General features: G+C 39.1%; 2 protein-coding genes across 2 annotated transcripts; both read right to left on the bottom strand.

The window, feature by feature from the left end:
• Nucleotides 1–758: 758 nt before the first annotated feature.
• Nucleotides 759–60,592, bottom strand: LOC117295539 (small conductance calcium-activated potassium channel protein 2-like). Its single transcript, XM_033778237.1, has 8 exons — nucleotides 60,494–60,592; nucleotides 51,388–51,806; nucleotides 38,864–38,999; nucleotides 31,327–31,437; nucleotides 25,925–26,052; nucleotides 14,075–14,144; nucleotides 6,922–6,993; nucleotides 759–1,888 (listed from the first exon to the last, which is right to left on the bottom strand). The coding sequence occupies exons 1-8, from the start codon at nucleotides 60,590–60,592 to the stop codon at nucleotides 1,349–1,351; spliced, it is 1,575 nt and encodes a 524-aa protein (XP_033634128.1). The 3' UTR covers nucleotides 759–1,348.
• Nucleotides 60,593–62,374: 1,782 nt separating this feature from the next.
• LOC117296158 (small conductance calcium-activated potassium channel protein-like) lies at nucleotides 62,375–130,725 on the bottom strand. Its single transcript, XM_033779041.1, has 4 exons — nucleotides 130,624–130,725; nucleotides 109,954–111,801; nucleotides 87,574–87,669; nucleotides 62,375–62,395 (listed from the first exon to the last, which is right to left on the bottom strand). Exons 2-4 carry the CDS (start codon nucleotides 110,791–110,793, stop codon nucleotides 62,375–62,377), a joined length of 957 nt encoding a protein of 318 aa, XP_033634932.1. The 5' UTR covers nucleotides 110,794–111,801; nucleotides 130,624–130,725.
• Between the last annotated feature and the right edge of the window lie 10,470 nt (nucleotides 130,726–141,195).

Raw genomic sequence — 141,195 nt, 5'->3', positions numbered from 1 at the left:
CTAATGGCCGGGTGTATTTTTTTCTGTAAGTGTGCAATAAAAGTATAGAAACACATTTTAGGGCTCCGTTACAATGCAAGGGGACGGGACACTGAAACTGATCATCACATCACATGATACGCAAGGCAATTAACAATGCATGAGCGCTGCAGTGATGAAGAAAGTGATATATATTCATATTTAAAATATAAATATTTATAATGACAACACCAGGATTTTGCCCACAGTCTGACAATAGACCCGACTGCAGAATGCTATAAGGAGTGACACAACCGGCACTGTTATGGTTTTTACTGTGTTTATCTTCAAAGAATGTGCAAGATTGAAAAGACATGCGTGTTGTTGGATCGACCCGGCCGGTGTCATATACAATTGTGTCCGCCATGCACTACTGTCCGCTCCGGACACTTTTGCATATGCAATCGTGTCCAGGGCTATGCAAAAACCGTCCAATGGACATGTACATGACTGTGAGCGTGCATGCACTGAACCTACGTCCGTGCAGCATGAATATTCACGTATTTTATGATTGCAGCGAATACCCAACGGCCAAACTCTTCCCATTCATGACATGCACTTAGCTGGAAAAAATGGCGAACTAAACGAGTTCCGTTGACAAATGGCGTTTAACCTACTGCAAGGACGGTTTTGCACGGGGGCGGACACAACTGCATATGCAAATGTGTCCGGGCGGACACAACTGCACTATGCAGCAGCGTCCGGGCGGACACGATTGCACATGCAAAACCGTCCGGCGAACATTATTGCATATTCAATAATGTTTTCCGCATAGTATTGCATAGAGGACATAATTGCATGCGACACCGGACGAGTTATGGTGTTGAACCACCCAGTGCATCTATATGGCTGTATGCAAACCCAACGGCACGCATGTTTTGACTCGTTCATTGACACTCAATCACTATGATTCCAGTCAGTGTTAATATTTTTGGGATTAAAATATTATGGAATTTTTGTCAAGGTACCGCAACTGCACTCCAAGAAGAAAAAGGAGAGAGTAAAACTCCAATTAACAAGATATGATCAAGCAACAACAATGTTACGTAACAAGGCTGTTGCAAATTTCCGTTAACACGAAAGTTTTTCAAAGAAGTTGTTAATGTCAACATTATTAGCAAAACAATACCGATTGCGAAACTATTTTTGAGCGAGTGATATTGAGTGTCCATTGTATTCATTATTAATGCCATAGGTTTACATGTACAGTTGGTACCTGCATGGACTTAACATTTCTAATGTCAGATGCAAGAACTTCCTATTACCGAGTCGAGATTGATGACCAATTTTCAAGATGCATGGGTTATGGGTTTAATAATGATGGGAGTTATTATTGTACATTCAGGATCCGGCTGTTGCTGACGTCAGGACTACTGTACGCACGTGACCTCTCCACGTCAATTTCCTCTCGCCTTGACGCTGGCGTTTCCTCGAACGAGGCCGACGTTCCTTGGGCGGGAAACGAACGCAATCTTAGACTCTTGGGTGGCTCCGCTGCCGCAGTTGTATCCTGTGTAACTTCAACGAATGGGTTTCCTGAACTGTGTAGCAACGGAGGACTGTCTTCAATAGTCCTTTGCAATTGCAAATGCTGCCTCCGCTGTTGTTGCTGTTGCTGTTGTTGCTGCTGTTGCTGCTGCTGCTGCTGTTGCTGCTGCTGATGCTGTTGTTGCTGCATCAGCAGATATTGTTGTTGTGACTGCTTCATTTGCTGTTGGGCAGACTCAAGGAATGAGTTCAAAACCTGTGGCAGATTGTCCAAAGTGGTCTGCAATTGTTCCATCTTTTGTTCCAGAGTCGACACCCGGTCGTCTATGCCCGTCCTGGTTGCATGCATATCGGAAATCATTTCAAACATGATATTTTGTGTCTGTAGAGGGAAATAAAACAACCAGGATGGTTAATACATCAATCTTTTTCACAATCTCGCAGCGGAACTGGAAAATATAATCGCCACTTCACAGAGCAATGGCAAGTGTAATACATAGCGTCTCATACTCAACAGCTACTGTTGCAAGATGTGTTTGTTAAGCCTGCCTGTTGTGTACAGTACCCAAAACAACTCGGAGGTTCTGGTTTATTTGCTCCGTTCAGACATACAGCAGGTTATTTTCATTTACTTGTTAGCTTGGCAAAATAAAAATAACAACAGTGGCAGATCCACAAAGTAAAATATATGAAACAAACAACAAACGTATACACAAACCGATACCCTGAAATAAACAAAACGACGTTAGAAACATGACAAGACCCATGGTGGTGACGGAATTCATTGATCCACCACAGCGCAATTTTTTTGTTGCATTGCCCAAACTACAGGTTGCTTGACCCTTTGTTTGACTGCGTAAAAACGTGTACCCAATTCTGGGTAAGGCTGACAAGAAAACAGATTCTGCATCAGCTTGGCATGATATTTCTGGGTTATGTTTACAAACATTCTGGGTCAATACGATCCAGAAACGGGTCAGTCCCCACCGGACCCGGATCCGGTTAAATTTTGACCCGGATCCGGTTCAATTGTGACCGGATGTTTTCAGAGTGTATGAGTAATGAACGTGAGGTCCACACTTTCTTGACACTTTCTTGACATGAATGGACAAATCCAAAGGCTCAGATCTTGTAAGGGTGAATTTGTTATAAATTTATTTTGTTAAATATTTGTTATGGGGAGGGTAGTTCTGTAGGCGCAGTAATTTAAGAGCATAACATAATTGAAACACTTCATAAAGTAGACTTTAACTTTAACAAGAGAAAACTGTATAAAGGAGAGACAAGCTCTTAGTGCTTTCCGTACAATTTCGCTCAAGTGACTATGGCGAGAACACTTAACCTGTATTTAACTTCCGGATAGAGCACCACAATTAGTGCCAAGATCGCGAAGAATATGAATGAATATCTCAGGTGGTGAAATATGTTGAATAAGTGCGTCCCGTCCCTAGGTCGAAGAGGTGACTGAAAGCACTAAGAGTACATCTCAAGAATAACACACTAAAACATTGCAGCTAAACAATGCACTTAAAAGTCTACGTCAACTAAAACTGAATAAAAAGTTGAAAAGGCACAGATAGACCGGACTGAATTGTGCGACCTGGGAAAAACCCCACCCATTGTACAGACATTTATCACGCTGTGGCGTCCATCTTTGTGCTGTCACCTGATCATGATGATATTGGGTGTGTTCGTTTAGCTTCTCTGGGTCGAACCCGGTCCGCTCCGGTACGTTCAAATAGCTTTGGCGGGGCTCACCTGGGTCAGCCCCGAGTGCCGTGCTTGTGGAGTGGTTTGGGGGTGACCTGGGTTCGCTCGTCCCCAGCGCCTTGCTTTAACCAAAAGCGCTGGGCTGGGCAAATGTATCATGCACGTACGTTGGTTTAATAATGCGCAATCCCATCATGCATCACACTCACACTGCGCCATATTTATATGGATTGCATACATGACGTACTTCCTGAACAATAATCCGTGCACGCGATAAGCCCATCCCAGCAGTCCATGGGTGATAGACTGGCCGCTGGGGCCGAGCGAATGACCTGGGGTGCATGCCGTCACCACGAGAGGGCGAGTGTGATCGTTCGATAAGCTCTTGCCAGGGGCTCACCCGAGTGAGCCCTGCGGGGTCGACCCAGGGAAGCTTATCGAACGCACCAAATGATTTCTTTAAAGGGGTCAGCATATTTTGTGTGAACACCACTCCAAAGTTGTAGGCAACAACAATCCTGTCAAAAAGACAAATTTAACAACTCTTTCATAGAGCATTGTATCTTTCTTTTCAGTTTGACTATTTGTGTTTTCATGATCTACTTTTTTTTGTATCTGGATAGAAGCAGACAGTGACCAGCAGGGAAAGCTACAGCTGTGAAGCAACACAGTAAATCCAAGTTCAAAATTGAAGCGCAGCCTTCCCTTTCACCACGTGGCTTTGCGTGTGAGTATTATTCAAAATGGCCGAAGCATGATAACAGTCTTGTGCATACATATGATGACTGGATCCAAAGACATGAAAATAATTCTTACTCTTGTTCAGCTCGGTTAAACAAAAAATGAACATGTTGGGCACAAAATAGAGTCCGGCCATCACCATAAAATCATAAAATCCAATAACTTAATCAAACATAACGCACTGGAGCATCAGCTAATCTGCGACCCATTGATATCAGAGGAGGAAAGGGTGCTAACCAATTAAAAATGTAGGTTAAAATTGTTGGTTTAAATGTGCAAGAGAGTATGAATATTTTAGCAAAAATATTGTGCCATGCAAAATGAACTGATTGCAAATTGCATGCATGAAGTAACAACATAAACAAAGCATGCTCACAAACGGGTAAATGTACGAGTAGACTTATAAGAAGACATGGCGTATGACAGAACAAAACACAACAATATTTCAATTATAAAACGCGGCTAGAAATTTTACTTACAAATTATAAATAAACGAATAACTAAATGTAGATCAAACTGACGAATTAAAATCATTTTTATGCAAAGTTTTTAGAAATCATTAGCGTGCCATGCAGGCAAAAGGAATTTGGACCTACAATTTTGGGTTAGTAAAGAACAAAAAAACAAACAAATCCACCCAAAATTAAAGCGATATACGGAAAACAGAATGGAAAATTCTAAAATGGTGCTAGGAAAAACTTTGTGGATTTTGTTTGTTCTTCAAACGAGCTTTAAGATTTGACTGCAAGGAAACTTTGTATTCTTGGTATTGCTTTATTCTTAAAGACACTGGACAATATTGGTAATTGTCAAAGACCAGTCTTCTCAGTTGGTGTATCTCAACATATGCATAAAATAACAAACCTGTGAAAATTTGCGCTCAATCGGTCATCGAAGTTGCGAGATAATAATGAAAGAAAAACACCCATGTCACACGGAGTTGTGTGCTTTTAGTTGCTTGATTTCGAGACCTCAATCTCTAAACCTGAGGTCTCGAAATCAAATTTGTGGAAAATAACTTCTTTCTCGAAAAGTACTCCACTTCAGAGGGAGTCATTTCTCACAATGTTTTATGCTATCAACCTTTCCCCATTACTCGTTTCCAAGTAAAGTTTTATGCTAATAATTGTTTCGAGTAATTACCAATAGTGTCCACTGTATTTAAATGGAACCGTTCGACAAGTTTTTATGCTAACAAGTATTTTGAGTTATTACCAATAGTATCCAGAGCCTTTAAAAGTGATGTGATTACCAAAAGTATACCTTTCCTTTAAATGCAGTGGACACTATTGGTAACTACTCAAAATAATTGTTTGCATAACAATTTACTTGGTAACAAGCAAGGTTGTTGATAGTATAAAACATTGTGAGAAATGGCTGCCTTTGAAGTAACGTAGTTTTCGAGAAAGAAGTAATTTTCCACGAAAAAGATTTCGAGACCTCAGAATAAGGCATCAGAAAGCAAACAACTTCGTGTGACAAGGGTGTTTTTTCCTTCCATTATTATCTCGCAACTTCGACGACCAATTGAGCTCAAGTTTTGTGCATAATTATGTTGAGTAACACCAAGTGAGAATACTGGTCTTTGACAGTTACTAATAATGTCCTATGCCTTTAAGGCATGTTTCGTATCAAAAGGAAACTACCACAATTGTGGCTAGTTTTTTTTTTAAATACATTTCATATAGTGACAATGAAAAGATTCTCAAGCCGTCTGCGCTAATCAGAAGTTCATTATTTCAGGCCCTCGTTCAGAGTGAACGATTCAGAATGAACGATTCAGAATGAACTTTATTCAAAGAAGTCCGTCAATTTATTGTTCAAAATGATTTAAGTTCAAGTGAGTCAAATCCTACTTAGCAACCACTAACAGTGACGCCAGTATGATGTTAGCACGCATGAAATCACTATTGAGCATTTGCAGTGACCGTGACGAGTACTGACATCACGATGACGTCAATACATACTGAGAATTGGAGCTGTGCAAACAGCAATTATCTTGAAAGCTTCGCAAAGATACCTCAATGAATACCTGATTGGAGGCTCACTGATTACAATATCTTCACAGTTGCTATTCTAATATAGTTTCATTTGAACAGTTGCAAACTGATTCATAAATTTATTCAACAATCAACGATGGTCGGTAAGTTGTTGAGCAATCAAATTCTTATTTTAGAACGTTTCACCTAAGAGTGAGAAGAAAAAAAGTCCAACCCCAAACTTTTTTTTGAAATACAATTTATACAATCAATGGAGAGCTGTTGATAGTATAAACCATTGTGAGAAACGGCTCCCTCTGAAGTAACGTAGTAAACACCTTTATAAAAAGGGTGAAAACAAACAAGTATTATAATACGTTGCAAAATCCACGGGAACTTTTATCGGGGGAAAAAAAATTCTTGCATAACCTAAATGAACCCACCATTGACATCCACTATTTCATTTTAAAACAATTTCAGCTCATTTTAGAGACTAGTATTATTCTGTAGCCAGAAGTTGACGTAGGACTTCAACTAGTGATTCTGGAAATAAGCGATGCTTAGTCTTCTATATCAGCCTTAAATTATGTAGTTTGTATAGGTATCAACACCTTGTGTTGAGCGACGCAGTGCTAGAAAACAATTATAAAAATAACAAACGGTAATTTGACAATACGAATAACAGCAGAAACTTGACTCCTCGTAACACACACGTCATGCACAAAGCATGCTTCCACTACTGAAGACACGGCGACATAATGTGTATGCAATATAGCCTGACTCATGCTGTTGAGACGTCATAGTGTAGACTGGTGCGCGGATGTGAACTGAAGCAAAAGCAAAAGCAACGAACGAACTAAAGTTCTCAACGAAACTTTGTGCATTGATATCGCTTGTCATTGCAGAGAGATACTGCATACACATTAAGGCCTTGTTGTCCAAAATGCTGAGGGAGTGAAAGGGTTTACTATACGTGAATACCTACATGTATGTACAACACCGCAGGTTTGGATGTGTACATGGCCATTTCTGCTCGGGAAGCGCGTACAAGTAATGGCTGCAGAGAGGGCAAGGGGCGTGATGAGACAAAAGTTGAGAAAGATCGTCTATCATAATGCACATTGGGTTACAGAGAAAGAGAAGCAGTGATGGAGGGGGGATACGGCGGACTAATTATTCATACCCAGAATTTGTTTTTCTTTTCATTTTCAATTCACACTGATACACACTTAGGCGTGGAAAAAAAAGATGTGAGTGTGTTTCCCAGAGCGTTTAAGAGTTTAAAAGTGTGTGGGTGCAAGACCACCTGGAGCCTCACGCCAGAGAGCAACATCGGGGTCAAAGGTCATCCTGTTATGACCGAGAAAAAAATGACGGTGATATGGGAGGTTGCTTCCAATTTGCTTTTGTTTTGTTTTATGAAGTTACTTGATTATTCCCTGGTTTTGTTTAATCGTTTTGTTTGATTCTTCACAGTGCTACTCATGCAAATGGGGGGTGTATAATGTGTGTATGTGCTGACATGCAGTGATCACGATGGACAGGGGTATAATGTGTGTATGTGCTGACATGCAGTGATCACGATGGACAGGGTTTTACCCAACTTTCTTGACCGATAATGAAACATGCAATTCGGATCCCACATAACGAGACAACGCATGAACGGCGATGGAATGAGCTTTGAGGTTTTTTTTTTTTTTCAAATAAAAAATAATTATCTGTTCACGAGTGATGGGGGTAAGGTGCAAATTGACAGAACTTTCCAATCACCGAGGAAGAAAAGAGGGGGTATGCCAGAAAGGAAAAAAAGCTTGATTTGAAAGCATTTTGTCAGACTAACGATCTTTTATGTGGACATTTTTTAGATCCTTTTTGGCAGTGTTTGTTTGCTTCTCAGCATTTTTCAACCAAATGCCTGAACCGGTTGAATAGCTTTTTGTTTGTGTTAAATTACACTGTCCCGTTTAGCGTACAGGCAATGCATGCAGGGCGAAGAAAGGGCTGACTCGGGAATGAATTTTAAGTGGCAAAAAATTTGAAGGATAGATTTTTGTTTTTGCAAGGAATTGGACCTGATGGTGCTCCCTCAACGTCCCAGAGCTCGAAGTGGCCATTTACAACATCCAACACCAAATAAAAACCGAAACCCAAACGCCAGATACACAAACACAAAAACTATACACCTTTATGAATAATAGAAATAAAGGAAAACAAAAAATCCCCACACCGTCTCAGAATGAGTGAAATGGTTCCCATCACCATACACCACACATCTTTATGGCTATGATGTCACTGGTCCCCGTGTGTGACGTCAAAGCCACATACACGGATCCAATATCAATATAATTATGCAGGGCTGAAACCATAAATCTCTTTTCAAGTGTGAGGGATTTTCTGGTTGAAGTGCTACTGGGCATTATGATTGGTCGGTTGGTGACAGTCACATGTAAAGAAGCCAAACCATTATACTATACACCATACTCATATATGGATCATATGATACGTCAGAAGCCGTTCTGATTAATTGGGTAAATCTATCAAAATAACACACTTAGATTAAATATCACAAGTGGGACAAAAATAGCTGCCACCATTTCCCTTCCATCCAACACGGTGCCATGATACAGGCATCTGTCAAACAGGACAAAATCAAGCATGAAACTAGATCAGCAAAGAGCCGTCTGGACACACAAAAACACACACTCCTCAACGGTGCCTGAGTAATTACTGGCCAAGAAATTGGACACTGGTCTAAACAAATCCACCATCTTTTAATATCCCCAACAGCAAATAAATGTATCATGGGTGCTTTCAGGCTGCTCTCAGGCCGGCGTAGAGGCACACGCATCGGTGCCGTGTTCCACGGCCGCGAGTGTTTGTCTGAAGTGGAGAAACGCTGTGTTTTTTTTTTTACCCACGGCTTCCTTGTTGAAGACCTGATTATGCTATGACAACTCTAACTTTTGACAGATCTACAAAGACGAATAGATACGTGATACCAGTAAGCGTGCCAATTCTTTAAAAACTCATAAAAAGTACAGTTACACTTGCCAAACATGTCTATATAGATTGCGTTTTGTAACTACTCTGAAACCCACACGTCTACGGTTTTAGTAGCAATGCCAGCATTGGTCACGCCATGCACCATGGACTAAAATAGACACAAGCTCGACACAATAATACCAAAGGCAATCCAAACAACCAATGAGATTCAAAAGCGACGAGAAAATGCGATGAAACGCGAGACATGAGTAAAAAATACCCCGATTCTCCTTTATCACACACATTGAGAATCCAGGCACAAACAACTTGTCGATTCCAGACAACTTTATCGACCTCTAAGCTAGGTCGATGGCGATGAGTTTAAGGAGTGAGTTCACATAGAGCTTGAGGACGTCTACCTGAGATCAAATAGCAACCGAATCTGAGTACTATCTAAAACCTTAGCTTATTCTCTACTGTAAACCCTTTTCGTGGCCCAACCACATTGTGTGTTCTTCTGGGCCAAATTTCATAGAGCTGCTTTAGGCACAATAAGTAGCTGAGCACAACAAAGGTGTGCTTAACAGAATAAGGTTACCAGCCAAAATATACCATGTCACATGTACAATTAGTGACTGGTTTCCTGCTCACTTCTGCTTAGCAGGATATTATTAAGCAACATTTCTTTGCTTAAGCAGTTCTATGAAACTGGACTTAGGTCAATGAAACCAAACTGAGGCTGTGAGGTAAACGCAGTCTGTCCACTTGCTGGCACAGTAAGAACAAGCATTACCGACTTATGGTGCAGACAGGCCACACGACAAAGACATTGGCTACTGGATTTTTGATAATTGTTCCAGCCGGAAACATATTATCTGGAAAATGAGTACTCATATAAACTTGACACTAGGCCTGCAGGCTGAAACTAATACGTTCTTGCTGACTAATAACCTTGTAAATTGTCTCTAAATGCACTGGGCAATATTGGAAACTACTCAAAATAATTGTTAGCAAAAAGTTTACAAAAGCAAAAAATTTACAGGCAATGAACAGTATTAGCGTTTTGAGAAACGGCTCCCGAGATAATCTCTCACTAAAATAATAAGATACTTCACATAAAGCCTTTTTTATGCATCTGAAAGCACAAAAAGTAGTGCAACATGGGCGTCTTTTCTTTCATATTTCTCCTGCTAATTCAATGACAAATTGAGTCATAATTTTCACAGGTTTGTTATTCTATGCATATGTTGCGATACACCAAGTGAGAACACTGACCTTTGACAATGACCAAACGTGTCCAGTGTCTTTAAAGCGTGCCTTACAAAAACGGGACTTTAAAAGAAAAACATCTTCCAGACGGGCAGAGGTTATGCACCCGACATTAAGATGTACAAGGAGTGCGTGTTTGGACTACCCGAGTATATCTCAAGTGGGAGGAGACACCGAGAGAGATGCCATGAATCGCCCGGGTGCGGGGGTTCGGTTTCCCTGGTCTGCTAGCTAGAGTATTCTCGTCTCATCCAACGGTCATCTACGGGTTCCGAATATACTCATACGATCGGAGTAAGTGTGGATTATCTCCGCTATGTGAGTGGTACTTAAACTCCTCATATCTGGTCATGTTATTCTATGGCAGTGTCTGGGGGTAGAAAATGCATGTGTTTTCACACCCTTTCTTTTTATTCGTCAATCTGCAAAGGCCAACGCCATTTTGACCCTACTCGCATCCAGTAATGCGGGTTGACTAATCATCTTCAATTGCTTTGTATATTTGTAGGTTACTACATCTTTGTAGGTTTATCTTTGTTTTCTGCCTTTTGTAACCTTTTTTTCTCTTATTTTTCTGGTGCTTTTTAAACTTGTGCGAGCAATGTATTTTCTTATTTTTTATAGAGAGTAATACAGTTTCTTATGTCTTAGGTCTCAAAATATTAAAATCGGATTTATTTGAATAGACTCGGGAATAGGGAGTGAGAATTAGGTCATTTGGTTTGTATAAGGGAAGGCATACCTTCGGTTTTCTATCTACCATTCATTTGATTATCAATCCTATACAGAAAAGTACATAATGCAATTTAAAGGTGGTCGCGTTTTGAGATATCGCCACAAATCCCAGAGTGGTTACGTCCACGCAGGAAGAAACAATCTGCGAAACGTATCTGACTGAAACGTTTCTCAGATTAATTTTTGGGGACAACACCTGAATAATGCTTTTCATTACCACAATACTCCAAAGTAAAATGATTCTCAAAATGCTTGGCTATCGGCAGCTGTTGTTTTTCTAACCATGTAAATTTATATTGTTGCAATTTCAAGAGTGCTTTGAAAACGAATATCTTTCCTTTAAACGTGTAAAAGTTGTCAGTACGGATGACATTGTCAGAAAACCCCTCTTGACGAATTAAGTTTTGAAGATTTTAAACGAGCTGCTGTATGCTGTATCTATACACGTCAACAAAACCAATTCGGTTGGCGACATTATATTTCTGCTGACATTTCGGCAGTAATTTGAACATTCCAAATAGTTTCAATTCAACAACTAAAAAGTGCGTTTGAATGGATAAACCATCATTAGCCAAGACTAGACCTAGACAACCTTTATAGACACTGGGCACCTTTGGTAGTTGTCAGATACAACTCTTCTCACGTGGTGTATCTTAACATATGCATAAAATAACAAACCAGTGAAAATTTGAACTCAATTGGTCGTCGAATTTGCGAGATAATAATGAAAGAAAAAACACCCTTGTCACACGAAGTTGTGTGCTTTCAGAAGCTTGAATTTCGGGACCTCAAAATCTAATTCTGAGGTCTCAAATTCAAATTCGTGGAAAATAACTTCTTTCTCGAAAACAACGTCACTTCATCAGAGAGAGCCATTTCTCACAATGTTTTATACAATCAACAGCTCTCCCCCACTACTTGTTACCAAGTAAGGTTTTATGCAAATAAATATTTTGAGTAGTTACCAATAGTGTCCACTGCCTTTAAATCCATGTATAAAACGAACCAACCAGAGACAAAAAACCTACATGAGACTTCATCATCAACAATAATCCAAAACGACACGGAAAACCTTTTTTCGAAGGAAACAAAATGTCAATGTGGCGGAAGCGACAAACCAAGGAATTCTGTCCGAACTCTTCAAACCAAACGATTCAACCTTGGCATCAGGCAGACTTCTTTAATGTCAGCCTCATTGCCAAAGAACCTACAAACCGTGGAAAACAAACACCCACGCAACAAGTTGGGTTCTCTCAAGCAATTGGTACCCCCCCCCCCCCCTCCCCAACTCGCATGTCCGAGAACATAAAAAGTATTCTGTTTAGACCCTGGATGAATCGATTGGTGATCCGACGGCTATTTTGCTTAGAAAATACACCATGTTCTTCGCATAATTAATTTGTTCAGTCATTTTAAAACACAATCGTGTACTGTACCCACCAGAATGAGTCATTTGAGTGGGAATAGCACTCCATCTGTCAACCAGTCACTTAAATCATACAAATTTGAAAAAAAAAAACTCTTTTGGGTTTATTTCTCCCGATCAACACAACCTGTTATGACGAGTTTATCTACAATGATCTCTTGACTAGTATTGGAGTAAGACATCAAACAGTCGTTTACTTCCCATACTGGGTGGGTGAAATGGGCTTGAAGGAACACGTTGCCTTGGAACGGTCGGGTTGGTCTTTGAACGGCGTTTGTAACCGTTTGTTACAAAATGCATATGGTTAGAAAGATGTTTTTAAAGCAAAATACAATGATACACACAAATGTGTCTCGAAATTGCTTGGTTTTCCTCTATTTTGCGAACTAACACTGTCGGCCATTTGTGGGAGTGACTCCCATACATGGCCGACCGTGTTAATCGGCGAGGCAAACCACGCAATTTCAAGTGATACTTGTGTGAATCATTTTATTCTACTTTTTAAATATCTTTCTAATCATTATGCATTTTATAACAAACGGTTACAAAACGCTTTTCAAAGACCAACTCGTCCAATCCAAGGCATCGTGTTCCTTTAAACATCCAGGGGGGCTAGTCAGATAATGTGTTTGCATTTTGTGCGCTAACGAGGCCAAGCCCAGCTGTTGAATGCTGCTGGGGGCCCACGCACTGGGTGTTTGCACATTTCTTTCAAGTTCATCCCATATCAATAATATATTACGGTTTTTTGATCTGGCCTTTCTGTATGCGGGGGAGACTTTCAAAGAAAGTGTGTGCATTACTAGTCAGAATAAAATGTACGCACTGGTTGCAATATTTTATTGTAGTATAGAATTTCCACTCTCAACAACTTTCCTGAATGTTCCAAGGATTTCTTTTTTGAATAAATTGAGAGAAAACAAAATTCCCCATTGAAAAGCACAACGACAGTGCTAATTTTGGTTGTACAGAAAAAAATATCACCCTAGTTGATACAGAATGCCCTGTCCAGTCCAAAATCATTTTAATCGCCAGTGCTTTTCGGCAATTTATGTCCCGGCCAATTATCGTTCACTCTTCACTCATGGGTTAAGGAACGTCGGCGGCGTATTTTCTTAACTTATGGAGGCAGAGCGACCCTGACCTACTCCAAGGTAACGATTAATGGAACAACATGAAAAGCCAACCAATACAAATACATTCGAGGTCTCCTGTGAGGTACATAAAGACAAAACAGAACTCCTCAAGCGAAGCACAGTAAAGGGTAACAGCGCCCTCTGTTGACAATTCCATCTCTCTATGAATCCGGCCTCATGCCGTTCGATTAGAGAACATGATATGCTTCTGGCGAAACCCCCGGGGAAAATTACCCGGACCCTTGATGCAAACTGGCCTTAATGGATACCGAAATCTACCCGCATCCACGGTGTCGTATTTTATCTACAACTTGTGGGATTTTGGTCGACACTTCATCGTAATAGCAATGAGGTAGACATATAATTACAAACATTCAATTCCAACGGCTTCCACCACACTGTTTATGATGGCTTTCCCAAATGTTCCTGTCCAGCATGCATTTGCATAATGTCCTCATAGTTCAGAGTCTTATTATCATGTTCAGATGAATAGTTATTATATGCAAATTACACATGTTCAGTCAAAGATAGAGAAACAAGGAGCACCAATGCATTACGAGCAACATGAACAGAATTGTACACACTCTCACCTTAGCCATATCGACGACCGTGCTGGCCTCGTCCGCTAACTTTCTTTGATCTAATTTTGTTTTTCTCAGCCTGCGAAAATGAGGGGGAAAATGAAAAATGAAACAAAACAAGTTTAATCAATTGTGACATATGAAAGATATTTCTCCTACAGTGGTTAGGCCAAATGCATGGAGGAACGCAGAGATTGAGCAAACCCATTTATATTTCGTTGGCTCTTGGTTTATCAAGTGTAAAAAACAGTCTTCGTGTGTGTGTATGTAGAAGACGAAATAAGAAGGAACAAAATCACACCCACACACACAACCGTATGTGTCCTGTTAGTGGGGGTCCTACTATGTATGTTCTTTTACTCCATCTTCTAAGGAATTATCTGATGGAATCCATGTTAAACAAATAATTCCCTTGCGGGTTACATTGTCCCATTATGGATTCTGTGAAAAATACCCTACATAGATACCTCTAAGCTCAGACAAAATAGTAAAACACAATAATTCCCTTGTGGGGTCTATTGCTCAAATGTGTCAGACGAGGTGTCTTACAAAGTGTATTTCAGACACAATGGTGTGATCAATCATTGTGACACGTACTTTCTATATAAGCAAAGTAGTCTCTCTTTCTCAAATAACAAAGTTGGAATATCTTTTGCTGAATGGAGGTTTTCGAGAGTGCACTGGGCACCATAAGTGAATATATTGCAGATTGCAACGAGGGAAGGGAGGATTTGAAACGCCGTCACGTCTACTCCAACCTCTGGGCACATTTCAGAATAACTCATGAATTAACAGCATTATACTCAATGTCTCCACTAGAATAGGAACTCCCACATTCTCAAAAATACACCCTTGTGGAGCGTTCTTTTGTTCTTTCCTTTGTCCATACACTTAACAGTTTCCTTTAGACTTTGTAAACAAATTTCCTCGTGGAGCACCCAAGTCTTCAATATTCCCCTATAGATGGGGTCCTTTTGTTTCCCCTTTTTGGTTTGTCATTGGTCCTCATAAGGTACAAACAAAACAAATTGGCGCACAAGATCCTAAAGCATAAGACCCAGCGGCAGCAGCAGCAGCACAACAACAAGAAAACCCAGCGGCATTGTCTTGGGTACACACACTTTCAAGAATCGCCTGATTCACCCGAATACAGACCACTTTATTTGTGGAAATTAACCAGGCACATGAATCAAACAACTTATCACGGGACCGAACGAAGAGAGAGATGACAGCAGCAAAGCGACATAATTTCCCTGAAGATCACATGTCATTGTGAAGACACAGTTTCTGGTTTTATTATTAGAATCAATCAGCGTCAAGACTTTGTGATTGATTCGACGTCCCGCGTGGAAGATGAGAACAAAGGGACTGTTTCTTTTTCGAGAGTAAACATGGACCATCCAGTCACTGAACTCAGATTGGTTGGTGTTTTGCTTTACACCACGTGTCATTGAGCCTTCGTTAACATTCAGAGACAAATGTATTGCAGTTTTGTGTCTCCTTCTGGACACTGATTAATTATAAAGACACTGGACACCTTTGGTAATTGTCAAAGACCAGTCTTCCCACTTGGTGTATCTCAACATATGCATACAATTACAAACCTGTGAGAATTTAAACTCATTTGTGCTAGAAGTTGCAAGATAATAATGACAGAAAAACGCACTGTTTCGCACAATACTATCAACAGCTCTCCATTACTCGCTGCCAAGTATGGGTTATGCTGACAGTTTCTTTGAGTAATTACCAATAGTGTCCAGTGCTTGTAACTAGGAATAATAAGAATATACTACAATAAAGAATACGAGCAGAGTATACACTTCGAGACCATTAATCGGCTCTTTTATGAGCCAATACTTCCTAGAATGAGATTTAATACAGGGTTGTACCTATTCGTTTACTATTATTTATAGCTTATTCTTACAAATTAACTTTGTAAAAACGGAAGTAGGACAAAAATGAGGCCTCGATTTGAATTCACGAAGGAGAATCTAAAATAACAGGAAGTCGACACACGTTCCAAGAAGCCTAAGGAATATTACAGAATTGGTTCTGTTAACAAAACAGTTGCTGACAGTGTGGATACTTTATGTAACCCACCAAGTTTATGAACACACAAACCTGTAGAAGTTTTATACCAATCGGCCATCATGGTCACGAGAAAATAGTGAACAACCGAATACACATTTTGCATGACATCGATAAACAACACAAAATGGTAAACCTGCGGGTACAACCATGTATTAATAAATATCTGTTGAGTGAGTGCTCGCTCTAAAAAGAGCCTGGTTGGTCTCGTCGTTTCGAACAGTACCAAATCTACCATAGAAACGCACAGAAATACCATTGATTAAACAAGATATCAAAACACAAAGAAATAATTTACAAATATATTAATTTTGGTTTTACCCATATACACGAATGCGTATTAGCATGGGTAAAACCAAAGTTAATATTCTTTATCCCTGAAGCAAATTTCCATCTATTAAACTAAATATATATTTATAAAAAGAACAAAGCAGAAGAAGAGAAAGAAGAAAAAAAAAACAGGGAAATTTAATTCAAATTTTGCTGTGAAGCCTTTGCTCTGTTATTCGTATGAATTATGCCTCGAAGGTCGCACAGTCTAAACTGGTTGTTTTCATCAATGTAGGTTTGTGCACTGATTACAATTGTGACGGTGCTATCATCAGGAACACGCGCAATTATTATATCACACGCATCCTTTCATCAGTTGCCATGGCGACGAAGGTTTTCTAATGTTTCCTTCTCATTTACTTTTGGATGATGTGGTTTGTCATTGGGGTTGGTTATTCCACGATAGGTACAATTATTTTCAGAGTATTCTATTCGCACACACTCCTATGATAAGATCACAAATCAACATACTATTAGGACCGGTCCTATTACACATATAAATGGTGTTGCTCTAGTATTCGGTTTTTATCGTGTAAAGCAAGTATCTACATTGTTTTTGAAACAACCTTCCAAAATACTGTGGATTTCAACCTTCTTTTTTTACCTTCCCAGCGAGGGACATGTTGCAACGTCACTTTGGTACGTTGTTAGCCTATGCTAACCATCTCTTTCCATGAGTTGGGAGGGTTTGTACTGTATACTTTGACGACCCTTTTTGATTTAAGTGTGGGATGTCCAGGTATGTTGTCTGGGTTAATTTAAGAGTATTTCTTTGCTTAATTAATAAGTTCAGTTAAATAATTTGGTTTCATCAACCATAACAATTTATTGACTGATTAAGTAAACACAAAGGATGTGGGCAGAGTATTGTCCTTCCCCCTCCTGACCAAACCACTGACCCGTGTAAAACGACACACCTCTATGATGTGTAGTATGGTCCAGCTTAGGATACCATGACATTATGAGCTGACCAGTGCGTTTGGTGTGGTTAAGACAATGGACATATTAAGACAATGGCAGCATGTGCTGATATCGGCCCTCATTGCGGACGGAGATATTAAGAAAAAAATTATTTTAAATACATATATATTTTTTTGATTCACCCAAATTAGACACTACTAAGGGGTGATAGGTCGCATTATAATTCAAACAGCTTGTGGTTTTAGGAATTGTTTTTATACACAGCGACATATACCATTACTTCAATACCAGTTCTGCGGAAGCTAAACAATATACTATTATATAAAGCTTTTTCGTTTCCCCCTGTGCAGCTACATCACTTTGTACGTTTGAAGATTTGTGTTCTGTTCTCAATAAAACCAAAGCACTTCTTCAGGCCTATGGCAAACCAAAGTTCAACCTGTTATAAAAATGATAATTAATATGTCACTGAATGATCAATGCGAGTTGCCCCACAATCTGACATACCGATACTCAATGGCAATTTATTCACATCCAACGATAAACACCAAAACAACACCTTCATAATGGCTGTATAAAAATGCAGTATTAACAGCTTCTTAGAAAACTAGAAAGCTGAGTGCGCGAGTCAATCGATAGAATTAATGTCCCCTTCAGTAAAAGTAACCGAGCCTCAGCTGCCCAGAGTAGACAAAATGTAGCTGACTGTGCATAACATCCAAGGGGCATCATTGGCCTCTGACCTCTCCTTGAAGGCACTGGTTCCATGGTACGTGAACCAAGAAACGGTGCCGAGCGTGTCCCGATATAACCGTCTACCTTCCCCCAAAGGGACTAAACCGCGCTGTCCCAGCAAGCCGGAAAAACCCGTCGCCGGGAACTTTTTCTGCATTCCGTGGCCCCCTCTCAAAAAGGCATAATGTGACACGAGCACGAACAATTAGTTCGGCCTGAAGGCCAGTTATTATTGTCATCCATTATTTGCAGCTGATGTTCGTAATAATTTTTCGCGCGGCAACAGAAGGAGAGAAGGGGTGAGAGGAAGAAGAAAGAAAATACAACAAAATCCTGGGGCTGTTTATGGATGGACGATGCTTAAAGTTTGGGGATATCGAAGTACGAGCGTAAAATGTCCCTACATAAGCGATATAAACTAATCAATAACAGGACATCAACAAAATGTCAGTTCTAATTGCTTCGAATAAATTAATAATTCATTTTTAGTCCAATTTGGTGGACACTTTACTAGAGTTACAGATGTGGTGCAAACTGGGGTGTTAAAATTGACACCATTGGTGTTTGCAAATATAAAGACCATAACATTTAATTGAACACTACAGGGTGTTAAAGTAATAGCAATGTAAATATGTGGACATTGTCTTTTGTGTCGTTCAAAAAGTACCCAATCCCTTAAATACGCGATAAGTTATCCAAGATGGCGTCAAGAGTGAAGAGAGCCCATGCCCACTGTTGTTTGATAATGCACGGACATGCGCAGTGTATCGATCCCGTCTTGTTTGTTTTCAAATCACGTCTACTCACTCATTTAGTGTTCAGCAATGCTGAGTATTTACATGCCCGACACCGTGAAATCTCGAGTATTCTCGTGAGCCGTAACTCGTAGCTGTATGCCAGGCACGAACTGCATGAACCCATTTTTCAGAAGTGAAGACTTGCATCTTCAAAGAATATTATAATGATGAATCTACAAGTGGAGACAAATAGACTGGCTTCCTGTATTACATGGTCGCCAGGTCTCTGTGACGGAAATGGTGTAAACACGCGTTCATCATGCACAAAATAGTTACCGGCCTGACGTTTCGAACCTATAGCAGAGTCTTTCTCGAAGGTTAACGAAAAAGAGAAATGAAACAAATCGTTTATCATGTTAGGTATAGGGCCAATGTATATAGCAACGCATGTGTCACACACACTTATATATGCATTACTATTATTTCTTCAATTCATCGCATTACAAATCGAATGCTACTACTAGTACTTAAGCTGGCATTTACAAAGCACCTTTTCCAGAGGTTCCAAGGCGCTATGATGTGTCCCGTACAGATAAAAGTCAATTATGGCCAAAACTACTGTCGACATAACAAGTGGGTCTACAGCATTTTCTTGAATGAAAGTGAGTTTGCTTTTCAGGAAGTGAATTCCACAGTGCCGGGCCCGCACTGGGGAAGGCTCGGTCTCCTGCTTTAGTGTTCGCCTGATGTCTGAATCAAGCAAAGTTGTTCCAGAGCCAAGGTAGATAACATTATTGGTGTATTTTGTTAATTGTTTCGTTAAATTGTGGAACACCGGCAATGCACGGGGCTGCCATAAGGCTCGTGAGTCTACATAAGATGATAGGAGATTGATGGCTGTGCATTTAACTGTGAAGATAAATTTCTTTTAACTGGCAGTCATTAATATTGTGCGAGCGTGCATGCACTCCAGCGTGTCAACTACAGTTTTCTTTTACACCCCCGTGGCGTTTAAACACGGGCTCCATCGTAACGAAGCGGTACATGCCGCAAGAACCCGGCATAGGAGATAAGAGTTGTCAGACGGAGAAGATGAATAATGAGTGGCCATCAAATATGGCGGACACAACAACCATGGCATCTAGTGTTCCTATCATCAAAACGCAGCTCAGTAGAGACACGCGATACGTGTAGGCTCCAGGGCATGACAATATGCATGGCAGGCGCATACAGGTGATGCTGGTCCCTCGACGGCTGGCGTTGAAGGACCAGGGAAAGCTACAGGTCATCTAAGAGACAAGAACTACATGAATACTGTTGTTCCGGTTTTTTCCTTTTCCTTTACTTCTTCTTTGCATGGATCTTGAAAGGTCAAGGAACGGGCACCCTTCCGATTTGCACTTATCGATTGGCCCTTGGAGTGACGTCACAACAACCACTTAATGCGTTTCAACAGCCTTCAAATATTGGTTTGAAGTTGTTCTTGATGTAGGTCCTCAGTTTTAAGAGGAGATATGGAATAAGACGATTGAGAATAACATGTATATTGGCAAAAGCAGAAGATAAGACGAAGTGAATTTGTTCAGAAAACTTGCTTAAGGCAGAACTACATATCTCCCCGGGCCCTTCTCGTCGTTTCAGTTTACATTTTGATCAATGTATGTGCGGCTGTGTAAACGATGGAGGACACCAAACACGTAGTTGACACTGAGGTCTCCTTAACCCAAATAGTGGCGACATTAATGACACTTAATGTCTTTATCACCACATTCTTTTTTAAAGGAACACTATACACCCAATGTCGCAAATCTTGCTAGAAAATAAATCCTATGACATCCAATTTGAAATGAGTACCATTTAAAGCGTGATGGGCACTAAACACTGGTTAGGGTAAGAGTAAAAATGCAAATGTTCACAGATTTGCACACAACCCACATGGTATAAAGTGTCAAAGTTTTTGATAAAGCACTGGTATAAAACTCAATGTTGAAAACAGTCACTATTATTTACTGTTTGTCCACTTTTTTCGTGACTCCTATAACCGAATTGTTATGCTAAAAACTTTCCTCCAAGCTCGTGCAAACAAAATGCAAAACTGTTTTCAATATCAACCAGTGAGCTTTCCACACAGTTTCACAACCTCGTATACAAAACGACCAACAAAAAGACGAGCATTGGCAACGTGCGCGTAAAGGCAGTCGAACCCGCAGGTTGTAATTAACCGTCCGATCCCATACCCAACGTACTACCCTAAGCCATGGTTATTTTGTTTTCATCCAATGGCATTTTCTATGAAAGAGTTGTACGTGTGTTTCTCCTTGTGGTATGAATTCTGTTCTGATCGATTGGCATTGGATGAGCCTTGGCACACAGTCAGGAAGATCTGTCGCTGCGAGCATCTTCAGGCAGCCCACCATGGATTGACCACTACTTTGTCGAGTGACAATAATGCATTACGCGTTACGGGTTATGGCACAAATTGATATCCTTGTTTAATTTCCTCGTCAATGTGGACTTGACATGTTTTAAGGATGTACCTTTTTGGAGTAAATTTATACGCCATTTTGAAACATGGTGGACACAATGCTATATGACACCATTAGGTTTGGATTTGTTACATTAATCTGTTTGCACCCAAACCAAAAAGTGCACTCTGTACACCATACTTCAAAAAGGTTAACACTTACGAGGCAGGTTTTAGAGAACATTTACTAATAATAACTTTAATAAAAACAAAAAAAGTGTTTTCTGCCTTTAACTTTTTAAAAGTTAAAGGAAGAAAACACGTGTTCAACCTACATCATGAATAACAACTTTTTTTATTTTATTTTACAAATGTCAATCCGTGCCAAAATAAAAACTCTCAAATCAGTCCTATAGGGAGGAAGTTTTAAAGACAGTAGACACTAATGGTATTTTTCAAAGACCAGTCTTCTCACTTGCTGTATCTCATCATATGCATGAAATAATAAACCTGTGGAAATTTGAGCTCAATCAGTCACCGAAGTTGCGAGATAATAATGTGAAAGAAAAAAACACCCTTGTCACACGAAGTTGTGTGCTTTCTGATGCTTGATTTCGATACCTCAAATTCTAAACCTGAGGTCACGAAATCAAATTCGTGGAAAATTACTTCTTTCTCGAAAACTAAGTTACTTCAGAGGGAGCCACTTTCGACTTTTCTGTGGCAGCAATGTAAAAGGAACATGTGACAAACCCGCGGACATCTTGAGCTTTGGCTAATAATAGCTATCAAAAATGACGAATAATCTACATTTTCTGAATTTCATATTACCATCCGTTAGGTTATGACATGTTTATTTGCCTGTTTATTTCTAAAGAATCGATTATTTGGAGCTAGGAAGAGAAAAGAGGAAACGTGTCAGAAATAAAAATTTGCTTTTAATAGATTCCGAAAATGAAAAATAATCTGCATTTTCTGAATTTCATCTTACCATCCGTTATGTCATGACATGTTTATTTGCCTGTTTATTTCTAAAGAATCGATTACTTGAAACTAGGAAGAAAAAATTTCAGAAAATTCCGAGAATAAACTTTAGCCCGGATACAAATTCTTCTTACGCGCTTTATTTGTTTTCACAAAAAAAGATTGACCTGATGTTTAAAATAGGACTAGATAATTAGTTTCTAGGTTATTTCAAGTCATTTTGGACATTCGAAAAAAAAGTAAACAAAACGACCTTTGGTTTTGTGTTAAACTCACTGTGGTTTGTGACGTTATAAATCACGTGATTTTTATGTTACTGCTAATTGGATATCTGTCTTATTCTGTCGGCATCAATCTGTTATTGCAAGAAAGTTAAACAAAATCTTATGGTGGGCGTCCTGTAGCCCTACGTGAACTACGTCGACTGAAGCCACGATAGAAGATACGTGGACCAAGACTGATCAATCTAAAATGTTGACGCTGTTATTCGCAAGGATTTCTTGATCAAAGTAATAGCTACACGTCTGATCTCTCTCCTTATAGCTTGCACTTAACACAGCGGCATTCGTCAGTCATTGACGTAAAAAGACTTATTGTTAGTTAAAGTCAGCGTACATATATACCTTTAAAGGCACTGGATACGTTCGGTAATTGTCAACGACCAGTATTCTCACTTGGTTTATCTCAACTTAATGCGTAACATAAAAAAACTGCGAAAATTTGGGCCCAAGTAGTCTTCGAATTTGCAAGCGAATAATGAAAGAAACACACCCTTGTTGAATTACTTTGTGTGATTTCAGAGGCATAATAAAAGGCTTCAGCTGAAGTCTTTAATTACTTAAGTGAGAAATCACCTCTTTCTCAAAAACTACGCTACTTCAGAGGGAAACGTTTCTAACAATATGTTATACTATCACAGCTCTCCATTGCTCAGTACCAAGTTTTTATGCCTAGCAATTGTTTTGAGTAATTAACAAGAGTGTTAAGACCTTTAAGACTAATCCCATATATTATAACCTGCCGCCTTCCTAAGTTCAAGTAAACAAATTTGTAGATGGTATTTGAACCTTCCCAACACGTTTGGCCCAGCTTTTCATAAAGACAAATTGTCATCTCGAGTTGTACTTTGGCATTTATAAGACTTGTTATGGCGCCTCCTTGTGATAGATCGAGATGCATAGGCGCTCCACCAACAACGGAACCACCACAAATTTCACTTTGACCAATATTAATAAACATTATCGTGAGAGTTCGTGTACTTTACGCGCTTAAGACGAAACAAGAACGTCGCTGGGGGAGGGGATGGGGGGGGGGGGGTAAGCGTGTTGCGACCCCTCACAGAGGGCCTACTTGGTTTTTAAATCTACTTTGACGGCAGAGAAAACAACCGCGGAAACATCGCGGTAGGACAGATCGATCGGGCTGAATAGCATGAATGATCAAAGAACATTTCCACATCACATCATGAGTTGTAAGACATGATTCTCACAATGCAAGAAAATGAGCTCTAGAGAGAGAGAGAATGTTCGGGGAAACCCTAGTGGACTACGTGCTGTAGTGACGGAATCATGGCTCGCTAGTGCGGTAATGTACGCGTGTTTTTAATCAATAAAACCAATCATTTTCGCTAATCGAATGTCCTTTAGGAGCTAAAACAAATGTCACAGTGGTTTTTCCTCACACACAAGGCTGAGAGACGAGAGCTAATCCCTCAAGCATTCCCTTAGCATAAATCTAAAGTTGGTTCGGGACAGGTCTCCAGCTGAATTATTTAGGTTGATTAATTAGAAAGCATGTATGGAGAGAAAACAAAATCGTGTGTAAAGGCCAATGCAAAGTCCGGCCGATCACGAAAGCGAAGGTCAACGGCATCAATTCTGTACAACCTGAGTTGAATTCTGACTATAAAAAACAACAACACCCAAAACACATAAGTAAACAAATAAATAAACATGTAAATAAATAACCAAAGAAAAAAAAGATCTCGTCTGCGGTATTAACGTGTAACTTTCTGGCCAGGTAGAAACATCTTAATGATTTTGTATAGTATTTTGTATTTTATTTTGAACTGAGATTATACAAAGAGGAAATCAGTTGGTCAGAGGAAAAGTCGCATGCCTGTGTCTTAAGCACGATTCCTTCATTCTACATTCGTCATGTAAGTACGGTTCAGTGATAATACAAATAACATTCACGTGTCTCGAAACAAATTTAATGTAACGACAGCTCATAAACATGACTGAAACAGAATGGGATCATTATTTTTCTCACACTTCTCACATCAGGGCCATGATAATGTGGACGAGCATGACATCACATCGTGTCTGCGGCTGACGAATGACATGAGGCAGTGGCTCACACGTAGCTGTGCGGACGGAATACCATATGCCATTGATGAAGGAGATATCACGGCTGACCTACACTTATGAAATAGAGCGAGGAGCCCCGAACGAGCTGTGTTCAGTTAGGGAGAATAGACGAGAAAGTGTAGATTCGTGTAGAGAATGTACAACAACCGAAAGCGAGTACATTGTAGGAGCGAATCTACACTTAAGAGTTTAATTCTCTGACTTGAACTATTTCCCCAAACTTTATGCTTTGTCAAAAGAAGTTGGTCACATTTATAACTATTTTGCAAAGCATTTTACAGTAAGTTGAAAAGACAGTCATTTTCCAGTTGAACTACCAGTTAGTTTGTTACGAATCTACAGTTAAATTTAGATGCGTAAAAATAATGTACACTTCCATCAAAAGAGTGACGTCACAGAAATAGTTTATCGATTGAGGTATAATCTCAAATGTTCACCAAACTTTGTACGTATCATATCTAGCTTGGATCTTGTTAGAAGGTCGCGATGTCGAAGCCTCAAATCGGATGGATCTCCATTTGAAAGGAGGGATTATGCTATAATATCCGCATGCACCAGTCTCGTCCAGGTGTTCGGCTGAATATTATTTAAAAAAGATTCCCGTTATTACTGTGACGTGAATGGCGTGCAGGGGCACGTCACTGGAGCGGACTTGAAATAGATATTCGATCGTGTCCATCACCGCACCGAGACACCTGGTAAGAACCCGGTGACGTCAGAGCGAATTCTGGCGAGATTTCACCAAGGTCACACGTGGACCCTGCAAGATGACCAATAACTCATTTACCTTTAAGTTCTGAGCTTGGAAAGATCGTGGGTAAAATTATGAATGTTGTGAAAATTTCTGACTCTACAGCTGCTGCATCGTGTCCCTAGATTATTTGGACTGCCATGAAACAAGGACCTCAGAATTAAATAATATAGATTTTTTTCTGGTTCTGCTGAGTATCACTGCGTATCGGTCAGTGTATAGTTGGTCGATTGTGGAGAGAGTGAATAACTCTATTGAATAAGTGTTTTTTAATAAATACTTTATGACAACCAAGCATGTGGGCTTCGTGGACGTCTCAAGAAGAATTAGGAATCAAAGTCAAAATGCAGCTGCTACTGCTGCAAATACAGTTAAAATACACAAAAGCCGATCCCTATGAATTCGAATGAATGCTAAGAGGGAATTAATAGCAATGATATTATATGGACAAAAATTAATACTGAACAAAAAAAAACTTACTTATGGATTGCGCTGAGAAACTTCCGTTGGTGTTTTCGTATTCGCCTGGAACTGACGTTTTTTACCAGTTTGGTGTATTTGTAGATAAGCCACGTCTCGCGAAGAACATTTGCAGCTGCACTCTTTAACTGTAATTGTAAAAAACAAGGTACGGCAAGATTAATATCACTAAAAAGATTACTATATCACCAACGTAATTATTTAGCCATAATTTAAACAGGTATCAGTACGATAACATAAATATAAACCCGGAAGTTAATTGCTTTCAAACTAATTGAAAATGATAAGGTATAATTTTGAACAACATTAGCACGCAGTTCTAAAGTATGCATAAGAACTTTTAACCCGATGTATGTGTGAGATATGTGCAATTAAATGAATGAATCATTTTGCAAACATCCGGGTCAGAAGTGACCTAGCCGGGTCTGACACATTTTGGGGTCAACGTGACCTGGATTTTGTGTAACAATGACCCCCAAATGCGTCAAACTGACGCAAAGTCCAAATTAAAATGCAATTTTAATCGCTTTCCGGGTCAGAACTGGAGTTCAAGGGATATCTGTTTGCCGGGGATTATTTCCCCCATGGAGAATTTACGTGGGCTGAAGTACGATGTTTCAATAGAGGGCGCTACCAGAAGTTTTTTGTGCTCAGTTCGCCATATGGGGGGGGGGGGCGGCGGAGTCTCCTGCCATGCCGACATTTTTGAGGGTATGCGTCCCCATGAGGAGTGCCATCGTACCTTTTCCCGACTCTTATCCTGCACTCTGGACATTGTTTGTTTTGTATTCACTTTTCCGTCTTTCGGCAGTACATGTTCCAAGATTCATTATCGTTAAGTACAACAAGCATTGTATCTTCTCAAGTGCAGTCCTTGTTTAGAGTACTATAACAGTAATAATACTAATACTAATAATAAAGACATTTGCAAAGCGCCTAATGCAAAAGCCTCTTAGCGCATAAAAAACAATACAACAAACAATGAGTGAAAGATATAATTACAAAAAGCAGATTATGAAATAAGTAGCCTCAAACAAATGAGTTTTTAAAGACAGTGGACACTATTGGTAATTGTCAAAGACTAGTCTTTTACGTTGGTGTATCTCAACATATGCATAAAATACCAAACCTGTGAAAATTTGAGCTCAATCGGTCGTCGAAAATGCGAGATAATAATGAAAGAAAAAACACCCTTGTCACACGAAGTTGTGTGCGTTCAGATGGTTGATTTCGAGACCTCAAGTTCTAAACTTGAGGTCTCGAAATCAAATTCGTGGAAAATTACTTCTTTCTCGAAAATAATCCACTTCAGAGGGAGCCATTTCTCACAATGTTTTATACTACCAACCTCTCTCTATTACTCGATACCAAGTAAGGTTTTATGCTAATAATTATTTGAAGTAATTACCAATAGTGTCCACTGCCTTTAAACAAAACATGCAGCCATCCCTGGGATCAACCAATCAGTGTAAAATGTGCATGCATGTACGCGCATGTACCTCTCTCTATTACTCGATACCAAGTAAGGTTTTAGTAATTATTTTGAGTAATTACCAATAGTGTCTACTGCCTTTAACAGAGGGAGACTATTATATAACTCGTATAAGATCTTTTTGTATCATAACTAAACTATATTAACTTGTTTCATTGTAATTGTTTAGTTAAAGTAATATTTTCACCAACTGATGTGTGATACCCTATATTCGGTGTTTTCACTATAGTGCTGTGTAAAAATTCCACAGGCACACTCGGGTGGGATCCGAATCAACGGCCCTGCTTTTATAAAAATCAGATTTCGTACCAGTGGGCGACTGAGCTTGTTTGATGATCGGATGCAAGTTCGAATAACGTAAATTTTAGTAGAGCGTTAATTTTGGTTTAATCCAAAAACTTTTGTTCGGTTAAATTATTGTAAGATCTTGCTGATTTCTGCTTGTTTGATCTGAGAAGAGGTAGGCATTTTGGTTGTTTGCCTTTCAAAATGTTCTTACTTGTGATTAAAATGAAGCCAAATGCAGATAATTATTCAATACCTAATTTTTTCGGAACCTGGACTTGACGCCATGGGAAATCAAATATTCCCCACAAACCACGCTAAAGCAAACAGAGAGACCACAAGAAATAACAAATAAAAGGAATGACGACGCCAGTCAGAGATGTGACGTCTATCTGTGTATAAGATATCTTGTTTGAGCCCTTCACACCGACACATCCAGAAATCTCCTCGTTTGAAAAATGTGTACACCAAGGCGCCTTTAAATAAGCAGTAGGCTAGATATCTCTATACGGTGCACGGCATATGACAACCTTGTGTTTTTTCCGCAAATTTTAACTTAAGTTTTTGTATGACAATGGTTTCAGCTTTTTTGAGGTATGGTGCTAGGAGTGTACTGCTTGGTTTGTGTGAATACAGACAATTTAAACAAATCCAAAACAATGGCATAGTATTGTGTCCAACATCTCAAAATGGCTAATTGACTTTAGCAGTGGCTTCTTTACGGACGCTATTTCATAACCACCATATCCGAGATCACATTGATTTCACACAGCCTATTGTACCTACAACCCAAAGCTGTGATATCGAAAGAGGCAGATGTGACCAATTTGCAGATGGTTGGAAGCCTGGAAATAATTTGCAGTTGGTTGAAAGCCTGAAAAACAGAGAGTCTAGCTTCTAGTTTTATACAAAACTCGACGACGGTGTTTTACTGTGGGTTCCTAGATACCTAACCAAAAAGCTGTGATATCATGAAAAAGACAGATGTGACCGATTTTCAGTTGGTTTGAAGCCTGACCAAAAAGGAGAGAGAGTCTGGCTTCCATTTTCATACACTACTCAGCGACGGTCGTTTACTGTATACGCCCTGACTTGAGAAAGATGGCGAAAGTCCATTTGGTATTATATAGTCTTCTAGCCCCGGTCCTCTCAGCTTCTACAGTTCGGATCAATGCAGTTCAGGTGCAACCAGTTGATCGGATTACGAGCCCCGATCATGCAGACAAGGCTCCGTCCATCGATCTTGGATTCCACCTGGTTATCTTACCATTTTGGTCTGAACTTTTCTGAGTAGATATCAGTTACCCTCTCAGGCCCTGATTTGGGACCTTTTAGACCTGTGACCATCTCTCGGACTGAGACCCCCAGGCTGGGAGCGTGGATAACTACCAGACGGTGGTCAAACCCCCAATTGAAGGCACCAACTCTTTTTTTTCAGCTTAAAGACACTGGACACAGTTGGTAATTACGCAAAATGTCGCACCATGACAGAATAATTATCTTTGAAAGTAACCAAACGTGGCTAGTGTCTTTCAAGGTACGACTAATAATCATAAAATTCTGGTAGACTACTTTGTAAAAGGTCGGCTCCAGTCACAATTAGAGTACTTAAATAAAACATGCACTGGCGGCCATCCCAGGGATCAACCACTCAATGTAAAATGTGCACGCATGTACGCGCAACTCTCAGCCAATGATAATGTCTTCTTCCGACCTCGGTGATGGAGCAGGTTTGAGCTATAGTGACGTCATATGACAGGGGTCTACACTGCCATGTGCGAAAGAGAAAAACTCCAGCAACAAACACAGACACATCAGCAACAACAACACCAACTCACCGCATCAAAGTACTCATTTAGAATTCAAGATCAGAACAAACAGATATTGAAATGCACTTAGTCCCAGTCACTTACAAACAGGCCAATAATCGGTGTTTACTCAAAATATTACCAATTAATGGTTGGTGTATTTTTTTATAGAGCAGTTGGATAAACCGTAAACCGTATACCAGTTGGATAAACCATTGATACCATTGCTTTCATAACCCAATAATACACCAAAAAGGCAAACTGCCGGACTTGCGATCACAAGGTTGTGAGTTTGAACCCTACAAAGCTAACCGCTGATTTCACAATGATTAGAATAAATATTTTCGACGTATAGTTGCATAATCGTCATTTTTGATTTGTTAAAATCATGATCATAGACGTTAAACCAATGTATGAGAGAGATTGGCTGTGTTTAAACCCCCTTACGAAGAGCTTACCGAGTTTCACTGACGTGAAGATCATCTAAACAAACAAATAAACAAACAATCGGACTGGGTATACCTAGTTGCGAAAAGTTTTGGTTACTCCCAACACAAAAACATATTTACAATAATTGAGAAGAATGCGTCATCAAAGTATATTTTGGATATTATACAAAATCTGGCTCAAAGTTTGCATATGGACGGGCAATGCCCTACATGGTCTGCGATGAATTTACAAATTAAAAAACAACTTGTCAAAATATGAACTTAGTTTACCTTGTTTTCTACAGGCTATAGAATTTCGTGTAAAGTTTGTGAATTTTAGATGACGTAAATGTCCCTGCATTTGCGTCAATAAATTGCAAACAAGATATTAAATAAATAAAGTTGAAACCTATTTTCATCGGCTATCAAAACACTCTGAAGTAAAGGTGAACGACTGTGTATTTTTAGCATGAATAAGTGGAGCCGAGTTAAAGCAGGTATTTTTGTTTTGGGTCCAGGAAATGAACTGCAACTACATAGCAGCAGCAGAATTTCCGTTCTAATTTCATATAAAAAAAAAATTGGCGACAATGCCGGATGGAGGTTCATTTTGTATTGCAAATTATATTGCTAAGTTTGTTTTGGAAGTACGTTATTTTTGTTTTACGATGTGTAGAGTGCGAGAGAGTGTGGGGAAGACAATGGTCTTAAACCCCTCCAGGGAAAAAGTCAAAGACGATGTCTCCACGCTTCTTGCCGTCATATGCAATCGGATTCTCTTTGCTTTACCAACCACACTTGTTTTTATAAAATAATAATAATACGAGAATATTTACGATTTGCTTGCTTGTTTACCAGGTACTGTTTTGCAGAAACGTCAAATTCAACCGCCCTTTTTCACTCATTTGTTGTATTAGACTACTGGCGGTCTGAGAAAGTTTTAATTGACTTTCTAAAATGTCATGCGTGTGTAATTTAAAAAGGGGTTATAAACGCCACGCTGGAATAAAAACATTTTCTTTCACATTACCATTGGTTTGACGTCTACGGGTTTGAATTGAACAAATCAAGAAGTAGTTATTCAGTAGGCAATAATACTTTGTCTAGTCATTATGAAATCAGCAGGTTAGCTTGGTAGGATTGAAACCCATAGCATTGAGATTGCAAGCCCTGTAATCTGGACAAAGGTAACTTGCCTATTCATCGTTAATAAAAAATCAACTAGTTAACAAGTTCTCTTAACAGCACGTCAACGAGACGTGCAATGGCAAATCTGAAAGGAAAGTACAATGGACAGTTTGTTTGATAGTACGTGAAATATTTCTCAATACCCATTGCAATACTTGTTCTATACTAATCCTGCAAAACTTGGTGTATAATTCTACTTACCCTTTTCGTCAATTGTGTGTCCATCATAAAATTATGTACATGTTTCTCAGCTCTGCTGAGTTCTAATTTAGTCGCTAAAACAGCAACAACAAGCGCCGTGCAACCAGCACCCTGGACAAAGGATGGAATAAAAAGAAGAAGACAAAAAGCAGAGTGAGAATTCAAAAACGGACAATGTTAGTTTCTTCTGAGGGACGATATTGCAGTGTCATAGGGAAGACAATAGTAACAGAGTAATATGCCTGTGATATTTTCTTTTTACAGAGCTCGGGGAAGTACTGAGTATGCAGTGCTAACACACAAAGACATTATGCACATTACGTCGTTTGAGTACGGCGCCCTCCACTAGAGGTTAAAGAAGGTCGCTCATTGGTCCATCATGTGTGTGGAGCTTGCGTTTTTGTTTGTTTTGTTACATCATCATTTTAAATCTAGGACGGCGGCATGATCACGTCAATGCAAAAGGGCCATAAGAAATTGTCAACCGATTAAAACATTATTTTGAAGAAACACATTAAATGAAACAGTTTGATATGAGTCGAATGAACAGAAATACTAAGAGTTTGACAGATAGCCGACTCTGTTTATAGGGGACATAATTAAGTGCATAAATGACGGGAAATTGGGCAAACAGCACGCACTGAAGCCCTGATGGTGTTATTCAGATGGAATGACTGTGACACTTTATTTTTATGCTTGGCGAGTTCGTTTACTTATCCTGTTTCCTGTAACAATGATATCATGTGTCCTCTCGGGGCAAAACACGTTCGATCCGAAAGATGAATCGAACTAACGCTAATAATCAGATGTTGTGTTTATGAGCTACATCAACACGCGCCCCTGGGCGTAATGCATCATTAGATGCCATGGCGCACTCATCAGTTGAATTAAGCGGGAACCAGACGAAGGGATCGCTGGCTTTAACGTCGTCTGCTCCGATCTGCCACGTACGGGTCGACGTGCCCGCGGGGGACCAGAGCGCCGGTAAGTGGTCCATTTCACATTCAACGAAAACACCTGCCGGGGAAATAACGGCGAGCACGATTCATGTTCCACCCCTCTTGGATTAAGAAGCGCGTGTTTCGTATTCCGACGTGCCTCGTGATGTGCGAAGTCTCAGTCCGCACTGTATACGGTTTGACGTCACGAATGGTTAGAGGGCGCAGGAAGTGGCCGGCGGCCCGGTATATTTTTGTAGTTCAGTAAATATGACTACTACACTACCAGTTCATAATAAAGTTAGTTAATCAGTTTGGAATGAATAAACCTAATTATTATATGGGGCATGCAATGCAGGTAGATACAGCTAGGGAGCAGCGTTAAGTTTCACGTCTGACCTACGAGACAGTGTGTATAGTTAACGCATTCAATGCGACCTCAATACTGTTGGAAATGTTCCACATCCTAAATCAAATATTTTGCCGAAGGAAGTTCCTGTCACAAAAACAATCGTTAGAAAGTGCATCAACACAATTTGTGAGGATAACTGCACAGGAAGCAACATATCTCACTGTAAACACGCATTACGATCTATTTTCCACCAACAAACGGGCCAAAAAAATAAATAAATAAATACATTGCAAAAATTATTTTAAAAAAGTATTTAGGGGGATTTCAATTATTAGTTTGTTTGTGAGTCTGCAGTAATAATCACAACAAAATATATTTATTCAACATAATATCAAAACAGCGATGTTGGCGAGGATACCAATGCTATACTATGCAAACCCCCGTATCAGAATTAACCCGATTTCTGGGTCCTCTGGGGCCTGGGACCAATTTCATAGAGTTGCTAAGTACAAACGTTTGCTTAGCATGAAATTTCTTCCCTGATTAAAACAGGATTACCAGCAAAATTTCCATTTGTTGCATATTGCTTGTTACTGGTATTCAGCTGTTGATTGCTTATCCTGAAAATCACGTGTGAAATTTGGTTGGTAACCCTGTTTTTATCAAGGAAGAAATTTCATGCTAAGCAAATGTTTGTGCTTAGCAGCTCTATGAAGTAGGGCCACGATCAGTCTTCGGGTTAGGCTGACCTGGAAACTAGGATTCCACTTTAACACATTTCTGGGTCATTTTGAGACAGATTTTGGGCCACAAGGCAAACAATGAGACACTAGGGGACACTAGGTAACAGCAGACTTACCAGGCAAATTCACTGTTCTTGGTAATGTGCGCGTGCTCAGAACTAAGTGACCAATGGAAATTTACTTGGTAAGTTTGCTGCCACCTAGCGTTCCAAAGTTTCCAACTGTTCAGTCTCCAATGGTCCCGGATCCGAGTAAATTCTGCCTTGAGGTTTAAGAGCAAATTGGTAAAAAATATATGCTGGTTTTGTTTTCATGGATTCATGACATCTCTAACGCCTTGATCACCTGAGAAAGGGGATGTGCAGAGCAACCTCGTGTAGATTGTCTTGAAAACAGTTCCGCGTGAGCAAGTTGATTTGTGAAGGCTTGCATCCTAACCTAGCCCCTACAAAACTAGCATACGGCAGTAGAGGATTTCACGTACGGTGTGGTAATTAATACAGACAAGCTATATTAAACCCTAATACAGACATACTCTTAAAAGCCATGCCCTATATTGTGCTCCAAATTAAGTCAATATAGATCGAGTGTGTACCGTAAAGGAACGGTGTGGCAGTGGTTTGTTCCTCGTGAAACCAGGCTTTCGTATTATTCTCAACCGTGCACGATTGCTTTGCCGAGATTTAGATAGAACAAAGAGCCATTTCAGCAGCTTTATCCCACGTAGCTCCTTTTGGTGTATGTTTCCCTCCATCCCATAATCTAGACCGTTTTAAAAGGAATATCACTTCCAACCCAAAGCTTTCATGTTTCAATCTTAATTGGTTTCTTATTGGAGACCTATTATAAGAGTGGCTTTAAGCCTTGTTTGGGCCGAACTTGCATACAACAGAAGAATAACACACAATATAAAACCTTTCCTGCACTCATAGAAAACAATATTGGCAATTAAAATCCTAGTACACGTTGGTGTCCATGACTTGCGTATTTGCAAACCAGACTTAAAACTTTTGCTATGTGCAATTTGTGAGCACGTTTATGGGACTCATGTCACGACAGCATCTGTATGTTATCCGCATTGCTGCCGCGGGACAGCCCTCAACCATGTCCGGGTACCGCCCACTTCAAACACGGCCGAAGCTTGACGGATGTCCGCTGCATTTAGTTTGAACGGGGACGATTTTCATATCGCACAAGTGATGCCATGTGTAAAATCATCTACAAGAGGGACACCTATAGATGGAGGGGCACTCTATTAACTCGGCGATGAACACGTCCAAGGATATTAGGGTACCAATTCAAATAATGGTGCACTACGATTAGATTATACTCGGTATACGGCCATATAACTTTGCATTGACTCTAGTCACAAACACACGGCATCAATGACCTCAGAGGCTCTCTCCTTCTACAGAAAATAAAGGTGCCTTTCCTCTTTCCCCGAAACCAACCCTTCTCGATAATGACTACAAATTTGTTCAATGAATTCCCCTCTCCCAAAGTAAAGAATCGTTTTCCGCTGGGGACGAACAGGGCACTAGACGAAATAAACTGAGGGCGAGGAAATAAAGGCTAGGTTGCACTCGGCACACACAACCAAAACGCCGTCAGAAGTAGGCCAATAAACCCGTTGGACGTATCAGACTACGGGGCCATGGAGTGCGGGTGCTGCAAACCGACAGAATGTCCCGGTGGACAGTTCAACCGAATACCACATCGTCATTATTATATAGAAAAAACTTCATACCCACATTTATGACGTCATCCTTATCTAGAGTATATGAACGGGCGTTGTGTGATGAATAGGGACAACCATGGCATCCAGACTATTTCATAATTGAAGGTGCCAGGGATTTGGCAACTTACTCAAAATAATTGTTAGCATAATAACTTTACATGGTGACGAGCTAAGGAGAGCTGTTGGAAGTATTATTAAACACTGTGAGAAACGGCTCTCTCAGAGTTTACGTAGTTTTTGAGAAAGATGTAGTTTCTCACTCAAATAATAAAATAACTTCAGCTGCAGCCTTTATTATGCATCTGAAAGCACGCAACGTAATGCACCAAGGTTCTGTCATTATTCTCCTTCAAATTGGATGACGAACCGAGCCCAAATTTGAGGTTTTTATATTGCATATATTGGGGTACACCAAGTGAGAATAATTATCTAAGACAATGACTAAGCGTATCTGGTGCCTTTACAGGTGCGATAGATACATTAATTTAAGATGTAAACGAACTCTTCGGGCATCCTTGTTGAATCACATGCACTCCGCACTTGGGGGACGGGGAGGGAGAGTGGGTATAACAATTAGTTTCGTGTTTTAAAGATCAAGTGTCGTTGGTTGCAGCAATCGAAGGTCTGTTTAGTTGGCTTACGAGATATCCCTCGCCACATCATAATTCAATTGTACAAGAGTAATTTACTGGTAAGACAGCCGATGTAATTGCGAGGCAACGCCGGCCCCTCGCTCCGATCCTTCTCGCGAAGCCCACGCCGCATTATTGATGCAGCTGCCCGCGATGACGACTGACAAGTTGTAATTTTACGGCGATCGTCAAATATAACAAACCGATGCTGTCTAGATCGGGTGACATAACCCTACGTGGTTTAAATGCCCACATCCGTATATACAGGAATGGCATTTCTGAAGCTGTCACAGACATTCAAAATGTACCCCATGTGCTATAATGTGATTCGTAATACAATGTTGTATAGAGGGTATCCATTTACAGCTTCTGGCAATGAACAGTCTTCCAAAATAACTTGATTGGGGTCTTATACTGACCTAGATCTGGTTAACGTCCCGAAATTTCAGAAGTTCCCATTTTGGTAATGGCGGTAATGAATACCAATTTTTGTAAAATTACCGAGGGACCCGACTATTAATCCATCACAACCTCGGTTTCGATGGCTGTTCACTTCAAATACAATATCATCATGGAAAAAAAGGTTGATGATAAATTAAGATTTTTGCTGGGAATCTAACATTCGTTATTGAATTAATAAAAATTAAGGTTGATGTTATTATTTTAAAAACGAAACCTGTTTTGTCTTATTTTGTTTGGTTGCGAACAAGTTCTCAAGGGAGGTTTGAGTTTGGGTTCCGTGGCAGGTTCCATCAAAAAGAGGGCACAACAGTGTCAGATAACCAGTCAAGATTGTCATTTCGTGAATTTAAACAAGGTTCTGTGCCATGCTGGCGGGGCCATCGTGACATTAATGCAACCGTCCACAACTCATAACTAGTTATAATAATACGCTCCAGGCACCCTCGACCAATCCAATCCAACGCATATACATCATGTGTTGCAACTCGGCACGGTTTAAAGGCACTGGACACCTTTGGTAAATTGTCAAAGACCAGTATTCTCACTCTTTGTGTCCCTACAAAAGCATCAAATAACAAACCTCTGAAAAATTTGGCGCAACTGGTCATCGAACTTGCAAGAGAATAATAAAAAAAAAACACCCTTTAAGGAACACGTTGCCTTGGATCAGACGAGTTGGTCTATAAAAAAGCGTTTGCAACCGTTTTTTATAAAATGCATATGGTTGGAAAGATGTTTTAAAAGTAGAATACAATGATCCACACAAGTTTGCCTCGAAATTGCGGGGTTTTCCTTTTACTGTGCGAACTAACACGGTCGGCCATTTATGGGAGTCAAACAATTTGACTCCCATAAGTGGTCGACCGTGTTAGTCGACGAGGTAAAAGGAAAAACCGTGCAATTTCGAGGCATGTTTGTGTGGATCATTGTATTCTACTTTTACAACATCTTTCTACCCATATGCATTTTATAGAAAACGATTACAAACGCTTTTCAAAGACCAACTCGACCCATCCAAGGCAACGTGTTCCTTTAATGCATTACTTTGTGTGCTTTCAGATCATTATGCATAATCAAAGGATTCAGCTGATTATGTCACTCGTCATTTGAGTGAGAAGTTATACCTCTTTCTCAAAAACTACGTTCATAGATTTACAAATAACTTACAGGGTTTACAGAAGGTAATGGTGAAAGATTTCCCTTGAAATATTATTTCATGAAATGCTTTACTTAAAAAAAAACCATGAAACGATTATCAAATTTTGATATCGAGAATAATTTTAATACATGTCATGACACGGCGAAACAAGGGTGGGTTTTCCCGTCATTTTCTCCCGACTCCGATGACCGATTGAGCCTAAACTTTCACAGGTTTGTTATTTTATGTATAAGTCGTGATACACTACTGTTTACCGATGTTGTGCGATCGCTTTAACTGCTGGAATGGTAATAATTATGTATGGAAATGAATACAGGACATACTTTTTTCCATCTTATACATCTTTCTTTCGCCATCCCATTCCATTAACTACGACCAGTTCCATTTCGATCTATTCCTTCAAGGACAACCCTGATAAAGACCTACTTCGCGATGCATTCTCACCTAACTAGATTAAGATTATTTGGTTCACCACCTACTAATCAATCATCCAGTTTGGGCCCCGCGACAGGTAAACATGGACTTAATTACCTATTTTAATTAAACAGCGATGTCTTATAAAAAAAGTGTTTTGATACAGTGGGGCCGCTATTTCTAATCATCAGAATCGTTACTATGGTTACGGAGGACACTTGTGACTATAAGAGAACTAGACCTTCTTCTGCTTGGAGAAACCCGTTTGTTTTTGTCCCCAAAGCGAGGTTAAGAGTTTTACCCGATTTCGCTTCATCGCGTCATAGCCAGCCAGTTTTATAGAAAGCCACAGCGTAGAGCACAAAGGCAAGGGATACGAAATGGGGCGCTGCAATTTCACCAAAGTGCAATAGGTAATGAATTATGTTTCAACAACTGTTGAAAAGGTGGTACACAAGTTGATGGAGGTCCAATAGTTTTGGTGGTACAAAGTGTCAACAACTAGAAGCCCGATAGTTTTAGGTGGTACAATAACGTGTCAACAACTGTTGAAAACGCAATAGACGTCCGATAGTTTGGGTGGTACAAAATGTTGATAAAGGTCCGATAGCTTATAGGTGGTACAATATTTAAACAACTGTCGAAATGGTGATAAGGGTCCGATAGTTTGGGTGGTACAAAATCAAGATTGATTTCACCAAAAACGATTTCATAAAACTCTTCCTAACTTAAGATTAATCTTAGGACTTAGGACGAGTCCCAGTCCTGCACTGTAGCATGCAGACCTTAATATTAATCCTAAGTTAAGACGAGTTACTCGTCCTCACTAGAGATAAGACGAGTCTTAACTCTTTGTGAAATCAACGGCAGGAAAACAACTTTACGCGCCGGATTAATGCAACTTGAAACGCAACATGTATTCATATGTAAGCGTTTCAAATTCCACTTAAAAATTGGATTGCGTTTCAAATTGTATAATTATATACACTTGAACTTTTTTCAAGATCCACACCAGCGGCAGACGTGCAGTTAGAACTTATTAGTCATGACGGGATTAGACTAATCCGGTCTGAGCCGGCTTTAAAGACAAGATACTTACCATTATACCTGTAATAACCGAAACTCCCCGCCCACAGTAAGTATTTGGTACCATGTCCCCGTAGCCAATAGATAGGAATGTAATTGAGACGATCCACATCGCGTTGAGTATCTCACCATTGTCTGGATCGTGATATCTGAAATAAAAACATTGGAAAAGGTTAAATAAATTGAAATGCATTATTAGTTTGTTTTCTGATTAAAGGTAGACTGATAAAGTGCTCCAACAAAATATTGACCATCAAACTTTAAGTAGGATTTGAAACTTTGTTTGGTGGAAATACGATAGAGTAAAGGTTTGCGGTATTAAAGTGAAATGATTACCTAAATGAGCTGGGGTGCACCAAGAACCGATGATTTCAACACGACGTTTCGATCAGTATACTCTGATCGCCGTCATCAAACTTTACTTGGTGAGAAAAACTGAAGCTGTTAAAGGAACACAATGCCTTGGATCGGTCGAGATGGTCCTTGAAAAGCGTTTGTAACCGATGGGTGGATGCAATGGTTAACAAATACTATCCCCTCGGGGCGTGCAACCTTCTCGCTAAAATTAACATTTTGGTTTGTAAGCAAATCCGTGCCAGTGTGTATCGATTGGGGAACCTAATCCATAAATATAAGGTAACCATCCAATCATTTATTTAGACAATGATATTCAATATTTTACAAAAGTTTGCTGTCCGTATATATAGATGTGTTAAATTTTGCATCGTGGATAAAGAACATTCATTATGGTTTTAAATATTATATACACCTATTTAATGTAAGCACTGTATAAGCAGTACTTTCCCGAGTTCTGTAAAAATAAAATCACAGGCATATTACTAAGTGGGAATCGAACGCACAACCTTTGCAGTTCACGAGCAGTGTCGTACCAACGAGACCACTGAGATTGCCCGGTGGCTAGAGGCAGTTCGAATCCTATGTTTCAGCAGCGGATACTGCACAGATTATGTAACATCTTGCAAAGTTCTTATACAGTTTGCTTCATTTCGATTGGTCCTTAAAAATAAGCTCAAAATTAAAATGTTTGCCCTAGTAGTTACGAGTTCATACAAAATGCCAATAACATTTGCCTTATGTCAACGGAACTCTAGTATAAACATTATCTATAAACCGAGAAATCCAATGTCGACCTTTAAACACAATCTCCCAACAAAGTTTATTGAATGTCAAATCCCAAGATGCCAGTACAACAGCAGCATAAAAAACATCACAGACTTGCTCTGCCGATACGAGTGCATTCCATGTGGGCCTTCTCTCATATTTACATAGACAAGCATTGGCACTATGATTTTGTGTCTGTCTTTGCACTTGTGTCATTGTGGTTTCGAATCAGTTACAACGAAGTTCGTTGATTTTATGTGCTGGTGTACCAGTAAAAGAAAAACAAAAAAAAGGTAGTTGGTATCACTGCTCTAGTGTCATTGCGTCTAGCATCATTTAGACCAAAGTTCGCTGGTGTCAATGCGCTGGGGTGGGTTTCACAAATAGTTAGGACTAGTCTTATCTAGAGGTAGGACCAGTTACTCGTCCTAACTTAGGACTATTATCCATGCAATTTGTATATCTCCTAGGACTAGTCCCAAGTTAGGACTAGTCCTAACTCTTTTTGAAATCCACCCCTGGTATCATTGTGTTTTCGTATCAGTCACAACAAAGTTCGCTGGTGTCATTGCGCTGGTATCATTGTGTTTTCGTATCAGTCACAACAAAGTTCGCTGGTGTCATTGCGCTGGTATCATTGTGTTTTCGTATCGGTCACAACAAAGTTCGCTGGTGTCATTGCGCTGGTATCATTGTGTTTTCGTAGCAGTCACAACAAAGTTCGCTGATGTCATTGCGCTGGTATCATTGTGTTTTCGTATCAGTCACAACAAAGTTCGTTGGTGTCGTTGCGCTTATTGTCTTACACCTTCGTAATAACGAGATGCAATTTAGAATTAATTACTAACGGTAAAAAGTTGCACGTGCTGGTCTCTGCGTAAATTATGCGTGGTTGGACTGGCTCTGGAGTAGGCTGACCGTCCCCTAATCAACCTGGATATCTCACAAGCCTTGTATACAAGCAGTGGACAGTATTCTACTGATGATACCCCATTAACTGTTTGCATGGAAGAGGGAATTAGCAGTGGGGATACTACTTATTCTAATCGATCACTGTTAGTCTATTCCACCCACACTCTTGTTAAAACCTTAATTAACAGATAACACTAATGACTTCGAATATGAATTACTTTTATCCGGAAGTTGCGGTGTACCTGAATAAGTCCCAAGCCGTGACACCAACTAATTCTGACAACAGTTTCAGCATGCAGTCTTTCCTTTTTTTAAAGTGTCAAATGCATAAATGGCGCCCTCTCTGATGCCAAAAAGAATGAATCAATAATAATGCTAGCCTGAACAATGACGTCACATTTCAATGCTCGAGTAAACCGCCAAGAGCCCAAGTCCATAACCAACCTTTGACCTTAAAGTAATATTGTCGAAGCGAAAGAGGCAATTTTCACTCATTTAAATCTGAGAAAGGTTTCAGACAAAAACTCCTTCCTTTCTCGGGCATCTGAAAGCACATAATTCTGTCAAACAATAGGGGACTTTTGGGATGCTTGGTGGCAGCAGACTAACCAGGTAAAATCCATTGTTCTCGGTAATGTGCGCGTGCTCAGAACTACGTAAACAATGGACATTTACCTAGTAAGTCTGCTGCCACCTAGCGTTTCAAAGTCTCCTGTTGCTTTTTCACCCTTACATTATTTGCAACTTCAAATTTTCCCAGGCTTGTTATGTTATATTAGGATACACCATGATTCTGGTCTTGGACACTTATCAACCTAGAAAAGGAACTCAAGCACAACCGTGTAAATAGGAAAACATACAAATTCATACTACGTACGCGTCTATACTTTCGGCAAATTTTAAAATATCAGGCATATGCTGTAAAGTCTGAAGATTTCTTGCCTAGAGTCTAGAACCTTGAACACTTTCAACATTGTAAATATACAAAGGGCAACAGGAAAGGGTTCGGGAAACGGCATTGACTGTCATTTCCTTATCCTCTAAATAGAACCCTTAAAGTAATGAACGAGGTACAAGTTAATTACGGTTTCACAGCGTTGTCAATCAGTGGGCGCATAAATCGAAACAAACCATGGGTAATGTGAATTGAGTGACAGTCTTTGACTTTAATTCGACGAGAATAGACAAAATACCATTGACCCTTACGGGTTACTGGTTTACGGGTTGCAGGTTTTGTTTTTACACCGCAGTGAGGGGTTTTGTATCGTGAACTGCCAATTCCTGGCTTGAGCAGGAGACTACGCTTCAATCATTTTGAAACAATCCTCAAAAGGGGGGATGTGTGCATAATGGGAATATTTTAAAACGTAGTCTCATCTCAAGACAGGAATTGGCATTGTTACAATACAAAAGCCCTCGCTGCGGTGTAAAACAGTCTGAGGCCCATCGAGTGCTTGAAGTGAACCCAGCAGAGGGTCAGCCGCACCACTCATGGCGAGTTTGTCGAAAAATATGAGCCTTTTTATGTCCTCAGGGCTATGATGTCGATACGCATATCGTGCGTGGTCTACAACACGTATGAACCGCACTGTATCCACTCGCTATACACCCACACACCGAGGGACCTAGTTCAGGTACCAGTTGTTTTTTTGTACACACAGTTACACTTGTCTGATGGGAAATGTATACCTAAACGGGTACAAGCCGAATAGCTGAGCAAGATATTCGATTTCGGGCAGTCTCTTTCCCAATTAGCGTCGCATCGATATGGTCATATCCGATGGCCGAGCGACAATGGCAGCTGAATATCTGGCGCAATTGCCCCCCATTCCAGGATCTTTGTGTTGCGTGATGGGGACAGCATCGAGCCACGGCAATGTCTCATTTCCCAGTGAAGATTGGCAAATATTTGTATTCGTATAGAGTCAGACGCAATGGTTCAATCACGTTCTTTAATACAATCCATATCTTGCCCACATCGGTTCATTGCCCCCCCCCCCCATATCGTGATTATTAACCTACATGGCAAAGCATTGATATCGCAATAATGCAAGATCGGCTTCTGCGTGGGACCTCACGGACTTCCCCCAGATCCTACTTTTTTTATTGACGATGGCAAACCATCTTAAAAGGGAGAACTAAACATGCAACCCAATCTTAGAAGAAAAAAAAATGCGAATAAAAGTCTCAAATGACAGTTGTTGAAAACAAAAATTCGAATGAAAAGGACACGAGCAGTCGGGTGAAACGATGAGTTTAAAATGTCAATCTGAAATATTGTGCATGGTGGAACGCAAAGACCGTATAAAAGGTATTAACTGTTTCACCGAAATGAAGTGGTGCTATTGGTATTCAACACATTTTTATTTTATACCATCTACCTTTATTATCCCTGCATTTTAAAAGCTCCTTTTTCAGTAGGGAAAAGGACGTTCAAATCTATAAAGATCAATCAAAGAGAACGAGGCCGGGTATCCTTTCTCTTATTCCTCACTGCGTTATGGCCTCTCTTTGCAGAACAATCCAAATGTCCACGAAATCACGAATGTGCCTTGATGTATCATTAGTGCCAGCCCCCTCACCGCACATAGCCTCCCACGTATATCTTCCACCGACCTGGGAGTTGTTTTAATTAGGCCAATGATGTAAACTAAAAATAATAAGATCAACTGCACAAGTATAGACAAAAAAAAACATTCCATCACAAAGCCAAGACTTGTATATTACATCAATATTTTTGCTGAGATTGAAAAAGAAAATACCAATAAGAACAACTCATATTGGCTAAAGAAAATATCAGAGAAAAACATCTCCCAGCTGAAACTAATTTGAAAAATCTGCATTACCGGCGTCTATTCCTTGAGAAACCCAGCGGCATACAACGGCTAATTTGTAAAGTAATTCCGGACGAAGGCTATATACGATCTAGCACGCCTCCTTGGCTAATAACAAGCGGTTGGATAGAGGCGAAATTATGTCGCACAGTTCCGACGTAGCGTATATTTGCTCTAGCTGCATTTCGATTGGGTCGCGCTCCACATAGTTCACGAAACGACGCTATATAGCGGCCAGGATCAGACCACACATTATTCAATTCAAACTCACGTTTATTTTCTTACTTCAAGAAAACAGTACAAAGCCATTACGATAATTCATAAACAAAAAGCAACCAATAAACAATGCTATTTTACAAGACAGATAATTATATTAAACAATATGGAGGTATCAACGAAAAGGCACAATAAAACTGTCTAGCAGAAAATACTGCTTAAAAAATTGCTCAGCAAAATTCGACTCGGGGCACCAGCCACAAACTCAATGTTATTTTGGCTGGTGACCTGATTCTATATAGGATTTGAGGCGTTGTAAGGTGAGGTATCAATATATATTTGGTTTGTGGAAACACCATGTTTGTATCTACTTGCCAAGTAGAGTTTGTTCTTAGAGAACTGTCTTTCTTTATTCTACTACCGCGGAGTTATCGGGTTTTTTTTTGTGGAGACTTATTGATTCTACTTAGCAGTTTTTGTGCTTACTGGCTTTGTGAAATCGGGCCCAGAACTGTGAGCTTCGTAACCGGCTATACCATTCAGGTATAAAAGTCACCAAAGGAACTGGGATATCCGATCGCTGTAATGTTATTATAGAAAAATAATACCTGTGTACGGGGATCAGCCAAGTTGATACCCTTAAGAAATTCAGAAATTATTATTCAGCCTTCAAAGTCGAGTACCTGTTTCCTCGTACAACTCTACATACAGACGAGTTGAAGCTTTACCGGTTTGTGGCGCACGTTGTTTCAGCCCCGTTTGGAATTTAACACAATTACAGAGCTGCCGGGTGATGGGAAAGAACGTGATGGGTAGGAAAGCTTAGATTCATTCCCCCCAATTTACTGCCGAGAAAGTCGAACAAAATCTAGTTTTTTTCTTCCCGCGGAAATAAGAATCCGTGAATCCCAACACAATCACATTAGGAAGTTACTATGGCAACGCACTATACGGTTGGTATAAGGCTTTCGTATGGATACGTGACGTGTACTTCATGCATGGCAAACTCATGTGGAGCAGGACCATACTTTATTTAATCATCATTTTTTTAAAAATATTTTCCAATCAAATTACAAATTTAATTTGTTTGAGTATTCCTTACTTTGTAAATTCGATTTGGTACACCTTAGTTTAACGTCGGCATAGAACCCGCAAAATAAAAGACAAACAGTATGCGTATGATACATGTGATTGTGTTCTTATACTATTTGTAGCGAGTCGGAAATGTTTTGTTTGAATGTCTTAAATCCAAAGATGATGACGATTGGAAAAATGTGTAAATCGGCGAGCGAAAAACAAAAGGTCCTCATGTTTATAAGTGTTGTAATGTTAATGGTATTGGCGTTTATTAACACAAAACAAAATTGATAGATTCATTCCTAAAACAGTCTCAGCTCCCATGGGACTACACAACCATTTTGACTGCTACCCTTATTCTGTTAAGCATACTTGTATTGTTCTGAGCTTCTGTTTGTTTTAGTTGAAGCAGCTCAATGAACTTGGGCCCTGCTCGTCTACATTTTAACCCAACACCTAACCGCATAGACATCATCCAAAGTATCACCGGGTTGGCAAAATGTGCATACCTTAAGGCGCACGGTAACCAGCCGTAATAGCCCAATGTGATTACATTGCGTCAGTTTCCCTCAAGACAGTAACAAACTTACTGTATAATCCCGACTAGTTGATACCATTTCCATCTGATGGCAACGTCTAATAGCATTACCATGCGTCATGCACCATGCTATTTATACATCCTAATCTAGGGTCAGATTGTTAACATGGTAGAGATAGCACGTGGAAACGAGTGCACGTTTTAAAAGAGCATTAGAGAACATTTTTCATAAATTGGAAAAGATGAGAAGGTGTTGCCTCAACTAATTTATAGATCGGTTTAGTTTATATTGCAGGCCCAAAACAGACGCAGCAATAGTGGAATGTAAATAATAGGCTGGTAATGTTCATGTATTATGGTGCATTTATCACACAGCTGACCTGGGAGCCACGCAGAGGTGATGTCAAACGGCTTATTTGCCCTTTATATGGCCTTTCTTTTGCAACGTCACAGCCTGAGTTTTTGCCAACCGAGATTCGAAAACCATGGAAAGCCATGAATACAAATAAAAAACAATCAACAAATCATCATGTTTTTCAGCTCATGAATCCTCACAGAAAGTAACGAATTTGGTCACAGTTTGTCTTAACACAATTGATTGTTTTGCTGTATAGCATTTGGCCGGCCAAAGCAACCGGCGCATCAACAATGGCAAGGTATGTAGAAAATGCTGAACATCGTTCAATCTGGAAGACTGGGGGCTAGAGTTTGAGCTGATATCTTTTGTTTTAAATCTCAAGACGTTCCTGATGGAAAGGCCTTCACTTCAGAACGTCATTCAGAACGATTTTCAATTAACTCAAAATTGGCGGCACAGTTTGAAACGTTCTAGGTGAGTTGTGCCGTCCTTCGGGAAGCCAATGGAATGCAACTAAGAAATGTAATGCAACTGTGAACCACTGATCCATAACAATACACAATATGTCCATATGCATGTGTGTGTTCAGTTTAGAGACGAAGCTACATCTCGAGGAAGATGACAATTTAGTTTTACTAAAATAGTAGTGTACCTGCGGTTCATTTAGAGGTAAAGCTATTTCCCTGACCCTCGTCATTACATGGTCTTACGAATGAGAAGTGTGCTTTGTGGGAGTTTATTTAGGTGGGGTTGTCCCCATGATGCTTAATACGGTCGAACCCTCAAGCAGATGAAGGCCAAACGTCACATCTCTCTAATTGTGGTCATTAAGTCAAGCAAAGTTATCGTTTATGACATCTTAACGGCAATTTAACTTTTGGCTTAAATAGACAAGTACTTTCCTGATCATTATCATCACAATCAATTCTCTAATGCTTCCAATGTACCCTACAGCTGCATCCCTCTAAGAATAGACACTCGGTAAGCCACTGTGTCTGGGTTTAAAGACCCTGGACACTGTTAGTAATTGTCAAAGATCAGTCTTCTCACTTGGTGTATCTCAGCATGTGCAAACAATAACAAACATGTGAAAATTTTAGCTCAGTTGGTCGTTGAAGTTGCGAGATAACTATGAAAGATTTAAAAACCTTGTCTCATGAAGTTGTGTGCTTTCAGATGCTTGATCTCGAGACCTCAAAATCTAATTATTGGGTCTCGAAATCAAATTCGTGGAAAATTACTCCTTTCTCGAAAACTACGTCACTTCAGAGGGAGAGGTTTCTCGCAAATATCAACGTCTCCCAGTTACTCTTTAGCAAGTAAGGTTTTATGATAATACTTATTTTGAGTAATTACCAATATAGTGTCCCCTGCCTTTAAGGAGGCTTAACTTATTACTGCTTATAAATCATATTGTCGTAAGAACTGTTCTTGCATGCGCCAACGTTAACAAGGGATCAGGTTGACTCAGTGGTTTCTTTCCCTGCCTGTCACCTCTGTGGACACTGGTTCGAATCCCACACCAGACTGGAACCTTGCATGTGAATTATGTTTTTCGTTTAGATGATCTTCCCATCAAGGAAACTCGGCAAACTCCCACAAGGAGAAATAAACACCAAACTGGCAACAACCAATCTCTCTCATACAAACATTGGTTTAACGTCTATGATTATGAATTGCACAAATCTATTCTAGTCATTGTGAAATCAGCGGTAAGCTGGGGATTCGAACCCACAACCTTGTGATTGCAAGTCCTGCAGTCTAACCACCTGACCACGGTGACTGTGCAGTCCCCACCTGAGTGCATAGGCTTCCCCCTTTGGAGTTTTCCTCCCACATCTAAAACTAAACATTTGTTTCTTGTTTCCTATTCATCTTGTTATTGACGCTAATAATTGTGGTGATGGATGCGTAATCAAATACAAATTAAAAAGTTTGGCATTTCTTCATGGAAGGTTGAAACAAACTTGAATGATTGCAAATCTTGTTATATGCCTTTGTCATGTTTGTTGCCGACAACTGATATTATTTACGAAAACTGTTGGAAGCAAAATGCTTGTCCTAGATGCTGTGACATTACGTCACTAAATCGTTCCAGTGGTGCAAATTATAGTCCACTTACAATGGTACATCAATAGTCAAAGAAAAACACATCTTGTGTGACCGAACGATTCCAGCAAATGTGTCAAGACAACAAACAAACTCGATGAATTTGGGGAATTTCTTTTTTATCAAGCCTAAATTCCAGACACTTCAGTGCCGAGTAAAAAACATTAAAAAAAACGCGAGAAATTGATTGTCTCGCTGTGTCGTTCCAGTAATTCAATTACTCGCCAGAAATTATATCTAGTAAGATGCTATATGCCAGGAGAACGAGAGAGGTAGAGTTAGAAACAAGCCAGCGTCAATTTAAAATTGACGTTATAGGATAGTAACTCCCGAGGTGGACCTAGTCCTGTATGTCTGTTCCCAGGGTACAAGGTTACCATCGTCAAAGAGGAGGGATGAGTGCCGAGAGACATCAGTTAGCAAGACCCGGCCTCTTTTAAATGCATGTTTATTTAATCTGCATCATCCCTAGAACAAACAGAGATCGATTTTCCCATCTTGGTTCTTGTTAGAGTCCACACCTCTCCGTCGAAGCAACGCGATGCATCAGATTGAACCTTATCATTAATACTCGAATAAACCTGCTTCTATCCTCATGAATACATATAACTAGATTTGTTGTTCATTTTTCTACGTTGATGCCACTCCGACGAATGTTTTCTGCATCTTTATTTAAAGGCAGTGGACACTGTTGGTTATTACTCAAAAGAATTATTAGCATAAAACCTTACTAGATTTTACGGTTTGGCCGTACAGAGAGAACCCGATCAATGGGTGTTGATTGTGCAGGGCGCAGTTTGAAGGCAAATGAATTAATGAATATAATATGTTTGCAAAATCCACGCAGGGTTTCAGTCTGGATTTGTTTATAAGTCTGGATGGAAGCCAACTAATATACACACGTTGTTAAGGCTCAACTTACAGACAATGCTGCTATGCATCAATACGAGAAAACATTTTCTTTCAGTAGATTAATTCAGTTTGATACTGCGGTAACTCGTTTGTATGCTGTTTCTTTTTGTTCAACAAAACATACATTTCTGTAATGTGTTTAGTTGAAGAAAAAGTGGAAACCCGAACAATCCTTCCCTCGAAATTTGTTGTTAAAGACACAAGTCTTAATTCATTCTATGCCAACAATTAGAATTGTATACTTTTCAAAACCTCAATATGGATAATTTCAGCCTTTTTTTCGAGCGTACTTTACAATGTACCTCATTTGTGAAATGGTGCAGTCTATTTCCATTCTATCCTCAATTTCGATTACAATAGGTTAACCTGAAACTCATGGATGCAATACAGCGATGTACAAAACAGAAGTCTCAGATAAAAAACCAATATGATTTTCTTTTCCCCGAGTTGTGCTAACCCCTTTCCGTGTATCTCTTAAAAGTCCACCTATGTTTTAAGAATGAGGTCAAAGGCATTTCAACGCGTAATTACGGACACTATTTAAAAATTCAAGAGCTCTTCACTCAAACTGAGTCAAGCAATTCAAGCGCATCATCGACATTGGCACAAGAAAGGAAACGCTATAGGGAATTACTCAAAGTGCTCATGGCAAGCCCGTGAACAGTTCCACATATGAATTATAGACGAGGAACATATTACGAATATTGGCCTTCATAAATAGCAATATCCACTTAAAAATATGATGAGCAAAGAGGCTATACTGTATCTACAATTTACGGACTTTGACCTCGTTTGCTAATTATTAGCAGCAAAATTACTTAGATTTGCTCTGGATTATTTGCGGTTATTTACTCGACGTACTATATACTGGTTATTTTTCAAATAAGTGTTTATGCACTCCTCTTTCAAAGTTAACCCTAAAAACCAAATGGCTGCTGGCCCCGACCTACATACATAATATTCCATGCCAAATATACACCCAACAGTATCTAGGACGCAATATGGGCTCAATGCTCACCCAAACGTAAATGACACTGGCACCAAATAACAAAAGTTGCATCGATACCAAGATAAAATAGCCGTCGGATCTGTAGAGAAAAAACTCCAAGGGTAAATGTGTCCGCACCGTGTCCCATGGGTTCTAGTATAGGGACGGCGCGTTACGTTCTTTTATAGCCTTCATCCATTTTTAACCATGATGCAGCCCCAGCGAGCCTTGGTACCTGTCTGTATAACGTGTCCCATTCTAGACGGTGTGATCATGTTGTACGGCAAGATGGAACTCAACACCAACGACACACGAATTTCTCACTCGGAGAGTTCCGCGGGTGTGCGTTTTCCATCAGAATTTCATCTCGTCCCATGACAGCATAGTCATATACGAAATATAAATTGCCATCACTGTGACGGAGCATGCACATAATTGAGAAATGGCATGGTTACACGGCTGCACAGAGCTAATCAGAAATGGCTCCAGAGGGCGCTAGTTGTCTAGAAGTCTAATATCATATAGACTTGTACCCTATCTTTATCTGCAAGGATACAGACAGGTAACTTGCTTATCAGAACCAGTTATTTAAAATGGATACTATAATTTCATTGCATATGTGTTTTGATTGGTCCGAGGTGACGTTTTGGCAGCTTCACTTTCGGTCGTCTACCAATGAATGAAGGAGAAAGGCGTCTATGGAGAGGGATTGACCTAGGCTTGAGGACACTCTCTGGCGTAAGTAACGAGCCTCGAAGTGTGACGTCAGAAGTGCATGTTTGGCACGCATCAAGGAAACTAATGACAAATACCAATACCAGAGTATTCACCAAACGTAAAATATAATTTCCAAATCGATATTTATCTTTCATAACTTCGCCTAGTTTGAATTTCCGCAGGAAAACGATAATTTGTCACCCTGGAGCAAAACGTAACAATCACCACTCCAGAAGAAAATAAATGATACCACGATACAAGTCTCATTTGCAACAATTGTTCAAAATCCCAAGTGTGGAATCACAAGTAGCGAAACATTGTTTTGATATGGCACAGTGGGTAAATGATATCATGACTGAAAGGGCAACCTTTGTTGCACACTTTATAATGTGTTGTGTAACGCATGTAAAAGAACCCAGTGCACTTATCGAAAATAAGGGAGGAAAACCAGATGGCCCGACCGGGAATCGAACCGGGGTCACTTTGGTGAGAGGCGAGCGCTGTACGCACTATAGCCTTACATGATTAACATAGTAACCCCCTATGGCAACTTGTTGGTATACTATTGCCATTCAGCCTGTTGAGGGCGCTGCATATTATACTGTCGAGTACCATGACGTACTTGTACATTTTTAAAGGACCTTCTCTTATAAATAAAGGTTTCCGGTGTTGGCTCTGACTGACTTAGGCACTCGGTGTCAAATAGTGCCACGTGGTTTTATTCTTTCGTAATAATGGTCCAGAGGAAACTTACCTTTCACATACATGGAGAATCCAACTCGCTATAATCCATAACGTGACAGTGAACACCAATAATACTGTTCCAGGACATATCGTCATTAGAGTTTTCAGTACAAATCTAGTGTTGAAGTTTATTCTGTTGAGGGCGCCTATGCTTCTCGATGAGGCGTCTGTGAACAGTTTGCTGTGCAACAGCATCACACGGCATATCAGGTAGAGTCTTAGAAACATTGGGATCGAGAGAATTATATCTATGTCGGCCGTGGCCTTTCTCGGGTCGTGTGTGTACGCAAATTCGGCTGTCCATTCGAAATAGTAGGCTCCTGGAACAGGATGGATTATACACACTATGAGTTCACATGTGATGAGGGAAATACGTGACCACGTCATTGCTATCCGCCATTCGTCCGCACAATTATCCACCAGGAAAAGCTGTGTAACAAAAAAAACAATAGTGGTTTAAAATATTTGATTAAAAAACCCAAAGAAAACACACAGTTAAACCAATTGGTGACCGTGCGACGCATCCAAACCGAATACGGCGACAAAGGGGATACAAGAGGCATATACTTTTATCATGCTGCGGCCATCATGATTTTCTCCAATTCAAAACAATGAACCCAAACCGAGGCTTGAAGAAATACTAGTCTGGCTCCTTTTTATATGACGAAAGATATTAATCATTGCGGGTATTGAATGCAAGGAACATGTCCAAGATGGCGGTAACATTTTACAGTTTAAATGTAGCAAACCAAAAACTTGCGCATGCACACAAATCTAATGGAATGTTGCTGTTGCAACATCAAAACAGTTGGAGGACCATGGAAGTGTCTTTGGTTCACATCTTATGCGAGTCGGAGAAAAAAAATCAGTTTTGAAGATTTAAAAAGCTCGTCCTAAACCCTTTTCTTTCTACTAAAACAGGAAAATGCAATGTCAACTACACACATTTTTTGACATTAACCCACACAATCAGTTACAATTTAGATAGAACAAATAGACGTCCTCAGGGTTTATATATTGAGGTATTAATGGCTTCAGGTTCATTGATTAAGCCATTTAAAGAGCATGAAAGGCCAGACGGTTTATATCGATAGCAGATTTAGTCAGAGTATGGTACCCAGGCGTGAGTGTTGTATTGAACGTTATCGCAGTGTCCTTTACACACAAATTCCATTAAATGTCCTTCGCTGAGAGGCCATGTTGATTTTTCATTCAGTTAATGAACTAGACATAATTGTCCCAGTCAGGAATGTCAACACATGACCTGCCAGACAACGTCATATTAAATAGTCCAAGGATTCATACATTTAATATCAAATCGCAAAGGCTTTATGTTACAAGCATATTACAAACAATATTTTGCCAACAATAACAACAACAACAGAGCAAGCGATGCAAGACACAGAGATAGACTGCGCCAAGGATATTAGTCTGGCCCTAAACGCTGTTATAAAATATTGCCTACTAACTAGAGTATATACCTATAGGCCCTTTTCGAAACCACGGCTTCGGCTACAGATTCGGCTCAGGCTAGCTTGGCCCGTGGTTGTTTTTACAAGTGCGCGGGCTTTGCGTACGTGCTAAAGGCATCGGATGGGAAGACGGAGCCTGAAGCCGAATCCAAGACCAAAGCCGTTGGTTCGAAAAGGGCCATAGAGTCAGCGCACTTCAATGTCTCGCCTGTTGTTTCAACCTTATGGGGATTTCATGATTGACAATTTACTGCTCCCAGAGAGTTCCCTGCTAAGGGCCCCCTCACCCTGTACAACGGGAGAAAGCATGCGTTCAAATGATGATAATGCACCCACAAGTGCGCCTGAAATATACAGCCTCGTGTGTGGGTGGACAACTCGCGTGAAATGGCAATAAATGTCTCCTCAAGGCATTCCTGTTATTCCCGAATGATAAATGTTTTCATGTGTAAAAGGCTTCTTTTATGCGCTGTCAATTTTTAGGGGCAACCTGGTTTTCGCCAGCGCAGCAGTTAAAAGTCATTGGTTTTTTTTTTTTGGGGGGGGGGGGGCATGAGTACATAAATTGCCATAGGAGACAAAAAGGCTGAAACCATTCAACGTTTGCCATAAAAATTAAAAAAATGTAAATGTGGAGGGCCTATAATAAACCAAGAAGTTGCTCTCCGTTTAATGATATCCTATTCAATGGGACACACAAACCTCCAGCTGTGCCCGCAAAACACGCTGTGGCTTGGCAAGAGTAGAGTACTACAGTGACGTCACGCCACGTCAAAGTCTAGTCTGGTGCTTTGCGCCACGAACGGCATGTGCAGTGACTGAATGCGAATATTATATGCGATACGGATTTTGACGTCACAACTGTGCTCAACTCCTGCAACCTATCGCTGCGAAAACAGCCGAGTGACGTCAAAATTCGCTTCGCATTTGCAGGAAATATGAACCGGGCTTTAGACGAAGGACGTTGTGGATCACTATCTTTAAAGGCAGTGGACACTATTGGTAATTACTCAAAACAATTATTAGCACAGAACCTTACTTGGTTACGAGTAATGGGGAGAGATTGATAGTATAAAACATTGTGAGAAACGGCTCCCTCTGAAGTACTGTAGTTTTCGAGAAAGAAGTAATTTTCTACTAATTTGATTTCGGGACCTCAAGTTTAGAATTTGAGGTCCCGAAATCAAGCATCTGAAAGCACACAATCTCGTGTGACAAGGGTGATTTTTCTTTAATTATTATCTCGCAACTTAGACGCCCAATTGAGCTCAAATTTTGAAAGGTTTGTTATTTTATGCATATGTTTAGATACACCAAGACTGGTCTTTGACAATTACCAACAGTGTCCACTGCCTTTAAGCAGGTTTAAATTTGTTTGTTTGCTTAAAAGAAACCACTCAAATAACTCTGATGGGGGGAGTACATGATTTTGTACAATCATACAATGGGATCCATTGTAGCAGAGAAAATACAGACAGGATAGATAGACCGGAGTGCAGCATATTCGCAGTGTTCGCGAATTATTCACGGTCAGGGAAACACGGCACAAGAAATCCCAAAACCAGCTTCGATGTGTATTGATCTTTTTAATGTCGCTGTAAACCCAGCATCGACATCATATGGCATGTTCAGGAGGACATGAACTCGGAATATCGGGGTATCAACCGCCCTGCATCACACCACGGCAGGATTTACCAGTGTTGGGTAGCAGGATTATAATGAACTGTCATTCTGACAAGGTTCCTCTTCTGTCTCTGAAACGCAAAGTCAACGCACTTTTGTTGTCGTAGTTCCGTTTGGAATTTTTTAGCATACTTATCCCATGTTGTTAATTATAATTTATTCCCCTATAGACAGTGACACAAGTACAGCTGTTGTGTTACTATTTATATCATTGTAAAACGACGCTCTAAAATGATGAACTGTAAATTTTAGTGAACAGGTACTTAGTCAACTATTACCGGTCTCTTAATAACTCAAGTGTTTAAGTCTAATAACACTCTGGAAAAGCTCGTATAATAGACTATTCAGAACACAATCTCGATCCATGCCTTGTGCTTTTATTTTTACATTCAAACTATTGGTTTTCCCTTTCTTCACATGTGTGTGTGTCTTTCCTCTAAACCACGGTGGTGATCGCACTGACAAAACAAAACATTTCATAGAAACAATCGAGTAATCAAAGATCGAAGTTAGCAGTGTCTCTGATTTAGAAAAACATCACCCGATTGCTTTTCTGGCCCGTGAGCAACCTTTTTAAAAACAGTTTTAAAATACCTAGAGAATCTGTGGCTGGATCGAAATTACATGTTTATAGACACAACTTTAAGGGTCAATACCTAAGTGCATATGGGGAAAACGACTAGCGTTACAATGTGTGTAGGGGCATAGACTGTACTGATTTGGTTTTGGGGGTTTTCTCCAGAATTTGCAACGGCTTGACTTGTCCCGAGAGAGGAAGAGAAGCACGGTGTCAGCGAGTAGACCACCGGCCTTCATCGGGGCTGATGTTTAACGAGCAGGGTGGCTTTCTCTGTAAATGTCATTCCTGGATACTCTAGTCCACTCTGGTCTTGTCACTCCGTCGTTTTAGTTGTCTGCGGGGGTTTGTGTTTTTACGATTGTCATTCATGCCCACTCATTGATGTCAGTGAACGGTTTCCTTTGTATAGCAGAGAAAAAATCTCCACAAAATGTTTAAGTTGCTACTCAAAAATCAAGATTTGTTTTACTCAATCATACCATTCACAAAATAAGTCGAGTCTAAATTTCTTGCAATTCATTACTGATGGACGAAATTAGAATCGCTCCTGTACGTATAAGTCCTTCTTTATCTTTGTCCCCATACTGCTAAATAATATTCTTTATACCCATTGCAATTAATATTTTACAAATAAAGAAATACAAAACGTTGAATCGCAAAGTAGTAGTGAGAGTAACAGCCATTGGCGACCTCAACAAAACAAGTTAACCAAAAAAATCACAAAGTCTGTGGGCAAAACAAGGATGAAATGGCATTTGGTGAGAAGCGACAACACTCTTTGCGTTGGCCTTGACAGTCAGTGATAGTGGATAGTTTCTGGGTTCACGAGCAAACGCTGAAATTTAGGAGAAAACAAAGTTTAACGGTAAACTTGACCATAACTAAATTATGTTTGCTGTGTCTGAGAGATTATTGTACATCCATTACATATCAGCTTCGCATAGACTCTCTTTGGAGGTGCTTGACTGTTCATAGTTGCACCTTTATTTGTTCAGTATTCAGGCAATGACTGAAGTGCTTGGGGCACTACTTGGGAATACATTTTTTTGTAATTCACCAGCAATGTGCAATAACAACATTTTAAAATGTGGCAATTACGAGGCTCTGCTTACAATGTGAGTATATGACATCATAAGTATGTTTGCTCTGTGTCGAGACAGCGAATAGAAATCCGCTCCCGAGACGCGCATCCAAACGCCAATCACATGCAAGCCCTTTACCCCAACCCCTTACAGTCAAATCCACCCCGCGCAACCTTCTCAGAGGACACCTAATCATCTTAAAGGCACTGGCCTCGTTTAGTAATTGTCAAACACCAGTATCCTCACTTGGTGTACCCCGCCAAATGCATAAAATAACAAACCTTTTAAAATTTTGCCCCAAATGAAGAAGGAAAAAACCACCATTGTTGCACTTGTGCCTTCAGATTGCTTAATAGCTGAAGTATTTTTCTATTTGAGTGAGAAATTAACTCGGTCCCCAAATTACGTTACTTCAGAGGGAGCCGTTTTCATAATATGTTTTATTATCAACAGCTCTCCTTTGCTCGTTACCAAGTAAGTTTTTATGACAACAGTTATTTTGAGTAATTACCGGTAGTGTCCGTTGCCTTTAAGGCATAAAGACACTACGTTCAGAGTCGGCCGGGTCACATTGACAGTCAACCGGGAGAATTGAATTGGTTTCTCGTGCCCGCTGTCTGGTTATATCGCCCCACTCCACCGCAGCAGTAAGACCGTGACGTCATCTCAGGCAAGACGTCATACCACAACATGAGTTGTTGTTATTAACGGTCTGTACAACGGCCAAGCTGACTCACACAGTAGGGTCTAGCCTTGGTAAACTGATTGGACCAAGGAGATGCAAACTGATCATTGTTCCTGTATGATGAATCAACCATCTTAAATACAATCTTCACTGAATAGACGGGGACAACTGCAAACTGACACAAAAAAACTGCAGATTTATAAATGATGTTGATAAAATGACACCACTAGCTGACAAAAACACCTAAAGAACTAGGTCAAATGATGCATCATTCAAATTATGTATGTATGAACCCTGTGAGGAAATACATCCTATAAACCGTGTAGGGACATTGTCATAGAACTGCTTAAGCAGATAACTTCGCTTAACTCCTGCATAGCGGAAATAAGCAGGATACCAGCCAGAAATGGTACATGTGACATGGTATTTAGGCTGGTAACCTTAATCTGGAAGCACTGTTGTTTTTCCTAGCTTACTTTTGTGCTTAATCAGCTCTGTATAACTTGACCAATGCAGAAGCGGATGGTGTGTGTCAAGCATGAAAACATGGTCACTCTATAGTCAACCTGAACTTAGCTCAGGTGAAGCCACATTTATTTTAGTTCCATAAAATCATGTAAATGTTGCTGAATCAATATGCTCTTGCTTTTATAATAACGAGCTGTGGGACTATCTATATTGACGTCACTTTGGGATCTAATTTCACCTCAACTTGACAGTCGATGTATTGGTGTAGCACTATCTCTTAAACCCATCACTAATTTGATATCTCGAGACTGGTTTTACCTTTCCAGTGGCAGAATGCATAATGAAAGCGCTAGTCTCCACATTATAATAAGTGTAGCCGATGAAGCGATACGCATAATAAGGGCACGGCAAACCCGAAAGTGCATACTACTACATCTTGAAAGGTAAACGAACCCCATTTACCCAAAACAGCGAGAGAGATCTTGGCCTGTCAGAAAACATACAGACTGCCATTCGATCTTGATAGGTCGACGACAGCCGGGCTAAGAATAGCACATGTTTGGAATGACGTCACAGAGCGAAGAAACCCCGCCATGCGAGAGTAAAGTATAGACGAAGAAAAAAATGCAGTGCAACTAAATATCACTGTGTAGTACCGTAATACAGGATGCTGTTAAACTCGCCTACTGCTCATGACTTTTTTTTTTGCGTTGAAGAGCTTGGAATGCTGATATTTCCGTTTCATAAAAACTCACGTTTTGGCATTTATATAGCCCTTCTGTAAAGTACATTCACCCCGTACATATCGATTCGTTTTACGACGGCAAAAGTCCCATCGGTATGTTATTCATAAAGCATACAGTTTTAAAAGTTCATTTTATGGTGTAGAAGACAAACAGATAAATGTTTTAAAATCAATGAACTGTGTGCCAAAAATGTGATTGCAACAACAATGAGTGATATTAAACGCACTTCACGTGGAAGGTTTGCCTTTGTTTTGTCTTGGGACTTTAATCTCATCTACAAATTATAAGCCCACGTACATGTCTGTACCAGTGTCAATTCCTAGGATCCAACGAATATGCCTCCAAGCCCTGTGTTCCAGCCAACCAGCACAGTGTCTATGCCTAGCAAGCCCCTTTATCTATGTCTATACACAAGCCAAAAGGTTATGCCTAAACCACGCAGCCCAGTGTCTATGCCTACAAACCCAGTGTCCATATTTATAAGCCCAGTGTCCATGCGTATAAGCCCAGTGTCCATGCTTTTAAGCACAGTGTCTATTGCTGTAAGCCCAGTGAATAAGCCTGCAAGCCCAATGTATATGCCTACAGAACCAGTGTATATGCATACCGGACCGGTCCAAGTGTCCATGCCTACAAACCTAGTGGCTATTCCTGTGGCTATTCCTATACAAGCACAGTGCCTGTGCCTATCAGTCCCATGACCCAGCCTACCAGCCCAGTGCCTGTGCCTATCAGGCCCATGACCCAGCCTACCAGCCCAGTGCCTGTGCCTATCAGGCCCATGACCCAGCCTACCAGCCCAGTGCCTGTGCCTATCAGGCCCATGACCCAGCCTACCAGCCCAGTGCCTGTGCCTACCAGGCTCAGTGTATAATATACCTTACATTACAATTCCACAAGCCCCGATAACGAGAACGAAAACGAGAACGATAAAAATGCACGCTCGCGATTGGTTGAATTGCTCCACGCAGTTTACGCCCACGCTCATTCAACCAATCGAGGGCGTGCATTTTTATCGTTATCGTTTTCGTTATCGTTATCGGGGCCTGTGTGACCGGGCCTTAAGCCTACAAGCCCATGTCCTAGCCCACGAGCCCAGTGTCTATGCCTAGCAGCCCTTTAGCCCACGCCCACCGTACCCAGTGTCTAACCAAGCTTATCCGCGTCCCTGCCACAAACTCCAAATCCCCAGCCTTCCCTGGGCATCAGTAATCTCTCTGCCATCTGACTGATCAAACTGGAATTTAAACAAAGGTCACATTAACGGTGAAGAGCAAGAGACAGCATCAATTTGAACTAAAAATAAACCTCCAAAGCTTTCAACGTCCACTGTCGCTACCTTCAAGATGACTTAATAGAGTGATCTGTGGTAAGAATATGGTGGTTTCCAGTAAACCTCGCAACGTCGTTAAGTCATTTTTTTTACTTTCTCTTTCTTTCATGTTCTATGATTTGTCTAAATTTTATTATCTTACAGACTTCTTTCCCTTCATTTCTTTCCTCATTCGCGTTAATGGTATTTAAGGCGTTCAAGTCTCAATGCTGCCGTTCACTCGTTCAATCGACGTCATTAACGGAAAAAAATACATTCGAAACAAAACCTTCGGTAAAGATCAAACAACTTTGCGGAGAAATCAAGCAGTCTGACTCGACTAAGTACTTGTGGGTCATATCCGGGTTGTTGCATTATTTATAAACCATATTATTGCCTTTGTAACCGCTAGTTCAGAGCATGTTACTGACCCACGCTCCCATAGGATTAAAGTGCAAAAGACAATGCAAATGGCATACGCGGGAGGCAGGGGTGGCGGGAATCAGACGAGAGAATCAAATGCACCAGGTGTCTTTTGGTGCATTAATGCATCCCGGCCCAGTGTGGTACCTAAATGTAATAATAAATAACAACAAAGACTTTTAAGAAGTGCAAATAAATATTAACCCAAGGGGTGCTCAAGGCGCTCTTGAAAGGAAAATTAATTATTAAAAATGGCCGTTTCATATAAGGTGTGATTTAAATGTAACCTGGATTATGGAGTGCATTGGAAGTAATTGGAGTATACCGTTGCATTTGCGGTTCCAAAAAAAGGAGTAGGCTATTACAAAACGGCCCGGCAAACACATTCTCAAATATGCATTCCTGTGGAGACATCTTTTGTTCTTTCCATTGTGCCTGTACTTTCCCAAAGACTTTGTACACACAACTCCTTGTGGAACACACCGGTCTTCAGAATTTCTCAATGGAGTCCTGTTTTTTCCCCTTTCACCCTGGTCCCCAGAAGGTACCAAATATGCGAGCACATAGTGGCCTATCTCAAGAAAGATTTTGATGGAAAAAAAGTATTTACGTGCGTCACGTGAAAGAGATTCACAGGAATTGTTTTGGTATGAATGTTAAATCACCAATAAGGTTAGGTATCTGCCAATGCTCCATTTCTGCATCCCCATCTGCTCATAGATCCTCGTGTGTCTTTGCTGTAGTGCTGATCCTTGAGCAACCATTTAGGCCTCGCTACGAGTGTTCTTCAAATCTTCTGGATGACACAACAACCGTGACTAGTTTTCAATTGTTAGAGGGGAAAGGGGTCGCACCTTCGACGACAGCCAATTCAATTATTGCACCATGTACTGAGTCAGATGAATTTCCAACGAGGCTCGTCTTCACAAGGAAACACACAAGTGGGTGGCATTTGGTGACTCTAATATTCTATCCCCTTAGAGCTAGTTTTGCCATTGAACACACCTGATACTGCACGTACACATCGAGGCACCATCAAATTAACACTTGTGTATCTAGGGTCCGCGGAGTTATAGCCTGAATTTCGAAAATATATTCTTTACAGGTTTTCTTTGCTACTGCACAATAAGGCAAACAAAATGACCGTACTGTCGCATGGTGCATATTCACGAATCCTATCAGCTCATGACATTTTAAAGAGTTGCTTTTATCCCTTTGCACGCTAGGGCATTGAGAAAACGGACAAACAGGCAATGGGGAGATACTTCTAATTTACGACGGCTAATCCACGAAGTTATCTTTGTACCGATTATTTACAACGAATTGATGCTTAGGTTTTGTGTTTCTTGTGTAACAAATTCAAAGCAGAAACAATAAATCCTCTTGCTTCGTATTAATCATTTTATACAATTCTTAAAACGTGTATACACGCATATGTGAATGTTATGAAGCAATGCTATATTCTTTTCACATGCCAACAAGAGATAGTTAGTCAATTAACAAAATGAAAAATAGGTACAATTTCCTAGATGTCTACTTCGATCAAAAACGTGAATGAACCTTTGATTTGTTCTCATTAAGAAGCTCAAGGCGAGTTTCAAGGATTGGCTTTTTAAACGTTTTTGTTTTCGAATAGAGGGGAGACGTTTAAACCATAATGAACGTTGTAAATTTATGGGTATCAACTTTCAAAGTTGACTAGAACAAACAAATAAGACTACATCCGGTGAGATTCGTAAGGGAACAGTATATCATGTATACGGTATTCATCAAGCTGACTTAAAGCACGGAGAGTTACTTTACCATATCATTCATCCTTAACATCGACACCTTCGCACCATTGTGCGACCGAAGACGAAAGCATGAACCAGCTCGTGAACAAAGCTTATACATCCTCCCTGTATCAATACAACCTTTTAATAGTGACAAATTGTCATGTTTGCGTCCAATAATAGACGCTTTTTAATTTGGAGGATTATTTGAAGGCAATGTGCTGGCTCTAAATTTTGATCTAAAAGCAGAACAATAATCTATGATTTATTGTTACTGTATATCGAGGCTTCATCCTCCGCCGGCAAAAACATTTTCCCGTTGAATTCAAACGCAAGGAAACGTGCACGTGGTCATGCTTTGTTTACGGTGAACAATAGAAATAACGAAGTTAGAGGTCTAAAATATAACGATTTCCTATGTGTACGACATATACGCATGTTTGCAAAGTTGTACCAAATAAAAACACATTAAGATAATGATGACGACAAGAGGAAATAATACCTGAAACACCAACAAGAATGACATATACTTGTCTCAGACAAGTATCATTAGTCGTCAAAGAGGAGACTATAGTCATTAAGTGTCATATAAATCTTTTTTGTAACAGCAACCTTTCAATCTCGAGTGCAGACAGGCAACCGATCTTTTACTTTCCAGTGTAATATTTAACACCATGGACCCTGCAGAGCAATGATCACAGCAGCAATTCCGATTAATAGACATGTACAACGCCACGATGGTGCCAGACTATATTTGCGTCCATGGCGTCGTCGCTATAACACACACAAAACACTCTGCATAAGATAAACGCAGAACATCAAGACAGGTTTTATTTTTTAGTATTTTAAGCACTTCAGTATTCGGACAGTCCAGCCACGAATGCTGTAGGGAATAGCAGATATTTTAAGAAGGACACTCTGGCAAAAGTCAGGATCTGTTATTGTTTACACAGAACACCAAAAAACATCTTGATGTTCAGGGAGCACTGGCATCACTCCCCGATTGCCCTTATCTAAACGGCAGTGGTGTTGTTACAGCGTGAGAAGGGTTGAAATGTCTTTTGACAGCGAGGAGGAAATCACAACATTCGAAACACGTCTACACGTGATGAAGATGACGAGTGAACATAGAGCGTTATCACAGTGTGAGATGAGAACGAGTAACTACATAAAGCTAAAAAATAAGGCTTCCCGCGAGCAAATAAAACACAGGAAATTACGACTAATTTGCAGGATACTTCAGACCGAGAATTCAATCTGGTTTAGATGAAACATCAACGCGTACACACGGAAAAGCAATTACGCTAGACATGTACTTCGGGGTATAGAGAGCTTGGGATGCTAATACAAAAAGAATAGTTACTACCCCCAAAAGTGAAAAAATAAATCAACGTCCGTGGCTCTGTTTTATCTAACAATTTGAAATAAATTTTGTATACGTTCCAGAGGTAGCAATACCTTCAACATCCGTTACTAAGTAAGTTTTTATGCGAATTTAAATTTGAGTAGTTACCAAACGTGTCCAAGGGTTGATTTCGTAAAGTGGTAATACTAGTCTTATCTAGCGTAAGGACGAGTAACAAGTCCTAACTTAGGACTAGCCTAAAGTTTTGAACAACTCCTAGGGCTAGTCCTAAGTTATTTGTAAACATCGACCGTGCCTTAAATGCACGTATACTTGTATATATTCATAAGTGAGTGATTCCAAAGCATACTTTCGTCCCTTGGAAGCGCTATTGATCCATGTCTCTGTTTTAATGTCCCACTGCCCTCACTCAGCATAAACTATAATCCAAACAAGCATTCATACTCCACTGGCATCGCGGCGCCCACAGTGACAGTATACTTTGTGAACTAGTCAATCATTCCTGTATGGTTCAACGAGGATAAAACAAAAACACCACATCGCCGGGGTGAGTAAAAAACTCCTACACATTCGAGGTTCAAACTACTCCACACGTACTACCTACCATGAAGGCCAAACACATGGTGTGCCTACAATACGGTGGGCATTGATGTTAATAACACTGTACCACCGGATGCAGTATTGATCTCTAACACAGCGAGTAAATAATCAGACAATAATGGTATCATTTGGGTTCCTGCCTTAATATTGACGTTTCTTGCATACGGGACTGTCAATAAGGTGTCTATGCGATTGTTAAACACGGGTAGGGACGAATGGAATAAGCATTGGAAATATTAATAAATGTTATGTTAGTTATTGACAGGCCTCGTTTAATAGATTATGGTATTACATCATTGGCTTTGTGGGAAAACATTACCTTAGTAATAAATATGACGAAAGTGGGAGACAAGTTCAAAATGTATCAACTCGTGTACACAGTGTGCACCATTTTCGTGAATATATATATCATTAAAGGTTTAAAGGTTGCTCATTGTTTTTGTAACATTTCTTTATGTTTTGTTTTATCTATACTACTTCCGAAAAACTTAATTGAACAGGCATGAAAAAGGGTGCTCTCAAAATGTGTCCTACATTCCGTTGTAATAGTATTCAACATATAGCTTTTGTGTAATACAGAAATTGTTATACTCTGCAATTGCGTTGAAAAGAATACCTTCAAAGAAAGTCTCACAAATTCTGCAGCAACATTATCATTACTAAATAAGCAATAGTGATAAATTAAACAACCGTTTCAAATAAAAAGCTTGCCAGAACAGACACGTTAAGTCGATAAAAGTGGAAGGAGATAATTATCCAAAATGTTAAATGACGTCTAAGAATATACACTCTCAGGATAGTTCACCTATAACTAACTGCTAGCTAATGACGGTATTTGTTTAACGGACAGCTAACCTTTTTAGAAAAACCTTACATGTGAAGCTGTGATTTAAAGCACACCGCGTACATTGTTTGATGTGGTGATTGTAAGGAAGCAAATGCGTTCAATCTACATGAAAAGGTTCATAAAATGTTCACTATACCAAGCAGGAAGAGGTTGCATAAAACTTTGAGAATGGGGCAATATTTGTCAACGTTAATGCTGACTTGTTGGCAAAGGTAATGGGGGGAACATTAAAAGTCACATGTGAAACTTTCAGCTGAATACAGTGTCTTGTTGAGAAAACAGCAACAAAATGTCACGGTATTTTACCGTCAAATCAAATGAGTTCTCACTCGAAATTCAAAGACTTCAGGCCTGAATCCATTTTAAGGCACATGCAAGTACACAAATTTATGCAACAATGGTGTTTTTGTATCATTATTTTCATGCAACTGCAATGTCTAATTGAGTCAACATTTATACAGATTAGTTAATTTGTGCTCTTTTTAGGATATACCAAGTGAGAATACTGGGATTTGACAATGTTACCAAAAGGTGGCCAGTGCCTTGAAATTAAAAGCATTCTACACGGACCCGTGTGTCGGCCCACACTTCTGATCACCCTAAACTGGGTTGCCCTCCTGTCAAACGTGAATCAAGTCAAGTCAGCGATGCTGCACCCAGATTAGAACTAAGAGGTGGGGAACTGTCAAACAAACTGACAAGCTTTGTTTTCATCTAGTTTGGAAGGCGACGGAGCGGCACAGTATCAACACACAATTCGTTGGTGTTCTGGGTTTTACAATTTTGATTTATGTGATGTGAATAAGACAATATATGCAGGGTTTTCAATGGTCAGTATGGACGCCACACTAAAACTGTAAAATACACACACAAAACTGAAGAACACGGCAAGACAAGTCACTAGGTTAAGGTGACTCGATCCTCGAAATTGACTGGTCAGAGAACAAGAGAAGACGGGTCAAGCAAATCAGGGAATGAAACCAATTTTCTTACCGAATCCAGTGGATTATGACCAAATTCACTTTGAGTTATTAAGTGAGTTCCGTTCCATAACTAATGGGGCAGGGTGCAGGGGTCAAGGGGCAACCCCCCCCCCCTGCAATTGAATTGTCGACTAATGGTGAAAACTCAAATGTACCGAGACTGTATGCAGTACATTTCCGATGGTTTAGGTTTTTAACTTTTTAACGTTGTCTGAATAAATAATTATAATTCTAATTCTAACTTCAACCTTTTGTAAATTAAGTGTTCTATCTACGAGCAAACAATATATTTTTGTTTTACCTCCGCGTCAGATTATTAGATAAAAAGCAAGTAAGCATGACCCCTGAAAAGGTGATTGCTTAGGCAAAATGCAGGCAGAAACTGCAATCAGCAGAAACTGCAATGTTAATCTCCAAGAAGTTTAAATTTTCACCAAACTGAACTCACGTCTTTTTCCTTCGTTTCGTAATTTACTAATAAAGTTTGGATGAATCAACGACTAATCTTGCTACGACATGCAGTAACCATAAGGTAGTTTAAAACGAAAATTCCGAACCGAAATTTAAATGGTTCTCATTGTATTTAAATGTGTATCCCGACACTACAAATAAATATGGATGAGTTTACGCTATTATTACTAATCTACACATTCGGTTACCACTATCTAGATCTGATATAGCTCTGATTAAACTTCATTGTTTCTTTGTCCTTCAGTAAGAAGCCATCTTTAATCTTTAAAGTACGCATATTAAACGTTTGTCGATGTGTTCTTGCCAAGACTCAGTGACAACATTGACACACAATTAAACGGACTTACTCTTTGAAAAACCAATGCATAAATAACCAGAGTTAAAGCCATTGGACCCTTTCGGTAAACAGTATTGTCCAAGGCCCAAACTTCGTGTATCACAACTTATATATAAAATAACAAACCTGTGAAAATTTGGGCTTAATCGGTCATCGGAGTCGGGAAAAAATAACGGGAAAACCCACCCTTGTATCCGCGCGTTTCGCCGTGTCATGACATGTGTTTAAAACAAATCCGTAATTCTCATTAACGAGAATTTATATTGTTTTACTGTTTTCTCGAAAAGTAAAGCATTTCATGGAATAATATTTCAAGAGAAGTATTCCACCACTACCTTCTGTAAACCCTGTAAGTTATTTGTAAATCTGTGAACTTTTTTTTTGTTTCTGTACCGAAAGGGTCCAATGGCTTTAAAACATTACACACTGTTTTATTTAAATCCAAGTCGCCTCAAAATCCCCAAGTTGGTTTGCGAGGAATCAAAAGTTGTGTGTTCGTGACTTAACGTAAAAATGCTCGCTTAAAGTATATACATTTTGTTTAAAGACACTGGACACTATTGGTAATTGTCAAATGCCAGTCTTCTCACTTGGTGTATCTCATCAAATGCATAAAATAACAAAGCTGTGAAAATTTGAGCTCAATTGGTAATCGTGGTAGAGAGATAATAAGGAAAGAAAAATCACCCTTGTCGCAAGAAGTTGTGTGCTTTCAGATGCTTGACTTCGAGACCTCAAATTCTAAACTTGAGGTCTCGAAATCAAATTCAGGGAAAGTTACTTCTTTCTCGTAAACTACATCACTTCAAAGGGACCCGTTTCTCACAATGTTTTTTACTACCAACCTCTCTCATTAATCATTACCAAGTAAGGTTTTTTGCTAATAATTATTTTGAGTAATTAGCAATATTGTCCACTGTCTTTAAATCCAAAATGAATTAATACAATACAACTAACATGCGAAAGGTTAATTTCCCTTTTGCTCGCGTTTTTGAGATATCGCCTAATTTAACGCAGGGAAACAATCCCTTTTAGAAAACACCCTATCGAAAGCTGTTGTTGGCTTCTAACCCAAAGTTTGCATTGCAATTAACTTTAAGATTGTATATACCTCCCCTTTAAAATGTTAGAAAAACTACACCACAATGCTCCTTTAATGCAGACTGAAATCAATCTACCGAGGTCAGTGCTCAAATTCTAAATAAAAATAACCCCAAACTAAAAACAGTAAAACAAAAACGCTTGTAAAGGGTTTGCGCATAATACAGACTGATTCACACATTAATATGACGTCAATAATTATACAGACGAATCAACAGCTGGTTCAAAGGTCATACGTCTCCGTAGGAAATTTGACATTCAGTTGCACTGCGAAATCAATAAGGTGTTTTTTTCATCCCGAGGTTGTGGACTTAAGTGGTTGTTTTTGTTTGCTTTTGTTTTTGTTGTGGTGTTTTTAGAGAGGGGTGAGAGATGGTGAGCTTCAGAGGAAACTATGGGATCCCACCCCCGCGTCTTTCTCTAATCGATAGAGGGCCTCTTTATGCAGAGCGTCAGTCTTCCTCCCCAAACAGTGTAACGGAGCAAGGTTTCCCTTTCTCAAAAAACAAAGCTGCTCAATGACAAACAAGTCAACATGTTTTTCTTTTCGCAGCCTGCAACAAACAAATCAAACCCTTGCTGCTAGCTTTAGTTACCATCAATTGACGTATTACAAAGCTGAGCTGTGGTTTGACCGTTCAAATGAAACATTTCAATGTTGTCTGCTAAAAAGTTGAGTTAAAAACACAACGTATTTGACATTTAGTTCCTCTTTGGCTCATAATATATATCAACTCAGCCTTTGACATTTAATTAAAACAGTTTTGTCTGCTGAAACCATTAAGGCAACACTTTTACATAAAATCACGTAAGCCACGAGAACAACACATTAAGTCTCATTATACACAAGGAAATAATTTGAAAAGATACCAACCAAAAGCTAATCAGGCATGTATGCTTGGTTTACGAAAGGGCAAGGGCACCAAGTCAATTTCTCCTCGGTAAAGGGCACCATATGAGAAGATTGTACTAGAGCATTTCAAGGGCACCAAGACAGTGACAAGAAACCATGGAGTAATTCGTCCTAACTTAGGATGAGTTCAATGCGTCCTAACGCCTTAACTCGTCCTTAGTCCTAAGATTAAACCCAAGTTAGAACGAGTTTGATGAAGTCGACGGCCGAGACTGCTTTCTCAACGCTCCACCGAAACGTGTCCCTCTGATCCGTTTAGTATTCTAGTAAGTACTGCGGTAGGTACACATCCTATACCCGAGGGGGTGGGGGTGGGGTGGCTTGCATCACTGTTTAATGGAAACAACTTAGTCGCGTTCCCTGAAGTGCATGACATAGATCGTTACGAATGTGGGTCACGACACAGTAGGAACCAGCCTACTATAGTTTTGATCCCTGTGGATGTGGAGGGGGGGGGGGCGGGACAAAACAACATGGCGGCCGGGTATCCAGTGACTGTCCTGATGCATAATGCAGGCTGTAGTACTTATGCCTCCCAACATCCGATCATGACATGTAGATAAGCATCTATCTTCCATGGGAAGTCATCCATTTATCTTAATGGCGATCATACAGTCAAAATATAGCCGTTAATCTGCTCCTTTTCCCCAATCTCCACAGCAACAAAACTCCTCGTCAGAAAACTTGATGAGGGTTGAGTGTGATGAATGGCGACAGTACGACAGGATGCATATCGGTCACACAGACAGAGAAGTTCAAAGTCCAAGAGGGGAAGGCTTCATTCTAAGAACGGCTGAGCTACCAATCAGCCTGTACCCAGGTCTCTAACCCTTTACTAGCATTTACAGCATCCAACACAGAAAATGTACAACAACGCTTTTAATACAACAGTTACATAAAATCATTCAACAATTAACATTACAAAGGCATTACGAAGGCATGAAATAAATAGCCCAGTAAGCAACATAAGTCTAGAAAAGGTGAGCGTTGAGCGATGTTTTGAGTTCAGTAAGTGAAATAGGATGACGTTTTTGATAAGGAAGATTGCTCCAAAGGTTTGAAGAAGCTGAACTTTAGAATCACTGAAATTCGAGACTAAAATAAATCTTCGTTTACTACAAAATCTTTTACTTTGTCTTAAAATGAACACATCCATCACCATCGGCCGTCATCATTGTGAGTGGGAATGAGTGCTTCACGTTAATTTGAAGAGAGATGACAGTGAAGTCAATTACAATCCATCTCTTTAAAGGTGGATATTAGGTGAATATGCAGTTAAATCTTAAAGTGCAAAACAGAAGAAAAATAAGAAGGGACAAACATATATATATATATGACTAACTAAACATCTTTATTTAAAATACAGGGCTTGGTCTTCATAGTTACGGTGTAAAATGGACAGGTAAATGCTGGTTTTTGGTTGACCATCCGTTTTATTGTTTGCATTCGGAGATCTTCCAAGGTAAAGAATTATAATCAAACCTTAAGTAAAGAGATTGGAAACAAAACATCCGAGCTGGGACCGGCCATTTTTTTCTGAAGGGAGAAAAGATGCGTTTCGGTTTGGATTATACACGGAAAGCCTTTTATCAGGGAAACTATTATGTATCTTTGATTGTAACTATCATATAATATTTTACTAGGTTGCATATGTTTGTAGACATACTAAAAGTAAACACTGTAGATTAAAAATACAAAGTGGTATTTGTTTCGGCAAAACATGCTGGTAGCTATTCCGAATGAACTTAAAAGTAGAACGATTGTATGGCTCTCTGAACAAGATACGAAACACGAAACATTAAAGGCACTGGACAGCTATGGAAGATTTCAAAGACCAGGGTGCATTTTCATAGAGCTGCTAAGCACAAAAATTTGCTTAGCATGAAATGTTTGCCTTGATAAAAACAGGGTTTCCCAACCAAATTTCTACGTGATTTTCAACATAACCATACAACAGCTGAATACCAGTAACTAGAAAATGGAACAAAATGGAAATTTGGTTGGTAATCCTGTTTTTATCAAGGAAGAAATGTCATGCTAAGCAAATTTTTGTGCTTAGCAGCTCTATGAAATTGGGCCCAGTTCTCTTACTTGATGTATCCAAACATTGTGAAGAACTGCCCCTCTGAAGTAACGTAGATTTTGAGAGAGAGAGAGAGGTTATTTCTTATTCAAATATAAAAAGGCTTAAAGCCTGCAGTCTTTTAATACTTTTAGAGGCAGTGACTATTTTGGTAATTACTCAAACGAATTAGCAGCAAAAAAAACTCACTTGGTTATGAGTAATGGGGAGAGGTTGATAGTAAAAAAACATGGTGAGAAACGGCTCCCTCTGAAGTGACGTAGATTTTGAGAAAGAAGTAATTTGCGAGACCTAAAGTTTAGAATTTGATGTCTCGAAATCAAGCATCTGAAAGCACACAACTTCGTGTGACAAGGGTGTTTTTTTTCTTTCATAGTTATCTCGCAACTCCGACGACCAAGCGAGCTCAGATTTTCACAGGTTTGTTATTTTATGCATTTGATGAGATACACCAAGTGAGAAGACTGGTCTCTGACATTTACCAATAGTATCTAGTGTCTTTGTGCAACAATAGTTTTTTTTTTTTTTTAAATGTGTTCTACCAACTGTGATGAAGATCAATTGAGTCAAACAAATTACAGATGTGTTTTGTATGATTATGTTTGGATATAAAAAAGGTGTACTAAGATAAATTAAGGTATAAGGTAGCGCACAAAGATGACGGCGGTGTGTCCAATTTGCCATGGACGTGTTTATAAAAGATGTCGTGCCAACATTGTCTGCAAACTTTCAATTAAATACAAATTAAAAAATCAAATACCTCCCTTGGTATGTTTCCAACAAATTCAACACTAACTTTAAATATTTTCTGGGACCATTTTGCAAACTGCGGCCATCTGTTTTTGTTTTGTATTCATGGCTTTCCATAGTTTTCCATCCTCGCTTGGGAGAACTCGGGCTGTGACGTTTCAACATAGAAAGGTATAGTCTCGCATTGGAGGCCACCATGTGAACATATAGTGCGGTATAATTTAACCGATACTATGATATCGTATCGATCACTTATTTATTTATTTGTTTGTTTTGTCGCAGTATGTGTTGAATGAGTCGTGCTTATTTTCGTAATACTATTTGTGTTGCGGGTGCCAATTTATTTAGTATGCATCGCCTGTTCCGGCCCTGACACCCTTTTTATTAGTAAAAACTCAGACCGGAAGAGCGAATAATGTTAACTGTCTGCTAGTGTTGTTGGTGTTGGTGGTGGGGAGTGGGTGGCTGACTGGGGGGGGGGGGGGGGGGGGGGGGAGACATTTTTGGTTTATTTGTACATACAAATGGCCACTGTCGTAGTGCTTTTTAGTGGGGAATTCTTTTCTTCTAATTCGATTGAACAGTTTAGAGAATTGTAAACTACAGAAAAAAACTTGTTGGCTGGGTGGGAGGAGGGGAGAGATGGGAATGGGGGGAGGGCGCCTCATGGTATATATAAGAAAACACGATCGGTGGTATTTATTGCTATTTTTTTTTTACTGACGACCTGATAGGTATATTGGCCAAAACAATTATAATAATGGTGGCCACTTTTCTAGCGCTCATAGCCGTCACTCAGTGACGCTCAAGGCGCTTTAACTTTCAGTATTTTCCTCCAAAGGTATGTTGAACCTCCTCCATGCTGGGACTACGTTTGAATTAGAGACCTATCCTTTTTACTTAGCACTAATACGCTGCCAATCACACAACACACGGGACCAACACGCAAACATTAGTAATCAATTATGTTTAAAAGCAAACGAGCGGTATCCCTTGCTTTTGTGTTATGCTTTTGTTCGACGTGTTAATATCGAGAAGGTTTATTTACAGATAGGGTGGGCCTGCTGTCAGCAATGACCATGGTGCATATTCCATGAAGCAATGACTCAGTTCAAAGATACTGATTTTTCGTGATATTCTACGAAACTATGGGTACAAAAAGATATGATTCAGCTCGAGACAAAAAAACACCTGGGCAAATTTCACACGCCTCGTAATTGTCAAAGACCAGTGTTATCACTAAGTGTATCCCTTAAGAAACTAATCTGGGAAATCTCAATTGGTCATCGAAGTTCCAAGAAAACAATGAAAGAAAAAATATGTTTGAACACACTTGCGTGCTGTCATGCGATGCCTGATAAAGGCTAGTTTCAATTAATTTAATGAGAAATTACCTTTTCCTCAAAACCTACGTTACTTTAGAGGGATTGTTTCTCATATTTTATACTATCAACAGCTCCCCGTTGCTCGTTATTCCAAGTAAGATCTTTGTATGTATTTATGCTGTATACATTTTGAGTAATTACCAAACGTGTCCTTAGCTTTAAGCAGAGAATAGTGCTTGATACTTTCCTGCTAAGCAAAACATAATAAATAAATTTTAACAAAATAACAGAATACCAGTCACAAAATGAGACATATAATTGTATTGTGGATGGAAACCTTATTCTGGTACGCATAATTTGGTTGTAATAGCTACTTTTTGTGTTTAATTTGCGCTGCGAGATAAGGCCTTGATTTGTCTTTTGAATGTTTTCAAGCCACTCAGAGATAAATGGAACTGAATGAAACTTCTGCAGCAATTAAAACCTGAATATATACAAAGTATTTGCTCTGCTTGATGGCAAGATCTGCTTGATGGTCGATCGTGTTTACTCAGATTTAGTGCTAGGGCAAACTTAATCAAAATATTCATTGGAATTAAAACGTGCATGCATTTATGAAGCGGTAGGAATGAACACAAACTGTCTTAATCCAAACTCAAGTAAGTTTCAGTTTTTTTATTGGCGTTCTCGATAACAAAGGCTTTGGTTTCAGCTCCGGCATAGGGTCTGCCCGCTTGTGTCAAGCCCCACGTCTTTTAAGTGTAAGCTTTCGAAAAGATCATACATCGCATTGAAATGGAACAGGGGGTGAACAGTGACTTCATCCTCCCTAAATAGGCTTATATCATCACACCTAACGTTCGTTACCATTTTGCAAAATTCCGTAACATTCAACCATTCAAACACAACCCTGGCCACAATTTAGACTGAACCCTCTCGTCTTCATTGTATGATTCGAAACTGTACTTTTACCGCTGTCAACAAAACAGGGGGTACGAGTTAAAAGGATCTTTTGAGAGTTACTTTTTTCTAGCCAACTAACCTATTTAATATTATCCTGGCCTGTGACTCTGTGTACAATGCACACACATCGACGGTTGGAATCTGTCAAAACAAGTACTAAATATAGACGTGGTGGCTTTTGATAAATAAAAGAAAACCTTACAGCAATATTGACTTTCACAGTTATACACCGTATACTTGGATCAATAGACATTATAACCCCAACTTTGAAATGTGTAATCAAAGACCGAACAAGGGATGTTACATATCTTTCATTGCATCTCATAAAGAAAGACTTTCCGTTCCAGTAATACCATCAGCGATTTGTCAGACTGTAAAGAATCAAAGTGACTCATTGACCCATTGCAACTAGGACACAAGGTACTCATTGGAAATACATATACTCTGTATGAGGCATTTTCCCATGAGAGCAATTTGGCAGGGGTCCCTTGTTAAATTTTGCAAGGGTCCCTTGCTAAAGTATGCAATGGTCCCTTGCTAAATTTTAGCATGGTTTAAGAAATGCATCTTGTTTGAAAGGACAATATTATGCATTAATATATGTTAAATTTGCATCGGTGATAAAGACTTTTCATTTCATGTTATCACTGCATACTCGGTACTTTCCCGCGCTCTGTGAACAAAATCACTGACATTTTCGACACAGTTTACACGGTGGGCTTCGAACCCACGACCTTTGCAAATCTAGAGAGCAGTATAACACCAACTAGTCATGTAAACATATAATGCTTTTCTGCCTTTCTTTATGTCTTTATCAGTTTGTCTTATATAAATATACTTCTACTTGACACTACTGTTTTTGTATATATTTGGTTAATGTTTTTTCCCCAGTTTCCCTTTCTCCAGTGGAAAGTCCATTGAACGGTTATTACCTTCCGATCAACCTTTATCTGTGGACTTAATTTGCTGCTCCCGGTAATTTAATAATTAATAATTCACTACAGTGTCTTTCCCCGGGGCCGACGGAACATGTTTCTTGTGGTATCAAATTGCCAATGCCGGAAATAATGTCCCATCCTTTGTGATCGAACAATTGTAACTTTAGACGCAATTTCTGCGTGTCTCTTTTTTTTTCTTCAGCGCACAGACACCCGAGGCCGTACATTATCCCGTAACAAACTGTACATAACTCTATTGTGGACACCACACGACGAAGTCGGCAAGCTATATTCAGCGAGTTTAAAATGGGAGCGGGAGCTATATCTGGCCCCATTGTGGTGGGTTGCACAAAACTGGAAAAATCCCTTTTTTGTACAGCATCTGAAGAAATGTAAAGCGATTATATGAGGTTCAAGACCCTTAGAGGAGTACACGTTGCAATATCATTGTGTGTATGGAAAGGTCGCCTATAGGTATCAGGATACAATTTTGACACAAAATTGATACGTGTTTCCTTTTCTTTTCCATATTTTGGATTTTTTTCCCCCGGTGTAGTTCTTCACAGTGCAACCTACTTGTGCCAAATGTCTTCAAGTTCATCATACAACAAACCCAAACATCCAGAACATAACTTTTTATTGTTTTTTTTTTACAGGAACTGTGCATGGCGAATTAATAGTTTTTGTTTTTGGTCGCGTATAGGTTTCTCTGTTGTTAAATTTTTCACAACAACCCAAGTTTCGTATTACCAGTCACGTGTCACATTTACCTTGTACGCCTTGTGTCAAATTACCAGTCATTCATGTGTCATATTACCAGTCATGTGTCAAATCCCCAGGTATGTCGAAATACCAGTCATGTGTCACATGCCATGTAGGCTATAGTGTCAAATTACCAGTCATGTCATTACCAAGTATGTGTCAAAATTACCAGTCATGTGTCATATTACCACGAATGTGTCAAACTACCAGGTATGACATTACTATTACCAGTCACTTGTCACACAACCAGGTAAGTGTCAGATCACCAAGTATGTCATATTATTGCCAGTCACATGTCACATCCACAGGTACGTTTCATACCACCAAGGTATGTGTCAAATTACCATTAATGTGTCATATTACCAGGTAAGTGCCAAATTATCAATATGTGTTATAACAAAAAAAGAAAAAAGTATCAGATCGTTTGGTAAGGTATAACTCCAGATTGCTTTTTTGTCTGGTGAGAGTCAACTTTAATCGCCGAGTATTGGTGCATTTTTGTTCGATCTTAGATTTATCTTCTGCAAATAAAATTTGTCTCCAAAGTGGATAACATATCTCAATCATGTACAGTAATCTAAGATCGTATCGAATAGACGACCTGTATGTGCCAATGACGTAATTTTAGCAGGGCGCCCTCGCCTATAGTCCAAAGGGTAAAGAGAAAGTTAATGGTTACAAGGTATGAAACAGCTTACGTATTTTGCCGATTGGAAATGCTAGTGTAGCCATTGACCATAGCCAAGTCTCATAGCGACGGTTAACGGTAAGCAAATTTCCGTGCATACTGTAGCAGCCAAATTTGCTATGGTGTAAACGTATTACACAGGTCAGCAAGAGAGTTAGGCGGCCATTTTGCGCGTTCACTATGAAATTTGTATCGTCACGTCATTCATTTTCGTGCGGTAAGCAACGGCAGGTTTGCATGTATTTGTGTGTGCTTACGGTTGTAGCACATGAAATGGAAATCGTACACTAAGCACAAAATGTGGCGTTGAAATTGGCCTATGAAATAGGGACATCTTAAAAAAAAATGATTACCGTATTGACGACATTTGCACATTTCTGTAAATATTATTGAATATTGATGTATACTATGGATTTGTACATACATGTACTATACATTGATGCAAGCTGTGCACTATATTAAACAAGAATACACCTCACCCTTCCCTCTTTCAACGCGGCCATTTATTTTCTCTAGGTTCCGCATCGTCGCGGGAAAACAAAATCTCTGATTGGATTTTGGGATGAAAATAAGAAAGAGAGGGAGGAGGCTAGGAGAGAGCGAAGCATAAGAAGAAATCGGTGCAATCAGAACGAGAAAATTACCCTGCTCTTAAAGATCATTTGGGAATTTTCTCCAACAGTTCTGGAGAGGGGAATAACAAACTGGTTCTTCTCTTGCATGCACAAGGGGGTTTCATAAAGGCTTGCAGTTAAAGCCGGAGTCTTACATCGTCCATTACAGTGTATAGGATGAATACTGACGGTCTGGTGTCATCGGGGGACCACACGGAGTACAGATCTGATATTATTCAGACAAACAATGCAAATCGTCAATCGCGAGATAAGGTACTTTTTCTGGAAAGAATAAGGGGTACTTTGTATCTGTTTATGAATGCGATTTTATGAAGTGAGTGGTTGTATTTGAACGAACGTTGTTGATATTTGAAGAAAAAAATGTAGGTTATTGCAAACCATATACTCAGGAGAGAGTAGAGGCCTTTACGTATATGGCTAGTGCTTTTATAATTTTATATACCTTTCATCTGTAATACTTAAAGACACTGGACACTGTCACAGACCAGTCTAAACATATGCATTAAATAACAAACCTCTGAAAATTTGTCAATTTGTTCTTTTATTTTTGTCCCCCCCCCTCTCCCCCTCTTTCATCGTTTTTCTTTTATGTCCACGAGTTTAAGTTAAAAAAGAAATGTTTTCAGGGAATCTCAGAAACGTTGCTACATAACCTCCTGCAGTATTCTCATGTTTATTTTTCAATGACAAAATAGCACATATGAATCGGTCTCAAATATAATAATTTATTTTCCCAGGAAAATAAATTGTCTCCGCGTATCGTTCAACATTAATATATCGCTCCGAATAAAATCATATACGATTCAGAGTGTCTCTCTGCAGTTGTTAATGCTCGTGGACGTCATCAAAGATTGGGGCAGGGGTCCCCGATAGACTAATAAGAGACCTGTTACGTCGTGTCTTCACTCTATGCCTGTTTCCATCCGAAGGCATCGCTCTGACCCCTCATAAGCCAGTGAATAATTTATCAGTTTTTTCCAACACACGATAATTAAGTAAACATTTGACCTGAATTTGTACAGGGCGCCCTGATCGGACTCTGGCGTGTCTCAACCGAATGACGTCATGAAAGGCTAAACAAAAAAAAGGGGGAACCTGTGACCTCTATTATATGAACGCTTAAGGTACTTTGTAATAATCGAGTAACCATGGAAACGGAGGGGTTGCCGTGGCGACCCAGCCTTGCATGAAATATGCAAGCTATTAATACAACCAGATGAATATTGTTGGGAATTTGCAAAAAAAAAACAGAATATCATTAGACGGGCTTCATGTCAACGGTACTCAAGACTGACGGGCTGATCTTGTCATGTTTGCTGTATTACTAGATAAATTAATATTAATCTAATCGATTGGAAATTTGTGACCTACTTCTATTAAATGATAACTCTCAAAACAGAAAGAGCGGCCTGTAGAATGGAGCACCCTTTCTAAATGATTGGAGAAGGCTTAATGTGAAGGCTGTTTATAAAATGGGGAGCAATACGTTATTTTGGATGTTCTAGCCGACAAATGTAATCTCTTTGGTTTGGTTTATGAGTCTTTCCCCTTTGTCGTCTGTTGCAGACATGCATAATGTGGGCTCTAGTTTCTAAATATATCAAATACACTTAGTGTATACAAGGTATCTTAACATCATTACAGCATTCGTGTTTGTGTACTTCTACACGGCACAGCGATCTAAACAGAGAACACGATACCCGTCTCCTTCTCTGGCATTTTGAACTCACGCATGCAACACATGAGTATAATTATAATTTTAATCCCGGGTCAAAAGTTTAACTCCATGACACTAATTCCGGTTACAGATAAACATGCACAGCCATTAAAGACACTGTACACTAAAACAAGTCTTCTCACTTGGTGTATTTCAACAATATGCACAAAATAACAAACCTGTGAAAATTTGAGCTCCATTGGTCATCGGAGTTGCGTAAATCTGAGGTCTCGAAATCAAATTCATGGAAAATGAAGGGAGCCGTTTCTCACAATGTATTTTACTATCAACCTCTCCCCATTACTCATTACCAAGTACGATTTCATTCTAATAATTATTTTGAGTAATAACCAATAGTGTCCACTGCCTTTAAACAAGAACAAAGAGTGAAAACAAGAACAACGGTTTTTTCCTGTATAACTTAATTCCAATCATCGGTAAACCAGAAACAAATCATCGATCGGGTGACCTTGAAAATATATTGAATTCAGAGCGAAACGTGAGTTATTCAAAAACGTCAACGGGCTTGCCACACGCAACAAATATAGGGTATTCTATAGTTGCCACGACCACCTCTGTTTGTCAGTAACCAGGAGGACGAAAACACTATTTTCCTAGCCTCCTTGTGTGGGTATATGGAAATAAAACTACTTTTCTGCACAATAACAGAGATGGAGATAGTGAATGTAGTCAAATCTACCATTTTAAAGGCACTGTTCACCTTGGGTAGATGTCAAATAATAATAATATAATATCGAAGTCTTATATAGCGCACGTATCTACCAAACAAGGTACTCAAGGCGCTGAGTATATACAAACTTTCAGAAAGATAGGTTATTGCAGTGATGAATTCTGAGACCCAATTATTTAGCACCTTATAAGGGTTTACAAGGTGCTACGGCGCATTAAGCAGCCACAACCAGGAACACCGGGGCGAACCCCTTCTCTTTTCGATAAGTGCACTGGGTTCTTTTACATGCGTTACACAACACATGGGACCAACGGCTTTACGTCCCATCCGAAGGACGAAGCAATGGTTAAGTGTCTTGCTCAAGGACACAGTGTCACGGCTGGGGATTCGACCCACACTCTGCTGATCAGAAACACCAGAGTTTGAATTCGGTGCTCTTAACCGCTCGGCCACGACACTTCCACTGGGGCAATTTCATAGAGCTGCTTATAAAGCCCCCAAAAAGGTTAAGCACGATAATATCTTGCTTATTTTATACATGTTACTGGCCAAAATTGTATGTCGTATACATTGCTTGTGACTGGTATTTAGCTGTTGTTTACTAAGCATAACAATCGAGTGGAGTATTGGCCGGTAATGTGATTTTACTAAGCAAGGATTTGTTTTCTTAAGCAAAATTTAGTGCTTAAGCAGCTCTATGAAATTTGGCCCAGTATTATGATTTGTGTGTAGGCATATCCAAGCATATTCATAAACTAACAACTCTATGAAAATGTTGACTCAATGGTCGTAGAAGTTGCAAGGAAATAATGAAAGAAGAAAAACAACCCTTATTGTACAAATTGGTGTGCTTTGAGTGAGAATTTACCTTTGGTGAGAATTTACAGATGGAGCTGTTTCTCACAATATTTTATAATACTTTCAACAGCTTTCCATTGCTCGTCACCAAGTAAGTTTTTATGCTAACAATTATTTAGAGTAATATTAACCAATATTCTCCAGTGCCTTTACTCGTGTTTAAACCGTGGTTTAAACTTAGTATCGTGGACAAGAGATATACTCTCCCGAACACATGCATTATCGATTCTAATGAGCTATATTATAATTATGGGATGAATTATTAATTTAAATGAGGTCAAGGGGTCACAGCGCATCATAGTTATAACCGCTTTCATTTCACGGTGAACGGTTTTTGAGTTAATTAGAGCTAACATCCGCAAGAAACATTAACACTGTGAGAAAGTGTTAAGCGTTCGCAATTAATGTATGAGTAACTTTCGCAAGTGGATGTTGCGGGCACATGATTTATCACCGTTATGAATAAATCTGGTTTTGTGCTTTGATTGCTGGCCACTGCTGACAGCTATGCAAAGATGCATGATGTATTTGAAATGCTCTCTGATAAATTGTTGAAACATAGGAAACCAGTAAAAGAGAAAAGGACGTTCAAAAAACTGTCTTTTGATGCTATACCATACCAATTAATTGAGTAACCGTTCAATTTATCTCCAAACAATTGATTCTTACAATTCCCTCACTATTAATAAGTTGGACAGTGTTTATTTTTACGAACAGCTGACAGTATGAAACAACTTCCCAGTGCAAAATAGTTACGGAACTTTCTGAAATGCTTTACCTCTCATCTAGGTAACAACACAATTCATCTCGCCAAAATCCCTTTCACGCGAGAGCATTAATTTAGCAAGGTTTCCTTGCCAAATTGTAGCATGGTTGTAGGCCTACAGCTTATTCTTAGCTTATTATTTGTGTACTTTCCAAGTTCCCTTCTAATATCTTGTGACGACTGACCGAGGCTATCAAGTCGACCTGCCATAATGCATCGTCAAGACGTTTGACTTTTCATAGGACGATATATATAACTCCTTATTTTTTGGAAAGTCGACTTCGAGAGATAAATTACAATGACAAGTCGACTTATCCCACTAACAAACATAGTCGAACTGGCGGGACAAATTATACCGTTTTATATATTTTTTTTAAAGGTTGTCTTTTAGACCTGAAGCTCCATGGGCAATTTCACTCTTTCTAAACTAAATATTTAATACGTAAAACAGTCGTTGATTTGCCACCTTTTTTTTGCATCCAAAGTAATTTTCTTGCAACTAAATAATTCAAGGGAAGCGCTGTAACGATAATACTGTCTTACTAGCGGTAATAGCATGTGCAATGTATCTCTTAAGGACACGCAATATCAGAGAGATTGTTGTTTAACCCCAAGCAATCTTAATTGCACTATTTGTCCCAAGTTTTATTCCCTGGCTGTACTGTTCATCCTGAGAACAGAAGACAAACATTACTTATGATCCAATGCGTGGGATTGTCTTTACGGATTTGGTTGTATAATAGACGCAGTTCAACGTAGGTGACGTGACATGTTGATTTTGGGACTTTTAAAATAACATCCAGGGCGCCCTCTGTCTAATATACCGGAAACACTCAAAAGATTGTCTCGACATTTAAAAATGCGAGTCTAGCAACTTGGTACAGCGATTTTTAGACTCGTTTGGTGTGGTTTTTCACCAGTCAGTGGTGAATGCGTAAAACCACGAAGCCGGCACTTCCATCTGATCCACACTGATAAGATAACACAGCGTCGTGGCTTCCGATTATGGTGCGATAGTAGTTCAGAAGGCAACAGTCAGAAGGCAAGACGGGACAACTGTACAATTGAATAGAATTGGTGCATCATTGTCTTTATATTACGCTCGAAATGATTGCTGCAATATGTTGACATCATTTCAGACGCCACTCATTTCAGATGCCAATATTACTAGACAAATGAAGCACTCAAGTATTGCAATAAAATACCACAATGTATTACTGTTCATTTGAACAATACTGGTCAGTTTTAAAGCCCTATCAATGTTACCAATTACTTAATGCTTTATTATTGACATGAATGAAGTGGGTTTGTCCCTTGATGTGAGCGCCGTACCATTAAAGTAACATTTGAATACTCGGCGGCTTTACCCTATCTATTTATTTTCCACTGAGCGGAAGCTTGATGAAGGCAATGTGTGTAAAGGAATAAGGACCATCAGCACGGCCTCCCACCCGGGATGGAATCGAACCCACACACGGCAAGCCCCCAATTGACTTCAAGCGGAAGTGAAACTGATAAACCACTAGTGGGAGATGAATGTTATTCTTGAATTTGACTTATACCGTTTTTAAGGGCATCCATGACCATTTGTATGACGTTTGGGTCTTGGGCCCAATTTCATAGAGCTGCTTAACGGTATATTATTTTAAAATGACATGCGCTTATATGAACAGAAATTCACTTATAACAGGTTAATCATAGACGGAATTGGGTTTTTGTTTTTATGTTGTTTGTTGCATAATTGTGTGCAATTGTGTTGTTTGGTATGTTCCGTGTTTCGATGTGTATTTTCTATTTGTTATATTATTATTTGGAGACGAGGTCATATAATTTCTAATTTGGAGTTTAATAAAATATTATCTAGTCCATCAGAAAGAAAACTAAATATTATCAAATATACCCTAATTAAAATAGTATATCTGGAAGATATAGTGAAAGTACGTTCACTGTTACATCAAAATTAACGAAGCACGTACTCTGACAACAACATCAACCCATGGCGGGCTCTCAACGGTGACGACTAGCAACATTTGTTGTGACTGGTAAATGCATGTCTAGCAAAGGACTGCATTCAAACAAACCAAACCTGTTTTACAAAACGTCTGTCAACCAGCCCCCGAGTGTGGTTTACACTTTTTGGGTTTGCCATGACTTGTGACTTTATCGAGAAGTTATGAATGGGCGTAACGGTGCATGTCTTCGGGTACGACTTTTTAATGGTACTCCACTCCAACCAGCACGAAAGTTGTGTTCCGACATGGTACAGTTGGCAAAAGACACACTGAACATATGATTTAAAGTCTGTGATAGCTTTCAAAGCAGAAAGTTTGGCACAAACATTGACAGTATTGTTGTTTTATTTTCAAAAAGAAGAAGAAAAAAAAAAAAATACAACACGGGTAACAACTTTCTCACATCATATTTGTATGAAGGTACTAAAACTCCCATTCACTATTAACCACAACAACGTCTACTTGAAGAGACACGTCGCCTTGGATCAGACGAGTTGGTCTATGAAATCGTTGGTTGATGTTGTTGCGAGCCGTGTTAAGAAAAACATATCTTAGTGGATCGATAAATTCTACTTTTAAACATCTTTCTAACCATATGCATTTCATAACAAATGGTTTCAAAACGCTTTTCATAAAACTCGCCCGATCCAAGGCAACGTGTCCCTTTAACAATAATACTTGAATCTATTACTTACACTTTCTTCAATCAATGTTCAAAAGCCAACACTTTCCAGAGGCTCACACATTAATTGCCACATTACAGCTGTACTCTGTGCACTACTGTACTTTTTAAGTTTAATCAATTGCTTCTATACTTTCAGACACTGTTGCATGTATTATGTTAACCTCGACTATTTGTTTTTCAGTTCACTGATAAGTTCCTGCGTTCTAAACTTTTCGTTCAAAAATAAAAAATAATTGGTTTAAAGGCAGAGGACACTATTGGTTACGAGTAATGAGGGAAGGTTGATAGTATAAAACAATGTGAGATACGGCTCCCTCTGAAGTAACGTAGTTTTCGAGAAAGAAGTAGTTTTCCACGAATTTGATTTCGAGACCTCGGATTAAATTCTTCGGTGAATTAGGAACACTAAAATGGGCAGTTCCTGACTAATTGCAACTATTTCTTGACTTTTAAAATTCGTTATTGGATAGGACCCTAAGAATAACGTTTATGTTTATGGTGAATTTCTCTGACGAAAGTGGAATTCGTAAACGGGCGTTACAAAGGAGTCTGTGCTTACGTCATGCACGTGTTTGTTTTACTTGTATCAACTGGCGGTTATCATTAACATTCACTATAGTGGACAGCACGATTAGCGTTCATATTTATGGTGAATTTCTAATGAGCATTACGAAAGAGTTTCTGGCTAACAGCATGCATAGCCGTGTGAAATTATTGCCAATATAATGGAAAGTTCCATAAAAGCAATCGCTGGAAAATATATAATACAGGGACTCGATAAGCTGTTCTAAAAGAGGTAAGGCTTCAGTGGTCTCGTAGAGCATGCATAATTCAGTGTGTTATAATGTGACCCATATATCTGACAGGTAAAGCAAATTGCCTTCGGCTTGAATATCACAGATAGTTTATTTGTCGCCATGCACACACTACGTTTTGTTTTCACTCTTTAGTAAAGTGGAATAAATAACATTTGGGCAAGATGCCCTAATCTTCTTGAAAAGTCTTCCATAACAAGTTTGTTTTGTTAGGGATGTTTTAAGCAGTTTGATATGACTCAACACCAAATGTGTTCGTTAATAATAATATAAAAAAACTCAGGCAGCCATGATAAAACCACGCCAGGTCTCTACCAATGTAGTTCTAGCTATTAGATAAAGCATATGAGTGTGTAGTTCTCTTTATTTAAACTGAGGATTAGAAAAAAAGGAAATTCAAGTAGTATTTGCGGAACGGATGATAGAACATTTTTGTATTTTTTTTTGGAAATGCACCTTTATTTTGTTGAAATTAATGTGTTTGGGACCTCGGCGAGAGGGGAGGGGTTTATTAATAACTGTACATTAATTTTAATCACGGCAGTCATGACACACCATTCGCTGCGGTATCTAATTTGGTGGAGCTGTTTAAGTATGATTAAACATGACAAGAATCAAGTATAACAAACACCTAACATAATACAAGGTATACGGGGTGAGATGGGGTGCATTTTGCTGCCAAAGCATGCCGCAACCTACGATCCAAATAATATAACATTTTACACCCCCACTTCGACGACCGATTGAGCTCAAATTTTTACAGAATTGGATTTATTTCAATTTCATATTCGTCACTCGTTGACGCCCAAGGCGCTTCAACATTCAGTATTTTCATCCAATGATTTGTGGGACGTAATCAATTCTGAGACCTATACTACTTTAAATACTGCACCATGTAAAGGTTGACAAGGTGCTATGGCGCAATATGCAGCCAACCAAAAACACCGACCTTAGAAAACGGTATGGTGAATTTGCAGCTTGCAAGTCACTAATTGTTATTTCAGCTTCTCACCAAAACCTATAATTTTCAGCTTGCAGGTCGCCAGTTTATATTATACATGTAGCTCATCTCCAAACCTATATTGATTATACCTTTAATGGTGTGGGCAGTTGATATTTCCCATCAGCGAAAGTACCATCTATAGTGTGATGGCAAAACGTATCCCCGGGGTATACCGCCCAACCGCATGTCCTATATCTATATCTATTGAATATTTAATCTATCCAGGTCTCATGCTATCAACACGAGTAAACTATAACCCCCCCCCCGGTATTAATACAAGGTATATATTATGTTTCCATATACATATTCCAGTCCACCACCACTCCACACTTCGCATTTTGTGCGGGTCACTTCGTTGATAATGGCCCCTTTTAGAGGCGGCTCTTAAACCCCGCCGACATGATCGTAAATTACCCGTATCTGTTTTGTTTTCAACAAGTTTTGTAAGTGGTACTCAAGCGTTCTTTATCTATCCGGATTCTCTTGAAAGAAACGCTGCTCCTAGTAGGTGTCAACGGGGATGAGATCACTGGGAGCAGTAAGAAGATGCGGGAGAACAAGGCTTCTTAGAGTAAACCTCGGGGTATTCCTGTCCAGTACACACAAGAGCGCTTCAACTGACATCTCCCGAGTTGCAAAACGTTACGTTCAATTGTAATGCGTCAACCTCCATAAAGAGGGTTGGCATTGATGGTTTAACACATCGTACTGGTAAAAAGTATCATGCATTCCTACTCTCGAGTTTTTTTAATAAACAAAGCCAAAAAACAGACCTCCCAAAAAACTAAAGCATCAAGTAAGGAGGTTACTTCTTTGAGAAAGTGCCGAATATTAAACGCAGTTTATGTGTTAAAAGGGGTTTCGCCAAGGACTCGACTTAAATGTCAATTATTCTCGTCAAAATTTGACTCTATTTTCTTGAAGTTGGGTTTTAGAAGTTAAGCTCAAATGTGGGTCAGCAAAATGCTCCCAGTTACTGCAGTTGTACACAAATTTAATGATGTCGCTACGAAATCAGACTGGCCGGTTGTTTCGTAAAAACTGTTTTGCTTTTTCCTTAGGTTTACGTCATACTTAAAAAAGAGGGGAAAAAACACATTTTATTGTGAAATATATATTTGAAGAACCTGACGTGATCATGACGTAATCACGACAGCAGATGACGCACGCGTGCTCAAACTCCAAATAAAGGGTTCGCTCATCCACAATTACTTGTTCATCATGGTTCAAATATTCACACATATTATGTCCCATAAGTCCAACCAAATTCTCAGAAGACGTTAATCTAAAGTTCATCGGGCTCCTATAGAGGTAGCACCCCGGTTTTCTGCGGTAGTTTACTGGAATTAATCACTTCCATTATCCCCCGTACGGGAAGGACGTAGGGCTCTTTCATATCAATTTCATTTTCTCATTTTGACGATCGGGGAACAAGCTTCAACAAAACTCTAGCGGGCTCGAGTTAGGGAGCATAGCGGGACCTGTCGCCGCGCGGCCCTCGAGGCGAATCCTCGCCTAGACATCAGCATCAACCAAAATACAAAATATAAAACCATCTTGTGGAGATCGTGCGTTTTCTCCCCTCGATCAAAAGCGCAAACTGAAAAACAGCAACTGCCTCCTGACATGTGCTGTTAAGATATCAGCAAGAAATGTCAACATTTTTCAAGGATTGCATTTGATTTATAAATACATATCAAAGATACACTTGGACTCCCCGTTCGATTTGCCACACTGAGAATCCTAATGGAAAAAGAACACACCCGAGTCTGTTTCACACAAGTCCATTTTCCCCCGGTGGAAATGCCACTTCAGTTTCCCAAATAAACCTTGACACAAATACTCTGCTCCCGCGAATGCAGGAAACAGAGTCTCACTGCGACCAATCACGCTAATTGGACTGTACTCGACCTCTCTGTATCCGTCCAAGGGTGCTTCATCCCTAACCCATTCTCATCAAATATTCATATAAATTGGATCTATATGTTCTCTCCAATATTCAGAAATTAAAAAAATTACTTCGTGGAGTAATGGGGTTACTTCACAATCAACAAAAAGGCGGCTAGGGAAACAACCAAAATGTTGAGCAAAAACGACGAGTCAATTGTCATCAATTGAATCCGTTTCGTAGATTCTGCTCGTTCTGTATCAGTCAAAGGGCGCTGCATCCCTTACCCCTGATCATCAAAATACTCCTGGATTTGATTTACATATTCACTCCAATATTTTGAAATAAAAAGGAATTGGTCGAGTTACCGAGTTACCATTTACTCAACAAAAAAGGCGCAAGGAAAACAACCAAACTGTTAAACAACGACGAGTCAATTTGGCATTTAGAAAAAACATATTTTTGGCATCAACTGTCGTGTCAGGATTTTCATCTTTTGAGAGGACAAGGCCATTTTTATGAAGCAACGGGCACTTCCATTGGAAACTCTGAAAGTCTATTGTACACTTTTGAGGGGGGGGGGGGCACCAAGGCCAACACCAGGGGCAATAAAGGACAAAGCCTCTGAGGGTTCCAGGCCCGTTCGTGTTTTTGCGCTTTCGACATCCGCACGCGTCCCCTCAACTACCCCAAACAAAAAGCCAACAAGTAAATTAAAGAGAAATTGTGTGTAATTAAAATGTAATAAGTTTTGAGATGAAAACAACTTGACTTACCTGTATTTCCCTTGCGTGGTATAACACTATTAGTACTAAAAGAACCATTGTGGAAGTACTGATGAAGGCTTTGAGAATATATGAACAAACGGAACCCTGTCAAGAAAAGAAGAAAGACAAAACAAATTAGATATCAAAAGTTTACCGGGTTACACCCAAAAATTTAAATGTGTACACAGCATGTGCAAGTTGTATGCATAATAGCATGCCTTTAGGGGCGGCTAATGGGGTCGTGTGATAACAAATAAGAATGCCACAAATCATCGTGGATATAGGGACAACAAAAAATCACTAGGAGTATTTTGTTCGGACTGGGATGATAGGGGCAATAAATTTGCCTTTAAGGCATATGCTTTATATCAATATGCACATAGTACCGTTGGATATCAATTATCTCTGCCCGTGCAACGGCAGAGATATTGTCCTTGTGGTGGATATTCTTCTTCTTCTTCTTCTTCTTCTTCTTCTCCTTCTTCTTCTCCTTCAGCTTGCATTTGCAAAACCGTGGCCACATATTGGGCTTGGGCTTAGGCTCCGTCAGTTATTTAGAAAACATGTGCTTTTCTAACGGGGCTTCAAACAGGCAGACGAAGCCCAAGCCGAAGCCCAAGTGACATCCCAAGCTAAAGCCGCGGTTTCGTAAAAAACGGAACCAAAAATTCCAACCTCGTACCTAAAGCTTGTAAGCCGATCAGAATTGCAACGTAAAAATATAACGAGGTTGTTTTATTTACGTGATGAGTGAATCCTCTACGCTGCGCTGCGAGCGAGACGATCACCACCGAAGCTTTTCCCCACGTTATTGCAATGGGGGATTTTCCGGTCGCAGTGTGACCTGCACCGTGAACGTTAAAAACACTCTGCCGTGGTCTGGAGCTTATTCACGGCATACGGGTTCGGTGAAAACCCGGAGAGCCAACGGATGTTAACCGTGCTAACCGTGTATGGTTGTTAGTTACATGAGCTTTAGTTTGAGTGAGGAAACTTCGCAATCGTCACCGTTAATCCATAAGTCAATAGTCATTCAATAACGGAGCATTTTTATAGAAAAATTGTTGTAAATTAGCTTATTAGCTTTTACAAATTATTCTTTTCACAGTGCATCTTAAGAAAAGGTTTTGAATGTTTTTGGAATTTATGTGAGATTCATTACCTTGCCAAATGTCTTTGCAATGAAATATGTTGTAAAACAACTGCATGATACTGTTGGTAACAGTACCAAACTTAAGTGTTTCTTAGTAAAAGTTGGACACTTGATATTAATAGTGTTATCACTTGTCCATGTAATAATAGGCAGCTGACTTTTACCTAATCAAAAAGGTACGGTAACTGTAAACTTGTCGGCATACGTATGCCGTGAAAATATTTGGGAATATGTGCGCATGCTTACGTATGCGCTTGCGTATGGTGGGATTTCGTTAAGATATTCGCGAGTAACGTATGCGAATATGTTTGAGTTGTCGAAAATTTTATTATACTTTGTCGCATATGTTTAATTAAAATTTCTAATATATATCTGTGGATTTTTAGCATCCAGTCTGATCGCGACATCATACTTATTCGCGAATAATTTCTTGACACCGCATACGTATGCGCAAACATTTGCGAATAAATTTGTGACATCGCAAACGTATGCAATCAAAAAGGTACGGTGGCCCAAAAGCACATCGCATAACTGTAAACTTGTCGGCATACGTACATGTATGTCGTGAAAATATTTGGGAATATGTGCGCATGCTTACGTATGCGCTTGCGTATGGTCGGATTTCGTATTCGCGAGTAACGTATGCGAATATTGTTCTGTATCACCCCCAAAACACACACAATTTTCATTTCTCCAAGTGCAACATAAACCATGCAGAATATTATGCTCCACCCCCCGCCGGGCAGAGATACCCGTATTTGCTCAAATACAGCTACCGTGCTTTCTAGTTGTGATTGTGATTGTGCGTTTTGATTCATTGTTAGCAGGCCCTAAAACCTTCAAAAAAGGATGCCAAGCGAAACCTGCATTGCATATTCTTGAATATCGCATCATTGTGGCACCAAATACACGTACAGTTTACGTACACGGCTGTGATATGAGACGTGTGCATTTGAAATCCTGTACTCTTGGTTTAAAGTTGTTTTTTGCTTTTCTTTTCATATTGACGGCAGTGTAAACGAACCTACTTTGTCACAACTTCTTTGTACAATAGTGGCTGTGTCCCTCCTTAAAATTTTACGACAAAAAGGTGAAAACAAGGCCAAATTCAACAGAGCTACAAAACCGGCAATAATACCCCGTACTATGACGTCATCGGACAGTTTAGGTGTTGAAACTGGGCATTGCATTTCAAACAGTTGTGCAGAGACACAATGGTTTACCATTGTTCCAAAAAAGTGGTAAACAAACTGTGACATCATCAGAACTAAGGTCTAATGGTTGCTAAACAAACATTTTGCTATGAGAAAATAAGCGGGGATCCGTGGTCACAAACAGTTCCAGTGATGACTTAGGCAGGTTTGCCAGTTGTGTTGTGCTTGTCTGGGCGGTGCCTACAGTTTTATTGAGCTGCTTAAACAGATCATGGAGCTAAAACAAAGATGCTAAGCAAAATTCAGCAGGAAACCAGTCACAAAATGCATTACGTAAATTGGACATTTTGGCTGGTAACCTTATTCTGGTGAGCAAAATTGCTTTGTGTTTTACTTGTTTGTGCTTGAGCAGCTCTACGAAAATGGGCCCAGATCTGGGACAGCACCCTAATCTAGCGCCCGCGGTGAACATCAAAGACAACACTTCGCAGGGAAGGAGGGTTTTTCTTTCCAATAATAACCAAATAATCCTAGTCATTGAATAGTCATTGCCTAGCAAGCCTTTCTCTGGGGTCGAGCAAGGGAACACGATTGCATTTGACGGATGGGTTAACCAGGTACTGGATTAGCACTAGATGAATATTTCACATGTTTGACACAGTCGCAGACAGCGAGTCAGCATTTTAATGCGCCACTTGCTGAAGTTTGGTTGACATATTGAAACGAGAGGAATGTTGTAGTCAACGAAGGAAATTAATGCTAAATCAAAGTATGTGATGGGATGTGAACCCTTGTGAAATGTCATCATTTATAGCTGACGTGATCAACTTTGAACCATGACCTTTAAAGGGAAGACAGGCATGCGCTAAGGGACCTTAAAGGGGCATATTTTATTTAAATATCTAACAAATTAACCCATCATAAGGCCTGGGCCACATTTCACACAAAAACTAGCTAAGCACAAGAAAAATATGCTACCAGAATAAGTTTACCAGCCAAGCTACCATGTCACTTGTACAATGTGTGACTAGTATCTTGCTCATTTCTGCTAACCAACAAATTGTTAAGCAGTAATTTCGGCGTAAAGCAGCTCTATGAAGCTGGGCACAGCCGTCGATTTCACAAAGAGTGAGTTAGGACGAGTAACTCTTCCTAACTTAGGATTAATCTTTAGGTCTGCATGCTACAGTGCAGGGTTGGGACTCGTCCTAAGTCCTACGATTAGTCTTAAGTTAGGAAGAGTTTTGTGAAATTGACGGCAGGTCATTCAAACACAGTCTGATGTGGTGTCCTGTGGTGATTAAAAAACATCAATTTGCCTCTGGGAAACTGGGCTGAACATAAGGTTTGCGGTTTTGTGGAGTCAATAATTTAGTGCTACAAAATAGCGAACAGTGCTCTGACATGAAGTTACACAAAAACACACACTTTCAATGGATATTTATGTGACTCGTTTTCTCTATAGGAAATATTTCCAATCACATTAATTTCACATCGAACTCGTTTCAGTCACCAAAGCACTCACTTCGAAGGCAATATATATATTTATAAAAACGTAATTCATTTTTCTGTCCACTTAATTTAAAGAGATACAATATAATAATCAACGATGTCTTTGGGACGGTTTTAATTTTGTTAAGTGGTTTGGTCGATATTCCAATCGCTCTAAAAACAATTGAATCAAATGAATATTGGCCCTTCTCCTTCCAGAGGGTAAGCTTTTCGACAGAGCTAGCAGTTGGATACCGTTGCGTTTTTTGCACGTTCTTTTAATATGCGTCAAATAATATCAATCGACATTTAGGACGGTTTTAATTTTAGAAGAAGTTGTATCGGCATTTCATTCGCTCTAAAACAATTTTAATCAGATGAACCTTGGCTCTTCTTGTTCCAGCCATTCAACTTTCGGCAGTTGCATGTAGGCTTTGTTTTTGAAAGGGCGTCAAGGCATTTTCTCTTTGGTAAAGGGCACCCTTTGGTGATGTTTTATACTAAGGCACCAAGGCAATGACAAGGGGCGATGAGGCAATCGCCTTAGTTGCCTCTGTGAAGTATATTGGGCCCGCAAATGGAAAGTTTTTTTTTTCTTTTCTTTTTTCTACAGCGTTGGGAACCGTTAAATTCCAGACGACAATTGGCAACAGTTGTACACAGCCAGGCCATGTCAGTCTGTTAGACCCCGTCTTCCTGGTGTTTCAAGTCTGGCTCATAGTTTCCTCACTGAGCAATCGACAACTGCCCGCAGGGTAAACGAGCACCCCGGTATCAACCGACGTATATACGCACTCCGCCGACCGGCCGCCTTCTACTTCTTCTTAATAATTCTCAAAAGGGGGGTATATTTATTCAGCGGTTAAAAATCATACAGCTTAAAAAATGACCACAAGGATTGGGACGCGTAATATTGCTTATGGAAAAGCTGCACTCTGGTTGAGCTGCAATGCAGACCTATTTTTAGAAGGAAGGGGTGCAGAAGAGCTGCCGTATATGAAAATAGTCCCGAAGCAAGATGGGACTCTGTTTTGACTGTCAACCAGACGATACATGCTTCGATATAGTATGACTTTAATTTTATAGGAAACCTATACATGTATCATCGTTTGAAGTGAGCGGCTATACGCCACCAAAGACAGTTTATACAAACATAATTTGCGACAAAAGTGTTTACATACCATTTCATTTATGACTCATGGATGACGCTATAAAAACTCAACTACAGACGCTCGTGGCGAAATATAGCCCACTTATGTCTCTACAGTAAAAGCTGATATTCTTCTCCAAATTAAATGTGCCGTGAACATTCAAAGAGCAAAATCTAAAACACAACATTTTCCCCTAAATAAACTATATTTGATTGCAAGCGAAGATTATCAAAATGTTTTGTATTTATATGCAACGATCCAAGACAAGACTAAGTTGCAATTTTCCATCTCATTGGTTATGGGGAAGCTTGAAAAAAATTCCGAGGGTAATGAAATGCGATGAGAGCCTTATTTGCAACCACCTGCAAAGGTGTTCGGGATAGGTGACGTGCAAACAATCTCCCACTAGAGTAACATGCTTTTCCTGCGGCGAGAATATATTTAAGTTTCCTTTAAAGGCAGGGTCTTGGTAAATACTCTATAAAAATTAATGACCTTAACAAAAAATGACTTGACCCTGTTGAGTATGCGCTGAGTATACTCCACAGGGTCAAGTCAGTTTGTATGGTCATTAATTTTTAGCACTGCCGCTGTCGTTCTCGGGGAAGTGAGCATGCTCAGACTGACGCAAACGGTAGAAATTTACTTGGTTAGTCTGCCGCCACCTAGCGTTCAAAAGTCGTCCATTATTACATAATGTTCTTATGAGAGAGACATTTTGCATAAATGACAGATTATGACGCCGAATACTCTGTCCTGAAAGCAATTTTGTTTTCTCTACATAAAAATTGCCACTGCCGTGGTACTTTTCATGAGAGAATTTAGTTTTTTATCTAAACCGATTCAAAAAGGGGAATCCGTAAAAAAAAAAAATCAGGAATTTGTTTTTGAGAATGGCAATTTTATACTACTGAAAAATGCGTCCTTAAAAAGTTCGTTCAACTATGACAATTGTTTCCTGTACCAATATATTCCGATGACGGATATGACCGTTATTCTTATCAGGATAATTCTAACGAAGGATCTGCTTTATCGATATGCACATGTGGTTTGATATCCGCCTAAAGTTTCCTGTCCTGCAAGGTGTATTCCTAGACTGGGGAAGGGAGGGAAAACGCAGAAGCACCTAACATAAAAGAGCAACAGATCTCACAGGAAAACATGTGGGCTGGAGCAGAATCCTGTTTACGGCAACTGCGACGGCCTCGACTGTGTTTAGACACCGATGCCTGTTAATTGCTGTACCCTACACCTTTACAAGGGAAAAGTTAAAGGCATTGGACAATAGTTGTAATAATTTAAAATAATTGTTAGCATAAAAAGTTACTTGATAACGAGCAATATCGAGCTGTTGATAGCATAACACATTGTGATAAACGGCCCCTCTGAAGTTATGTTGTTTTTCATAAAGATAATTTCTCACTCAAATAACAAAATGCATCAGCTGAAGCCTTTTGTATGCATCTGAAAGCGCACAAAGTAAAGCAAGAAGGAGGTTTTTTATTTCATTATACTCTTGCAAATTCAACGACCAATTGAGCCCAAATGTTCAAAGGTTTTTATGCATACGTTGGGATACACCGAGTGGGAAAACTGGTTTTATGACAATTACCAAAAGTGTCCAGTGCCTTTAATGTATTTGTTGTGACAACTACGGGATTCGGCAGAGCAGACGAAGGCGGTAAGCAAAACACGTACATGTTGGAGGCCACCTTGACAGGTTGGAGGTTGCAAGGTTTTCAAATGTGCAGAGCGTGTCAACAAAGTAAGAGAAATGTGGTTCACCGTCGGATTCTCACGAAGCTAGACACAGTTTTATGGATTTCATGTTCACTACCTTGTGGAGACAGATAACAAAATATAAAAGGGAACACTTAAGGTATCTTCATATAAAGGTTGGGGTGCTCAACAAAGAATTCTGTGTCCAAGTTGGAGGGAGGTTCTTAAAGACCTAGACACTTGGCAATTGTCAAAGACCAGTCTTCTCACTTGGTGTGTCTCAATATGTAGGCCCTAAATGCACAAACCTATGAAAATTTCACCTCAATTGGTCGTCGAAGTTGCGAGATAATAATGAATGAAAAAACACCCTTGTCACACGAAGTTGTGTGCTTTCAAATGCTTGAAAATCAATCTCGAAATCGAATTCGTTGAAAATAACTTTCTTTTTGAAAACTACGTTACTTCAGAGGGAGCCGTTTCTCACAATGTTTTATACTATCAACAACTCTCAATTACTCGTTTACCAAGTATAAGGTTTTTATGCTAAAAATTATGTTGAGTAATTACCAAAAGTGTCCGGTGCCTCTAACTACGGAGACAAAGGAAAGAATATTTTATAGGGATGTGAAGACATTAAACTGTGTTTGTTCATTCATCTGGACACTTATACATGTTCTAAAGGAATTGGCTCTCAGGGGAACAATCATGTACTCGTTTACACACAATGACCCAATATTGTTACATTGCTTCAGCATTCAGTTTAAAATACACTAGCTGGATGGGGGAATCGAGACGTCTGTGTTGAACCTCATTAAATAATGTAAAGGCTTTGGACTATTTGTAAAACTAAATGAATATATGTATAAGGATTTGAATCAACTGCCTGCGATAATTTTCATGTCAGTATTAGTATTATTATTTTATTTTGTTTCCTTTTTTTTTTTTTCATTAATTATTTTTCTCAACCAGTTCTTGATTGTCGTTGACCTAAAAAGTGTGTTTATTTTTCTCTTCTTTGTTTTCACCAATATGGGAATAAATGTTGAGTTGAACTGAACTGATTTGAATTGAAGCGCAATTTTTAAAAATTAATGAGTTTTATGGAAGTTGGTAATATTGTGTATAGTTGGTACGTTAAAATCTACTAATCCTAAAATACGCACGATCGTGTATATTGAATATGGCACATCGAATCATTGACAACATCTAAAAGATTCATACCAAATCATCTCATTTCAGAGGAACAATGGTCAATAAAAAGAAAGACTTCCTCCCCCGGGTGACACACAACATTATAAAAGATAAAAGATGAGTCGAAAAATATATACCTCCATGAGTCAGTTAAAAGAAACTTATTATCATCAAAATGATGGGGCCATCAATTTAATTAATAACAAACGCCATGGACATGCATTCAAGGCCGGTCCAATAAAGACACCGTGTATATTATAAACCAACCATCTGGCCTTTAATCCAAAATACGGACCGGTCGATAAATTGACAGGCAATTCATAAGATGTTATTGCAAAGCATGCAAAGCTATATATTACTGTATTCATTAATACACACAGGCTGCCTTTATTTACGCACTGGCTGGTCAGTCCTCATTCATTTTGTCTATTGTTCGCACTCTTTGACGAGATTACAAAAAAAAACGAGAGTTAATGCGGGTACAAGGTCAAACATGCCATTACATCAAATTGCTTTACATTAGTATTGGAATAAGCTCATTAAAGATATATGTTTCAATATTGCAACTGTTTGCGTATTGTATATACTGTTGGTAAAAAACTGTTGTTTATTGTTATTTTAAATTTTCACTGTCGTATACAGCTGCTTGAACCCGTCCCACAATAAACCAGTATAGTAAAAACCCATTTTTGTTATACATTTTTTTTAAGCAGGACTTTAACACTACGGAGGATACAAGCAATAGCGACTAACAACAATTTCATGTGAAATAATATTTCACATGAAATTTAAAATAATAATATTTCAATTTTCCACTGACTCCGTGACGTGTCTTTTTATCAGCATACAGAGCTAGACGGCCACTGTCTCTAAAACAATGATAATCTCTGATGGGACTCGAACCAGCAACCTCCACTTTCTGTAGCGGTGTATTCACTAATCGACTGCTGCGCTTTACAATAGGTTAGTTAGAACCACAAAGAACATGATCTCAAGAGCTATACTGTGCATGGTCAGATACAAAAAGTAAGTGCAGTTGCTTCTTAAAGGAACACGTTGCCTTGGATCGGTCGAGTTGGTCTTTGGAAAGCGTTTTAAACCGTTTTTTTCATAAAATGCATATGGGTAGAAAGATGTTGTAAAAGTAGAATACAATGATCCACATAAACATGCCTCGAAATTGCACGGTTTTCCTTTTACCTCGTCGACTAACACGGTCGGCCATTTATGGGAGTCAAATTTTTGACTTCCATAAATGGCCGACCGTGTTAGTTCGCACAGTAAAATGAAAACCACGCAATTTCGAGGCAAACTTGTGTGGATCATTGTATTCTACTTTTAATAATAATAATAATAACCAATTCTTATATAGCGCATTTCACAATAATCGCATCAATGCGCTTTACATTAGTGCCCTGTTCATACGGCCAATAACATCCCTTTTTAATGTTTCTCAGCTCCAACCATATGCATTTTATTACAAAAATGGTTACAAACGCTTTTTATTGACCAACTCGTCCTATCCAAGGCCACGTGTTCCTTTAAATATCGCTCACATAGCGCTCAAGGCGGTTCATCATTCAGCATTATCATGCTATGGTTTTGTGGAGCTACGGTTTTGTATAATAAAAATTCCTTTACAAGGAATCAAAGATGGCGCAAAATGCAGCCAATCAAACCAGGAACACCTTAGTGAACCCCTTCCCTGTGCACTGGATTATTGGACGTGTATTACACAACACACTGAGCCAACGGCTTTACGTCCCATCCGAAGGACACAGCAAGTGTCTTGCTTAAGGACATAAGTGCCACGACAAGAGCTAGAACCCATGTTACTATGCTAAACAGACACACATTTGAGTCCGGTGCTCTCACACACATTGGCCACGACACGACGTAATTTGGAAATTGCATCTCTTCAAACAACAATAAAGCAACAAAGAGGGACAGGCAAATGTTACGAAGAGAAAACAGAAAGACATCCTCAAATCCTGAATGCATAATACTGTATATCACACATCTTTCAACCATAGAGCAAGGGTCCCTCAAGATGATGAGCAGCATTGAATTATGCAGAATTCAAGATGCGTCAAAAGGAACGTTCTTTATCCCGTTAGGAAGCCGGTAATCAACAGACAACATCTCAGTCATTGCACTTCCATGAGCTGAAGACGCATTTCCTTATTTGGGTTATTTCACCAGGGCCAATTTCATGAACCCTTTCTCAGGCACCTAAAAGCACACAATCCATGCAATCGGTGTATTTTTCTCACATTATTTTCTTGCATATTCGATGACCAAATGAGCCCAAGTTTTCACAGGCTTGTACTTTTAGTTTTGGGATACAACAAGTGAGGATAGTGGTCTGTAACAATTACCAAAAGTTTATCGTGCCTTTGAGAATAAAACATTGTCTATTTTAATAAGATGTTTCAATTTCAAAGATTTAAACAGTTTTGAAAACTGGAAATTGAAACGGAAACATTGCTAGATTAATACGTCTGCAAATGCAGATTGCACTGCACCTTTAGTTTAATAACCCAGTTATTTCCTTCCCGTCAAGGAAGCATGATATGTGAGATAGGTATAATAGGCTGCATTTAACAGCAGTCAGCCGGCCTGACATTTCCACTGAATGTCAGAACAGCAAGCAGCAGTGTGACGGGACACAAAGTGCGTGCAACACGGCCTGGCCCCTCGGTCGCCCAGATCAGAAAGTTCGGAGGTGACACGAGTGATTGCCCGATGATTAACAACATCAGGAATGCAAAAGATAATTATCCTCTCCCATGAATGCGTGATGAACGGTGCGAAAGGTTCATCATTATTTCCCAAGAAGAAAACAAAACAGAAGACAGAGAAGAAGAAAAAAAAGAACCCGATCAACAGGACAGCTCTCCAGTTTTTATATTAAATACCTTAATTCCTTGATCTATTTTTCATCTTCGCGAGAAGTTGAGCGGACAATGCGGCCTTTCCCAATGCCAAGGCCTTTCAGATCACCTCACCTGAACCATGCATATATCTCCCCTAACCCACACTCATTTTGAGCCAATGTCGCTTTCCAATCCGCTGCACATCAGAGACCTAGATAGTAGGCCCCCCTGGCAGCATATTCATCATACCCCCCCCCCCCCCCCACCCACACACCATTTTGTCTCTCCCCTCTAAATGAACTGCTTATTACTCTATGCTTATATTGACTACAAAGCCTGCGAGCCCCAACTTTGCATCCCAGCCCTTCGAGCTCGAACCAGGCTTTCTACCCAGGGCCATTTGCAAGTCAAAGTCCCACAGCATCCAGATGAAGGCACATTGATTAGCCCGCGACTAGCGAAGCAAGGACCCCAAAGGGTTCAAATTTAAAAGTCATATTTTTGTTCAACCCAGAATTCTGTCCAAATACTAGATTCTCAGCGCACAATGCACACTGCACGTTCATCTAACACTCCCCAGAGGGACGTGCTGTTTATGAAAAAATATGAATTTATTTTTATGTTTGCATGAATATTAATGACAGGCGATAACCCAGGAGGCTTAATGTTTACTATGCCACACGGTTGCGTCAGGAATTATGAATAGTATCATACATGTTCAAGTTTATACAGTCTTCTGTTTAGTCTAAAAAAAATAAGCGAAATGCATTTCTTTCAAACAAACTTAGCGCATATAATAACAAAGTGTTAGGAATATCAACCCTAACTTGTACCAAGTCTATAACGAAGTGCTGATTAAAGTTACCCGGTATGGAATAATAAAACAATTTCAGTACTGCGAGCCAAACCAATGCTTAGAATGGGTATTGGTCATCACTTCGATATTAGTCCACTAATGTTCAGTTTATCCATTGGTTTTCATGAAAAAGTCTGATAACTTCGTGAAATGGTCCTTAATGCAGTCATTGGACTCGTATAATGTTGTAACTTGATATCTTTATCATATGTCGGGTACCTATAATAACCACATATTGGTACTCAGTAAATATCTCTCTAGGGGATCCCGATTAAGGGCTCTGGTCTTCAAGCTAGCATTTCTGGGCATACAGTTTGTAAGTGACCATAATCTTACAGAGCCTGCCCAGAAATTCAGACGGATAGTGTGTGCCATGGGTACCTTATATATATTGCAAATAAGTCAACCATACGCGCATGACGTCAACAAGTTACAACTTGCATTGAACAGCGACTACATTATAATTACATTAACTAAAACCCGTATAATTAGATGTCAATTAAACCATACTGGCTATAGCACTCACACCTTGAATTCTTGCAGGGAAACGACCACAAACCGCAAGAGCATTTCATAAAGTAATCATACTAATGAATTTCTTGATGAGTTAGGCATCAGTAAGAGTTTGACGTCACAGCCTGGACCCTTGTCGTTCGCACACTACACGGGAACAACACATGCCTAAAACTTCACATAGGCAACGAAGGCGATTGCCTCCATGCCCATTGGTCATTGCCTTGGTGCCCTTCAAATGTTCCAGTTGAAATTTACACTTTTCTCATAGGGTACCCTTTACCAAGGAAAAAGACTTGGGTGTCCTTGCCCTTTCAAAAACGAAGCCTGATAGTCAACATATAGCGTGGGCACGATGTGGAAAGGGTCTGAATAGAGAACGAATACCTCCTCGCCCCGCCCCCCCCCCCCCCACCACCCCTAGCCCCCTCCATGTACAAGAGCAGACGACTTGTTCGTGGACTATATTCATACCAAATCATAACCGAACCATGGAGGTAGAAAAAGGCCAAGATAAGCAGACATCAACAACTCAGGATAATTCGTTTGGTTTGTCACATCGTGATTGTATCATGGGCGGGAGAGGGAGGGTGGGGGGGGGGGTGTCTGTATCAGTTTTCCCATAAATATAAAACTTGAATGATGTGATGTATGTCTGCACTTGGCAATCGAGCCTCACATGGTCCTTCCCCAACGACAGATCAAGTCGCTACACATCTTTACACAATCGTCTATGTTTCTGACCGTGTTATTCCTCCATGTTCTGGCAAAGCATGAATGGGATTACACAGGGAACAAACACACTTATGCGAGCACCGAGTTAAGATGGTCCAGGCCTGATACATTACGGAGGCAACGAATGCGATTGCCTTCATGCCCCTTCTGGTCACTGCCTTGGGGCCCTTGAAAAGCTCCAGTAGAAATTTACAATTTGGCACACTTGCCTTTTCAAAAATGAAGCATACAGGCCTGAATATCTAATAGAGAGTCATACAAAACACAAAATGCCCCTGCTGTGAGCTTGTTGCAATCGTCTTGAATTTGGGGATTACAGTGTGACTGAAGATGGGCAAGTTATGCATAAAGATGAATGAACCTTCATTGTTCATTGTGCACACTGGTTTCTGAGACGTCACAAGTTGTCTGCACAAAGAGATGGGGATAAAACGGGGACCTTCCTCGTTGAAGAATCCCTCTTATAAAAACTGGTCTGAATTTTCTTCCTCCATGGTCTGAAGTACCTATATAATCCTTCGTTATAGTTAATGCTGCTGCCTAGAATAAGATAATGTGTATGGTCTTTATTGTCAGCATGTATGGGAGGGGGCGTCTGCACAAGTGTTCATGAGAATAGAAAACTAGAATCGATGTATCTCAGCATGTAGTCATATGTCTGCAATAAGAGCCTAAGAATGGCAATTTAGAGTAATGGGGAAAGATCCAAAGGTAGACCAGAGACAAGATGGGGGGATAACATGTTGAAGATCAAACTGGCCCAGATAGGAAAAGGCTAAGATCAAGGAATATGACAGAGGTATATTACATGTACAGGTGTACATTCAAGCAGTGGGTGAACAATACCAAGATGAGATGTATCCAGAACAAAGATACACAAAGCCATTGAGTTGAATTCGGAGAATCACTTTGGTTCTCAACAGCTGTATTACAATACCTCACTGGATGGGATTCTATCAAATAGGGTGGGCGATGGGAAAAAAAGATCACATAGCCATCACAGGGGCAATTGTGCTGCGGGTGAGAAGCTGGATTTGTTTATCCCAACCAGGCCCATCCCCTCTCTAAGGATCGACACAAGCAGTTTCAACTCTTACTGTCACCATGGAGGTACCATGCAAAATAAATACCACCCCGACTTATTTAGAGATTATGGTGTTACCGCAAACCTTTCTATAACTCGTGTTTTAGTCAAAAGGAGTGCTCCTTTGTAACGATAGAAACAACAACTGCAGCCAAGCCACCTTTAAATGGTTCATGTACCTTTAGTAGATCAAGTTTTCAGCCATGACATGACACCATACTCACTGTGAATGAAGATGTATGTAATATAATTTACCTGCGGAAGTTTAAGCTTTATTTGTACTCAAGTTTTTGAGGAGAAAAAAACCCTGTAAATCACAGAGCGATATTTGAAAAATTATTTTCGTGACGTTGTTTTACCAATTTCTCAAGAACTACAGCACCTCAGCGAGAAATATTTTGAGATAAGATTTCTACTATCAATATCCTCAAACCATATTATAAATCTATGAACATTGTGTTGTGTGTGGTCGAACGCAATTAACCCAAACCCTTATAACTCTATATTGTGCAAAGACAATTTGGTTAGCTGATAATTCGAGCAATGCTCAGGAAAGGATAGATTTGGGGGGGGGGGGGGGGCACTTATTTGCACACTTCATGTCCAATATTTCTAATGACATTTGGAACCGGTATCGAGGTGCTAACGACAATAAGTTTTCAAATTAAACATCGTTCAATTTCCTTATGTCATTATAAACATTCATGCCTGCACGGGAAGTTTTATTTCCCGAGTAGAAATTGCTAGGTTAAATAATGAATTGAGGTTGATAGACCAAGTCACCTAGTTAACGATATACAAGGTATATTAGGTAGTCCAGTGCATTTTGTGGCTGGCAAAAGTTGCATTATATTGGACATGCTAATTTGTAAATGCTGTAGTGTCTGTAACATTAACCACTAACTTTACTAAAATAATCGCTGAACAAGTTTTAAGATATTGCTCTCTTCTTCACGTCAAGAGTTTAAAAAACAGTTTGTAGGTTAAATAGCCTTTATGTTTGACGGCACTTGTATCATTGATACACATTATAATCTTCTATTTTTTTTTTCGATTTTTAAAATATTATTATTATTATTATTAAAACCCGCATCATTTTAAAAAGCGACACGAGAAACCTGTAGACCGAACTATTTGTACGGGTACATCGTATTACTTTATAGGGGGAAAGAAACATACTTCGAATAAACAAATTAAAAATAATGTTGAAAAATAATTTAGAAAGATATATTATGTCAATCTTGTGTCCGTTAATAACGTAAAGCAGCGGGTAGACTTATACAGGAAACGTTCATGGTTCTCTCTTGGAGGAAGATAGGCCTGAAGCTACTTATCTGACCTACAACCGTGAACTGTTAAAGACACTGGACACCTTTGGTAATTGTCATAGACCAGTATTCTCATTACGTATATCACAATACATGCATAAAACAACAAAACTGTGAACATTTGGGCTCCATTGGTCATTGAAGTTGCAAGAATATATAACGAGAGAGAGAAAAAAAAAGAAAAAAAAACTTTGTGCATCTACGCTTTCAGATGCATTATACAAGACTTTGGCTGAAGTCTTCTTTATTGGAGTCAGAAATAACCTCTTTCTCAAAAACCGAATTTACTTCAGAGGAAGCCGTTTCTTACAATTGTTTTGAGTAATTATCAATAGTTAAATCTTGCACAATTTTCAGGATGTTACCACACAGTCCTTGATTTTGGTTGTTACAACCGAAATCAGCTGTTGCGCGTTATACCGCATTGCAACTGCCTTGAAATTTTCCTAAATATTTTGTTAAATTCTTAAACAGAATTTTTGGGGGAAAAATGTATTTTCGACTATGATGCGCTTAATCTAAAAGCAGTTTCTAAAAACATGTTTTTTCTACAATAAATCATTGAACAATATATAATTTATCATTAGAAAGTTCATGTTGAAGATACTAAATCAGAGTATATCTGTGAAATTATAGGCGTGCATAAGAAAAAGATCGTCCATATCAAGAGGGTAACAACATCAAGATAATAATGTATTATGAACCCCTAATAAATACAAGTAATATTCATTGCGACTTCATTGATGACGAGCTCCACTGTACGACAACTTCATGTGTTTAAAAAAATGACTGCCAGTGTTATCGCTGCGCAAGTTTTGTGTATCGACATGCAATAGTCGTCGCCTGGATCGACTGTCTATCTAGAAAAGGTTGCTGTAGGCATCATTCAAAAGGCTCCTGTCATTTGATAATATTTTTTTGCCATTAATTACTGCGTCAGGTATACATTGACGCATTTCTAAGATTGGTACCCTTTCTTTCATAACACTATGAAATATATGTGCATATAGCCACAATTATAATGTACATTTTTTTTTGTACACAGACATGAACAACAGACAAAATTTGAGTAACTCTTTGCAGATCTTGTATTCGACAAACTCAAACACTTGTTGTTCATCACTGAAACTGCGATTGTTAATTGATATATAAATAACTGCTACATCTGTTGTTTTCAAACTGTTGTTCATAAAATAGACAAGACAAAATGTGTCACAAGGAACTACTGACCACTAAGACCGAAAGGGCATGTTATTAGACAATCATTTTCAATATTTAGTAAACTTCCCTTCTTAACCCAGAATTTAATATTATCAATTTGTAATAACATCCCACAACGTTATTGTGTCTTTCCAAAATGTCCTCCATTGAAAAAAGTATACATGTATACTGCATCGTGAGATACGTTGCAATAAAGCTCACAGCAACCCAGTAAAGCGTTCATTTTCGCCATTATGGTCTGAATAGTGTTGTTAAGGGGAGTCTATTCAAGCAACATGTTTTTTACTGGAACGACCTTTTGACATTTCAGCAACGAAGGACAAAGGTCTTCCCCACTTATAATCCTGATGTAGGAATTTAAATAATAATGGTGGTGTTGAAAGTGTGGCAAACCAAGTTTGCTGTCAGTTTGTCTTGTTTTTAACTCCCAATGACAAACAGTTTACATCAGTTATGTTGCTGCGGTACGGTCGTTGTCGCTGTCGCTGGTGTTGCTACTTTTGCTGTTGATGTTGATGTTTTTCTTATTGCTGTTGCTGCTGTTGATGTTGTTGTTGTTGTTGTTGTTGTTGTTGTTATTTTTGTTTTGTTGTTATTTTGTTATTGCTGTTGGTTTGGTTTTTATGTTCAGTGTTTCAACTTCTAATGTCCGTTCTGTAAAGGGCTGCTTCAGGATGTGAACTGGAAAAATCATTTTTGTTATTTTCACTGGAACCTTCAGAAAGTCAGCAAAGTGTAAAAAACTGGGACAAGTTTCAACATTCACGAACAGAAAGAGAGAAAATCTGAGATAGCAGATCCCCCCCCCCCTCTCTCATCAATCGATCAAGCATCAAGATCATCCAACAAAATGAGCCGAGCAAATCAGTAAAAGACCAATCAGTCAAGAAAAATATGCATAGTAAATTACCACCATGGTGGTTACGAGATGATGCATAAAAAGGCATTCCTTATTCGCAGCTCAGCCGAACTAATGCAAATCTCAGCTTCAGAATGCATACTCTCAACACTGCACAGCCTGCATCGGAGTCTAAGGCTGTGTAATAAATAATGCATTGGTGAAGATGTCAAAGTGTGCAAATTATGAGTGACCTCACAGATACAATTTTAATTCACATTTCTCCTAGTTCATACTGTGTTTGTTTCTTTTTTATATAGCAGCGCAATGTCCATATGTCATTTTGAGATTAAGAATCAAAGCCGCCAGCAGCTATTGGTTTTTTATGTGAAGTTATGCTTTTGTCCAATGCGTGTTCGCAAACAGTTATTGTACTCGTCCAACCCTTCTAAGCTATTTAACAAAAGGAAATGATCGTCAAGGTTGGGTTGGAATTTGGGAAGTCTATACTGTTGGGTTATGAGAGAAGTACAGCTGAGGTTTGATATAGCTGCTTTGCAAACACTGCTGTGTGATTTGAAATAACATGTCCGTTGCACAGAACTCTTTTGAATTTAATCTGCTTAATCACTTCACATGGGACGAAGTATGTTCACACGTTTAGGAGCCTATCCATACACTCTAAAACTATTGTGTCATAATTGACCTGTATTTCAGGTCAGGGGCGTTGACTCATTTCTGGCTCATGCTGCCCCGGAAACTGGACATAAACAGAATCAGATTCTACGTCAACTAGACCAATTTCTGGGTCACATATTGACTTCAAAAAGGTCATAACTCATGACCTGGATCCGGGTCAACTGTAAGTGGAGAGTTTTAGAATTTCCACACAACGTTGTTTAGCTTAGTGCGGCGAACAATTATTTCGATCTGTATAAATATTTTGAAATCATTTATTAATATTTTTTATGGTGGAACTAAAATGTGTTTAACTGCAAAATGATTTATCGCTGCTTTTTTTTTTTTGGGGGGGGGGGATCCCTAAGGCGGCTGGGTGTTCAGCACAACGTTCTGTCACGACTTTCGAAAGCTTGTAATGAATTCCGGAATTATTCATCAACGGACAATTGACCTCTCTCAATCTAAAGCCTGGACTCGGTCCAGCTTTGCAATTCCCCCTCCCCTTTGCCCCTCCCCCTTTATCCATCCTTGTTTTTCGATACTAACCAAACACGGGGTCCGCATACATCAAAATCGATTTGTTCTCTTTCTGATCGTTAAAAGAATAAATTACGTATTCGTTTCACTGTATCCGCCTCCAAAAACAATGATATTTGATACAGTTGCGAATGTGTGTGCGAACATGCTACTGGAATTAGCAATGGTCTTAATAACATGAAATAGTCGCATGTCATGTCGACCCCTTCTTGGTGCCATATCTATCATTTGTTTAACCAGGGTATAGGCCTAGTTAAAATAAACTGTGCTTGGATTTGGTTTACGTCAACACTGCTTGTCAACCAAATTAGTGTATTTTTTCTTAAGGTTAAAGGCAGTGGACACTATTGGTAATTACTCAAAATATTTTTTAGCATAAAACCTTACTTGGTGACAAGTAATGGGGAGAGGTTGATGGTATAAAACATTGTGAGAAATGGCTCCCTCTGAAGTGCCATAGTTTTCGAGAAAGAAGTAATTTTCCACGAATTTGATTTCCAGACCTCAGATTTAGAACTTGAGGTCTCGAAATCAACCATCTAAATGCACACAACTTCGTGTGACAAGGGTTATTTTTATTTCATTATTATCTCGCAACTTCGATGACCGATTGAGCTAAAATTTTCACAGGTTTGTTATTTTATGCATACGTTGAGATACACCAACTGTGAAGGCTAGTCTTTGACAATTACCAATAGTGTCCACTGCCTTTAAAGGAACTGTGCAGGATTGTTAGCTGAGCTGACATGACAGTCGCAGAAAGTATTCATGTGTTATGCGATCAACCTTTATAATATGACGTAACAATACTGTGAATTGTTTTTCTTCTTAATCCACTGTATGAGTTGGTGGAAAATTTGAGGAAAACCATGCAAAATTACCAGCAAGGAAAATTGTCTTAACCTAAATCAACTGTTGCGTATTTAAAAAAACAAAAAAGGTTTTGTTGAAGACTTTGTTTCAGTGGGAAACATTTCGCATACAAAATTGTTCTAGCATTTGGACGTAATCATCAGTAAGCATTTAGACTTTTATATAGGTGTACAACTACCCCAGTCTAAAAAAGTTATCCTAACCAATCATTGCCTTTAAAGCCTGGACTCCGTTTCTGTTATAACATTGGAATGTGAACACCCAAATGGAATTGTTTTACAGCAAGGTTTGACAACACAAAATGACATCATAATGTTTGTTTGATCCTTGACTTTTCCTTAGATTGGTGCTTGTACTTGGTATCGTACAGAGTCATGGAACATGGAGGGTAAAGTGATTAGCATTTGGCAATTATGTGACGACATATAGGAACATTCATTTGATCCTTCGAAAATGTCGAAGTGAAACAGGCGCTCCGCTAAAGTCATGCAGGCAAACCACGCGTCTACATATTTTAGCCTGGCATTCAGTAACCTTTTCAGTTTGACATGTAGTTTGCTTACAAAAATCCGCCATTTTTCTTTCTCAAGAAGTGGCCTTTGGAAATGGAGGGTTTGCTCTATCAGGAAACCTTATCCCTTGAGATTCCCATGGCGCTATCCGCACCAAGTCCTGCTTTGAATACAGATGTTTTTAAAAAGACTTGTTTTGTTCGAGTTGTTTGTTAGCGAGAAACCTTTGCCGTTGAGGTTGTTTCAATGGTGGGCGGGTTGAGGTCGAGGCAGAGGGGAGAGGTGATGGATGGAGGGAGGGGATGTATTTACCCAAACAAAGCTGAACATGCCCTGAGGGTGTAGGTATGGTTTTCGATGTGCGGTCATCCCATTTAAATAACCACAGAACACCTATAATATTAGTACGTTTTCCAACTGATGGCCACGTAATACGTACTCGTGGCCATGGCATATCACAGGTAGTACTTACAATGGTAAATTTTAGTCAGTTTACTGTTATATTTTTATTAGAGAGGAGAATGTCTGCTTAGAAATGAGCGTCGAATAATATTACACATGACTTTTAGAACTGTTTCTACGAACTACCAATAGTTATTTATTTATTTATTTTTTTTTTTTTTTGGGGGGGGGGTTGTATTTCTATGCGATACTATAGGGAGCGTTATATAGCGAGTCATGGAACGTTGTCATCCTGCAAATTTGTACAGCAGAACATGTATACTTTCTTAACATATTTTGTGTGAAGTCTAAAATGCAAATATTGAGTCGCAAATGATGATTTTTGAGTAGAAACTGAGACAGTTTGTGTAGCATTTTTCTCTTGCTATACAAGGGAAATCTTTCACTGCTACTGTTCTTTCTTGTGTTTTGTATTTCTAAGTGTTTTGTGTTTCTATGCGATACTATTTGGGGAGAGCGTTGTATAGCTAGTCAAGGAAACATTTCATCCAGCAAAGTTGTGTAGCAAAATATATATACTAAACATAGTATAATATTTTGTAGTAAATGATGATTTTGAGCAGAAACCGAGAAATTAAAATTTGAGTCGCATTTTGCTCTTGCTATACAAGGGAAATCGTTCACTGCTAATGTACCTCGACTGTAGAACACACGGATATCGCATGAGCGACGCCATTAGCGTTGCTATCTACTGAAGATAGCTAGATAGCATGATGAACAACGCCAAGGGTGCTTCTCGTACGTGGTGTCATGCAATTATCATAATATGTCGAGATAAATGTGTTTGGTTTCAACATTTAGAGCTTCCGGGGAGACAAGGAAGGGAGACATGAGAGATGGATAGAGATGTATACACTAAAGAACAGTGTTCAGATTTTCAACGTATTTTAAAGCACACATTTTGTACCCACTTTGTTCACATGATAAACCATGTGAGGAGGTGTCAATGATAAACATGTTTATCTATTTAATACGAGGGTACAACATGTGTTTGAACTCTAAATACGTTTTTTTAAGTAAATACAGTTTTTTAGATATAAAATTTGTTAAGACACGTGTTATATAGTAAACCGTACCCCATAGGACTCTGTACGATTGCGGGTCTCTAGTATTGCCGGATCCCGTGGTACACAATTACTGTACACCTACGATGACATAAGCCTTAGTGTAAAGCAGTCGATGGGATTAACAAGTCCAGCCATTACTTTCGATGGTATGGTATGATAAGAGCCAATTGGTGCTAGTCTAAATGGAAAGTCAACACAACGAATGTAAAGCAACCGTGGATGGCCCATTGACAAACACAGACCATGGAGCATAGACCATGCGTTAAGTGTAAATAATTTCTTTACATATCAGCCAAGGCTATCACGGACTATTCTTTCACATACTATTGGGGCTCCCTTCTACTATAACAAAACAAAAATTTGACATCGTGCAAGCATTTGCGGTATTTCGTGTACCACTGCCCACTGTGAAACAGCTACCGGAGTGGTGCATATTATACCAATGGTATTAATATCCACAACAGCCGCAAAGACATAGTGTAATCTAATATGCACATCGTGTGTACATCCTCTATGGTGTGCTCTCTAACAAGCATAGGGGTTTTGGGCAACGGAGATCACTGCTCATAGTCATAGTGTATCGTCGCCAATTGCTACATGGAGACGATACCTGTGCATAAAAACTCCGCCATGTTGCGTGTAGTACCACGGAGGAGGAAGGGGTCATAATGTGTGATGGTAAAAGCCAACGCATTGCTAGAGCGGAGATGGGCTCGTCGTAAATTAAATGAGCCGCACTGCTAAATAAATTTAACAGCCCACCTTTATTTGCATAGCATTTTCATCAGTAAAATACGAATATGGTAAAATAGTCTATACTACAAAAAAACAATAGCCCGGGGATGTATGGGTCAATTATTAATTTACGAAACAGGTGCAGATCCCTGGAAAAAAATGATATTATTTATTATAATATGGATGTTTTTAACAATGGTATACATTACCTTGCTGTAGAAGGACCAGGAAAGCTCGGTTTCTACTATCATGACAACAATTCCAAACATAGCAATAACTAGAGCATAATCACTGAGCTGTTTCCTGCGCTCAAACAGGGATCTCCTTAGACCCAGTCTGTATCCAGTGTTCGCATGACTGTAATGCGTCTTCTTCTTCCCCGAACCGCTACTACTCTTTCGGCTTGATCCTTCGGCAGCCCCATTGCCTTTCATGTCCGACACCGAGGAGCGTGGTCCTGACCGCTCCGATCGGTGCAGTTGAAGCGGGGTGAACCGGGGGATGGTACCGTTCACGAGAGCCGACCTGTGTGCCAGGTTGACGAAGCGATTGTCGCTGGACGGCTCGGCGAGAAGTTTCCGTTTTTGTATGGGCTTCTTGCTGCTGCTGCTACTGCTCGAGGCACTCGTCGGTCCCTGGTGCTGATGTTTGTAACTCGTACTCCCACCGATAAAATACAATTCTTCTTTTGGTGTTCTGTCGTGTGCATCATTGTCTGCTGTACTCTGCAATAATCCTGTGTGAGCTGTTGTTTGAGGTGAGTCCGGTGTAGACCCATCCCGCGCCTGCAGTTCGTACTCTTCACCAGCGTGTTGACTGCGGAGTGGCTCCCAACCTCCACCACGGCCATGGTATTCCATGCTCTCGCCGCCTCCGGTAGCCTCATGCAGCTGTTGTTCTACCACATCGGCCTGGGTACTGCGACGGTCAGATGAGGGCGCCAGCACGCCTGCACACACTGCCGGCACCTCGTCTGTCTGACAGAGCAACTGCTCTGTGGAGTCTATGCATGATTGCTCATTGGCTGGCGAAACCATTACCACTGCCATGCCGACCTTCAGGGTGATGCCATACAATGCATATTAATCCAACCTCCATTTCATTGTGTTTGCCCAAAAATCTATTGTCTCTCTGCGATACTTAATTAGTAAATTTCCACGGTTTTGTTCGGTCTAAGATGAGAACACTGACGAAGTCCTTACGCGATCAATAAATCAATTTTAAACGGCGCGATTTTCCTTCCAAGTTGTAGCTTCCCCGCCGAGACAAATGTTACCTCCCGTCGATTTGTTGACATTTTGCTCCTGTTTAACGCGAGAATTTATGCGTTTCTCGCTAAATCACGTCCAAACATAAATATCCCAAGGAGAGAGCGAGAGAGCGCTGCTCGACATGGATACATTCAATCACGGCGCGTTTAACGGCAAACTCCAGTGGACACGATTCGTCATCGGTAAATCTTGGTTATATATTTTGGTCCTTTTTTATAGTGTGGTGTAAGCTCAGGACTTTGGAAGCTCTGGGGAAGCCAGTTGGGTCGCTAAGATACGAAGACACCTGCGTCAGGAAAAATCCTCAGGATCACGGCGACTCATCAAAGACTGGGAATGGGTTATATCCACTGGAATTACGCTAATCTCACCGTGCTTGATGCTAGCCTGTCAGCCTCTAACCGCAGTGTGCCAGACTACTGACCAAACACATTTGCTGAGGCAGCCTTTTTTTATATTTCATTCCCCGATGAAATCCTCAGGTTTCGGTGACTTTGTCCCGTTTTGGCATGTTCCTTGTCTCTTGTCTCTCACAGAAACCCCTCTCCCCAAACATCAGTGTTGCTCAGCACGATCCACAAAATGGCGCTCAAACCACTTGAGCTGCTCCAATCACCTGATTTCTAATTCACGACAGCGTCAGATAGTCGGGGGCTGTCCACTTGAAACTAAAATCCACTTCTTCCTCGGAGCGGTTTGTTCTCACAGAATATCCATTAAAAAGGCCGGTGTCTTTCCAAAAAACGAAGACGAGACGTAGTTTTTCTTCAAGTGCAGGCGAAGAAACTGTGGTGGGGGAAGAAAATGAAAAAACAAGACATGTATTAATATGTCGGTTTTGATCTGCCGAGAGGAAAAAATATAATACTGAAGCGATAGAGAAATGTGGATGTGGAGTTCATGGGCCACTTGATTCGTTATGAAAACCACCAGAGTATGAAGCCCTTATATTATTATTACCCGAACCGCGCGTTGATATTGTCATCAGTTAAAGGTAGTGGACACTATTGGTAATTGTCAAAGACTAGTCTTCACAGTTGGTGTATCTCAACATACGCATAAAATAACAAACCTGTGAAAATTTTAGCTCAACCGGTCGTCAAAGTTAATGATATTAGTATAAGAAAAAAACACCCTTGTCACACGAAGTTGTTTGCTTTCAGATGCTTGATTTCGAGACCTCAAGTTCTTAATCTTAGGTCTCGAAATCAAATTCGTGGAAAATTACTTCTTTCTCGAAAACTACATTACTTCAGAGGGAGCCGTTTCTCACAAAGTTTCATACTGTCAACCGTTCCCCATTACTCGTAATCAAGTAAGGTTTTGTGATAATAATTATTTCGAGTAATTGCCAATAATGTCCACTGCCTTTAATAATTGCGTGTACAGACTTTTTTCCATTTTTTTTATTGGCGTTATTGGGTTTTGACATAGATTTAGTAACACCAATCTAGGACACACTGAAGAAACAACTACTGAGAGAACAACTTTTGACCTCTGCTGTGTGAAACCTTTGGAATAACTCTACAATTTAACACCCTTTTGAAATGGATTTTTGATATTCAATTATATTCTGTGTGCTACACTGGTCCGCATTCAAATTGTATGCATGCATTCTAAATCGTCATTGGTATTAAAAGTGTGCTGTTTAAAAACAAATGCGTGCAAATCATATCTTATAAAACAAAACCAAATATTCCGGAGGATCAGTCCGGGGTTTAAACTAATGCTATATATTGCCAATTACTGTACATCAACAGAAATAAGAAGAAAGTCAAAGATGGGCCCTATAAATAACAATTGGTGCCCACATTATCGGCCCAAACTAAGAATAGATGCCTGTGACATAAATGGTTCATCAATCAAACCAGCTTCTGTCAAAATAGTGAGCAATGAAATGAATATTCATACGGTACTTATTATTAAAGGGCTAGTGCTATGGTATGCAAGAATTTGATGCATTTTAGTACATTTTTTTGAGATTATAGTAAAGAGGTTAACAATTATTCAATTTCACGAGTCGAAGGTATAAAAGAAAATGACAAAGACAGGTTTCGACAACGAACTAATATTATGTGAACCCAAGGTACAACTCAAATTAATGTAAAAATTATGAAAAGGATTATTAGTATACAACTTATTCATAATGCCTTGTCATTTGAAAAAAAAGGAAAAACAATGTCCATTCAAACACTCGAAATACCCTTTCAAAACAACATGGACTTCTTTGAATTCAATTGACTTTTCATGAATTTATTTATTTATTTTCCTGTACTAAATATTTTTGTAAGCGCTGTGGTTTAGTTTTCTTAGTAGAGCGTATTTTAAGTGCCGTTTATTATTATTATTATTATTATTATTATTATTATTATTATTATTATTATTATTATTATTATTACACCAGCCTTGTCCGCCGTAAAACGACGCTTCATTAAGACAAACGGTTGGGAACACTCATTTTGGAAACGACGCAGCGAAGCGTCTTAGGCGTCCTATAATTATCCATATAGGACTCCACAAAATATTTCAGGGGAGTCCAGGTGTCCCAGGGTTAAGTTCCGCCGGATATTCTCCCCCCCCCCCGCCCCACCCCTCCATATTGTGGGAAACAAACGTGGGCTGTAAGATTCAAAAGAGGGCGCTATCAGAAGTAGACTGTACACAGATTACTATTTTTTTTTTTTTTTTTTTTGGGGGGGGGGGGGGACAACATCTCCGGCAGGTGGGTGACAGAAATTGTCTGCCACACAGACAGCATAAATGAATCGTGTTACAACAACCAAGACTAGGATCTGTATTGGCGGTGTTATAATAATGTTTTTTAATATTCATCCAAATTAGATTTTTGTTTTTTCTAATGGTAGGCGTATAGTTTTACAGCTCAATTGGTATGTTTATATTTAACAAGAATCATGGTAGGCGTATATTTAGTTTTACATCTCAATTGGTATGTTTAGATTTAACAAGAAGCATCTTTAAAACTATAGTTGAATCATAACAATATTTTTGAAATGAAGTTTTCACAGGTTTGTATACGTCTACATAAAGCATTAAACTCAACTGAACGGTTCCAAAAACTTAACGTTTACTTTTCTTGTAAAGTTTAAATGTTTAGGCGCAGGTGCGCACAAACATGTTCACACATTTCACTTTAGCTGCTTGATCTGACAAGGGCGGATTACATCACCAACCTCTGAGGACAACCAGGTCACTAATTCAAGAACAGAACTGTCGTCAGTGAGTAGAAATAATCACATCTTAGAACAACAGCATTGGTTGAGACTTAAAGACACTGCAGGCCGTCGATTTCACAAAACTCTTCCTAACTTAAGACTAATCTTATGACTTAGGACGAGTCCCAACCCTGCACTGTAGCATGCAGACCTTAAGATTAATCTTTGGCGGGTTTAAACCACTAGTTGAAAACCGATTCAACGCACTTTGATGCCCATTCATAAAAACCTTTTCGGGCAAAAACATCAACACTTTTTGGTCAAAAAGTAAAATAAATGCAAACATTAAAAACCCCTCCAGCTATTAAATGGTAAAACCCTCCACCGCCCTCGGGTAAACAACTCCTTATAAGGGATTGCTGTGCGCGTCGCGCGTATCGCGTGATGTGGCACAACACTGTTTCAGCCGTTGCTCTCGAACAATAGGAATGGAGAAAATGTCTTATAAGAACAGGTGCAAGGTCGCGTGTCACGCCCATGAATTAACACTTTTTACCGGTCATAAACAAAGGTTTATACACACCCACGTGACGCGCTCTCCACCAATAGGAATAGCGAAACTGTCCGAGGTATTTATGAATGTTCATTTAAGTTACAAGAGAACAATTAAAGAAAAAAAAAACAGTTGTTGCACTTAATTGATGTGCTTTCAGATGCCTAATAAAAGGCTTCAGGCCAAAAGTCTTTTATCATTTTGACTGAGAAATCACCTCTTTCACAAAAACTACACTGCGTCAGAGGACGCCGTTTCTCACAATGGTTTTACTATCAAAATACTTACGATTATTTTGAGCAATTACTTATAGTGTCCAGTGCCTTTAAAATTCATTGCCTATTAGTCTTTGGATATAGAAGGCGTCCCTGGGAAATAAAACCTATAATGCTTTCTCTTTTGGGAGCTTCGCTGGCATTAGCCACTCATTCAATATTGACCAGAGAGAGAGAGAGAGAGTAAAAGGGGCCTTTCTATATTGCCCGTTCAATGCTGGTAGGTCGTAGCCATATAAAAATAAAGATTCGTGGCCAACTCGATACAACGAGCGCATTGTATAGTGTAGGCTTGCCCTAATTTTTCCCTGAACGGAAAAAAAATTGTAAAAGAGAGCAACGATCTTCGATCGTACATGGTTTTATACTCGAAGGTAAATACTGATTAAAGGATAAAACGCCACACGCCATCCCCTCCCCTCCTCCTCGCAGTGAAGAAATAGAACAGGAAGCACAGTAGAACACAAATCAGACATTTCTCTGGGTTTCTCTGGCAGTTTCAGAAAAAAAATGAGTTCAATTTAACATCCGGCTATTCCACTTTCATCTGAGCATGTGAATGTTCCGTTACATAGCATTCAAGAGTAAAAATAAATTATTTGGGGGCAGTTTAGCATTCACTGGTCAAGTTAGATTATTCAAATTTATGATTTCTTGTCCGGCGTCATACAGTTACATCAATTGTAAATAGGTAGTAGAAATTCAACAGAAGAAAAATGTAGTTTGGAAGATCATTCAAATTCATAAGGTCACAAAAATCTTTTAAACTTTTTCTCAGTAGCCAAAACGTCATCAAGATGCTGGTCATCCATTCAAACTTATTAACGAAATGATATCTTAGAATCCACAAAATGAAGGAAAAAACATGTACATTTGAATGCGTGTTTAAATTAAACTGAATTTATTTTTTCAATGGATTTAAGATTGAAAACCAATATCAATGTCCACAGCCAAACAAAACACTCGTATAAATATTTTTAATTTAAAACTGGAGATTAATACAAAAATATCAATTTTCTTTACTGCCTGTTGGGGGGGTATATGTTGTGTACAATGTGGTGGGTTCTATGTGGTAAAACAAAGGGGTTGTTGAGACAGTTAAACCTATACACTGCAAATATTGTTTTGTTTTCCCTGCGGTGCTATACAAACAAGCAACGGTGAGTTACTCGTAACTGGACCATGGAACACTTGGGGGTCAGTTAGCCCCCACTGCATATCGTAATGCATGACGGCCGATTACTCGACCGTGAAGACTTAATAGTCTATCCAGCTACATCAACCACCAATCAACACCCATGCATGGTAATGTCATTAATAACAATATAAATGTACTTGTACTTTCACTTGCCCTTCTGGATTGTGAGATGAGAAAAAAATTGTCTTCAGCGATAAAGTTTGTTGACTCGTGCCATTTGTTTAAAGGCAAGGGGTGGATTTATCTCGAGTTAGTGTAACTCGTCCTAATTTAGAGCTAGCCTGAAGTTTTAAAAATATCCTATAGGACTACTGTAGTCCTTCTTCTTTGTGAAATAGGCCCCTGGGTCGATTCCACAAAGAGTTAGGACTAGTCCTAACTTAGGAATAGTCCTAGGAGATATTAAAAACGTATGGGTAGTCCTAAGTTAGGACAAGTAACTCGTCCTAAGTCGAGATGAGACTAGTCTTAACTCTTTGTGAAATCCACCCCTGGACATGTTTGGTAACAATATTGTAAAAGACCAGTGTCCTCACTTGGTATATCCCGACTCAATTGGTCATCGAAGTTGCAAGAGAATAATGCAAGAACAACGTTGTGCGATTTCAATATAAAAGAGTTCGGGCCTTTTAATATTTGAGTGAGATATTACATTTTTCTCAAAAAATACATTACTTCAGACTGAGCCATTACAATGTTCAACAGCTCTCCATTGCTCGTTACCAATTAAGTATTTTATGCTAATAATTACTTTGAGTAATTATCAAACGTGTCCAGTGCCTTTAAGATGAGAGTAAAGACCGAACGAGGAAGGCTAAAGTTGTCTTGGTATTTATAGTAAAAAATAAATCAGAAGCTGGAACTCGTCATGCTGAGGTGCTTGTGATCAGTATTGGAAAAGTTAATGAGGACATGCGGGTGTGATTGATGATAACAAGAAACTAAAAGTAGCTTAGAATCAGGTCATCTTTTGACGGATGCATTTTCAACCATACACAACTGAAGCTATATGCATGTATTATTAATGCTGACCAACAGTCAAAGTATTTCCATGTTGTGACAAGATATGGACACTTTAAGGGTAAACAACTTGGACAAAACAAACCTATTTTTCAGCTACAAAGTGTATGGAGAATATTTTAGGTCTGTTTGCCCTCAAGCCAAATGGCATACATGAAACAAATGTTGCTTTCACATCAAACCACATGCATAAAACAGTAGCATTATTCTAGCCGGGCCTTTCTTATACTTTTTTATTTTACATTAATTTATATGGGGAAATGCACGTGATTTTATGAACGTTTACTTTCAACACATTTTTATGCAGCTACTTTTTATCAAGGAAAATTATTTTTGTAAAGATTCGCATTAATTCTAGTCTACATAAAAGGAGTACAGTTTCCCAACACTTGACTCGTGTTTCGACATTCAACATGGATCGCAATTTCAGATCAAACATCTCACCATTGGTGACCAAATGGTGATGACACCAGAGAAGCTGTTTCGGCCCTTGTTGAAAACACGGCTCATGATGAGTGATGTATGCTTTCGGTATTTTCAACATCTCAAGAGATATCGATACAGATTTTGATAATTACTATAATATTAAGTTGCTACTGAGTGGTTTGCATTTATATAAATCCAACTCGTACGTAGGTGGAAACCATCCATATATCAACCGGACATAGATACGGATGCCATCATCTGCATGATCCGAAAAAAACATAACCCGAAACAACTCGAACAAACACTGACATAGACACACAACAACAACAATTACGACAAAACACGAAGAAAAACAACTGTCCAACAACAATAACAACAACAACAAAACATCAATAAGGACCAACAAACAAACAAACAGACAAACAACATTACCAGAATGTGAATTTAATTCAATTTAATTGTGACAATTTCTGCTTAGGCTACATTTTGCAATTCTATCCCTTCCTGAAATGAAGAGTAAATATTTTGAACTGGACTGATCGATTCGCGATACGTGTAACTCTCCCGAACCCACAATAAAGACACTTTGCTCAAAATGTCAACACGAACCGCGCAAGTTCGTTAATTATTAAAAAACAAAAATACAAAAACACAGAGAAAACCCGACCGCCGTTATAAATGGCAAGATAATATAACTACATTCCAGAGACAGCAGAATAATTATGATAATGATTTTGTTTAATTACACCCCAAACCTTTCCAGCGGCAATCTAATCGTTACTGATCATGTGGAAAAGTGTTCCTGCCATAATGAGTCGCGATAATGGGCTTGATATTTAACGAGCAGAATTTTCTGAATACGAGCCAAAAAAAAAGAAAAAAAGGGGAACGAAAGAAAAGAGAGAGAGAGAGAGATGTGTAGTAGGTCTAAATGTCAGAAGCATGACCCTATTACGCATCAATCATGATTGCTTCTTTGCCATTCAAGGGACATAAACACTCAGGTCCGAAAATCGCCAACTGATCATGCCAAGGCTCGTTTACATGACAACCGGGTCTTGAATGCTGACTGCGCGCACTATTTATAATTGATGGTTAAAAATTGAGTTTGCGAAATGATATCCAAATACTCTGTCAATGAGTAATCACAAAGATGTATATTTTTTAGTCATCTTATCTTTTAACATAAAAACAGATAACACGTCAAATACTTTCTCAATAATTGTATATTTTTGGTTTTTGGAAAAAAGATGGTGGGCCCGCTTTTGAAAATTGGACATCTTCAAAGTATTGTTTTAATTTGTGTAGGATTTTGTGTTGCATTCGTAATTTTTTGGGGGGCGAGTAACACCTCAGATTAGATTCTTGGACAAGTTGCTAAATTTTGTCACAGAATGTCTCTCACGTGACTCTACTGCTCTCGCTGGACCGCTGAATAATGGGGGACAAAATCGAGACTTTGAATAATGTGGGGGGGGGGGGTTAGAGAAAATTTTCCACAGGTGTATTACTGGTATTACTAAAGAAAATCATCTTTCAGAGATACAAGGTTATTTTTTATTGTTTAACGTAATCATGTTTTAGAGGGGGTGGGTAGGGGTTGTTTGCACGATAATTATTATATATATATATTTTTTTTTTTTTCATTTCATTGTTTCATTTATTTGTTTACAATACTTTCCAATCATGCATATTTGCATAAACGGCTTGGGCTTTGCAAAGACTCAATTGATGTAAAAGATTGCTGGTTGACTGTAGGCCACATCACCCCAAATATTCACCACGCTCTATTCTTATGGTTTAAAAACAATCAAATAATTATGGTTTTAAACATAGTGATTAGGGTACCAGTGTCTATGGTAAATTCCTAAACAAAATTCCAGTCACGACTTCACTTCAAAAAGCAGACTTTACACATAATGTAGACCCATTAATATGCTATATCAATCCATATGTTTCGATATGCAAGCTATAAACCAACATTAAAACAGAATAAAACTTCAATTACTATCAAATTAATGCAAAATGTTCTATAATAGCACGATGTGCACATTGGTAAACAACACAGCTTAAAGATTAAAAACACTATATGCTTGTTGGATCTGACATCAGACAGTATGGTAAATTTAGCGTGTAGTGTGGCTCATATTATTTTTGCCAACACCTGTTACAACAGACATGGGGTTTTGATCCATTTAAGCCAACTTTATTATTGCTGCAGATATACGAGATTTGCCAAGCCCATGTTGTATATCGAGGGTTTTACGAAAAATGTCCTTGTAGTATATTTCACAAACTGGTTACGTTGGATCAAACAAAAGCGGTGTGTTATTCCACCCTGTGCGGATTTAATAAAGACGGTTAGTCCAAAATATTGTTTAACAATTTTAAAAGGACCCGCCCAGCGACACCTACTTCTCCGCGGAAAACGTGTGCTTTCCATGTAAAATTTGTTTTGTGTCCCGGAGTCAATTTCACAAAGAGTTAGGACTATAAACTTTTACTTCTCTTTTGTTTTCATCTTAAAGCGCATAGAGACTTCTCTGTGATTGTGATACGCGCTCTACAAAAATGGTTCACTATTATGATTGATTATAACACCCCTTACCAATATTCTGCCTTTTCATTGGTTTAGAGCGCGTCACATGGTATGTTTTAGTTTTACTAGACGTGCAGTACCCAGACGTCCGTTGCGTGTACGAGGATGATAAATTAATAGTCCCGCCTCAGGAAAATAGAACGCTCCGGGGATCACCTCGGGAGTCATAGTTTTAACCATAGCACTCGAAGCAGTCAATATTTGTATATTATTATTAGTTCTAACTTAGGACTAGTCCGATATTGAAAACTCAAGGCTAGTCCTAAGTTAGGACGAGTAACTCCTCCTCTAGCTCGAGATAAGACTAGTCTTAACTCTTTGTGTAATCTTAAGCAGTACACCCTAAAACAATTCGGTCAAAATTGACCCGGCTCCGGGTCCTGTGTGACCTGACTAGTTTCGGTGTCAGGATGACCCGGAATCTATATCAAAATATGGGTCAAAATGACGTAAAATCCGGTTTGAAAACACTTCTTTTGGACCATTTTCCGGATCAACCTGACTTGAAGGGTTCAGGCCCCCTTAAGACCAGGAGCACGGTCATTTTGTTTCGGTGTATGTCATTTCAAAGACCAAAGAATCATAGAAAAAGGACATGGAAGAATTGAGGCACACTCTTTTAGAGTAGGGTCTATACTTATTTATCTTGTAAAAAAAAACAATTACGAAACCCAATGCGGGTAATGTTTTATATACGGGTTTTAGTAAATAAAAAAAAGGAAAAATGAAGAAGAAAGAAACTAATAAGTAAAAAGTGTATCTGCATTACGGGACACTGCACGAGGAAACAGTCGCAAAAATTATATGTAAATTCAACTGGTAAACCGAACTAAGCTAAAAAGCAATGTTTTTGTTTTTGGGGTTTTTGGGGGGCTTCAATGGCTGAAAGTGAATGCAATGCGCCCCTGGACTGCACTTTCGGAAATTGTATAGATGGGCATTTTATATTCTGCACAAGGCTTGATTGGGAGGCAAATCGGGTAGGCCTATTTGGAACGGGCTTACAATACAATCAATGCTGGCTCCAAATTGACTCCAAATTGCCGTGGTTTAATGTGAGTGGCTAAGAAATTGGGCCAGTTCGTTTTATGACGGAGTGAGTTTCCAAGACAGGGACTATATCATTAAACTGTCTTACCAAAAAATATAGATTTAAAATACAATTCACACATAATTTCCGAGACTTTTTTAATAAAATATTTCAGCTAAGTCAAGTTTAAAGGTTTTTATAACTTTTGTAGATCAAGTTTTTGAATGTGAAGATAACCTGTAGAAGTTTCAGCTTCGTTTAAAGTCGTCATGTTTTTGAGAACTATGAAAATTACAGAGCAATGTTTTCAAGAGAGTTGCTCAAAATACCAGTACACGGGTAATGGTAAATACGTTGTACATGCTTTTATTTTTAAATCATCCCTGAGACGAAACTTATTTTCGTGACATTGTTTTTACAAATTTCTCAAACACTACAGCACCTCAGCAAGTAATATTTAAAGGGAAAACTTTCCACCATCATTATCTTCAAACAGAAAATGTAAATCTGTGGACATTGTCCACGTCAAAAGTACCCTTTAACATAATGTAGTAATGATGTTATATACAAAATTCAAACCACACAACTCGAGAACTTATATATTGCCCTGCAAATCAAGAGTGTACCGCTATTCCCATGTTGAAAAAGTCGTGATTATTTAGGCTGGATTATGTCAATAATATTCACCATGCATCCAGCTATATTTTTTTTCTCTCTAAGGAGTAAAGAAGCTTGCTTAACGGGATGAGATTCAAAATGGCGGCCAGAGCTTAAGTTGGGACCTGATTGGAACGGGCTTTGAAAGGTACGCCTTGTTTGAACATTGCACGCCGTGTAAACCGCAAAGACAGCGTAAGATAAACAAGGCACATCCCCATGGTATCACGAATATATTGGGTATTATTTAATTCAACATAATATCATAAAGGAGTATACAGAAGAATGAAAACACGGTCTGGTTAAAGGCAGTGGACACTATTGGTAATTGTCAAAGACTAGCCTTCACAGTTTGTGTATCTCAACATATGCATAAAATAACAAACCTGTGAAAATTTGAGCTCAATCGGTCATCGAACTTACCAGATAATAATGAAAGAAAAAACAACACTTGCCACACGAAGTTGTGTGCGTTTAGATAGTTGATTTCGAGACCTCGAGTTCTAAACTTGAGGTCTCGAAATCAAATTCGTGGAAAATTACTTCTTTCTCGAAAACTATGGTAGTTCAGAGGGAGCCGTTTCTCACAATGTTTTGTACCATCAACATCTCCCCATTACTCGTCACAAAGAAAGGTTTTACGCTTATAATCATTTTGAGTAATTACCAATAGTGTTCACTGCCTTTAAGCGGCTGCCAAGTCCAAACTAGCAAGTATTCTGTTTCCAGCTTTGACATTCATCGGTTATTTTAGTAAGGTTGTGCCTTTATACCTGAACCAGAATCAAAGGTGTAAATAAGAACTAAATTTGGGGCTGGTTAAACGGTTGGCTGCCAATTCCGAACAGCCAAAGAAAGTGATTCGTTTCAAACTTTTACATTCATCTGTTTATTCAGTTACGTTGTACTTTTATACATGATCCATAATCAAATGTGTACAGAAGAACTAAAACTTTGGGCTGGTTAAGCGGCTGCCAATTCCGAACAAACAAAGCAAGTATTGTTGTTTCATGCTTTTACATTCATGTGTTTCAAGATGCTATGTCAGATTTTTGGCCGATTTGACCCAAACATTTTGATTTAAAATTCAAAAGGTATTTTGATTGCTCGAAAAAGTCCGTCAATTATTAGTAGCAGTGAAATAAAGTGCTCGACAATATATCACGTGAACAATTCTTATGTGTTTTATAAGAAACGTTTTAAATTTTTGTCATGGTTCCTGACCATTAAAAGTAAAAGTTAAACTTCTTTTCGTTAGAGCGATGATACTCTTTGAAATACCATTCACTAAAAAAAAATCAATTTTTTAATGTTTGGGGCCAAAAATCTGACATAGCATCTTTAAAGGAACACATTGCCTTGGATCGGTCGAGTTGGTCTTTGACAAGCGTTTGTAACCGTTTGTTATAATATGCATATAGTTAAAAATATGTTTAAAAGATAAAATACAATGATCCAAACAAATTTGCATCGAAATTGGTCGGCCATTTATGTGAGTCAAACATTTGACTCCCATAAAGGACCGACCGTGTTTGTCGACGAGGTAAAAGAAAAACCACACAATTTCGAGTGATACTTGTGTGAACTTTTATATTCTACTTTTAAAACATCTTTCTAATCATGTGCATTCTATAACAAACGGTTACATACATTTTCCAATGACCAACTCGACCGATCCAAGGCAACGTGTTCCTTAGTAATCAGTTACACTGTAGGCCCACCTTTATATCCATAATGAGAGGTGTACGCAAATTTGGGTTGGTCTAAACGGCTGCCAATTCCGTAGATTTTGTTTCAAGCTTTTCTATTTATTCCGTTACATTGTACCTTTATACCTAACTGATCCATAATCGGTAACCGTGCACAGAACCTCTGCAGCATCAACCACGCTTGAACTATGCCAGGTTCTATTTATAGTTGGGGGGGGGGATACGGTCGCCCGTATTTGCGTCTGTAAAATTGCTCCAGTGTATACCTTATTATAGAAATAGCAATGGTATGTTCAATAGCAGTATAATTCAATTTCCGTTAAAGGTGTCTTTGAATTAGCCAAGTGCAAAAAGGCAGTGCCAGGACAATGATGTTCAATTTCAAGTACACCAAAGAGTCTGTACAGTATGTTCAATTTAAAGTACACGATAGAATCTGCATGTGTTTCCCCTTAACGATACATCTATACACTTGCAACTTGACCGATGAAGTGCTTGAAACACAGGCGCGTAAAAAAAGACAGGTGCGTCCACGCTTGTGCGACAACCTCGACACTAAAAGAAAATCGAGTAAAGATGAAATAGATATAAAAAATCAACAAAACTAATTTGAAACATCATCAAACTCACTTGCTCGCCACACCTTTGGTGTGAGTCGTCACGACTAATGCGCACTTGTCTCTGTCCGTATTGCCTGTCCCATCACTGGTTGAGTCTGCAACGCTCCGAGTACCAAAGTCCAACTGAACACAATGTCATACCAGCGTGATAATAAATGCATCTAGCTTAACGTTGCCAGAACGTCATATGTTTCTGGGTTGATATGGATACATTTTTTCGTACTGTTAATTTCTGTTGGTGTTGCGCGTACTCTTAAAGGCCCTGGACACGTTTGGTACATTGTCAAAGACCAGTATTCTCACTTATTGGTGTATCCCAACATATGCATAACATGACAAGCCTGTGTACATTTTGGCTCAATTGGTTTTTGAAGTTGCAAAAGAATAATACTAAACAAAAACACCCTTGTTGCACAAATGTGTGTGCTTTCATTATGCATAATAAAATGCCTCGGCTGAATTATTTTTATTATGTGATTGAGAAAATACCTCTTCTCTAAACTACGTTATTTCAGAGGGAGCCAATTCTCACAATGTTTTATACCATCAACAGCTCTCCAATGCTCGTTACCAACTAAGTTGTTATGCTAACAATTATTTTGAGTAATTACCAATAGTGTCCAGTGCTAATTAAGAGTTTCCAATTAGGCCATCCCTATATCACACCTTCCATTTGTTTTTCTTTTTCTGGCTAAACACTTGTTATTATTTAGTATAACACCATGGAAAGGCAAGAATGCTTTCCCTGTGTGCCGAAAATGAACGTTGAGTTATTAGAACATACCCGAAGCTGACGGAATTTGGCAGGATTGGAGTAAATGTTGGTTTTTTTTTATCACAGTTTCGTCCATTTTGTGGTCTCCTCGGATAATTGATGCATGTTGTTTATTTTTATGAACTGGGATATTTAATTAAACGATTACAATCCCGATGGCACGCAGGTTGATCTAAACGAATACATCACTGGCTATGACAAAAATCTTATCACAGGATATGACGATATCATATTGTTTGTACACTGCAAAAACTTGGGTGTTAAAATTGACACGAGGAGTATTGTCACATAAAGATACCAAAAAGAGAACAAACTTTACACAACAGGGTGTTAAAGTAACACAAAGTTCTGCAAACAAAATCATATTGGTGTTATGTTGAAACACCTTATGCTGTTAATTTTGATTCTTACTTCTGTATCTATGTTGCCGTCGTATTCACAAAACTCTTCTTAACTTAAAACTGATCTTAGGACTTGGGACGAGTCCCAACCCTGCACTGTAGCATTCAGACCTTAAGATTAATCCTAAAAGTTAGGCTAGCTCGAGATAAGACGAGTTCTAACTCTTTGTGAAATCGACCACTGGTGTCATATAGACACTCCAGCTTTTGCATTGTAAGACTTTGGTGGAACCTGAAGCCAATTTGCAGCCCGATAACAAACCGTATCCTCACTAGAGTTCATCCACACTACACCATAATGCAGTCCTAATGTATTCTTACTAGTCACTAATTGGTCCTAGCGATCTTAGTACAACTTACTAAAACAGTGTTATTATGATGATAATAATAATACGAACATTTATATTTCGCAGTGACCTATATAAATATACTCTACTGCGCATTACAAGGAATTAAAAAAAGTAGAGAAAAAAAGGAGAAGAAAAAAATACACAACCAGAGCAAAAATGAATTTGCCCTTTACAATCCATATGGATGTTCATGTAGGTTTAGGTATCCGTCAGAATGTCCGACAGTTTTGTTTGCTATAAATTTCTTAACAAATATAGGCACAGTATTTAGCTCACTGGAACTTTCACAGGTGACTTTTCTTGTATCGTTCTGGATAATTTGCCTCCAATCAATCAAACAAATTGGCAAAAAAACAATCTGTGACCTTAAACCTTTAACTAAAATTACCCGTGTAATTATAAAAAAGTGTAATTACCAAAGGAAATCAAGCGTGTTATTTGAATTACAGTCCCAATTATAACTGGCGTTTAGATTTACTGCATATGATCACCAAGGGTACCTTTCCCTAGTTGTCTAATCGATTACTCTAATGTTGAACTAGGAAATGCCCGTACTTACTTGTACACAAGGGCAATTACAGGGCCAATTTCACATGAATGTCAGGTTTAAAAGTACCATTGGTGGTAACATTGGTTTCGATGTAGAACTGCATAAGTGTGTGACTGAACTTATTTGCGTAACAAAGAAGGTTTCCAACACAACGGCAAGTACATTTCAAAAGTATTTAATAAAACTGTCTCAAGCTAAAGGTCATCTCTAACATTTAATTAATGGACAAAATAAACAATAAGGCCACTCAAATTTTTACCATAAATCCATCCAAATTCCGTGTTTTCGTCGTTCACTAATTCGACAGCAATTTCCGGCTAAGGCTCAACCAAGTCGCGCGGCGGCAATTAGAGAGATTTGGGTGTAGTGTAGGCCCGTTGTTTCGAACCCATCATCTATACCGTCACCGGATCGGGCCTGCCATGAGAGAAGGAAAGACGCAATGGAGAGGGAGACCACTCTAAATGGCTCTCCCGGATTGATGTATAGTACCGTTGAAAGGCACCGGACACTTTTGGTAAAATGTCAAAGACCCAGTATTCTCACTTTGTGTATGTCAACATTACGTATACAAATAACAAGTCCGTGCAAATTTGGACTCAAATGGTCATCGCAGTTGAGTTGCAAGAGAATAGTGAAAGGAAAAAAAAACCTTATTGCATTAATGAGTGTGCTTTCAGATACATAATAAAACGCTTCAGGCCTGAAGTATTTCACTATTTGAGTGAGAAATTACCTCTTTCTCACAAACTACGTTACTTCAGAAAAGGGAGACGTTTCTCACAATGCAACAGCTCTCCATTGCTCGTTAGAATGTAAGAGTTTGAGTTTGTAGTTTGAGTGATTACCAATAGTGTCCTACACCTTTAAGAGAGTTCTGTTTAGTTGTTTTCCTCTCTCAGACTCTTCCCTCTTTCCAGTCTCAGTTTAGTTTTTTGTTTTTTTAAGATAGCGAGGCGTTGGAGCATATCTCACTCATCGTCAAGCTCATTGAAGTAATGCGCGCCATCTCTCATTCCGTAGGACGCTAAAGGACCTGACAGCCAGGCAAGAATGACAATAAGGGAAGATTGGAAAGCTAAAGAAACTCTCGTTACAAACCCGTCGAGCCAAAGTTGGCAGAGAGTGTGAGAATTAGCCACAGGAGTGATTAGTTAAAACTCAGGATGGAAACAATGTTTTTTTTCTCCCGAAGCTACTTCTCCTTCGATATTAGTTCGACAAGTTGTTTCGGAGATGGGCATTTAAAAAAAGGTAAAGCTAATTGTAGTGACAACGTAGTGTCTGAATGTCTCGTATGAGTTTGTTCCCTAATTATGCTACTGATTAAAAAACAAGTATTATCATGTTTCTGTTTACTTCTTTCGTGTTGTTCAGGACATCTCTCTGGCCCGTGCTTCGCTTTTTAAGGGGCACGGGAAACAAGGCATTTTATCCTTGGTAAAGGGAACCCTATGAGGAAATTGTAAAACTATATTGGCAATTTCAAGGGCACCAAGGCAATGGCCAGTGGGCATTGATCGCCCAAATTGCCTCTGTGAAACATCAGCCCTGACCTGATGCAAATTTGCTCGGTTTTGGCAATATCCCGAAATGGTTGGTTGTTTTTGTGTAATTTGTACATTTGTAAACTCCACTAGAGAGTATGTACTCAATATAAGAATGACTATAAAACACGGGGACAAAATCTGAGCAGGAAATTATTTAGATGCGTGAGCGAAAAGGAACACCAACTACACGTTTGAAATATACAATACCAAGATGGATGGCACTCGGTTTGTTTGTTATGGCGTCATATCATTCAAAGCAACACGGCTACTTCAACCTATCTATGATAAAATTCCAGAAGATAGTTGATGGGATATGTCTTTTTGTCTACATGATGACGGTGATTTTTCAATTCTACGGTCTACTCGTTGAGATGTGGATTAATTGGAAGGGGTCACCTATGTGCCAGCAACCATCTGTATATCTACAGCACTGTCCGACGCTATAGCGTTTCTTGAGGTTCCTCTGTCTGGCTTAACCAATCATCAAGGCGCAGTCGTTACTAAATCCACCAATTTGTACTCAGTCTAAGATTGGCTTTGAAGACGAGAGTCGTGCAGTCACTGGATAGATCTTGTAATTGGAAACAAGGTGTACTTTTAAAAGGGAAAAGTACAGTATCATCCCGGCTTTCGTTTTGCAAAGAGCACTGGATAATTAGAAAGTATTCCACGAAATACGTGCACATAACATTTTAAGAGGAATGACGTAACACCAAATAATTAATTTGTAAAGCGCCTAATGCAAAAACGTATGTAAGCGGATAAAAAGAACAATAAAATATACAATGAGTGAAACGAAGCAGATTACAAATAAGCAGCTTCAAACAATGAGTTTTTAACAGAGACTTAAAAACATGGTATAAAGAACTAGCCTGGCGAAGATGCACAGGAAGTCTATTCCAAAGAAACAGAGAACAATGGAAGAAGCTCTAATTGTAGTTGAAAGCAATGACTGTTAAGATGATCGTAAAGTCCGATTGGGAATAATTGTGGAAAAGTTCAGATAAATAAGCAGGTGATTGAGAAGTTTCAGCTTTGAAAGTTAACAAAAGAAATTTATAAAACTGTAAGAAACTTAACTGGGACCCAATGCAGTGTCATTCATGCATGAATGTAATCACTAAAGACAATCCCTGACGATGAACTTCCGCTAGAGTACATTTTCCCCTAAAGGGCACCCTTTGAGGATATTGTAAATTTCTACTGGAGAATTTCAAGGGCACCAAGGCAATGACCATTGGGCATGGGGGAAATCGCCTTCGTTGCCTCCGTTTAGAATCAGACATGACTCCTTGACGGATGTACAGGTAAACGTTCCGTCATATTACACGCCGAGTGTATTTTCCCGCCACGCACGTAGCTCTGACCAATGAAGTTCATGCAACTTTACAAAAAAGACCGGCAGTGACACTTTAGGTTACAGGGCGTACGTGCTGTAGTCCTGAGTAATAAATGACTAATATAATATGTGTTTTTTCACACTCATTTAAAGACACTATTGGTAATTGTCAAAGACTAGTCTTCACAGTTGCTGTATCTCTCAAAACATTGTGAGAAACGGCTCCCTCTGAAGTGGAGTAGTTTTCGAGAAAATGTAATTTTCCAAGAAATTTGCTTTCGAGACCTCAGATTAAGAACTTGAGGTCTCGAAATCAAGCATCTGAAAGCACACAACTCCGTGTGACAAGGGTGTTTTTTCTTTCATGATTACCTTGCAACTTCGGCGACCAATTAGGCTCAAATTTGCACAGGTTTGTTATTTTACGCGTATGTTGAGATACACCAAGTGAGAAGACTGGTCTATGACAATTACCAATAGTGTCCACTGCCTTGAAGCATTCACGTTTGCAAGTAAGCATGCAATATTTTAGAACTTACATTTTTTCCTCTTCTTGTTTTCTCAAATTAATTATTCCATGATGTACTTTTCAATGTACTGCTTCTTAACTACTCAAATGACGGTCAACGTAAAATCAACCCCGAGGTGATATGGTGACCTGCAGTGCCACAACGTCTTTTATTATCAGATGTTTTGTGATTCCTTTTTTTCTTTGAACCTGTCCTTTTGTTGGTGGTGCCATTGATTAGAATACAAGCCCTGTGTCCAAACGATGAACCTCTCTTTATGGACAACTTTACAATTAAATTGTTCTTTAACCTTCGAGAAAGACTCTGCTAGGTCAGTCAAAACGTCAGGCCATTAACTATTTTTTTGCAAATTTATTGTGAGGAAAAACGGCAGGTTATTCATCGCTTATGCTTATACGGTAGTGTAGGACGAGTGTATTTTCATTGAGTGTGTTTGTTCACTTTGTCTTTTTTTTTTTTGCTGTTCAGAAATTAATTGCGAAACGTGACTTTGATAGACAGTCACAATAGCACTTACTGACGTACACAAAAATATATATTAACGTAAACTGACCATCGGGAAAATAATTGTTTCCAGAACCCTAAGTACAGCATTTTGATATTAACAGGATCTCAGACTGGATTTTGCTTTGTGCGTGGCAACAATTCCAATATAAGTTATATATATATATAAATAAAAACGCAATCTGACCATAGGGAGAAATTTTTTATTCATAAAAAAAAGATGATACTTTTTTTGATATTAAAAAGGAACGGCTATTGAATTTTGTTTCGTGCATCGCAAGAACGTCCCGTTCGCGTAAAGATACGGTACACAATCCACGCAAAAAGAGAGCCGTAATTCGCACCTTACCTTTGCTAGCAATATCAAGAGATTTCACATGCTTCCCTTCATCCCATGTACGTCTCAGATGTCCACCTTCATAACAACATCCTCAATAGACCCTTATTAAAACTCCACAAGAAGAAGAAGACGAACAAAAAAGAGCGCGAAGAAATTTCTTGAACTTGAATAGACACGGCGACACACCCTGACTGCGAAAACCCAGCGTGACACAGACGCACAATGAAAACCACTTGGGGCATATACGATGGAGCTGCCTAGCTCGAAGACAGAACCAATAGTAACACTTTATACGAAATAATATATAAAGCCCCATTACGTAACCTGATATTTATTCACAGACTCAAGTTATTTGATTAGCGCCTGTCATTAGATTAAGACAATGAATCTAATGGGATTGCATTAGTGTTAATGTAGCTGCTAAGCTCTAATGGGTTTGGGGATACACACCCCGGCGGCGGTAGACGGAAGACTGGCGAAAATTATCCCGATACAGTACTGGCCGTTCCACGAAAAGAGACAATCGTTTAAAGTGCACCAAGTGTGTATAGGGCGATATCCTGTTCCACTCTCTCATCTTTTGTTGTGTTTAAACAAAAATAATATTAAATTAAAAATACACAAACAAATTTAGGAAAGAGATTTGTGTTTCTATTTAAATTAATACAAAAAAAAATTCTTGAATTGATTGAATGGGAAATTCATTCACACGAAGTGACGATGAAAAAAAAAAACTTAACCACAAAATTTGAAGAGTGATAACCAAGCGTAAGCCTAATTCCCATGTCAAATCGCGTTCGACTTCAAAGTAGTTTTTTTTTAAAGATGCTTTCGAAATTGTCATTCCCATCTTCATTTAATAACTGCACATCCTTATCAAAGCATACCCCAATTACAAAAACAACAACACCAACCTCAGGGAGCTGCAACAGACCAACCAACTCCCCTCCCCCTCCCTCCTTGAAATAATCAACCTGGAAAATTACTCCTCAGCGCTCCGTGTACAAGGTCAAGACTACCTCAGTCCTTAATTAGTCAATGGGTATGTAATGCGACTGTGTGGGAGAACACGCAAATGAAATATTAACAAGGCCTAATAAGGGAGAAGCGGTACAGCCGCATTTTCCGTGTTTATACTATATCAATTTGAAGCCATCTAATTTGGCATAGGGGTTGTGTTGTGTGATACGGATTCACGTCGTTGATGACGACATAGGGTGGGGGGGGTGGAGATTCCTCAGGCACGACCGGCTTGATTACATCCGCGGTCATATTCCGTGAGGCCGTTGCCACGGCAACTTCATAATGAAGCATAAAACCATTCCGGACAGTTTGTTATCAATAATTCTATGTAAATAAGGACTGTGTGTGTTTTTATGGACCATTTCACACTGTCTCCCGGCGCAAACCCTGATATTATTAAACCATTTTTAACAATTAATATTGTTATTTGACAGGTCAGTAGAATGGACCATGGACTCACACATCAATGTCTCAATCAGATTCATACAGAATGTGTGTTTTCTTAACATACATTCAATTCAACTAAACCGAGGCATTAACATTGTTGTATGTTGAACAATGAATGGCATTCCACCGATCCTTGACCGCTGAAAATGAGGTGGGGTGTAACATGCTAAGCATTAATCACATACATCAGCATTCTATACATCAAAGATGCATATAGGTTAATAACCATATGATTTCCGAAGCTATTACTAATTTACATCACCCCATGTAATGTATTACCGATTAACGTTCATGAGCAACCTGTGAGCCGCTAAGGTGGGACAGGCCATTAAATAGTCCCGCCAGGTATAATATGCAACTGCTCATACAAAGTGGATAATACAAAAAGAAAATCAAGCCATAAGCAATATACATCATTTAGCATTTTTAGCTATATCTATTTGTGCCCATCATTCAAACCTGTTAACCACAATGTTGGAACCATCGAGGCCCAATTACTGCATAACGGTCCTATGTAGTCCCCTAAGTATAATATGCAACTGCTCATAAAGTGAAATAATAGAAAAAAAGAGGACCGAGCCATAATTATAAGCAATATACATGATTTATCATGTTAAGTAGCTATACCCATTTGTAGAGCTGATTAACACATAAAATGTAGCTAAGCACATTCAAATTACATGTTTAACCAGAATAGGGTAGCTAATTTAAAAAAATACCATTCCAAAAATATACAATCGCGACTGTGTATCTTGCCGTGATAGCATCTGATATGAAATGGGGCCCTCATTAGCATTTAAATTATACAGCCGTTTCAATTAGGGCCCCTCATCAAACAACAGGTTGTTTTTCAAGCTGCACAGGACAGAAGGTGGTGAACAGTATTCTAAAATGCATAAAAAACACATTACAAAAAAATATTTTAATAAATTATGTTCCAGAGCAGCCGATCAATGGTCTGTTATCGAATTGTGGGCATTTGATGCCAAAAATGAGTCCTTGAAACAAAAATACGAAACGTTAATGTTTTTTGAGAAGGGCAGATTCATTACAAAATGCTGGTTTTCAGTATACACGTGCATCTATCCGGTGGAAATGATCATCAAGTTGTAATAGAGGGCCCACGTTTTGATTGTTGGGGTGCTAGTTTTTTGTTTTGTTTTCTTTGGGGGGGGGGAGCGGTCCCCTCTCCACCCTCTCTTGAAGAAAGCCGTCAAGAGTGCTTTTATTATTTTGTTTTATTTATTCATTTATTTGTTTTTAACTCTGATGCAGTGATAACTTTGAACTAAAACAAATTCAAGGGGAAATATTTTCTTGTGCAATGTCTTTGTCAAAAGGGAAGTAACACTGAGGGCATTGTTCCAGCATAAGTTCACATGTTCATGAGTTCATAAAATGAAAAAAAATATATATAATTAGCTGTTACAAACTGCTTCGAGTCATCATCGAAGGCTAATTATTTCATAAAATAGCAGCCATGAGTTCATAATTAGCCATCTGCTTAGATTAAAAATGGCGGCTCGAGAATACTCCAGCCTTTGTGTATTTTTTTAACACCGCATTTAAAACATATCTGTTACACAAGATCCAGAACAAAATTCTTACATGACCTCCCACCAAAAATCCTTTTAAAATTTCAAAATGAATAAACTAACCAATAAAACACTTTCATGCACAGAGTTCTGTTGCATTAAAGTTGTTCCTGATTGCCTACTAAATTATGTAGCAACTGTTTTCTTGTGAGACCTTCACCATATGGTTGACCCAAGAAGACTGATATGGGAAACCAAACAGTTGAAAACATACAGAGACGACGGGCATATTGTTTCTCCCAATGACGTTATTGCAACTAATTTTCTACTTATCATGCACGGTTCCTTGCACTTCAGGATCTTTATATATGTATATATTGGCTTCAGTAGTGTTTCTTCAACACAAACTGACCTTTTCGGTGTTCCAAGAAATGTATATTTTTCTCCAAAAAAATACTAGTGCGGTCATTGTATGTACATCATCAAAACAACGCATTACCTATTTCTGAGTCTAACATACACAAGAACATGCCCGTAATATATATATATGCTGTACTCGAGTTAGATTCAAATCAGAAGTATTTTAGTTATACCCTCGTTGATAGACTTCTTGATCTATTTATAAGATCAATAGCACATTATAATTAGCATTACAGGTTGCTGTAAGAAATGGAGGGGAAAAAAAACAGAAAAACGGGGCTGATAAAAGACAACATCTTCGCACAGCAGATTTGCAATTTAAAGGTAATCATTTCTAGAAAGCCGTAATGTGATAATATGCGAGCCGTGAGTAATCACCATGAAAGTGAAAAATGTACGCCCCTTGAGGCTAAAAACGGGTAACAGCGTCGTGCGAGAAATGACCACAATGATCTATTACACGCATCCGTAATAGCCGTGCTCGGCGGTAATAAAGCATCAAGAAGACCACTTCATTAATTTTCCGTTTTTACAAAATACAAAGAAAAAAAGGTTGGGCATGGATGACATGGTTCCTTGAACCATGATGGGACGTCAAGAACACTTGTTATATTCTGTGTAGATATACCTCTTTTTATGCTGCATGTAATGAAGATTCAAAATCACAGAACTTAATAAACACTTGTTGAAATAAATAACACTTACCGGATGAAGCAGTCTGTGCAGCTGCGTGTGGGCTTAGTCCACTTTTTGTTGAATACAAACGGGACTTCGTAAAGGTTAAAGGACCGAAATATCCCGTGCTTACTCTGACTGCATTTACAATTTGAACCGGCTAGATCTCTCGCATGAGGTGATGGTCCGTGGGCGACGATGTACATTACGCGTAAATGCAACATAAACGGGGATTTAAAAGTCGCATTGTGAGGAAAAAATGAAGACCAGCCAGCTCAACAAAAACGGCCCATATGCGTCCGGGCTGCTCCTCTCATATCTAACTGCATTCCTCGAGTATGTGTGTGTGTGTGTTACAATCCCGCCGGGACAACGTGGCTTATAAACTCGCACAAGTAAAAAGAGGTTCACGATCATGCTCGAGCTCACCAAATGCATTATGCACTCGACCTCAGTCCGTCCCCGCACTGCAAACACCACGTCCTCCTCCCCATAACTCTTGCAAAAAATATAACGCGAGTAAACAACCGGCACTGTCGAAATCGCTCGTTCAATCCCATAATTGCCCCTATCTTTAAACTCTCCCTATGTATACACACATGCAGCTGCCAGGATGGTTTGTTGGTACTCATAAACCTGCCTCTATCTGTGTTTTTAAATTTTTCTGTTCGCTTCTGCGTTATTCATGTATTTGAATGAGTTTGCCCTTTGTCCTACAAGTTCCTATTTTACTCAATTGTTATTTTCCCATTAAATGTTCCCAATTTAGGTTATTTATGAATTCACTTAATCTACAGTCATTATTCGTTCTTTATCATTTTCTGACTAATTTATTTATTATTAACATATTTTGTCCCCGCAGTTTTGTTTCGGCTCGGGTAACGGGTTTGGTTTTGCCATCTATAAATCAGCAAATATTATCATAAATTTGACATCGGATGACGTCATTCATTGGACCGAACTAGCTTGAGAAAGGCAAGGAATACTATACACGTTATGTGAACTAGATCAAATCAACATTCTGATCCCTGCTTGGCTATGTAAAATGGTGAAATGCATCATTGGTTGTTTTTTCCTTGTTCCATTGTGTCTTCTTTCTGAAACTACATACTGTGTATCATTACCCACAGCTTGAACAAAACAAGAAATCAATCAACATGTGGGAATTTTTTACCGAAACAGGTGGTACCGTAAAAGGGTAAAGGCTTATGGGATTTGGTGCGGACTTATACAGGTGGTTTTTTGAATTGGCAAAACGGCCGTGAGAAAATAAGATATGCGAATTGGGGAACAATTTTTTTTCGAGTCACGGACATTTTAGCCGAACATTTTTGTAACAAAAAATTACTTTCTGAGTAAAATTCTAAAATTATATTTCATAATGATGTATACATTTTATCATCGAACATTGGTACCGAATATGGGCAGTTATAACTTGTAATACTTCAAGTTAAAGAGGGGCCCAAGGCCAAATTAAGGTTAACGATCCACTCATTTTCCAATAGAAAGAGTCCTAATGCAAATGATGGGGGGGGGGGGGGACTTGCAAGTCTGTTTAGCCTCACGTTAAAGCGGTGTAAAATGACACTGTGGTCATGTTTGTTTGTGTACACTTTTTGTCACTAGACCCAAAACGTTCAGATGACGTCACATTTCAGATAATGGTATCTCCGTTTGTGTAGAAAGAACTTTTTTAATATCCTTAAATTGTTGGTAAATCAAAACAGCACCATTTTCCACTTTGCGACCGACCCAAAAAGTCATCTTTGTATAAATGTACAGCGCCATTTTTTGTTGATGTTCGATGACGTCACGTTTCAAATTTTGCGATGAACAATTATCGACTAAAATGACATTCTGTGCACCATTTTAACGTGAGTTTAGAGAAAATTTGTTCATTACTCACATGAGGACTCTCTCTATTGAAAAAAAGATCATTACAGTTGAAATTGAAGCCCTCTTCAGTTGGTATCGCAATTCGTACAAAAATGCAAAGCAGAATTTAATTTTTTTTAACTCCCGAAGACATGTTCCAAATGAAATCATGTAAACAAGGCAAGAAGGTTAAAAGTCATGGCTATACAAACTTGCTTCCCTAAGAAGTACAACAGCTTTGGATACATCTTCTCACGCAAATCAAATTTCATCAAAGGTTTGCAACATTTGTTTGTGTCGACAAAAGACCAAAATAATTTAGTCCGTAGGGAAATAACTTTTTCGTAGCGAAGACCTCACCATACGAGTAGCTATCTATGGGTCCATTTTTCTAATACAGGTACAATTTGGCATCAACCTTAACTAAGTCACTTCGCGAATATGAGGCACAGCTACAAATTATGTTATGGCGCTTTTTTTTGCGTTGCTGCGGCAGAGAAAAAAACATACACGATAATCGATTGTGTGAGAGGCCAGCCTTAGCTATATACCACGGCCTGAAAAAATAACGTCAAAAAAAGCAAACATCACAGAGGAACTATTGCCAGGGATTGTTATGGGACGTGGATGGGTGAAGGTTTTTGAGTGAAGGGCAAAGGGGAAACACAAATGAAGATAAGTATGAATTTCTCCAGAAGACGATCAGAACATACTGATCGAAACGTCGAGTTGAAACCAATGGTTCTTTTCAGAACCACCCCAACTCGTTTAAAGATTATCATTACATGGTGTTTCCGCAAACCTTTCTATGACAATAAAGATGGTAACCAGTTCACGTTGTTTTCGTACTGGCCTGAGTGCACATCAAGAAAAAATTACAAATATCATCCCGATATTCATTGCCATGCTGATCACTTGAGTGTTTTCTTGCAAGACAACAGAAGTATATCCTGAACAACAATGAAGGTGGTAACCAGATCACGTTTTTGTCATAATGGCCTGTTTCGCCATTGAGTGCACTTCAAGAACAATTTACATTGCCAAGGACAATTTAAGTTGACCTTTATTTCATTCCTGTAAATATTGCCATGCTGATCACTTGACGGTTTTCTTGCAAGAAATAATTAAATAATTATTCGTACAACTATATTGTTCAACCTGTTGATTCATATAACAAGACAGGAACCTCGTTCGGAGTAGTATCACAGACTGCAGTGTATAACAAAAATGCAATTAATCAACAACAAAACCAATGGCAGCAAGCAGGGGCGCCATGCCAAATAAATCCACGGTTCTTAGTTTACAAACCTAAATTAATTTCGTATTTACATCATTTTATGTAGAATGGTATACCTCATTTTTAATTCTTGAAAAACTAACATATTTTATTTGTATGTACCCTTTTGGTAACTACTAAAAACATAAAAGCATAAAAACATACTTTTAGTTACGAGCAATGGAGAGCTGTTGATAGTATTGTGATTACAAATTGTGAGAAACGGCTCTCTATGAAGTAACGTATTTTTTTAGGAAGAGGTAATTTCCAACTCAAATAATAAAAGACTAATCAGCTTTAACCTTTTATTACAGATCTAAAAGCACACCAAGTAATGCAACAAGGATGATTTTTTCTGTCTCTTGCAAACTCGATGACCAATTTAGCCAAAATTTTCACAGGTTAGTTATTTTATTCAAATTATGTTGGGATACACCAAGTGAGAATACTGGTCTTTTTTTCCCTTTTTTTTTTTTTTAACTTGCCCAGTGCCTAAAGTAATTTGTACGTCATTGACCTGCCGTTAGAGAGCTAGATGCATATTTAAAGGAACACGTTGCCTTGGATCGGTCGAGTTGGTCTTTGAAAAGCGTTTGTAACCGTTTTTTATAAAATGCATATGGGTAGAAAGATGTTGTAAAAGTAGAATACAATGATCCACACAAACATGCCTCGAAATTGCACAGTTTTCCTTTTACCTTGTCAAATTTTTGACTCCCATAAATGGCCGACCGTGTTAGTTCGCACAGTAAAAGGAAAACCGCGCAATTTCGAGGCAAACTTGTGTGGATCATTGTATTATACTTTTAAAACATCTTTCCAACCATATGCATTTTATAAAAAGGGTTACAAACGCTTTTTATAGACCAACTCGTCCGATCCAAGGCAACGTTTTCCTTTAATGAGGTCAGCCATTTTACCCATTGCTCGCGACATGTATATCCCACAAGATAGATAGACAGATATATAAGAGTTCCAGTCACTGAGTTAATAACGCAGATTCAAACTGTCAATAGGGCGCTTTCAACTGCCATGGTCTCGTGTTTCTACAAATTATTCGGTTCTAAATTTAGTCTGAGCAGCACTCTGGCGTTGGTTTCTGTCTCCTTTTTAATAATTGTGTGGAAGTAGACTTCACGTGATTCATGTCGAGGTGATGAATAATGTTTTATGGCAGACCGAAAAATAGTTGCTTATCGAGCAGACAGTCCAATTTCAAAATATTGAATTTCCAACAGTTTTGTTTTCATGGTAATTACGTTATTCTCTCTGAGAGCGGGAAAACTATTAATAACTTTTCCTCCTAAACGGTTACTGTTGACTTCGATTGAACCTGCTCTCGGCGGCAACTGCTCTATCGTGTGATAACCGCCATGATCAGTAATTGCGCCCTCTAGCGGCAGGTCGTGCAATTTAACAACAAGAGGGCGCTATTGCTGTATTAGGAATGTTACCCTCGATTGAACAACAAAACTGCCTTTGGCAAACAAGTACATGTATATTCAAAGTTTCACAAGTTTCAAAGGTTCAACACTACTATTTAATTTCTCTTTTGCTTGTCATCGACTAATGTGCCATGCTTGGGCCACGAGAAGATTGTTCGTTCAAACTTAAGTAACAATCTGCTTTCAAGCATTTCTTGTGCTTTTCCTTGCAGTCAGTTGAAGCCATGAGAAATATGAATTTATTCAAACACAATGTCTTCAATGCAAAGGTACGTAAAGTGTCAGGTGCTCTTTTCAAACGATACAATTACATTTAATTCTGAACCATTTTATTGTAAGAAGTCAAACATACTTAATTGTAATTAATCACCTAATCTTGGAGTTCAAACAATCGTCTCCTAAATCAATCAATTAGTGGAAGTTACAAGATTGTTGAAGGTCATTATTAGGGAACCCAAAGTTCCTTATTGATATGGAACAAGTTACCTACTGAGGCCCAAAATGCATCGTCTATTTTTAGTTTTAAAAATATGTATAAACAAATCAGTTTTTAGGTATAGTTTAATTCTCGTGTTGTTCTTCTGTTTTTTTTATGTAAATTTTGTTTTACTCCGACTGTTTGTATGTATATGAATATATATATATATATATATTAAAGTAATGTTTTCTTTTTCCTTTTTTTTATTACACAGGACCATAATGTAATACAGCTCTTGTGCTGATGTTTGTATCCTTTATAAAACTCTTTAAACAATTGTTTAAATACACGTTTTATAAGCATGTGCGCCAAGCTTTCCGGGCACCATCTCATCCCCTTATAGGAGTGAGCATTGGCAACCAAATGGACGCTCATTTATTGCAAATCATTCGTACCAGCAAATCTGTACCTTCATACCATACAATTAGCTCCGGTATGATGAGAAGCAATTGGTTATGTAAATGTCTCTGCACAAATGTCACGAACAGGACTCGAACCCACACCCCGATGACTGAGCCACCAGAATTCGAGTTCGATGCGCTAGGATGCTCGGCCACGTCATCCACAATCACAAGGATCTACTAAAAGCTTTTATGAAAATCTTAAAGTTCACTTTCATTTCAAATCTCTATACTCAAGACCCTTTTTAGGTTGTAGGCATTCAGACTGTTAGAGAATATCTAGTTCAGATCCCACAAAGATTTGTCTCAAAATGTTCAAACAGTTACGAGGTCAGGCTTATCAGACGCTCCGTCCCGGGCCTTTATCTTTTTCGCTCATTTATTTCGGCTTCTTTTCAGATTTCTATCCTCTAATTGACGTCATTGAAAAAGAAGTTCAACACGCACTCTATTTTTTGCTTCCTGTGGAGACAGATTTTGTTCCTTTCTTCTTCCCTGTAGCCATAGACTCTGTACACATAAATCATTTTGGAGCACACATCCCCTATTGTGTTCTCTTTTCTGTTTTGTTCTTAGTCTCCATAACGTAGTGAATTAAAAATCATCATAATATATTTTGCATACCCATAGTGACATCTTTAGTTTTTCACTGTAGATAAGAACTTTCCATAGACTTTTGTGTACAAAATTCCCTGTGGATCACCCCGCTCTTTAGAATTCTCCTATGCACTGTTAACAATGCCCGTAAATTTATGTGTAGGTGTTTGGGCATTAATGTGGTTAATGGTAATTACGCTTATTAGCATAATTAACATTTGCATTTACGGAAAGTCGTAAAATAACGACAAAATTTACGGAACATTTTACTTTACGGAGTCCGTAAAAAATGGATATTTCTTACAGTGTAGGGACCCTTTGTTTTCCCTTTTCCGTCTTGTTATTGGTCTCTCTAAGGTGGTGAACAGCACTAAATCATGATTCTGAACGGTCAGGCTAAACAAAAATA

Source organism: Asterias rubens, chromosome 10 (assembly GCF_902459465.1).
Source record: "Asterias rubens chromosome 10, eAstRub1.3, whole genome shotgun sequence".
Classification (NCBI taxonomy): Eukaryota; Metazoa; Echinodermata; class Asteroidea; order Forcipulatida; family Asteriidae; genus Asterias; species Asterias rubens.
The sequence above is the reverse complement of the archived record's forward strand: the minus strand, read 5'-3'. Positions and strand labels throughout refer to the sequence as shown.

Bases quoted from the DNA above. Each gene is read 5' to 3' on its own strand.
- LOC117296158 (XM_033779041.1), bottom strand. From the start codon at position 110,793: ATGGCAGTGGTAATGGTTTCGCCAGCCAATGAGCAATCATGCATAGAC. The intron at 87,670-109,953 runs GTAATGTATACC...TTTTCTTGACAG, and splicing joins CCTGGTCCTTCTACAGCAAG to GGTTCCGTTTGTTCATATAT. The intron at 62,396-87,573 runs GTAAGTCAAGTT...TATCTTATGCAG, and splicing joins ACCACGCAAGGGAAATACAG to AGTGTTTTGTGTGTGTTATA.
- LOC117295539 (XM_033778237.1), bottom strand. From the start codon at position 60,592: ATGGTTGCTCAAGGATCAGCACTACAGCAAAGACACACGAGGATCTAT. The intron at 6,994-14,074 runs GTGAGAGTGTGT...CCCTCTCTGCAG, and splicing joins CGGTCGTCGATATGGCTAAG to CCATTACTTGTACGCGCTTC. The intron at 1,889-6,921 runs GTAGGTATTCAC...TTCCCTCTACAG, and splicing joins CTGCGGTGTTGTACATACAT to ACACAAAATATCATGTTTGA.